Genomic DNA, 144,179 nt, shown 5'->3' with positions numbered 1-144,179 from the left:
GATGGATGAACGGATAAAGAAGATGTGGGTGTGTACACAGTGGAATATCATCCAGCCACAGAAAAGAAGGAAATCTTGCCACTTGCAACAACATGGAGACACTCTGAGGGGGTAACGCTAAGTGAAGTAAGTCAGACAGAAAAAAAAAAAGATAAATACTGTATGTTCTCACTTATATGTGGAATATAAAAAAGCTGAACTCATAGAAACAGAGAGAATACTGGTCGCCAGGGATAGGAGAGTGGAGGAAACGGGGAGATGTTGGTCAAAGGGTACAAGCTTTGTACAGCATGGTGACTACAATTAACAATACCGTATTATGTACTTAAGACAGTACATCTTAAATATTATCGCCACAACAAAAATGGCAATTTTGTGAAGGAATGAGAGTGTTAACTAACTTTATTATGTGATCATTCTCTCATAATATACGTGTATGAAATCATGTTGTGCACTTTAAACTTATGTATGTTGTATGCCAGTATCTCAATGAAGCTGGAAAAACAAAATGAAACAAAAGAAGTGTCTTTGAAGACGAGATATGAAGAATGAGAACAGAGAAAGGAGGACTTCAGCTCCAAGTTGGAGGGAAGCATGGTGCATGCAGGAAAATGAAAGAAAGTGGGCAGGGGCCCAATGGTGCAAGGCCCCGAGCATAGTGTAAAGGACTCTGGTCTTCCTTTTAAAAGTAATGGAAAGTTTTGAAGAGACTGTTTTCTCCATTCTCCCAAGGATGGTTCATAACTGGAATCATCCTAGTTGCACCACAGAATAATTATTTACATGATAGATGCCTTAGGGCTTAATACGTTCAAGGAACTGACCGAGAACTACTGTTTCAGCCAGCCCCTTTTGTTATTTCAGTAACTATCTCTCTCATTCAGGGGTTCTCAGGAGGCTGAGTCGGCTTCATACAAAGCTCGACTATCCATCATGGGAAGGCAGAACAGACTAGCATCACATATACTTGGGTTGAAATACCAACTCTGCCATCCACAGGCCACGCTACCTTGGGCAAACTACTCAACCTCTATGTCTCAGCTTCTTCAGCACTTATTTCCATGACTTCTTCCAACAAACCCTATGAGATAATTCATAAAAGGAACTGGCATACCTTTTCTTCTATTGATGGGACATCTATTACTAGATTATTATTATTATTACCAGATGGCATCTGAGGAAGGACTTCCCATGTCATGTGAACTGGAACCAGACTCTCATCTTTCCATAGTAGTTCAGAAGCTCCCTCATCAAAACTTACTTTTATTCTAGTTAACAAACTGAACAAAATAGACTTGTTATTCTATCCTAGTTAACTCTAAGAAGTAAAAATAATTTGGCTTTTTTTTTTCCAGGGACTGGTGTTGGTCTTAAAGTTTTCTGGGTGCTCTGAACAAGGAAGGAAGGTCTGGGGAAATCTCCACCTCTGGGCTGTTACGGACAGTGCATGGCAGGAGTATCTCTTAGGGCTGTATGAGAGCCAGCACAGGCCAGTGCTGTGCAACATGACCATGAACAGCCCATCCTTGCCACGTGCTGGATTAGATGGACTTAGAGCTACCAGTTATCCCATAGGAAATGTTTGCGGGATGAACTGTAGACGTTTCTGACCAACAGCATCTTACAGGTTATCTCAAAAGTGGCAGAAATCACACACTGTTCTCTCTGCAGAGCAAACCACAGTGTGTCCCCAGCCACCCAGGTCAAGAAAGACGGGAAAACCAGTCTCAGATGTGTCCCGGGCACCTAGACCAATGGGTGCTCGATACACATTTATTGAGGGGAAGGAGTTAGGGGGGCAGAAAGCTTTCCCAGGCATGCTGATGTGGGAAGACGAAGGTTGAGGATGGGATTCTACCTGGAATGGAGTATTTTTCAGCATCCTGAGACCTGTGGGCAGGGCCAACCCCAATCTGGAGTGGAGAGCAGAAACTCCTTTAGAAGGAGGCTGAGAGTTAAACCCACTAATTCAGCAAGTCCTCGTCTGTCTCATTTCACGGTTCCCAGGGCCCTTTCCCACACATTCTTTCAGTTCCTGCCAACAACTCTGTGAAACAGATATTATCCTCTTTTTAGGGATGTGGAAACCGAAACTAAGAGAAGAACCCAAACGAGGCTGCTCGTCACAGGCACTACAGTGGTTGTTAAAAAAGCAGAATCCCAAGCCCCAGCTTCAGACCTACTGGGTCAGAACTCAGGTTTGGGGAGGGGGTGGCCTGGGGATTCTTTTGTTATTGAGCCACCCCCAAGTGATTATTTTCAATAATCATTTCCATGTGGGAGCCACTAGGTCCCTGAGTTACCCCAGTGCCTGGGAGCTCCACCTGCTACTCTCCTCTCGTGTCTCTCCGTTGGCCTCACAGTGTTCTGTCCTCTGATTGGCCATAAACTACTCTCAGCTGGCAACTTACCTAGGCCAGATTTAAAGCACCGTCCTGGGAAACAAGCCAGCAGATGTATTCGTGGAGTCTGTAAGGGGCAACCTGAGCCAGCCTCCTTCATATCTTCCCATTGAAATGCGAACATGTGAGGTACTTCCTTGGCGTTATACTGGTATCAGTATGAATTTTAAAATCATAACCAAGAGCAAGTGGTGGGTTTTAGAATAGTACTAGGCAGGGACGAAGAATCAAACAGAAAAGGGGCAAGGAAATCAACCATTTCACATGCAAAGTGCCTCCCAACGGTGCACAGGGCCAATCCACCTCCTTCTGTCGAAAGTGAACAGGGAATAATCAAGAAAGCATTTGAAGACATTCTGTATGGCGGTGATCGTTCTACATATGTGCACTCAGCTGTGGTTACTGGGGATTTTGCACTTCTAATCTGATGACCAGGTAATGATTTCACCGTTCCCCATTCCCGCTTCTCCTTCTCACCTACACATTTTTAGGGACATGAAAATACGGTTTTAAAAAAAAACAGAGCAAAAGATAAAAACATTTTACAGGGTTCTCTTGTGGGACTTGAAAACAAAGGGACATTTCCTTAAGACAGAGGATGGAATCACAAATAAACTGGAACTCTAAAGTCTAGAAAAGATAAGGAGTTGGCCTGATCTACAAAGACCTTTAGCCTACATGCAGATTTTTACTCAGATGTTGATCGCTTTCCCTGTGTTCCTGGCAGAAACACACATAGCACTGTAAATGATGTACGTGCTTTAGCAGAAGGAAGAGGGATATGAACACTTGCTTTCGACATCATGTGTCAACTACACTTCAATTAAAAGAAAGCTTGCTTTTGAAAAACATGACTAGACATGCTGCTAATAAGTGAGAGAATAACACAATTACGAACAAGAACTTAAAGACAATATTATACGTTCTTAAAAATCCTCAGAAAAGGGTCAACAAAGTCTTCTATGATACCGAGTAATGGGCTGTTTAAGAATTTTTAAATTTGTTTTAATGTTTATTTTTGACAGAGAGAGAGAGAGCACAAGCGAGCAGGGGAGGGGCAGAGAGAGAGGGAGACACAGAATCTGAAGTAGGCTCCAGGCTCTGAGCTGTCAGCACAGAGCCCCACGTGGGGCTTGAACTCACGAATCCTGAGATCGTGGCCTGAGCCGAAGTTGGACGCTCAACCGACTGAGCCACCTAGGTGCCCCAGATCTATAGGATTTAAAGAGGCTCCCCCAAAAATCAGGATGTTACTTTACAATACTCTTTTCTGGGCATGGCGGTATACTTAGAAGAAGAAAAACGACTGTTCTGGTCACTTATGGTCAGTTAAGACCCTGGAAACTTCCATCAAAGTTAAGGATAAACACTGGGAGGTTTCTCAAAGCGTGCGTCGGGAGTACAAAGTAACGAGACGCCAAAATGATTTACCCCTTGCCTATTCAAAGGTTCTACCTTTTCATAGAAAGGGGCTGGCAAGAAAAGACACTTTCTTTTCAGTATCAGTTGTTTTACCTGATATTTTATTCCTTGGTTTTGTAAATACCACCACCAACATGTAATTTCAAGCTACATCTGAAATGCTCTTTACTCAGATGCGTCTGGGCCATGTGTGTGGACAGGAAAAGCATTACCTATCAAGCTAAGAGTCCTATGCACTGCGGGACTCTGCCAGTGTCCGCACAGGAGTGCTGAAACGGGAAGTCTGAGATGTGCCTATCTGTTATAACCACTGACTACTGAGAGTGTCCAGGGCAGGAGTGGGCACTTCATCATTTCTCAGGGCTAACATGGACCCTCTCCAGGCTAACATGTTCCTGGGTGGGCAACACCCTCCCCATAAAAACCAGTTAAAAACTCTAACACTGGGGCACCTGGGTGGCTCAGTAGGTTAAGCATCTGACTCTTGATCTGGGCTCGGGTCACGATCTCACGGTTGTGAGATCGAGCCCCGCTTTGGGCTCTGCGCTGGGCACGGAGACTACTTGGGATTCTCTCTCTCCCTCTATCTCTGTCCATTCCCTACTCGAGTGCACTCTCTCACTGCTCCCAAACAAACAAAACTCTAATGCTGTGTCACTCCTAATCAGGAAATGTGCAGGAAGCATAGCCACCTGCACCCACACGTACTGCGAGACAAGAAAGTACGCTGATTTTCACCCCTTCACAGCCTGACTCTGCCCATGGTGGAGAGGTCCCTGTGGAGCAATCCAGGGGCCCGGGGACGGTGACTCTGACCCCAAGCTACCTCTCCCTTCCTCTGGGTGGCTGGGAAGGTGCCCTGGAAGTGCTTCTGAGACTCCGCCTCCAGGAATGTGGAACGCTGGGCCGGCCATACCAGCAGGTCCCACGGCTGCCGAAGCAGGCCTCGCGACAGATAGCGTCCATGCTTCCCCACCCCCAATGCCACCTGTTCTGCAGACGTGCAGTGCGCTCGTGTCCAGGGTTCTAGACGCCAAGAACAAAAGGACACGTGGCCTCAGCAGGCCTAGGCAGGGCAGCAGGGAACTCAAGAGAAGGAAGGGAAGGAAAGGATGCCTCCTGATCTCACTTCTTCCTCTGTGCCCATCTTCTCTGACTTAATAAAGGTAGAAAGAAGACAAATGGTGTTTTCCTTTGTTCTAATGTCTAATAGAGAAGGTGAGCCCTTCCCTGAATTTGCCCCTCCTCAGGTCCTGTCTTTATCTCCCAACAATCTCTATAGTTTTTTTTCTTTTTTTTTCTTTTTTTTTTTTTTGTAAGTTTATTTTGAGAGAGAGAGTTCACGCGCAAGTTGGGGAGGGGCAGAGAGGGGGAGAGAGAGAGAGAGAGAGAGAGAGAGAGAGAGAGAGAGAATATCCCAAACAGGCTTGGCACAGTCAGTGTGGAGCCCGATGTGGGGCTCGAACTCACAAACTGTGAGCTCATGACCTGAGCCAAAGTTGGACACTTAACTGACTGATGCCCAGACGCCCCTATAGTAGTTTTTACAGTGCTGACCAGGAGCTGGGTGTTCTCAGCACTTTACAGATGCTATGCCATGTAATCCTTAGAATAACCAGGGAGGTGGGCACTCTGGCAGCAGAAGAAGAAACAGGGTTGGAGAGGGGCAGTGGCACCTGTCCAGTTCCAATGGCTGGATGGAGTGGTGCAGAAGGTCCAACCACCACGCACTCAACCAGAGGTGGAATCCCAAGGATGGAAATAAGCCTACAAAGCGGGTATAAATGCTAGGGCCAGCTTTGTGGGGGGGCTCCTGCCCACGCCTTCACAGGTTAACACTGTCGTCAAGCAGGAAAATGAATTACTAACACTTGGTCATAGTCTCCTAGCACCCTTGGGAGCCCCTGCCACTTTGGGAGAATTCGCAGAGAGAAAAAAACGCAGGGACCGAGGGAGTCGGAAGGAGGGGCTGAAGGCTACTGGCAAAGGCCTGCATCAAGAGCCAGGAGACGGTGGTCAAAGGGGAGGCTGGGAGAGCCAGTCCTGGATGCAGACCGCCTGCACTCAGCCCTGCAGCTGACGGCATGTGATCTTGAGCCAGCTCCTCAATGCCACTGTACCTCAATATCCTCATCTGTTCGGGGCGGGGGGGGCGGGGGGGCGGGGATGATACCTCCCAGGGCTACAGTGAAGATTAAATGTTTAGACTTACAACTGTATGTCCTTATTAACTATTAGCCGTTACCAAATCAACTGGGTAGTATGACAACGTACTGGGCAAGATTTTTTTTTATTTTTCCAAAGCAAAATCACCACACCTACCGCACCTTCATGAGCCTGAGTTTCCCCTAAGAAACAGGGATTTGCAGGCAGAGTTTAGCAGGAGTGGCGACAGGAAGGTGGGCTGGAGGGGGTCATCAAGGAAGCAGGGGCTGCCTCACAGGGGTTGGCTAGAGGCGGCCCTCCCACGGGTGCTCCCCTGCGGGAGGAGGTGCTACGAGGCTGATGGCCAACAGGGGGTGGTGGTGGAGGCAGAGACCTCTCAGGGCGGGGCATGCCCGGTTGCACCTGCAGGAAGCCGCCCCAAGCTGCTTGCAATGGGGCGCGCAGGCGCCACAAGCCGAGAGAGAGGGTTCCCAGCGGTGCACGAGGTGTCCAATATGTTCGCTCAACAAATCTGTGCTAAGCACCTGCTGTGTACCTACCGGGCAGTGAGGACAGAGCAGAGAACAAGACAGGCAAAAGGTGCTTGCTCCCTCCTCCAGTGTCATGAAGGAGAGGACAATTAAGAAGTAAAAACGGAAATTTCACATAGGGATAAAGCACTCGGGAGCAGCATACAATGAGCTAATGGGGTTGGGAGGAAGGCCTCCTTCAGACACAAGCACCAGGCACGGCCCGTCTGAGGAGGTGAAATCTGGAGTCGAGGCTTGAGTTGCAAGAAGGAGCCAGACATAGAAGGCAGGGGGCAAATGCAAAGATCTCAGGGGAGTTCTGGGAGCAGCGGGGAAGCCAGCTCAGGAGGACCAGAGGGAGCTGCAGGAGAGCACGGAGAGGGGGCGCTGGCGGGGGCCAGGCCCACAGGGACCTCCGAGGAGGCCAAGGGGAAGAGCCTGGGATTTATTCCGAGTGCACTGAGAAGCCAGCGGAACATCTTTAGGCAGGGGAATTACGTGATCTGGTTGCTGTGAGAAGTAGAGCAAGATTAGAAATAGGGAACGAGGAACTGCTGTTTTTGTAGGTCAGCAATGGCCGAACAGCGGCAGCTTCACGTGGCTCGTCCCGATTCCCGCCCTGCAGCCATCGAGAACAAGAGCCAGGCCTTAACAAGGCTGTGGTGCCCGCACCCACCGTGGCATCGTCCAGGAGGGCGCGGCTGGCCTAGGAGGGGCCTCCCGGGCGTCGGGTGGTGGAAGGACAGTCTCCCCACGTCACCGCGACCCACACGACGCACAGGAAATGACTTCTCAGTTAATGCTTCCCGTCCACCATCCCCCAGGGTGCTGGGGTACTCGTGCTCTGCCCACACAGGGCCGACGCCCCGCCAGCGCCCCCGACTGCACACACTTCCCCTGCCCCGAGACGGACGCACGCGCGCAGCCAAAGAAGGGCCTCCGCCACCGCTTGGCCCCCCGGCTCAGATTCCTCCTCCTGCGTCTCGGTTCCTTGGGGGAAAGGAAATCCTTCTGGGGGGAGAGGAAATCCTTCCGAGGGGAGAGGGGGTCTGTGTCAGAGACGGCCACGATATTTGATCAGCACTGTCGGCCGCTGACAGTGACAAGTCCCCATCGGCACCTTGACGGGTTCCTGTCTGAAGGACCGTGTGCTTAAGCAACATGGTGACTGGTGAACTGCCAAGCCCACATTAGCACTCGGACCAGATTAATACACGTTTCCTATTTTTTGTTTTTTACCCGTCCCCATTTACTTGGGTGCACAGGACACTCAGTTCCGCCACGGCGTGAAGGTTAGGTTTTTAAAAATGGGAGAATACGGCACACAAATTTATCCTCGGGCTGCGTAACCGTATCTGGTATCCAGTATTCGCCTTGCGTTTTTAGATGTTTCAAGAGGCTACTATCGCCACTCTTAATTTCAAAAACCATAAGCTGTCTAACGATTCAACAATACCTTGATGCTATCGGACGCTTTGATTTTCATGTTGTTAATCCCTGAAGCACAGGGGGAAAGTGCTTGTTTAACCCTCAGCCACCTGGAAACTGTTACAGAGAAATCCTCTGGGGCAAAGACAGCGAGACTTCATTGGAAATCAAACCCCACATGAATCATTATTGATTATCAGCCAGTGGAGCACTGTATTTGGGATAAAGTTTGAGGAAAGGACAAGAGCTTTTTCTCTTTGAATCTATTACAAACTAGTACTGAGGGCCTTTGGGGCTGCTCAGTCCTTCCTAATTTATTCTTTCTAGGATATGTTGGGTTTGTTCACATTGGTCAATCATCTAAAGTAGAAAAATAGGCCACTGACCTGAAATAAAGAGCTTAAAATATGTAAATTACATAAAGGTGAAACCGCTAAGGTATTTTACTGTCTCCCTGGAATGGAGTTCTACAAAACTACACCAAAATCAAGTCTTTTTCAAGTACACAGAAGATGTAGTTTTTACGGGGGCAGAAGTCACCCCGATCCCCAAATGACAATATGAAAGTAAGCCTAGAAATAGCTTTGACTAAAAGGTGGCCAGAAGTCAGGTCAGCGTGAGTGGGTTTTTTCATTCCGCCTAATTTCTCAGGGGAATTCACGACACCCTAGTGGGGTAACTGGAACATCCTAGTCCCCACGCATTGTAGACCTACACCCACAGCCACTGAAAGAATTCCATCCTACTCTGAGCTGCATTTAAAAATACAAAGAATACATTTTTGATCAGTAAATATCTCCACAAATAATCTCCAATACCTCCCAGTAATTTCATTCCCAACATCAGCCTTGATAAACAAGGGTGATCAATAGCATCCACAAAGTGGAAATGACTCCCCTTGCTCCTGGAATAAGCTACAACAGACCGTGAGACAGTATCATGTCGCCTTGGCAGACCCGTTCCCTTCCGATTATCAAAATGAAGAAATACCTACATATACATACATCTATATATTTAGTGAATCCTTGAACCAATCAAATAGGATATTGGTCTCAAATGTTTCTGATACTGAAAAATATGCCAGTTGCTATTCTCAGAACAGAAGCCTAAACAATCAAAAAACCAACCGAACCCCCACCCCCTTTTTAATGATCAAGAGTTTCTGGTAGAGAAAAGGTTGCCTTCTAGGTTAAAAAAAAATTTCACAAGCAGTGATCAGAAGGGTAATGGCCTGGAGTGGGGTTTGTCAAAAATCCCCTTACGGTCTTTTAAATGAATTTAAGGAGACGACGCAAACACATGTTCGCATGGGTTACTGTCTAAGAACGATGTGTCTGCATGTGTGTATCCTGTAGGAGCACAAGAGGATTCAGACCCTCGGTAAAAGGTTACACCCACCATGAGCCTCCCCAGGGATTTAGTGCCAACCCCACCTATGATAAACAAAAGGCCACGCAGAGACAGAGCCACTAAAGAGGGTGGGGCAAGTTTCACTGCTTCCTCAAAAATCCACATTTCCAGGCATAATATCTCGTTGCTCAGGGGGAATCGGCCCAGCTCACTTCACTTCTTCCCTTACGTCCTCTGTGCTAAGTCTCTGCTACCCCCAGGACCTTAGAAAGCTCCGTGTGCTGCTCACCACGCTAAACGTATCACTGGCGTGTTAGGTCGTTCCCCGCATCCCGGGTGTGGAACACAGTGCCGTGGCTCACAGACAGCGGTAACGTGCCTCCCGCAAAGCAGCACAAACGCACCCCACGTCTACACGCCAGATTCTTTCCCGTAAGCTTAACAGTCACATCCGAACGCATATCTGCTGTTACTCTTAAAAATTCTATCCTCACGCCGTCTTCAGAACACTAATTCTATTATTACTTTTCAGTAGACAATAAAATCTATTATTACTTTTCAGTAGACAATAAAAGGCATTTCAAAAATTTTCACAGTAAACACGTGAAATAAAAACGACATATTGTCTGGTAAGCGTCCTGTCTTACTTTTGCTTAACCATTCCAGTACGAGTAAGATACCACCGGGAAAGGCTTATTTCAGAACTGAAGCAAAAGAAAAGCTTTGGGGCCCCTTTCTGTGCCGGTTACTTATGAGTTATTGATCTGGGGGGGGGGGGGTTCTCTCTCGTTCTTTCTCACAGAGGCAGGCGCTTCTGTATTCTCACCCCAGTGGCTGTCGTTTCTACCCGTGGATTAAACCATATACGTACATACACGTAGCATGTTCATCTATTTATATATAAGTTGGCAGCGCATTTTTAAAAAGTAAAAGAGGCATTTCAGATAGAATAGACAAGCGTGCAGAAAATATAAGCCCCAAACGAATGTTACTGTACTTTATTCATTCATTCTTACGTGGCTCCTTCACCCTCCAGTATGAGAAATGCACACTTTTTTCCTGAGTTTAAAATCAGAGAAATACTTTAAGTGGTGAAATTCCTATTGTTGTTAGATCAGCTCTTTCCATTAAAGAAATTTATTATGATTTAATCATTAACAATATAAACATCTTTTGTCAGAAGCATATTTTACATTGATTAGAACTGGCTGGGTTGAACAGGCTTTTAGAGTACTGAATCTAAAAATAGGTCTATCATGATCTGTAAAGACATTTTTGTTAAGTGTTCACTGGCCTAAAAATATCTTTTAAAAACAATTTAGCTAATTTGGCTGAGGGGTTCATATGGACATATCGACCCACAGGCTGTGATTTCCTGTTTGACAGAAAAACCTACCAAATTAGTAACACAATCCAGGTCAAGTTTATAAGCATAGCAGAGCGCCTGAAAAATGTAAGCGTGGCTGCGGATTTCTTTTTAACAATGGGATGTGTATGGATGGATGCGTAGAGGGGTGGGAGCACGGGAAGATGAGAAGCCAAGTTGAGAATAAAATAAGGATACAGAAAATACAGTGGCAGTGATGTCTCCCTTTCCGCTGCAGCATCCTTTGTAGCGAAAGGCGAAAGGCGACGTTCCCGTTCATGTGCCTTGGCAGGAACGTGCCACTGACAGTCTCACAGAAGTAGCCTCAATCCCAGAATTATCCCAAAACTGAAGAAACACAGCACCCTGTGCAATCTTTACGACACACCCAGAAGTAGTTACTTGTCAAGCGCTGGCCTCTACAAAACGACTGTGTGCCAGCATTTAACGCAGTGACTCCTCTGCGGGGGGGGGGGGGGGGGGAGCCACTCCTGACTAGCTTTCCACAAAACAATAAAGTCTGTGGTCACTAGGTAGAGGTGGGGGGGGGGGGGGCCCGGGGGGCGGTGCCACGACCACCTTTGTCTCCCAACCCTCGCAGTGAACGTGCCTGGGAAGTGCAGCCGGCTCCATGAATCCAGGATTGCCTAATGACTAAAATAAAACGCACTTTACACATAAATCAATAAATCAGCCTGCAGTGGCAAGACGGGCAGCCGCTCACTAGACAGAATGAATATGCATAAGCGCCACCTCCTAGGAGAGCTTCTGCGCCTGGGCGCGATCGCAGACTCAGCCAGGGTGACCCGTGAGAAACGGCGCGCGATTCACCGCGCCAGAGGTCGGGGAGGGGGCGCTCGGCCCGCGGGAGCTCGGGCGACAGGGAGGACGCCCCCTCACCTGGAGGCAGGGGAGGCGCGGGCGGGCAGGGTCCGCGCGCGGCCAGGCGCGCAGGGGCGCCGCCGGCCGAGCCCGGGGGACCGCGCGGCCCGGCCCGCCCGGCGCTACTTACCCCGGCCGCGGCATTAACAGACGCTAATGGCTCCGTTAGGCCGAGGAGAAGCCTTTTGGCTTTTTGTCCTATGGAAATTCCAAGTTTAAAAAAAAATCCCGAAGCAGCAGTGGGCTCCCTGGTGCAGTGGATGCGAGTTCACACTCCGCCCCCAGCCGCCTCCACACTCCGCGCCAGCCCCCAACTTGCTGCAGCAGGGGCCAAAAATCAATCCGGAGCCGGGAATGAGCCGGCGCGCAGGCAGACAAAGGCTTCACCCGGGGCAGGGCCGGAGTCTGGCTTTGCTCTGAAAGCCGTAACCGGCAATGGCATTACAGGAAGGGGTCCTACACGTCGTTTTCCTCCAGAGGACTGCTTTCTGACACCTGACAGTCCTGAAGTCCTGACGATCCCCAATCCCCTTTGTGCACGACCAGGAAACACCTGACACACCCACCCTACTGGGGTCCAGTCCCAAGACCTTCCCCAGTCTTGCCACAGGACAAGCCCTCAAAAGCCCCTTGGATCGGGGGTGGGAGGGAGGGAGGGAGGGAAGGAAGGAAAGGAGGGATTACATTTCATCCATTCAGAGATGCCGTGGTTCATAGCAGTCAACTCCTGATATTTTGAATTCCAAGACAAACTGTTTTTACTAAATGGGCAGAAAATGAAAAAAAAAAAAATTTAAGTCTCGGGTCTGGAGACTTGGTGTGAATGCACCTTAGCAGAGGAAAAACCAAGTGCTGTTATAGTGCCCTTTGGCTGGCTTACTGAAACCTTCGACGGGCCAGGCCATCTTGACTGGTCACACACAAACACCCAGCAAGGCCTGCCACCTTGCCGACGGAAGCTACCCATATCACAAATTCAGCTGGTTTTGTCTGGAAAGGTACGTAGTTCAACTCTATTAAGAATGCACTAATTTTGAAATCTGCAATACATCAATCTGTGGAGGTGGGCCCTGAGTGGGGGAATAGGTGACTTCCAACTCTCTTGATACTCAGGATATTCCGCATCTGGGGGGAGCCGGGAGCCCCTAAACTGACAACGTGTCTTCAACGCGCCTTCCAGTTCTTGGTCCAGAAACTGTTTACGGGAACTCTGCAGTTGACATAGCAGGCTATACATGCCTGTTGTGAATTTTCACTAGTTTAATTAAGCTACCTGTTTCTATTTCTTAGTACTCATAAAAGAAATAAAACCCCATTAGTACAATTACTATTTTTCAATAAATCAGATTGGCCTTCTTACCATGATTCTCAAAGAACAAGAATTAACAGTACAATAATTACAGTGTTGCAACAAGTCACAAGAGGGGAGGAAAATGGGAATTTCACTAGAACTTGAGAATCATTTTTTCCAGTTCCTAACTCTTGTTCTTCTCCATCCATGGGGCACCACACAGAAGGACAGGACAAAATGTGATAAAGTTTCACAATATTGGATTATTTGTTGAGAGACACACATGCTTTGCAACAGCCCATGTTTCTTTTGTTAAGTTGGCCTTTAATGAGCAGCTGCAAAGTTCAACAACAAGCTATTAACCACTTCAGGGTCTGCTTTATGAGAAATGGGATCTGCCTGCACGACCCAGAGCCCTGCAAATTCCAGTAAACTAGGGGCAATACGGTTTTAAAAATAAATCAATATGCCGAAGTAATTGCACGCAGCATGCACGTCCTCGTAGGTAAGGATGTTGGGGAGAGGAAGGTGCTCTGAAAGTTACCTTCTTATGGGCAGATAAAGGGCTGCAGCTCTTTTCTTGGTTTCGCCAAAAGAATGAAAAATGTCATTAATTCTTTCAAGACAAATGCAAGCAACTGGCTTTGTTGCCTTTTCTCCCTCCCTCCCTCCCTCCCTCCCTCCTCTCTCTGTACAGCTTTAGAGAAAGGCTGCCCTAAGATTGTAGCAGTGATGGAATCACAGGGTCTGCCTACATTAGCAGAATTGCAGACAGCACTAGGGTGATGTCTTCGCTCTCCAGCTCTCTAATTATTTACCCAGATCAAGCCTGACTGCTGGAAAATCAGCTCTCCCCAGGAGGTAACCGAGCTGAAAGGTTCTTTTCACTAAGAAATGATGGGCTGATGGCTGGCATCCAGCCTACAGGCCAGTGTGCCCTTGTGGGCAGTGTCACAAAATAAATACCCAGCCCCACACCATTTCCCTCACTCATCCCCAGGAAAGTACTGGTCAGTTTAAGAAAATTAGGTAAGAGGAGCATATTCGTGGTGCCGAAACTCACAAAGATTGAGCCCCTAGAAGACACTGTTCTAAAAATGAATTTTGTGAAATGAGGAGAGAGGGCATGCTGAGGTTGTTTAGTATTTTATGGCTGGAGCGTCCATTCAAAGTCCCTACATGCAGACAAAGCAGATTGCTGCATTGTTTCCACTTACGGGTGCTGTTTTCTCTTGCAGGTCTGAAAACAGAAAATGTTCAGGCAACATTTATGTTCTAATTTGCTCGGGCTCTTACAAAAACAGAAAGCCAACTAGCACTCTGTCAGCTCATGTGCTGCTCCAAAGCTTTGGGTCACTCCCTTGACTCCCCAGAATAAGAGGGAAAAAAAATCAATTTAAATCAATCAATATCATTTCTATTTGTCTATTTCCAAAAGCTTTGTTACAAGTAACACTTAATTTTAATGCTTTCCGCTTTCTTATTTGCTTTCCTAGGACTACAAAACTATTGTCACACACACCAAATTTTTAATTTATCAGGCCCACGATGGGACGAATCACCTTCAGATTCCTTTATGTTTCACCACTCACAGACGAACATGGCTGCCAGTGAGGCTCTGTCGTGAACATGAACGTGTGGGCCTGGCACACACATCCCCACTGCTCATTTACCTACACCCTTCCGAAGGCACAATGACAGGGCTCATCCAACAAACATACAATAGCTTTGGGGAGACAATGTATGTGTTTTGATTGGCATTTCAAATTTATACTGTGTTTATTCTAACATTAAAATCCATTTGTATTCTCCACATACACAGCCATCTCTTAATAGTACATTTGAGGATTCTTTTTCCTGCTTCCCGGTCAAGACTGGAATTCAAAATCTGCTGTGGTTGATTAGCTTGCTGATTTTCAAAAACTAATTTCTCTTTTCAAAAATCACTCTTTTTTGGGAAACTGACATTCCAATTTGAGCTTGAGAAGCGGTGGAAATTTATTCCTGCATCGAACACCTAACCAAACTATGGCTGATCCTTCAACAACGTGGCAGTTAGGGGCCCCGACCCCTGCATAGCCCAAAATACCCCTATAATGCTTAACTCCCCTGAAAATTAACTACTAGTAGCCCACTATTAACTGGAAATCTTATCAATAACATAAACAGTCGATTAACACATGTTTTTGTATTTTATATGTATCATATACTGTTTTCCTACAATAATACCTTTTCTAATTTCTCCAGTATTCCTAAGCTAGGCAGTTCATCTGTGGGTTTTTTTCAAATTGTTGTAAATCTCCAAAAAAAAATGTTCCCATGTATTTATTGGAAAAAACAAAATCTGCGTCTAAGCCAACCCGTGCAGTTCAAGCCCATGCTGTTCAAGGGTCAATTATACTTCCTTTCAGTTAGGATCTGTAACACATTCATCAAATTTCTGTAATGAAAAATTTGCATCCATACTGCAGCATCTGTGTTTAAGAGAAGAGACCCAATGAATTCATTATTTAGAAAGGAACTAATCTGGGTAGGTTAAAAGCCTATCTCGAGCTTCTTCTTAGACATCATGGAAATACCTGAACTATTCCACAGAACTAAGTATTATAGAAGAATTAATAGAATTTTGAGGAGGGTATAAATTAATATATATAATATAAACTAGGGGAGACAACGAGGCCATCCCTTTCCAGTATAGAAAAAAATCACTGCCCAAATGTCCTGTGACGCCATTGAAAATAGGAGGAAAGAAACATGATCACACCTCATGTGAACAAACTGTTTTATAAGAAAAAAGGGTAATCTACGTTAAATTATTCTTCATTTAGAGAACACATACTGATTATAAACAATTTCCTCTCTGGCATTGAAAAAAAAATTTTAACTGGAATGTCAAGCAATTTCCCCCCAATTCTAAAGGAAATAACCTCACTGTTCTCAGAGACGTCACACAGACTACAGGTTACTGTGTTCAATTTAGAATTTTTTATCTTCTACAGAAAAATGTTTATTGTAGTGATTAGAGTTTTTCGGGTTTTGCTGTTTGTGTGTGTGTGTGTGTGTGTGTGTTTCAAAAACCTCTTAGGATATTGAGGACTTTTGTACTGCTCACAGGATTTGCCACTGTGTAACCATGTTGCGCTTTTTGTCCCAACTGCATCGGGCTCTACTCAGACCAAATCATTGCTTTGTTCACCTGATTACGAGACAAACTCCATTTTCCTTCCTGGGGCTTGTTAGCGGTCCCTGAGCCTGAGTTCCCATCTTTAGTTTTTACCCAACAGCGCCAGGTATGAAGCTATTGGAGCATTGGTCCATATCCCTAAAACAAACGGACGGAGGCACGACCGCCCCAGCCCAGAGAAGACCGGGCGGACTTGCCGGACGGCCAACGTATGCCGGGATCAAGAGCCAGGAGAGTTGACTGCGTGTCACCAGGGGCATCCGAGAAGAGTGTGGACCACTCGGGACAGCTCCTCTTACCACCAACGCTCTGTGCTTTCCTCCTGTCCAGGTTCCCTTGGGGTCCTTTCCTGGCCTTGGCACTAAGCATGTTTGGCTGTGTGCAAGACTCCTGCTCTCGTGGAGGTGGTCCAATTGGACCACAAGCGCTTTGTGAATCACTCAGGAGGAATCACGAGACAGCAATTATAAAAACCAACACTACCCTATACTGTTACAGGGTCAGAGTGGCTCCATTAAAGTATCAGTGTTTGGAAGGAAACTACGGTAGACCCAGATGTGGTTTGCATTCACATAAACTTGGCATTTGCAGCACTGCAACACGCAATGACAAACTTTATTTCGCAGAAGAAGGAAAGTGACAGGAATGAGGTGACATGGCAGGCTAATGCCCCAGTCCAGGATTGTGGCTACTGACTTCAAGGTATTCTCCCTCAGGAATCTGGATCTCTGAATGTTTAGGTAATACGGGGATGGGACTGTCCTGTGGTTCCTTTTGGAAAGCGCGGCTGGGTACTTTGTAGGGCCTCTTTTGACTCCCTAATGTCTTTGAAACCTAATCCCCACCACCCTCACCCTAAAGGCCCTTATCACTCGCTCCCTGCTCCGGCTAGCACCGTCTACATGAGGGGTGCTGCAATTTGAGACTGAATTTGAGACTCGCTTACGTAAGAGCAGGTTAAGGGGTCCCTGTGTGCTGCACTCTACTTCTCGGGATTCCATCTGGGTGGAGAGCCTGGAGCTCGCATCTGTCTGACCAACACCAGCACCTAGAAGTGGGGCCTGCTCAAGAGTAAGGGCTGAGACCCGAAGGTGTGCCTGGCATCCTCCACCAGGGAAAAGGTCAGGGACCACCACCAAGTGTTGTTGTTCTCGGAGTTCTTCAGTCTTTCCCTTTGGCCTGTGACTCTCCCGTGATCACACAGTCCTTCCATCACGGCCTGGTTACCAAACCCTATTTTAGCCATTTGTTGTCATCTGTTAAATGCCCGTCTCAAAACCCTCTGCGGCTGATGTAGACACAGGCGGGGCCATGCCCCTAGGGGGAGATTTGAGCCTGCTTTTCCACCCACCTCCACGGGTTTTCCTGACCCGGTCAGTGCTCCGTCTGGAGACTGGCAACACCTGACCTTATTGTCAGAGCTCAAGAGCTCCAGACAAGGTGGGTCCTTATGCCAGTTACAGACTGCTGAAACCAAGCAGCCCTTTCTTAGATCCAGACAGTTCCCAGATTCTTTGGGTAAAAACTGTCTACGTCCCTTAACAGACCATCATCATATCTGAACGTTCCTCACCGTGAGATCGCACGTTGGCTCTGACCTGGGGATAAAGTGCTTTGATTACATTAAGGCAGATGGGGTTTAAGCCCTTGCTTCTTGTGAGTAGCTTTGTTTAGCTCAGGCTTGGCTGACAGTCTAGGAGTGAAGGGGGAAGGATGGCACGTAGTTTCTCTGAGCCTCAATTTCCTTATCAGTTACCTGGGAAGTAGGTGACTAACCCCCCACAAAGTTTTGGTAGAGATGAGCTGAGATGATGTGTGAGAAAGACGGCACCAAAGATACTCAACAAATCTTCACTAATCCTCTCTAACTCACCCAGTATTTCATTCCCCAGGAGCTAGTTCATAGTCGCCACCTCTTTACTGGGGAGAGGAGAGCCGTCCTCCTATCCCCCAGGAGCACATGCACTAGCTTGGGAATCACTGCCCAGCAATCAGAGGCAGAAATGGCAGGCGGGCAGGGTGCAGGGGCTTCCTTCTCCACCTGCCTGCACCAGCCCAGTGACCTCATAAAGGTCCTGCCAGCTTCTTAGCAAGTGGGTTCCCGGACATTTCTGTCTTTAGATGTTCTCAGACTTCTCTCTTTGCCTGCCCCCAAGCAGTGAGTGTGAGGCCATGCTGGGGTACAGAAATGAGCAATCCAGACAGAGTCCTGCCCCTGTAGCCCTTACCAGCTAATGGGGGCCAAAGGAACAAAGCAGACCACCCCAAGTAAGAAGTGAAAGTGCAGAGTGTTAAGAAGAAATAGAGAGGAAGCTACAGCCCATGGCAGGGAGAGGGGAGTTGGAAGCATAATGGCACCAGATTCGTGTCTCTAAGGACCACTCCGGATGCTGTAAGGCCAGGGACAGGGAGCAGAGGCTGGAGGCAGGTAGACCAGATGCAGGTGGGTCAAATGGAGGCCAGGGTGGAGGCCCAAAGAGGTAGGCGGTGGTGACCTACCTTTGCTTTAGTCCTGACCGACCTTAGCCTTTGCTTGGGTGGTGACTCTGGAGGTGGGGTAGATGTGGGCACGAGGGAAATGGAGGCACCATGGATGACAACACAGTTGGGGCTTGAGCAGGACTGGGGCCAATCTTTGGCCTAATCCCAATCACCAAGAAGCAACAGCACATGGAGAGAAAGCAGGCGGAAGACCGCTCAGATCCTGCCTGGAACTTGGCACGGTCTAAATAAATTAAATAAGCAGTAAGTCACATAATCTCCCTGAATCCTGTAATGTGGCTGGCAAGGCCTCTTCTGATCTTAGTGGATGCCTCACTAGAGCTTCAGCCATTTCTGCCCGTATGAAACAGGAATTATTACTGGTGTTTGTTGGATGGCAACGTCCCCAGCTATCATTCTGCACAGTCCTTTGCAGAAATGAGTCATTCTGTTACTAACACTAAGCACCTCCTGTATGCAAGGCACTTTCTCCAGGTGCCACACACACATACTCATTGGTCCCAACAACCACCCTTTGAGGTAGTACCATTAGTTTACATATTTGGAGGCTGATGCACAGGGAGGGTAAGTAACTTGCTCAAAGGCACACAGCAACAAGCAAGTCGAATAGCCAAGATGTGAACCCAGGCCATGTGAATCCAAGCCTGTGTGTGCTCTGTCACTTTTATGAACAGGTTCAGGTGCCCGGCCCTGTGTTGAGGGTTTTCATCCAGCCTCCTTTTCCCTCCGCCCCTGAAGCATCTGCCTTGGTTTTGCTTCCTGCTAACACGGATCTCCTGGGGAATCAGGGATGACAGGTTCTGTGTACCACTGAGCACGAACCCATTCCCAAAACTCATAGCATTTCTCCAGCAAAGGTTTAGGTTGCCCTGAGACAGAACATTTGATTTGTATCTGGGATAAATATACATACATACATACATGGAGTGGACACTCCAGTGAAGCCAATATCCAGAATTGATAGCACATGGCTACACACTTTGCAGAGACAGAAATCTAATATTCAAACAAACAAACAAAAATAGTTCTGAAGGTCTTTGGAACGCTTCGACAAATGATCTGCAGAGGCACACATAAGTCACCGTGAAGAAAACTTTTTCTTCTAATAGAATAAAACTCTAAGAAAAAAAAGGTTGAAGAAATGACTCACTGATATGTATGGAGGCGAGGGAAAGCGGGCCCTGGGGAGCCACATGGATGGATTACAGAGGCCTCGAGGCTCAGCTGCGAAGAGGAGGCTGGGAAATGAGGTCCCTGGAGCATGTCTGGGCTTCTGATTTGTTCCTTCTTTTTCGTCTTGCCGAGCTCACGACTCAAACACCTGGGGTAGGTGGTGAGCCGGTCTAGGAGCCTGGCCTGAGGAAACTCCGTGTCCAGGCCCCAGAGAACACGGCTGGCCTCCACCTTTTCCAGCTGCGTGACCCTGAGCCACTGGCTTGCCCTCTCGAAGCCAATTTCTTCATTTGCAAAATGGTAATCGGAACCTACTACACAGGTCGTTGTGAAAATGAAATAAAAATCTCCACATCAGGTGCTGAGGAACCGCTCCAAAGTTATAGTTATCAATGGAAGTAATACTAAATCATGGGGCTGAGGAGGCAAACAACTTCCTTGAGGCCCTAGGGGGTATTGCTCAGGGCCCAGGGGGCCAATTCAGGCCTAGCCCGGAGGGATGGAGAGCACATACCTGGGTATTTCTCATTCAAATGATGCCCTCAGAGCTTGAGCCCTCGCAGTGTATGATCCTGACCATCCCCGGCCCCTCAGGGCAGAGCACCTGCTGGGAGGCAGCCAGACTGGGGTGGGGGTGGGCGGAGGGGGGTTGGTGACCAGGGAAGTCTTCCCAGGCACTGCGGATCCTGCACACTGGAGGTATCTCCACCTCCGTCTCTGTCAAGACAACTCCTTCAGGCCAACCTATCTGTGAGAGAAGGTCAGAAGGAGTCTGTGGATGTCCTCACTAGTGGACAGAGCATTCCTGCTGACAAGCAGGGTGGGAAATACCGTCGTCCTTCCCACGAGGTTAGTTTCCAATACCGTGACCTTCAATCAGTGGCGAGCCCAAGCTTCTCTCAATCCACGGGAGCCCCAGAGAACAGCTCCCGCTGCACACACGAGCCGCCTGCCTGTCACTCCGCAGAGGGCTCTCGGCTGGGCCAGGCCCGCCCTGGGCCTGCTTCCGTGAGGCGGCTTCTGCCCAGCCCGCCGACTCCTGCCAGCGAGACCCTGCCTCTGCGTCAGCACGTACACTGTCACCCGCTCACAAATCCGATCAAATCTCCGCCGTTGGCCTGGCCACGGCGCTGCCTGGGGACAGTGGGCCCTCTCGGCGCGCTTTAAATCGAATGACCCAACAATTTTCTTCGAGCGATGCTGTTTGACCACTCTCAAGTACAGTAACTCCTATAAATAAAGATATAAATGGTGCTAATCTGGAGACTTGGGCCATCCTGCACACAAAAGGACTTCTCTGTGTAGGCTTGTTGCGGATTGTCCTTTGTCAGTGGCTTAACTGTGAGCCAGAGACGGACAGCAGGGTGGAGAAGGTGCTGGCCTTGCTGGTGGGAGGTGCTCACGGAGGGGGAGGGGGGGGCCTCCCAGAGCCGTCCAGTCCACTCGTTTCAGACCGCAGAGCCCACGGGGTGGCCAAGGGACGGGGCCTGGGAAGGTGGCACGCCGCAGTCCAGAGCCCGGCGAGCTCCCGGCACTGAGTGGGGCTGTGGCAGGGGGGAGACCCGAGGAGGGCAAGGGAGACTGACCATGCTTCTTCCCGGAGGTTGCCAAAGGGCCTCCTGGCTGAGATTCAAGTTTGGACGGTTACAGCCGTCTTCAGGGCCACAATCCACGGGGACTTTGCAGCCCTCTCCCTCTGGGATCAGTTCTCCTTGCCCACATAAGGCTGTGGGTATGTCAGCCACTACCTACGGCAGGCGGAGGGAGCGCCCACATCAGCACTACCACCGACTCCAGGAAGCGTGGCAAAGGCTCTTCCCCCGCACCAGGCAGCCCGGCTAGGCCAGGAGACAATGACACGGCTGAGGGGGACCTTGCCCCATCCCAGCCAGCCCAGCCTCAGTGAGGCAGCACCAAGATGGGCAAATTCAAAGACAGAGGTGGAATGAGGACAGCGGAGGGTCGCCCTGGCGGGGATTTCCTGCCTCCCAAAGACGGAACCCAGAAGGTGAGCAGGCAAGGCAGGCACTCACCTCTGCCTCTCCCACCTGCTCCCCTACCCCACACCAGCACAGCCCACACCCCTGCATTTCCATCCCACACCCTGCCCCCTCACACTCACATCTTCTCCCTCCTCCCCCTCAGAAGACTGGAAACTTCTCCAACTTCCCCGGGTGGGTGAGGCCTCTCCGTACCCTGGATCAGCTCCCTCCCACAGCTTGCCCTCCCCTGCGGGGAATGGGGGGCAGAGCATACACCATACACTTGTCCGGAGGAGGGAGGAGGGGCCCGGCTGCCCCCACATTCTCTGAGGGACCTCCAGGACAGGAGGACTAAAGGGGCAGCCCCAGAAGGGGCCTTCCTGGGCATGGCCAGGAGTTGCACAAAACAGAGGCGCTGTGCCCACTGGACCACACTTCACAACTTGTCCCGGCAGATCGGCTAAGCTGCAGACTGGGGGATGGCACGCAAAGGGCAAGAGCAAGAGGGTTACTGCCATTCTCCCCAGTACAAATACTTGCCAGCCAAGTTTCAAAATTCTTGTTCCTCCAAAGGAAGGGGTGGAGGAATTTCCAAAAGTGCCACCAAAGTGCTGGGCAGCTGCTCTGAGAAGGCAGGTATGGGTGAGCAGCTTGACGGGAGGGAGGGAAGGAGGAGGTAACAGCAAGAAGGAACAGAGTTCACCGGGGGGAAAACAGTGCATGCGTGTGAACACGTGTGCATGGGCTTGCGAGCGCGTGGGCGTGCTTGTGTGCGTGTGCGCGCATGTGCCTGCGCGTGCTTTCGAGCATGTGTGTGCGTGTGCGTGTGTGCGGGGCAGATGCAGTGACAGGAGCAGAAGCTGCAGGCTGGCAGGCCCAAGATGAACGCCCAGCACATCCACTCAGGGGAAAAAGCAAAAGCCTGGGTCACTGCCAAGAGCATCCAGTCAAGGGCACCAGAAGGTGATGCCACAGGCACCTCGGTAGGGCTGTGTGATGCAGACGGAGCCTTTGCAGCCTTTGCAAGGCCCTGTCCTGGGAGCCGAGGGGCAGGGCGGAGAGCCTGCAGGAGGGAGCTGGGGGTGGCAGGGGGCCCTAGAGGCACTCAGCTAGGAGCAGGGGGCAGCTGAGGAAAGAGAGCCGAGGGCCAGAGGTGTAGGAGAAAACGGGGGGCTTGGGAACAAGGGGTGTGGCCACAGGCATCGAGGGAAGCTTGCGGGCACTCCTCGAAGCAGGCCTTGAGGGAGATTATTAGGACAAACGCAGAAGAGTGGGCAAGTACAGGGGCTGCGGGGCGGGGAGCCCCGCGTGCAGCTTGTCGGGGGGGGGGCAGGGTCCCTGAACGCAAGGTGGGGCAGATGTGACCGGTCCTGTCCTCACAAGGAGCCCCTCTGCAAGCCCACAAGGATGACTGGAGAGAAGAGCAGAGCCAATTCAAGGAGCCAGAGACCAACAGGGCATTTCCAGTCAGCCTAGACGAGAGTCAGTGTAGGCCTGAATGAGGTCAGCATCAGAGCGGCCAGACACAGGGCACTGCAGGGGACCGTGGCAGGAGTGGAGACGGCAGGGCTTCGGAACCACGCTGCACCATGGGAGGAGGGTCTGCGGAGGTTCCTGGGGTGCAATTCCACATTCCTGGGGGGCGGGTGGGAAGGGCCCAGGCTCACCTATACCTATGCCCAAGGACACACCCAGTAGAAGCTGGAAAACCACGTCTGGGTGGTCACTGCTGAGACACAGTCCTACGGCTCATCTGCTCGGTGGGCACCACAGAAGTAAGGAGCCTGTCATGGAGGCAGGACACGGGCCTAGGAGGGCCTGATTCACCACAGGTCCCCAACAAGTGAACGCAAGCTAAGGCGGGGGTGGGCATCCCAGACATAACTCTTCCCGATACAGCCAGATGCAAGTGGTGGCAGAGCCCCTGGGGGGACCTAAAAACTTGTTGGCGTCCAGGCCCCACCCCCCAGAGATTCCAATTCAGTCTGGGGCACGACCCGGCATCAGCAGGTTTTGAGAACCCGCTAACCATGAAGACAGAGTAAAGAGAATTGAAAGCAATGTTCTAATTCTATGTTTTTGTAAAGAATCTCCTAGGTGATTGTGAAGTAATCACAATCTAATTTGGGGGATCTGGGGTCAAGCGGGAGATGGTGAGGTATAGGCCGTGAGCTTCCTGAGGACAGCGCTGCCTTACCCACCTGTGCCCACCGGGCTGTGTGTCCTTCCCCATGCAGATCAAAGCCTCCTATGCGTACTGGGCTGCATGGGGTCACCCTGGGCAGGCACAAAGGGGACAGTCACAGCTGCAAAGCATCCTTTACTCCCTTTCTTCCCCACACGTCTATCTGCAAAGTCTTAGGATGGCAGGAGCCAAAGACCCCAACGTCCGCCAGGAAGAAGTCCACCGGCCCAGTGATTCTTATGTCCTGGAACAGGCTCTGAGACCGTCACAGTCAATTCCGTCTGAAGACCCTCTACACCTATGGAAGAGGCAGTAGCTGCTCTTAGCAAGAGGCCTGTGTCTGTGGGACGAATGCGTTGTCACAACTTCTCAATTGGTCTTGGCTTGACTGAAGGGTCTGTGCTTCCTTGTTAAGCACATTTCAGGTAAATTCTTTCAGACACAAGGGTGCACGTGTAAATCAGTTGGTGAAGCCCTAACCATGTGCAACAGGGTGTGGTGACCACAAAGAAGCGGTAGAAGGACCTTCTGGAAGGGCAAATCCAGCCCTTTGTCCCCAAACCCGTTCTTCCGAAGCCAGCATTCTCTGAGGGCACCTCGGATGGACGCGCAGAGCCAAACAAATGAGCCAGGACCCCGAGAGGCTCTGGGGTAACAGAGACCGCCCAGTCGGGGACTGGGTCTCAGAGCAACAACAATAGTCAAGCTCACGGAAGCAAAGAACAGAACTGTGGTCGCCAGGGGCTGGAGGAGGGGGGAGGGAGAGTTGCTAATCAACGGGTATGAAATTTCAGTTATGCAAGATGAAGACATTCGAGAGACGTGCCGCACAACGTTGCGCCTATAGATGACGATACTAAGTGCTGCACACTTAAAAGTCTGTTTTTAGGAGGCCTCATTCTAAGTGTTCCTACCACAGTAAAATAAGAAAACAACCAAAGAAGGGTGGTGACACGACCATGCACCGTGTCCTGACTGAAAGCATGCAGTTCTATTTAAAAACGTAAGAACCAGAAGGCAAGAGAAGCACCTGATCTGCAAGGTGGCTGTGCAGGGGCCACCACGTCGAGCGAACACCGCGGTCGGTGCCCACCCGCCACCAGCTTCCGCAGCCCGCACTGCCCTCAGCTCACGTCGTCCACGAAGGAGACTTCGTGGCAAACGGGCCTCCTCCCCCCGGTGCTCTGAGGCAATGCCGTCCACCATGTCGTCACTGGCTGCCTGTGGCTTTTTCAACTTTAATCGCAATTAAAATTAAATACGACTTCGGGAATGGAGTTCTTCGGTCACGCTAGCCACATCTCGAGGGCACGGAGGCTCATGTGGCTCGTGGCTCCGTACTGAACGCTGCAGATGCGGAGCATTTCCGTCACCACAGAAAGTTCCGCTGGACAACGCTGCTCAAGAAATAGGCTCTGTGAGGAGCCCAGTCAGCCTCATGTTTAGATCCAGAAAAATTAAGAATGTTTAGTCATCGTGGCCACCGCCAGCAGCATCCCTGCACTGTAACACAAGGAAAAAAAAAAAAAAAAAAGAAGGAGACCTGGAATTGGGCCAGTTTTCCTACATTTACTAACATCTCCAAAGAAACAGAAGTTGTCATCTCTATAAATGTTCACCTTGTGCTGTTTTGCTTTTTATTTTACTGTCAATTTAAATCCTTGCCTAGCGAGTATGTGTCTGCCTGCTTTTCACCAGAATCCCAGATCCACAAACACCTGGCTAAGTCACATCTCCTAAAGCATGTTCATGAAGGCTCTGACTTAGGATTTTATCTAGGCTGAAAACTCATGCTCCCCCAAATTATTTCCAGAGATTAAAGGAGAGTGGAAGAGCCTAACAATGTGGGTCTATAGGTTTCCTATTTTAAAGTCTTGTCTTGAATGCTTCTCTTTTATTTTAACAAGAAGGGAGAAAAACGATTTTGAAGAACTCATGGGAAAACAGAGATATTTGCAGGGGTCTGCAAAAGAGCACAGCAACAAAATGAAGATGCTGAAGAGGGTCTGGCTACCCCGCAGGAGAATAACATTGGCTAGGACACTGTGGTTTCAAATTCTCGATTTAGGGACAGAATTCATAGACTGGGTCCTCCGTCTGCTTGCAGGAGACAAAATCAAGTCCATCAGACAATGGGTTTGGCATTGTCGGTGTGACCAAAGCGTGGTCATAAGGGGGCCAAGGCCCACAGCAAGATGAAGAGATTTAAGCTGTAAGTAGGACTAACTGGTTTCACTTGATTTATTTTTTAGACTGAGACTGTAAGCCCCCATCCCCAACACACACACACACACACACACACACACACACACACCCCAAAACAAAACAACCCAAAACTCCTACCACGCCTCACTTTTTCACCAAATTCCTACACAGCCATGGTGGGTCTGCCTATCAATAAGAAAATAAATGTTTACACAGCATGTATCTCAAACAAAAACTATGCTGAGGAAACAGTAAAGCCTATTTAATGTTACAGGACATTTGGTTATGTCTACTTCTCAGTACTAGGTTTTGAATTAAACTGGAATGTGGCATATGAACTTAACTGTTAATAAATATAACAATATGCTTACAGGAAGTGTATTATATATACTCCTACAACGTACCTATATTATTTATATATCAGTAAGTGTACAAAAGTCATTGGCTGACTATGACCCCAAGCTAATCCCCACTTACATGGGGAATATGGATTCTGAAGAGGCACATGGGGGGTTAATAAAGGTTTCCTCTGTGTCGCAGTGTTTCCTAGTGAAAGTAACTTATATAAGCTTGGAAGTTACATACCTTAAGCAAATTGCCTGTGGATTTTCCATTAGCATGAGCAAATAAACTTTTTATTAAATGTAAACCTAGATCTATTAAAAGTAGTATATAGCAAACGACTTCATTGATAATTGAATTAGTATATCGTAATTTTTCTTTATTTTATCTGAATGTGTTTTTTATTAAAGTAAAAAAAAATGCCAATTTTCAAAAAGGAGATTACCCTTAATCCATCACATCAACCTCGTTATTCCTTACATCATTGTTGGAAGAAAAAGTAGTCCCACTGCTATTCTTTAAAGGAATGTTAACATTATGCTGCATCTAATAGAAAAGAGCTTGGACTCTGGTCTCTGAAAATGCAGCAGTTACAAGAAAAAAATACAGGAGTTTCAGTCACTTCCAAATCTCCATTTAGCAGATATGAAAATCAAACCTCAGAAATCATAGTACAGTTCTGAGAACCAGCTGCAAATGCAACCCTGCTTTTGAAATTTATAGTGAATAAAGATTCTTTTAAAACAAGTCAAAAGCTTTAGCAAAGAACCAGGTGAGTATCCTGAAGTTATTTTCAGTTCTACTGAAGAGATCTATATGCGCTTAAATTTGTTCGGTCCTTAAATATTCTCACAGTAGGATGTTAAGGACTGGGAAGAAAGCAGTCTATTAAAACTGGGTATTTATATTACCAAGCTGGGTGTTATATTACAAACACATAATCTTTCACATCTTTAAATCAGAAAATAGTTCATATAACTTCTACCTAATTCCTAATAATTTTTATCCCCTCATTTAATTAAAATAAATTAGTAAAACAATCCAAAACTTAAGACAACAGCAAGGCCTGTAAATGCAGTTTTCAGACTCAAATTTCTCCGGGAAACGTTTTCTTTCCAATTTTCTTTTCCCCGGATGTAATTTGGTGACATCCAATAAGTCCCAGTTTTGACATTTGCAGACATACATTTCTCTGTAGGTTAAAAGTAATGAAGTTTATGCAAATAGCTAATTCCCAAGTTTAAAGTTCTCATATAACCTCACTTTTGCTAAAATCTCAACAGCATAATTCCCCAAGCTTAAACTATCAAATTTGATTGCCTCTCTTTGTGCAAAAAAGCACATATGACAAATGGTTTCTAATTGTTACAAAACTATATACATACATAAGGGAATATATAGATAAAGGATTCTACTTATAAAAGATATTACCAAAATACGTAGCTCTCACGTAATCATTTACTGTTAAGCCTCTGCAACTTGCTACGTCTCAGATAATCCCATTTTCTCGGCAAAATCTACATTCTCTCTTCTTGCAAATCAGAAATCTTAAACAATAAATCAAAAGCAATTTAATGAAGTAGATGAGACTAGGCAAAAGTTCTTGGAACCCTGCAGAACGAGAGTAGACACGATCGAGGCCTGATGTCACGTCTGTTATACCGTGATACACCCGCTCTTGGTGATAAGTCGACTTTTCTGGTTATCAGATACGACCTGAGATTTAAAGAGTGAAAATTCTGCCACAGTACACTTCCAAAATTCTTGAATACTGCCCAGGAACTGGAAGAGACATTTGTCTAGAGTATGATTTGATTTTTGCCATAAAAAAGCCAATTAAAACCTGATTAGCAAAGAGCCCATTGATTTCATTCACTTATAGGAGACAAAGAATTCCTAATGGAAGCTGGGTTGCACCCCACCCAGAGGGCTGAGAGAGTATAATGTATCCCACACGGTCCTGGGATAAAGCAGGATTACACTAATACTCCATGCTTCCTCTGGCCAGATTCTACACAGACAACCAGCAGTCAAGGAGTCAGCTCTGCGTCAACTACAGACAGTAACCCAAAATATCACTTCCCCAGACATACCTACCATCATAATCACTGCTCTGTCGGGAAAACAGAGTTTAAGGAATTGCACATAAAACTTAATAAAACTGAGATATCTTTACTTATCATTTACTGGCAAATTTTAAAAGAAAAAAAAAGATGTAGCTTTCTTAACGCATGGGTACTTCACTGCTCAGTTGTTCTTAAAAATAATTTATGTAAAGCAGGCTTTTCTCTAAATATACTGTGCTCTCCCATATACACATTGAAAATGATATTTGCATACAGTGAGTATATGCACTGATACACACATGGTAAAAACTTAAAAAATATGGACTGCATAAATCAGTAGCTGATTTTAAATATACATCAACTTAAACAGATTTGTTTGCAATTTCTGAATTCCTCAGGTAGAAAAGATCTTTCTTGCTGGCTGTGGTTCTAGATGTTTATACTCTATAGAATGTGCAAAAATGCTTCCCCATACAAACAAAGAAAGAAAGGTTTCGAGATCTTGGTATTCTAGCCTTGCATTTGCTATTAAATATCTATCCGATGAATGTGAGGGAGAGCAGCGCAATCAGTCTGTCATGCTACAGTAAACACGATATTTTGTGCGCTGCCCAAGACATTTTTTCTCATGAATATAAGTTGGCTGCCATTTATTATGAGATTTTTTCCCCGATTGACACCCCATTATGCATATTCAGTCAAGCTCAAACAAGATTTCAAGTGATCAATATACTGTTTGTGCTGAAAGTCTATTAGCAGCTCTAGCAATAAACTCTGCAGTGAAACAAAAATGGAGAGAGATTTAGTGAACTGAATTACGTGGAAATCCATGTTCTGGGCAAGCGGGCAGAGATAGGAAGGCAGAAAAGCAAGGGGAAGCGAAGGTAGGGCAGACGTTTCTCTTAATAAACATCAGCTTTCTAGAGTCTGACCACCGATGAAATGCATCAAATGCCTAAGAATTTTTCAAAAAATACCTTAAATTACATGTTGAGGTCTCTAAAGAGGCAGGGAGGGGTCTAAACTAGCACTGAGTCCCTTTCCAAGAACACATAGCTCACTCTGTAAAGAGCTGGAAGGTACTTGGAAGAACCTGATATCCACAAAGTGGGGAGGGTGGACTGATCGGGGAAATCTGCAAAATCCTGCACAACCCAGTGTCTTTGTGTGAAACAACAATGGCTTCCTACAGATTTCGACACTTCCTGCTTTATGAATGAAGTACACCAGATCACTATAGTATGACCATACCAGCTGAGCTAAAGACACATCTTGGTTAATGTACATGGTAGGAAAGGGAGCTTCATAGCAGCCACAGGATTTCATCTGGCACAAAAGAACTCTGGTCCTGAGGCTAGATGTGCCTCCATACTGGAATCTGTCTGCTTGAGCCAGGAGAAGATTAGAATAGGCAGGGCCATCCAGAAAGATGTGGCATCTGGGGGAGTGTCAATCCAGCATCACCCAGACACCAAAGGTTCATATTCTATTACCAGAAAAATGGTGAGGTAAGCAGAGTAGAGAAGAATGCCACTCCATGGCTGTGATGGTGGCTGTATGTTACCTTGCTGCGCTGTGTGGTCTAAGTTAAGCATCCCTCCCCCAACCCAAGGGGGTGATATCTTACTTATGAGGCTGGAGTCTTGGGTCGAAGGAACAAAGAGACAAACTGTTCTGCATGGAGGTCCAGAATTATCGACATTTCATTATTTGGCTTGTTGAACTTACGTTTTGAACCACTCTCAGGCAGAAGAGCAGTCTCCATTCACCGTATCAAGGGAAGACCTGGGAAGACGAAAATATTTAGATCAATAGCAGTCTGGATAGTTTCCAAATTCCATAAGCAGCAAAGAAAATGTACAGGAATTTGACCAAAGGAGATGCATCCTGGACTACATCAGGACAAAGGCTATTTCTCGTGCTATTTTTAATTCTAAAACCTAGAGTATGAGTAACCTAAAAGAAGACACATTGTAAAAAATATACTTTACTTACAATATGAACTATTTTATTTGTTCACTGCCTCTTCTTGAGGGTCCTAAGTACGAAGATACCCAAGCAGAGAAGAATCAGAACCCAACATCCACCAGAAAATAAATCAAGAAAACCTTCCCCACCACTCCAAGTCTACTCAAAATAAACAAACTGAATAATCCTAAATAGCAATTCTAATCTGTGTCGGATGCATGCATGTGTGGCAAAATGTGCACACCAGAGTGTATTCTTTAATTTTGAGGAGACGTATGTACAAGTATGTAATGTCACATGATTTTAAAGCAGCAGTTTCCAAATGGTTTTTTAAAGGCGGCTTCCTAGTAACACTTAATCCAACCCTGTATTCATGTACCCAAAAATACATAAATACATTAACTTTTAAATACATAAACCCACTGATATGACTAATATTACTAATCTTACAGCTCATTACAATAAGTAGATTAGCAAAGTGAGTTTTCTTCAATTTCCTTGCAAAATGCACATAACCTGACATCCTCAAATGGAAAAAGGTAGATTCCTGGAGGCCAACTCTAAAATAAGTCAGATATTGGATGCTCCTCTCCATCCTGCAAGGCTCTCTAGGGTCCTGAAAAAGCTCAGATGAAACACCATTTCCTACGGTAAAAAATGAAATTTGTTGGCAGGCTAAAGCAGCCCAGGTGTTTATTCAGCCAGCACATTCTCTTCACCGGGAGGTGGGTGTTCTGGAATGCTCCTCACACAATGCTGTGTACATATTTACTGTCAGAACTCAAGGAAGTACTGTTCTGGAACCTTCTCAATGCAATTAACTGTGCAAGTGGGCACAGCTAACTTCCACAAAATAATGACTGCAAATCTTAGGAAAAGACCCTCTTTGAAACCAGGCTGCCAGGGTACCGGTGTCTGAGCAAAGTTCCAGAGGCATCCTAGCAATTCGATTCTTGAGGCTGAAGCTGAAATCTATTCGGATTTCAAAATGACCCATAATCATAGGCAGTTTATCCGATGGCGTGTTCCTAGTAAAATCTCAGAGGCTTCTAGGTGCTAGGATTTGTAGGTGTGGTTTGTGGACTTTAAAGAGAAGACAGATAGTATGAGAAAGAATGAAAAAAGCAGAAGGTGGTTTTAGCAGCTTTCAACCTACATTGGTTCTCAACAGAACATAGAATTTTTCCCGAGTCTCACTTCAGTCTGGAATAACTGTTAAGATACTGCTAACTGGCCACCACTTCCAGACCTGGTAGTGCATTAATTCACTCTAGCCATCAGGGGAAACGTATCATTTTCTCTTCTTAATATATTTTATCTTAAAAAAATTAATGGTACCATGAAGTAGGCGCCCTTTTGAATTGCCAGTGTGTTTTTTAAAAAGGAAAAAAAAAGGCATGGTGTCTCTCTTCGTCATGGTCAGATCTGCAGTAGACACTGCGGGTAAGCATGGCTATGATAATGATTTGTGAATTTATAAAGATTGCCTCCTTCTTCAGAGCAGCTCAAAACATTTTCTTTCCCACAGATCTGAAATAAGATTTGAAATCTCCTTGGCGAGTTGCAGAAATGGCCTTCCTCTGATCTGAGGTGACATGACTGGATTTGGATTGAAGGACCAAGCAGTAGAAGGTGAGCTCATTCACCTGTTCCTTGTTCCCGTTATGCACGTCTGTTCTGAGAGGCCAGATGGTTGTCTATTCTGCAAGCAGGTTTATTGCCTGAAAATGAGCCCCCTCTTTCTAAAAAACTTACTTTTATAAATAAATTGTATTAAAAATACCAGAGCAAAAATAATTCTTTTTGGCTTTATCATGTGCTTCAATATTTGTGTTTCCATCATGTCTTTAAGCCCTGGGATCTTAACATTTGGAAGCAGCTCCCACTTCACATCCCTTTTCTATCAAAATCAACCTCTGAAAGTTAAATGGATATTTAACAGGCTGTCAAAGTGAAACAGAATGACACTGTGCCTTTCAAGACCTACCTATGGATTAAAGGCTGCCCTCCAAAATTTCAGTTAACATTTAAGTAAATGTAATATCCAAGCCTAGAAACTGCCTCTCCCTGCACCACTGCAATTGTCGAATTCCTTTCCCGGCCTTTCATGCAGATACTCAGAAACAGGGTGGGGCTCCCTAGTCTTGCAATGTTAAGGGAGTCTGCACTGCAAAGAAAACTCAGTTAATCGTTCATATTCCCATTTTTCTGTATCCTTCGCAAATACCTTTGACATGATCGTGTTTAGGAGTGCCACTCTTTCTCACGCTAAGATTTAGATTAAAATCTTTGTGTCAAACCAAATGTTCTGTGCACAAGCATGGATGACAGGTACGGAAATGAAGGTGACAAGTCCAGGGATAGGGAAAAACCTCCCTGAAGAAGAGAAGAGGAGGTGAGCTTCTCTGTTTATGGAGGTCTCTGCTGGAGCTTTCTCTCTCTCTTTTATTTTTATTATTTGTGGGGAGGGGAGGGTTGCAGATGGAGTTCTTTTAGAGTTGCAAGTAAAACCCAACCCTGCTAAGCCATGCTGGTTCCCTTATGAGTCAGCAGGCCACTGGGCAGTTCAGACAGTACGGCCCAGAGTCACTGGACAAGAGCTGTCTTTGGACACACCCATTTTACTAATCCTGACTCTGATTTTTTAAAAAACCATCTTTATGTTACTTGGCGCCTGACCTCAGAACTTGCATCAAAAACTGTGCCCCCCCCCCCCCCAAGGAGGACTCAGGCTCCAATGTGGAAGCACTCGCCTTCAGCTCTGTTACTGATGAGCACAATTGGATTAGGGCTTGTTTCTTCCTCCATGGGCAACTCCTGTTTCTTTCTCTCTAGTCTGCATGTTATCAGCTTGACATTCCCTTCAGTGGCATATGACAAATCAAATTGGCCATCACTGCACTCATCAAAGGAGGATGTTTTCTATTTCCGAGGACTGTTTCCTCTACTCCTTTCACAATCCTGGACACACACACACACACACACACACACACACACACACACACGTCTTTTTTTTTTTTTTTTTTTTGAGGGGGGAGGGCGGTAAGAGATAATGAATGGATACAACTCACACTAAAGAATGAAAAGCAGCGGATACTCAAAGACAAGGGCACAGTCTCAAATGTGGTTTTAAATACCCATTCCTACACCTTAAATTTAAAGCATTCATCCAGAAACACAGATGTTAGTAGCTTTGAAAAACTTTACCAAAAAATGAAGTCCATTGTTTTTCACGTCTTTTTGCATGATTCAGCACTTTTAACACTAATTTCTGCCAAGAAGTTAAAAGGTAAAAGGAATATATATTTTCTGGGGCCTTAAAATCTCACACACTCTTTATAAGCACCCCACTCCTGCTATTACAGGGGCATATCAGAAATCCGGGGTGTGTGTTTGGGGCGGGGGGAGTCTGTGGTTCGCTGCCTATTACCCACTCGGTGACCACCTCAGAGCAGCGCAATTTCCCTCTCGGGCATCTAAGTGGCTTTTGGGGATGGATGACCCGCCGCAGGGACTTCGCCCTGTCTCGGGCTCTCCTCCTCGCCAGGAGCCACACACGCACACACACACCCAGCACACACACGCACACTCGAACGCACCTGTCCAACCCCTGTCAGCTGCAGCTATACGCTCCCCCTGCTGTGTCTTTTCAACCTTTGTCAAGTATCTCAAGACCAGAATTTCCCGAAGCCCTTCCCCCAAATCCAGGCTTTCGCAGGAGACCCCAACCCACCGGGGCGGCAGGAGAAGGCCGAGACCGAGCGACCTCGGACTCGCTCCGCAAACTTAACCTGCGCGTCGCACGGCTCCGCGTCTGCACCCGAGGACCCGCAAGTGCCCCGCACTGTCCCCGCAGCATCCCACGCCCGCCCGGCACACTCACCTGCGGGTGGGAGAGCCGCGCGCCTCCGCGGTCCAGCCTCCCGTAGCGACCTCCGCCGGCGAGCCTCTGCACCGGGTGTCGGCAGCGCCCTTAGGGGTGGCGGGGGCCGCTGGCCGGTTCCCGGCAGGGCGGCGGGACGCCGGGCACCGGCGCGAGGAGCGCGCCCGGGCGGGTCCGCGCCGAGCCCGAGCGAGCGGGCGAGCGGGGCGGGAGGGGCCATTTGTAACCGAGCAGACGCTACCACCGCCCCTTACTCGCGGGGGGCGGGGGCGGGCGGTCAGGTGACGGCGGCCCACCCTCCGCCGCCAAGCCGGGTGGTTCCTGCCCAGGAGGAGCCCCCTGGCGCGCTCTGATTGGAACTCCCGCCGCAGTGGCGGGGGAGGGGGGCACGTGACAGCCCGGCCCGGCGGCCCGGCGCGCCCCGCCCCCGCTGGGCACCCCACCTTCCTCCTGGAAAAGCCGGGGGACACAGGGAAGGCGGGGGGGGGGGGGGCTCGCGGGGTGCAGGAGAGCCGAGCGGCCCCTTTAGCCACAGCTCGGGGTGCTCCCGGCCGCGGAACCCGGGGAGGAAGGGCTCCCCTGCGGCCAGCGGGCCTTCACGGTCCTCCTGCCCTGCCCTGCCCTGCCCTGCCCTGCCCTTGGCCGCAGTGCCCTCCCCCCAGCGTCTCCAGGCACACACGCTCAGTGTAGACCCCCGCCACTCCACAAATGCCGGTGACACTTTAGGAGTGTGTTTCTGGGTTTTGTTTTGTTTTGTTTTTCTCTCCGCGCACCGGCACATTGTGCCGGAGAGAACCCACGACGCTGCAGCGCAGACCCCGCCCAACTCCGAGGCCCGGAGCGGCCGACCACGCCCGGGGAGGTCTGACGGCTCCCGGGTTAGGTCGCCGGGGGCCGGCTCTCCCGGGAGAAGAAGGGGGTGGCGCGGGAGCTGCAAGTTTCCGACCCTCCCCTGCAAGCAGGCTACCGGGGTTGGGGGGGGGGGGGGAGGAGGGAAAGGGCAGCCATCGGGGTGCGAATCCCGTTCGCAGCCCCTGGGAGCACGTAGCTGATGATAAAGGTCAAATTAAAACTACTGAGCTAGTGGTGCCGCAGGGACGCGCCGCCCGGTCGTGGGAAGCCTGGCTATTCATCACCCACAACGAGCATTGCTTTTCCCACGTTGGGGAGTGGGGCCGTGCGAGACCCGCCCCCCCCCCCGCCCCCAGCCCCCAGCCCCTCGAGTTGCGGCCCAGCAGCACGGACGGATCCCGCAGCCTCTTCCCCCACCTCCCCGTGGCCCTGCACCACCCTGGAAGGCAGGAGTTCGGAGAAAATGCGGCGTCACGTTCGCCACCGTGCCCGCGGACGCGTCTGCGCCGCAGCTCCAGCAACACGTGGGGCCCGCGAATCTGGGCACCCGCTCTTCGTTCGGGTGGCTATGTGGGTATACTTATATGAGTATTTATTAGAACCAGATTTAAAGGGAAAGTCTGCTCACTGGATTCTTGCAAACTTTTGTCCTAGGTAGTTCCGTACTCGTTTGGGGCGGGGACGCGGGCGAGGTCGCCAGGGCGCTCAGCTGAGTCAAGGACACCTCGGGGAGGAGGACGGAGGCCCCAGGTCCCTGGGCGCTCCAGCCCCCTCTCCCCACATGCATCAGCCGGCAACACGTCGGCCACCCCTCGGGGCCTTTCCAAGCAGACTGTGACTCTCAGACAGTATGGAAGTCAGGGGATTTGACCCACTGGTACCGGGGTTTCGCTGGGCGCGGGTTTGCCCGAATAGGGGGGTTAACCGTAAAGCTTCTGGCACCAACGTCGTACAGGGAACCTCGAGGAAGCTGAGAATCTGACCAATGTAAACTGGGGGGTGGGGTGGGGGTGGGGAGAAGCGTCGGACAGAAAAAGAAACGCCCTGTTACCCTAAGTCCCCGCCTCCGATAGCTCCGAACCGCAAAGGTTGGGGAAGCCTTAGGAAGTGTTAAATCCATCGGGAGGAAAAACGCTCGGTTAAGAAAACAGCACCTCTTTAATAAGCAAGTGGGTAAAATTTCCATTTCCAGGTGTTAATCTTGATGATGCCGCCGCGTTAAAAATGGGGGTCGATCGTGACAAGAGAATCCCAGCACACAGACCCCGCATTTTCCCAATTAAAAATAGCCATCCTCCCCAGCGCGTACGGCCCGGTCGGCTACTCCAGCAAGGACGGGGACCGGGGGGCTGCGGTCCGGGGTGCGCGGCCCGGCCACTTGTTGCCGCACCGCCAGAGGAGGTAACTGCCAAGCGGATCTGGAGGAGGTTCAGAGTTAAAATCCCTTCCCCGCGATGCGGATGCTTCGGAAGTGGAGACAGGCTGCGAGCACTGACTCAGTGCCTCGAGATTTTTTTTTTTTTTTTTTTAACTTGAACTCTGAACCCTCTTAGGACAGACCAATGTTTTGTTTTCCGGGAATTATTGTGTGGTAGACTCCACACACACACACACACACACATACACACACACACACACACACACACACACTCGTCGCTCCGCATGGGGGGAGGAGAGTGGCACAGGTGCTTCGCACTTTCACGGGCTCCGTCCTTGAGAAACGGGGGTGGGGGGTTGGCATGGCTTCGATGTAGCTGCTGCCAGGAGACAGGTTAGCAAAGAAAAGCCGTCCTTCGGCACCTGGGGAGTGGGGACCTGAAGACTGAGGCACCGGGAGGCCCAGGTGCGCACTCAGCGCCGGCCGCAGCCATGGGCAGAAGCGTCGGGAGGAGGACACCGCACGCGGGCGGGAGGGTGCTCGGGATTCCGAGTTCGCAGTCTGCCCGGCCAGGCCCTGTGGAGACAACGCGCGCTGCGCGAGAGGGAGGGAGAGACCCCGGCCGAGTGTCGGGGCAGGGCCGACCCGCCTGCCTGGCGAGGGGCGCACTGCTCGCGCGGTCGTCTCGGGGGCGCCGGCAGCCTCCACTCCGCAAGCCCTGGCGGCCGCCGAGACCTTGCCTTCAGCGTCCTCCGGTGGCACCGTCCGGGGTTTGCGGAGCAGAAGCCTCGCACACGAGCAACCTGCCGTGGGGTTGGCGTGACCATGCCTCAGGACTGTGAAAAGCTGCCTCGTGGGGATTTGGGGACAGAGGTGAACGGAGTGGAAAACAATTCTTCTTCTTCATAACATGGACCTGCTGGAACTAGGGTGTCAACCCCACTAGGAATTTGGAGGTGTTGGAGTAGGAGTGGAAGGGGTTAATGCCAGGTTTGGGACCCCTGTGGGCAGTGCCCAATTGAAAGGGTCGCCTCCTCTAGGCTTGCGCTCGTGGGAGCCCAGCCCCAGCCGAGGCGCAGCCGCGCTCGCGGTCACCTTCCCGCATTAGGACAGCCGGAGCTGCCCTGCAATTTCCACGTCCCCGCGGCCGAGGCCTCCCAGCAGGCTGGACCCCGCAGAAGTCTCTGCCCGCCCTGGCCCCTTTAAATGGGCCTTTTTCCTTTAGCTTTCATCCCGAGGACGCGTTGACGCCGGCAAAGACCGCAGTGCGACCGGCGGGCGGGCACCTCGCCGCCCCCTGCCGCCTCCGCCGCGCCGGGCGCTCACTGCGGGGCTGCTGCGGCAGCGGGACCACGGCCTCGCCGAGCCTCCCGCCTCCGCCCCCGCAGCCACACCTCAGGGCCCCCCCCCCCACCCCCGGCTCCCCACCCCGCCCAGGCCCCCGGCGGGGCAGCCTTGCCGGCGCCGCGCGCTCCCAGCGCCACCCCCGCCCGGGACAGGTGGAAGCTCGGGCCCGTGTGCCGGCGCAAGGAAGCGCACACGACGGCGACCCGCGACCGCACCGCCGACCCCGGCTCGCGGTCCACCCACGTGGAACCCGCGGGCCTCGCGGGTCCCGGCGCCGGCGCCCCGGAGCTCGGTGGCGGGTGCAGCTGCCTCGAAGCCCTACGGCGCCCGCGCCGGCCTCTGTCCATCCCAGCCTCTCCCCGCCACCCCCCCCGACCCCCCCCCACCCCGTGCCGGGACCCGGAGCCCCGGGGTCCTCCGCCCGCACCCTTGCCCATCCGCGGACAAAGCCGCCGGGCTTTTCGCACGGGAGCCGGGAGGGGGGCCCGGGCACCCAGCAGGAGACCCCGGCGGAGAGCGCCTCCAGGCGCTGGGCCTCGGGGCTGTCCCCGCCCCCGGCCTGCCCGCAGGGCGCCGCCTGTGCCCCGCAGGCACCCCGCCCAACGTCCCTCTAAGCGCCGGCACCCGGCCGGGGGCGCCGCGGGAAGGAGGCCCCGCGGCACCGCTGCACCCACACACCCACGTGCCCCTCGCGTGCGCGCCCCCGGCCTGCAGAAGCTGCCCGGCTGGCGCCGCCGGGATTTCCGGGCGGCCCCACCCTCCTCGGCCTGCGCGCCGCGCTCCTGGCATAGTCGGAGGCTCCTTGGCGTCTCGGCCGCAGCCTCCGAGACCCGGCGCCGCCGCCGCGAGCGGGGCTGCTCGGGGGGCCTGCGGGCCGCCGCGCGGAGGCCGCGCCTCCCGCCCCCGTCCCGCGCTCACCTTTTGCTGCGGCTGCTGGGGTTCAGTCCCTGCGCCCGGGTGTGCGGCCGCCGCCCACGGCCTCCCGGAGGAGGCAGCAGGGGGGCGTTCCTGAGGCGCCGGCACCCTCCTTACACCCTTGCCTGGCGTTCAGCGCTACCTTCCGCAGCCCACCCACCACCTTCTTTGACAGTAACAGAGGCATGGCTCTCCCTGCTTTCCTCCTCACGTTCATGCCAGTGCCCACCTACGCGTACACACACACACACACACACACACACACACACACACACACACCCTCCACGCCGCGAGGCCGCGGCCAGTGTCTCCCTCTGGAACTGCTAATTCCAACACTATGCAGCACACATCACCTCGCTGACAGCAAGGTGAGGGAGTGGCACTTAGGAGCTAGGTGGTTTCTTAAAATTTGTGAAATAGCTTTCTGGCTTTGACGTCGCATTTCTAAAGGGTTGCACTCTATTTTTAAAAATAAATAACCCTGATCGTGGATGCTGCGGCAGAGACGCACGTTAATAATACTATAAAATTATGTTAAGATAATCGTAGGTTCACATGCAGTTGTTCAGAAACAATGCAGAGAGATCTTGTCCACCCTTCACCTAGTTTTCCATGCTGGTAACGGTTCCCAACACTGTAGGGCAATATCCCAACCAGGATGTTGGCATTGGCCCACCGATATTGTTTAGATTTCCCCAGTTTTACTTGTACTCTCGTGTGTGTGTGTGTGTGTGTGTGTGTGTGTGCGCGCGCGCGCATGTTTGTGTATTTAGTTCCATAGAATTTATCAGATGTGTTAGGTACCTATCCACCACCACCTTCAAGATACAGACAGAACTCTTCATCACCACAGAATTCCTCCTGTTACCTTCTATAACCCACATACTGGGGGGGAGGAGGGGCCGGCTGACAACCACTAATCTGTTTTTCTATTATTTTGTCATTTCAAGAATGTTATGTGAATGGAATTACAAAGTCATGTAGTCTCTTCGGACTGTCTTTATTCACTCAGCAAAATTCCCTTGAAATTCATCCACGTCCTTGTGTATATCAACAGTTCATTCCTTTTTTGGCTGGGTAGTATGCCCTGCTATGAAGGTGCTACAAATGTAAACAGTTTGCTACACTGTTCACTGGTTGAAAGGCCTCTGGGTTGTTTCCAGATTCGGGATGTTACAAATAAAGCTGCTATGAACATTTGTGTACAGGTGTTTGTGTAAACATAACTTTTCATTTCTCTGGAATAAATCTCTAAGAGGGCAATTGCTGGGTCATTTTTAATTTTGTAAGAAACTGCGATACTCTTTCGCAGAGTGTAGCATTTTACATCCAGTTTCTCCTCGTCCTCCACAGCATTTGGTTTCGCCACTATTTTTTATTTTAGTGCTTTTGATAGGTACAGCAATATCTCATTGTGGTTTTCATTCCTATTTCCTTGATGGATAATGAGATTGAAGATCTTTCTAGATGCTGACTTGCCACCTCTATACCCTTTTTGTGAAGTGTTTGTTCACATGTTTTTTCCATTTTCTAAATAGAGGTTTTTTTTTTCTTTTTACTGATGAGTTTTGAGAGTTCTTTAAAAAATTGTTTTTAATGCTTATTTACTTCTGAGCGAGCGAGAGAGAGAGCACGAGTGGGGGAGACACAGAATCTGAAGCAGGCTCTGAGCTGTCAGCACAGAACCCCAATGGGGCTCAAACCCATGAACCGTGAGATAATGACCTGAGCCAAGGTCAGCGCTTAACCAACTGAGCCACCTAGGTGTCCTCGGAGTTCTTTTTTAAAGCACTTTGTTAAGGTATGATTGACATACAAAAAAAAGCAGCACGTATTTAATGTATACAATTTGATAAGTTTGGAGATAAGTATACACCTATGAAACTATCATCACAACCTGTGCCATAAATACATCCATCACCTCTAAAAATTTTCTCCCACCTTCTTTATTATTTTTATTGTGTGCAATAAAAACATTTAACATAAGATCTACTCTTTCAGAAAAAAATTAAGTTTAAAATACAATATTGTTAACTATAGGTGATATGCTGCACAGTAGGTCTCTAGGACGTATTAATCTTTTTTTTTTTTTTTTTTTTTTTTTGAGAGAGAGAGACAGAGCGCAAGCGGGGGAGGGGGAGAGAGAGGGAGACACAGAATCCAAAGCAGGCTCCGGGCTCTGAGCTGTCAGCACAGAGCCCGACGCAGGACTGGAACTCACAAGGTGTGACGTTGTGACCTGAGCCGAAGTCAGAAGCTTAACCGACTGAGCCACCCAGGTGCCTCTAGGACTTTATTAATCTTTGAAACTTTGTACCCTTTGACGAATAACTCCCTGTTTCCCTCTCCCTCCAGAGCTAACAACCACCATTACATTCTCTATGTGTTTGACTGGTTTAGATTCCTCATGTAAGTCGTGTCGGGTGGTATTTGGCATTCTGTGTCTGGCTTATTTAATTCAGCATAATGTTTTCCAGGTACATCCATGTTATCACAAATGCCGGGGTTTCCTTCTTTAAGGCTTAATCATATTCCATTATGTGTACGTACATACATACACACACATATATATTGACCTCTCTATAAATACATGTATAATCTACATGCATACATGTATACACATTGCATATACATGCATGTACATGAATATGTACATACGTACGTAGATTATGTACGTACGTTATGTGTGGAGATTGTATATGTATTTATATATACCTGTGGATATATCCATTCATCTATCTGTGGACACTTAGGTTGCTTCAGTGTGTTGGCTACTGTGAAAAATGCTGCAATGAACATGGGAGTGCAGATAACTCTTTCTTCAAGACCCTAATTTCAATTCTTTTGCATATACACCCAGAAGTGGGATTGTTGGCTTAATGTGGCAGTTCTATTTTTCTTTTTTTTTTTGAAGACCCACCATACTGTTTTCCATAGTGGTTGCACCAGTTTACATTCCTACCAACAGCGCACAAGAAGAGTTCCTTTTTCTCCACATCTTGGCCAATGCTTGTTATCTTTTTTTCTTTCAAATAATAGCTATCCTAACTGGTGTGAGATAATATCTTGTTGTGACCTTTATTTGCATTTCCCTGATGATTAATGATGTTGAGCACTTTCTCAAGTACCTGTTCTCCATTTGTATGCCTTCTTTTGAGAATGTCTGTTCAGTTCCTTTGCCCATGTTTAACAGGGTTATTTTGTTGTTGCTGCTGTTTTGTGATTGACTTGTAGGAGTTCCTTATATATTTTAGATATTAACCCTAAACAGATATATATTTTGCAAATATATCTCCCATTCTGTAGGTTGTCCTTTCATTTTGTTGACTGTTTCCTTTATCGTGCAGATCTTTAGTCTGATGTAGTCCCACTGTCTGTTTTTGCTTTTGTTACCACATCCAAGAAATCATTGCCAAGACCAGTGTCAAGAAGCTTATCCCTCATGTTTTCCTTTAGGAGTTTGATGGTTTCTGGCCTTATGTTAAAGCTATGTTAAATTTATCTTTAATCCGGGGGGGTGGGGTTAAAAAAAAAAAAAATTTATCTTTAATCCTTGTCGAGTTAAATTTTGTGTATGGTGTAATATAAGGGTCCAATTTCATTCTTTGCGTTTGAATATCCAGTTTTTCCAAACCATTTATTGAAGAGATGATTCTTTCCCCATTATGTAGTCTTGGAACCTTTGTCAAAGAGCAGTTGATCATATATTTGTGGCTTATTTCTTGTCTCTCTATTCTGTCCTATTGGCCTGTGAGTCTATTTTTACGCCAGTACCATACTATTTTGATTACTTAGCTTTGGAATATACTTTGAAGTCAGGAAGCGTGATGTCTCTGGCTTTGTTCTTCTTGCTCAAATTTCTTTGGCTACTCAGGATTTTTTGTGGTTCCTTATGGGTTTTAGGACTTTCTTTTTTTACGTGAAGAATGACATTGGAATTTTGACAGGGGTTGCATTGAATTTGTAGATTGCTTTAGGTAGTATGGACATTTGAACAGTATAAATTCTTCTAATTCTTGAACATGTGACATCGATGTCTTTCCACTTATTTGTGTCTGCTTCAATTTCTTACATCAGTATTTTATTCATTTTATTTTTAAACGTTTATTTATTTATTTTGAGGGAGAGACAGAGAGCGTGAGCAGGGGAGGGCCTAGAGAGAGGGAGAGGGAATGCCAAGCAGGCCTCACGTGGTCAGCATGAGCCAAGAGATCATGGCATGAGCCGAAATCAAGAGTAGGACGCTCAACCTACTGAGCGACTCAGGTACCCCAACATCACTATTTTATACTTTTATATGTATAAGTCTTTTACCTCCCTGGTGAAGTTTATTACTAAGTATTTTATGCTACTGTAAATAGGATAATTTCCTTTTCGAATAGTTTGTTACTAGTGTATAAAATTGCAACTCGTTTTTGTGTGCTGATTTTGTATTCTGAAACTTTACTAAATGTGTTTATTAGTTCTAACAGTTTTGGGGGGGAAAGGGGAATCTTTAGGGTTTTCTACATATAAGATCATGTCATTGGCCAACAGACACAATTTTACTTCCTCATTTCTGATTTGGATGCTTTTTATTTCTTTTTCTTGCATAATATCTCTGGCTAGGACTTCCAGTACTATGGTAAGTAGAAGTGGTGAGAGTAAACATCTTTGCCTTATTCCAGATCTTACAGGAAAACTTTCTGTTTTTCGCCACTAGGTATAGTGTTAACTGTGGGCTTTTCATATATGGCCATTATTGTGTTGAGGTATGTTATTCTGTACCTATTTTGTTGAGAGGGTGTTGAATTTTGTCCAATGCCTTTCTGCATTTATTGAGATAATCATGTGATTTTTATTCTCCATGCCGTTAATGTGGTATATCACATTGATTTGTATATGTCATGTCATCCTTGCATCCCAGGGATGAATCCATTTCATCATGTATGATCTTTATAATGTGCTGTTTAATTTACTCTGCTAATATTTTCTTGAGGATTTTTGCATCTATTTTTATCAGGGATATTGGCCTGTAGTTTTCTTTTCTTGTGGTGTTTTTGCCTGATCTTGATATCAGGGTGATGCTGTCCTCATAAGGTGAGTTTGGAAGTGTTCTCTTTTCTATTTTTGGAAGGATTTTAAAAGGATTGGTAATTATGCCTTAAATGTTTGGTATAATTGACCTGTGACATGATCTGGTCTTGGCTTTTTCTTTCTTGGGAAGTTTTCTACTACTGATTCAATCTCTTTATTTGTTATTGGTCTGTTCAGGCTTTCTATTTCTTCTTCTTCTTGATTCCATCTTGATAGGTAGTATGTTTCTAGGAATTTATACATTTCTTCTAGGTTGTCCAATTCATTGCCATGTACTTGTTCATAAGTCCTTTATGATCTTATTTATTTCTGTGGCTCGGTTGCAACATCTCTTTTATTTCTGATTTTATTTTTCTTGAGTTTTTTCTTAGTCTAGTTCAAGGGTTGTCAATTTTGTTTATCTTTTCAAAAAACCAATTCTTAGCTTCATTGATTTTTTTCTAATCTCTATTTCATTTATTTTTGTTTTAACATTTTTTATTTTCTTCCTTATGCTAACTTTGGGCTTAATTTGTTCTTTTTCTAGTTCACTGAGGTATAAAGCGGGGATGTTTGAGATCTTCTTTTTTAATGTAAGCATTTATTGCTATAAATTTCCATCTTAGTGCTGTTTTTGCTGTATACTATAAATTTGAATATGCTGTGTTCTCATTTTTTTCCTATCTTATTTTTTTAATTTTCTTTATTGAAATTTAATTTAATTTAAATTTTTTTAAAATTTACATCCAAATTAGTTAGCATATAGTGCAACAATGATTTCAGGAGTAGATTCCTTAGTGCCCCTTACCCATTTAGCCTATCCCCCCTCCCACAACCCCTCCAGTAACCCTCAGTTTATTCTCCATATTTATGAGTCTCTTCTGTTTTGTCCCCCTCCCTGTTTTTATATTATTTTTGTTTCCCTTCCCTTATGTTCACCTCTTTTGTCTCCTAAAGTCCTTATATGAGTGAAGTCATATGATTTTTGTCTTTCTCTGGGTGACTAATTTCACTTAGCATAATACCCTCCAGTTCCATCCACATGGTTGCAAATGGCAAGATTTCATGCTTTTTGACTGCTGAGTAATACTCCGTTGTATACATATAACACATCTTCTTTATCCATGCATCCACCGATGGACATTTGGACTCTTTCCATACTTTGGCTATTGTTGATAGTGCTGCTATAAACATGGGGGTGCATGTGTCCCTTCGAAACAGCACACCTGTATCCCATGGATAAATACCTAATAGTGCAATTGCTGGGTCATAGGGTACTTCTATTTTTAGTTTTTTGAGGAACCTCCATACTGTTTTCCAGAGTGGCTGCACCAGCTTGCATTCCCATGTGTTCTCATTTTTATTTGTCTTTTACTTTTCCTGTTTTCCTTTTATTATTGATTTCTAGCTTTATTCCATTGTGGTCAGAAACAGTACTTGGAATGATTTCAATTTTCTTAAATTTGTTAAGACTTGTTTTATGACCTATTATGTGACCTATTCTGGAGAATGCTCTGTGTGCACTTGAGAAGAATGTATATTCTGCTGCTATTAGGAAGAATGTTCTATGTATGGATGTTAGGGCCATTTGGTCTATATTCTGTTCAAGTCTGCTGTTTCCTTATTGATTATATTTGTGGATGACCTATCCATTACTGAAAGTGGGAAGTTGAAATTTCCTAATATTGTTGTCTAACTATTCCTTCAGATCTGCCAGTATTTGCTTTATGTGTTTAAGTGCTATGATGTTGGGTGCATATATACTTATAATTGTTGTAGATTCCTGTAGAATTTATCCTTTTATTATTAATGACCTTTTTTGTCTCTTATGACAATTTTTGTCTTAAAGTCTTTTTCCATCTGATGAAAATACTGCCCCTTTGCTCTCTTTTGGTTGTCACTTGCATGGAATATTTTTTTCCCATCACTTCACTTTCAGCCTACATATGTCCTTAAATCTAAAATGAATCTCTTATAAATAGCATATAGTTGGATTTTGTTTTATATCCATTCAGCCACTCTATATTTTTTGATTGGTGAGTTTAATCAATTTACATTTAAAGTAATTATTTATAGGTAAAGACTTACTATTGTCATTTTGTTAATTTTTTTTCTGTTTTGTAGTCCATTGTTCCTTTCTTCCTCTCTTGCTGTCTTTGTGACTTGACATATATTTGGGGTTTTATTGTAGGAACACACTTTGATTCTTTTCTCTTTTTTGAATCTACCCTAGGTTTTTTCCTTTGTAATTACTATAAAGGTTGAATAAAATTTCTTATTATACCAGCCTATTTAATCGAATAACAACTTAAATTCAACTGCATTAAAAAAAACTACACTCTTATTCTCCCCTTTTCATTTTATTTATATCAGGATTTGCTGGCTTTTACACTGTATATCCATGGGCAAATTTTTGTGGTTACACTTCCTCTTAGGCTCTTATTCTATTCTTTGTCTTTTAATTTTCATACTAGGATTAAAAGTGATTTATGGGGCACCTGGGTGGCTCAGTTGGTTAAGCATCCAACTTTTGATTGCAGCTCAGATCATGATCTCACGGTTGTGTGATCAAGCCCCATGTCAGGCTCTGCAAAAACAGTGCAGAACCTGCTGGAGATTTTCCTCTCTCTCTGCCCCTCTCTTGCTTGCACTCTCTCTCTATCTTAAAATAATAACATTAAAAAATTTTTAAGTGACTTATACACCATCATTATCACATTACTCTGTATTTTTATATATCATAAACTTTACCAGTGAAATTTATACTTTCATATGCTTTCATGTTGCTGTTTAGCATTCTTCTATTTCAGTTGCCTAGTGATGAATTCTTTCAGTTTTATTAATTTGGAAAAGTCTTTGTCCCTCCTCCATTTTTATATTTTTTATTGTTTTAAATTTATTTATCTAAATTCAAGTTAGTCAACATACCATGTAGTATTAGCTTCAGGAATAGAACCCAGTGATTCATCACTCATATGTAACACAAAGTGCTCATCCCAATAAGTGCCTTTCTTAATGCCCATCACCCATTTAGCCCACCCCCCCACCTCTCCTCCAGCAACTCTCAGTTTGTTCTCTGTATTTAAGAGCCTCTTATGGTTTGTCTCCCTCTCTGTTTTTATCTTATTTTTCCTTGCCGTCCCCTAGGTTCATTTGTTTTGTTTCTTCAATTCCACTTATGAGTGAAATCATATATCTGTCCTTCTCTGACGGACTTATTTCACTTAACATAACACACTCTAATTCCAGGGGTGCCTGGGTGGCTCAGTCGGTTAAGCATCCAACTTCAGCTCAGGTCATGATCCCACAGTTAGTGAGTTCTAGCTGGCGTTTGGCTCTGTGCTGACATCTCAGAGCCTGGAGCCTGTTTCAGATTCTGTGTCTCCCTCTCTCTCTGCCCCTCCCCTGATCATGCTCACTCTCTCTCTCTCTCTCTCTCTCTCCCTCAAAAATAAATAAATAAACTAAAAAAATAGTTCCATCCACACTGTTGAAAGTGGCAAGATTTCATTCTTTTTGGTCATGGAGTAATATTCCATTCTCTCTCTGTATCTTTATCCATTCATCAGTCAATAGACATTTGGGGTCTTTCCATAATTTGGCAATTGTTGATAGTGCTGCTATTAGCATTGGGGTGCATGTGCCCCTTTGAATCAGTATATTTGGTGGATTATACCCTTTGGATAAATACCTAGAGTGCAATAAAATTTTTTATTTATTTATTTTTTGTTTCAAGTTTTTATCTAAATTCTAGTTAGTTAACATATAGTGTAATATTGGTTTCAGGAGTAGAATTTAGTGATTCCTCACTTACATGTACCACCCAGTGCTCATCACAAGTGCTGTCCTTAATAACCTGTCACCCATTTAGCCCATCCTCCTACCCATATCCCCTCCAGCAATCTTCAGTTTGTTTTCTATATTTAAGATCTTGTCTCTTATGATTTGCTTCCCTCTTTTTTTTCTTCCTTCCCCAATGTTCATCTGTTTTGTTTCTTAAATTCTACATATGAGTGAAATCATATGGTACTTATCTTTCTCTGACTGACTTATTTCAATTAGCATAATATACTCTAGTTCCATCTGTGTATTTGCAAATGGCAAGATTTCATTCTTTTTGATGGCTTAGTAACATTTCATTATACACACACGCACACACACACACACACACACACACTACATCATCTTTATCTATTCATCAGTTGGTGGACATTTGGACTCTTTCCATAATTTGACTGTTTTTGATAATTCTGCTATAAACATCAGGTGCATGTGCCCCTTCTAATTACTATTTTTGTGTCCTTTGGATAAATACTTAGTAGTGCAGTTGCTGGGTCATAGGGTAGTTCTATTTTTAGCTTTTTGAGAAAACTCTATACTGTTTTCCAGAGTGGCTGCACCAGTTTGCATTCTCACCAGCAGTGCAAAAGGGTTCTGTCTCTCCACATCCTCACCAACATCTGTTGTTGCCTGAGTTGTTAATTTTAGCCATTCTGAGAGGTGTGAGGTGGTATCTCCTTGTGGTTTTGATTTGTATTTCCCTGATTATGAGTGATGTGGAACATTTTTTCATGTTCTATTAGTCATCTGGATGTCTTCTTTGGAAAATTTTCTGTTTATGTCTTTTGCTCATTTTTTCACTGGATTATTTATTTTTTGGGTCTTGAGTTTGATGAGGTCTTTATAGATTTTGGATACTAACTCTTTATCTGATATGCTATTTGCAAATATCTTTTCCCATTCTGTCAGTTACTTTTTAGTTTTGCTGATTGCTTCCTGTGCTGTGCTGTGTTACTTTTTATCTTGATGAGGTCCCAATAGTTCATTTTTGCTTTTGTTTCTCTTGCCTCCAGAGACATGTGAAGTAAGAAGTTGCTGAAGTCAAAGAGGTTGTTGCCTGTTTTCTCCTCGAGGACTTTGATAGCTTCCTGTCTTACCTTTAGGTCTTTCATCCATTTTGAAGTTATTTTTGTGAATGGTGTAAGAAAGTGGTCCAGGTTCATTCTTCTGCATGTTGTTGTCCAGTTTTCCCAGCACCATGTGCTAAAAAGAGTGTCTTTTTCCATTGGATGCTCATTCCTGCTTTGTCAAAGATTAGTTATTCATACATTTGTGGGTCCATTTCTGGATTCTCTATTCTGTTCCCTGTGGCCTGCCAAGTTTCTCTGGATAAGTCTTCTGCCAACCTTATTTTTCATCCCTTATAAGTTAGGGATTTCTTTTCCTTTGCTGCTTTTAGGATTTTTCCCCCTTTCTCTGTATTTTGCAAATTATACTATGATATGTCTTGGTGTTGGCCTGTTTTTATTGATTTTGATCAAAATTCTCTGTGCCTCCTGGATTCTGATGTCTTTATTTCTCCAAATTAGGAACGTTTTCAGCTATAATTTGCTCAAATAAACCTTCTGTCCCTTTCCCCCTCTCTTTTTCTCGGAATCCAGTGATAATAATATTATTACACTTTATGCAGCCCCTGAGTTCCCTAAGTCTATTTTTGTGACCCAGTATTTTTCTTTCCCTCTTTTTTTTAAAAGTTTAATGTTTATTTTTATTTTTGAGAGTGAGACACAGAACAGAGAGGCGAGGCAGAGAGAGAGGGAGACACAGAATCAGAAGCAGGGTCCAGCCTGTTAGCTGTAAGCACAGAGCCTGATGCAGCACTCGAAATCATGAACTGCAAGATCATGACCTGGGCTGAAGTCAAACACTTAACTGACTGAGCCACCAAGGCACCCCTCTTTCCCTCTTCTTTTTAGTGTCATTATTTTCCATAATTTTATCCATTTCACTTATTTGTTCCTCTGCTTCTTCCAGTTGGATGGCATTACATCCAGTTGGTTTTGCTTCTCAGTTATAGCATTTTTTTTATTTTGACTTGACTAGTTTTTAGATCTTTTATCTCTGTTGTAAGGGACTCCCTCATGTTTTCTACACATTTCTCAAGTCCAGCTAGTATCCTTCTGATTGTTGTTGTAAGTTCTGGATCAAACATATTGCTTTTATCTGTTTGGATTAGATCCCTGGCCCTGACCTTTTCTTGTTCTCTCTTTTGGGATGAATTCCTCCATTTTGGCATTTGTCTAGGTCTCTGTCTATGTTAGGAAAACCTATTATGTTTCCTGCTCTTGAGAGTAATGGCTTTATTAGGAGGTCATATACTGCCCAGTGTCTGGCACCTTGGGAAGTGTTTCTGGTGTGTGCTATGTGCACTCTGCTGTTGTTTTTTGGCTGCTCTTTCCCTCAGGTAAATTCTCTTTGTCTGCAGTCGGGACAGTTTGGTCCTTGTCCAGTGTGTGGTGGGCTTTAACTAGATGTGTTTTAGTCTGCTTATTAAAATGAGGCTGATCCTATTTCCACTAGAGCTGAAGCTTTGCAGCACTCTATGGTCAGAAGACAGTGTGTGCAGCGATTTTGTGCTGCTCTTCTGGGGCAGGGGCCCACTGCTACTCTGGCTCTCAGGCACATTTACCCTAGTAAAAAAAGCACCTGTAGAGAGCAGGGGGGAGGGGACTGGTGTAAACACTTCAAGCCTCTTCTGTGGGTGCTATGCTGCTCACTGAAGTCTGCCAGTGCTCTTGGCAGGGCATAAAAATGGTACCGTTTGCTCTCTCATCTCCAGAGAAGGGCAATTGTGCTGTCCACTGTCCAGGAATCCCTCACAGAAGAGTAAGTATTCACCCCTCTTGTGTCTCAGCCTTCTCTCAGATCCCTGACTACACCTGGTCTGTGTCCAAGCTGTCTGCCCCCCTGGAAGTGCAATGCTTCAGTGCTTTCTCAGGCACACAGGATAGGTTTCAAAACTACAAATTTTAGGGATCTGGCTCGGTGCAGACCCACACTGGTCCTCTGGGGGAGGGTCTTGCCGTACTGTGGCTGGTGCTAGTTTGTCCCAGAAGGGCAGTAGCTCGACCTCACAGGGGCTTGGAGTTTATGGTAAAGCCAGCAAAAAGCTGGCATCCAGGTTAACTTCCCTCAGCAGGTGTCTCTACCCCTATGCTAAAGTTGGGGAAGCACAATTGTGCCCTCCAATTCTTTTTCCTCCTAAGAGGCAGTGCCACCTCTCCCAAATGTACTCCAAGAAGGGGAACTGTCTCTCCCAGTGAGATTGAGGAGATCCTGAGACCACGCTCTTTGCTCCCAGGCCTCTGCCCTCCTTCTCCACAGGAGCACTGCTACACCAGCCACTATGAAGACTTCTAAAACTTCAGTCTTTGAACCCCCCTGGTTCTAAAAACTCATGGTAATCAGCCCCTCTTCTTTTCCCAGGAAATGATTTTGGGCAATTGTTTTTCTTCTTCAATCCCCTGTGCTTTCTGTGTGCATTCTCTCTCTTTCTCCTCTTTCCATGATCAGGGCTCCCTCTCCTCCACAGCACATATGATGCTTTTGTCGCTAAAATCACGTCTCCACACTTCCCACCTTCCATGATGTGTCCTCTTTTCTCCTGCTAGTTGTGCACTTTGTTCTCAGTCCTCGGATTGATTTCTTGGGTGTTCAGAATGAGTTGACGTTTATCTAGCTGTGTTCGAGGGATAAGGCGAGTATAGGGTCCCCCTATCACTCTGCCGTCTTAGCTCCTCCTTCTTCATTTTTTAAAGGACAGTTTTGCTAGGTATAACATTCTCGGTTGGCCCGTTTTTTTTCTTTCAGTACTTTGCATATATCATCCCACTTTTTCCAAGTCTCTAAGTTTGTTCTGAGAAATTCACTGATAGTCTTATGGGGGTTCCCTTATATGTGACAAGTCACTTTTCTTTTCTTGCTGTAAAAATTCTGTCTTTGATTTTTACTCCTGACAATTTAAGTATAATGTGTCTTGGTATAGATGTCTTTAGAGTCGATCTTTTGGGGGTAATTTGGACTTCATGAATCTGACAATCTATTTCCCTCCACAGATTTTGGGAGGTTTTAGCCATTATTATTTTTTTTTAATATTTATTTTTTTGGAGAGAGCAAAAGTAGGGAGGGGCAGAGAGAGGGGAGACAGAGGATCTGAAGCAGGCTCTATACTGACAGGCAGTGAGCCTGATGGGTGGCTTGAACTCATGAACAGTGAGATCATGACCTGTGCCAGAGTAAGACGCTCAACCAATTGAGCCACCCAGGTGACAGCCATTATTACTTTAAATAAGAATTCTGGGGATGACTAAGTGGCTCAGTTGGTTGAATGTATGACTCTTGACATTGGCTCAGGTCATGATCCCAGGGTCGTGGGATTGAGCCCACATCAGGTTCCATGCTCAGCATGGAGACTGCTTGCAATTCTTCTCTCTTCCTCTGCCCGTCTCCCCTGCTCACACTATCGGAAGAAAGAAAGAAAGAAAGAAAGAAAGAAAGAAAGAAAGAAAATAAATAAACATTCTGTCCTCCTTTTTATTCCACTCTTTTCCTTCTGGTGCTCCCATAATATGTATTTTGCTTTACTTATGGTTCTCATAAGTCTCATAGGCTTTCTTCACTCTTTTCATTCTTTTTTCCCTAATGTTTTCTTCTGAATGGATAATTTCAAATGACTTGTCTTGTTTTTTAAAATTTTTTAATGTTTATTTATTTTTGAGAGAGACAGAGTGTGAGCACGAGAGGGGCAGAGAGAGAGGGAGACACAGAATCTGAAGCAGGCCCCAGGCTCTGAGCTGTCAGAACAGAGCCTCATATGGGGCTCAAACTCAGGGACCACAAGATCATGACCTGAGTCAAAGTCAGACACTTAACTGACTGAGCCATCCAGGTGCCCCAGCAAATGACTTGTCTTTGAGTTCAATGATTCTTTCTTTTGCTTGGTAAAATCTGTTGTTGAAACTCTAAAAAATTCAATTTAGTCATTGTATTCTTCAGCTTCAGAATTTGTTTGGTTTCTTTTTTTATGGTTTCTACCTCTTTATTGAACTATTTATTTTGTTCATGTATTGTTTTTCCTTTCTCATTTCGTTGTCTACCTGTGCTATCTTGTAGCTCACCAAACTTCTTTAAGATGATTATTTCGAATATTTTGTTAGGTAGTTCATAGATCTCCATTTCTTTAGGGCTGGTTACTGGAGCTTTATTTTGTTCCTTTGGTGGTGTCATCTTTCCCCAATTCTTCATGATTCTTGTAGCCTTTCATTGGTTTCTGAGTATTTGAAGAAGCAATCATCTCTTCAGTCTTTATAAATTGCCTTTGTCAGGGAAACCCCTTCACAAATCAGCCCAGCTAAAGATTCTGGGCAGGTCAGTTGGTGAGGACCATGAGTGGACCCAGTGTGGGACTGTGAGTGGGCTTGTTATTTCCCCCATGAGACAACTCATTGGCTAAGGGGATCTCTCTTGGCTCTGCACTGGGCTGGCTTGGGGGAAAGCTAATGCAGATAAAGTGAAAGTGTTTTCTTACCCTTTTCAATGACTCTTCTCATTTCTGTGCTCCACTAATGTGATGTAACCACTGACCTGGAATTTGGAGCTCTTATAAACTTTTTCGTCCAAGGATGGTTGTTAAATTGATATTTTTGTGTGGGGATAAGGTCTGGGATCTCCTATTCTGCACTTGCTGTCATTATTCTTCTGAAACTTCTTTATGTATTCTAGAAAAAGTCCTTTCCACATATGTGGTTTGCAAATATTTTGTCCCAGTCTCTAGCATGCCTTTTCATCCTCTTCACATGAGTTTTTCAGAGCAAAAATTTCCAATTTTAGTAAGATCCAATTTATCAATCTTTCCTTTTATGGATCATGCTTTTGGTATCAAGTCTAAGAACTTTTGCCTGGCTTTAAATTCTGAAGAGTTTTCTCCAATTTTTAAAATGAATTTTATAGTTTTACATTTTATATTTAAGTCTGTGTTTGTTTTGAGTTAATTATTCTATAAGGTGTGAAGTTTAGGTGTGAGGTGAAATTTTTATGCCTATGGATCCCAACTTGTTCTGGAATCTTTTGTTCAAAGAGCTTTGATTCCTCCATTGAATTGCTTTTGCACATTTATGAAAAGTCAGCTGGCATATTTGTGTGGGTCTGTTTCTGTGTTCTATATTCAGTCCTATTGACTTATATGTCTATCTCTTCACTGATACCAACATGTCTTAATTACTGTAGCTATAATAAGCTATAGTAAGGTAATCGAGTACAATGATTCCTTTCACTTTGTTCTTTTTTAAAGATTATGTAAGCTATTTTAGGTCTTGTGCTATTCCAGATAAATTTTAGAATGGACTTGCTATATTTACAACAGAATCTTGGTGTGATTTTGATAGGAGTAGCTTTAACTCTATAGTGATCTATAGAGGGGGGGAAAGCTGACATTTTTTCTATGTTGAATATTCTAATCCATGGGCATAGTATATCTATTCCTATATTTAGATCTTCATTTATTTATTTTATCAGCATTTTTAAATTTTCAGCATAAGACCCTATTTGTGTTGTTAGATTTATACCTGAAGTTTTCATTTTCTTTGGAAAAATTTTAGGTGATATTATACTTTTAGTTTTGGTTTCCACATCACCATTATTAGTATGTGGAAATTCAGTTTAATAGTTGTGTGTTGATCTTGTGTCCTGCAACCTTGCTGAATCACTTATCAGTTCCAGGAGTTTTCTATGTAAGCAATCATGTTATTTGCAAAGAAGGCCAGTTTTATTTCCTGCTTTCCAATCTGTATGACTTCTATTTTTTTCTTGTCTTATTTTAGTGGCTAGAACTTCCAGTACTACGTTGGTTATGAGTGGTGAGAACAGAAACTGTTTTGTTCCTGATCTTAGGGGGAAAGCATTCAGTCTTCCACCTTCTAAGTATGTTTTTAGCTGTAAGGTTTTGCAAATGCTTTTTATAAAGTTGAGGTAATTCTCCTCTACTCTTAACTGGCATAGGGTTTTCATACTTAATAGGTGTTGGATTTTGTCAAATGCCTTTTATGCATCAAATGATATGATTATATGATATGGTGAATTGATATCACTGATTGGTTTTTGAATGTTGTACCATATTTGCACACATGGAATAAATCCCACTTGATCTTGGTGCATAATCCTTCTTATACATACCTAAATTGACTTTGCTAATATTTTGTTGAATATTTTTGAATCTAAGTTCATAAGAGATATTAACATAAACTTTTCTTTTTTTGTACTGCCTTTGTTTGGTTTTGGTATCAGAACCTCATAAAATGAGTTGAGAATTGCTCTCTGCTCTTCTATTTTCTGGAAGAGATTGTATAAAATTGATGTTAATTCCTCTTTCAATATTTTGTAGAATACTTTAGTGGAATCACTTGGGCTTGGAAATTTTAAAATAAGTTTTTCTTCATGAATTTAACTTCTTTAATGGATATTTGACAATTCAGATGATCTTGGCTGAGTTTTGGTAGTTTATGGTTTTCAGTAACTTGATTCATTTCTTCTAAGCTTTCTAATTTTTTCTAGAAAATGGAGTATAAAGTTGTTCATAGTATTCCCGTATTTTTCTTTTAATGGCCACAGAATTTGTAGTGATATACTCAATTTCATTCATGATATAGGTGACTTGTATCTTCTCTTTTTGTCAGCCTTGCTGGGGGTTATCAATTTTATTGATTTTGTTGAACCAGCTTTCTGTTTCATTGCTCTTTCTTGATTGTATTCTTATTTTCAATTTCATTAATCTTTTATTCCTGTCTTCAATTTTCCTTTCCTTATACTTGCTTTGGATTTATTTTACTTTAATTTTCTAGCTTCCTGAGACAGAAAATTATATTATTCATTTGAAACCTTTCTTATTTGCTAATGTGAGCATTTTAGTGCTATTAATTTCCCTCTTGGCACTGCTTTAACTATGTCTTACAAAGTTTGATGTGTTGTACTTTCATTCTCATTCTGTTCTATGATATTAAAATTTTTCTTTTGAGAATTCTTCTGATCTATGACTTATTTAGAAACATATTGTTTAATTTCCAAGTGTTTGGAGACTTGTCTGTTATCTTTCTGTTATTGATTTCTATTTTACTCTATTATGGTTAGAGAATAAACTCTATGATTCAATTTTTTTTGTTCGTTGAAGTTTATATTTTGAGCCAAGATATGGTCTATCTTGGTGAATGTTCCATGGACTCCTGGAAAAAAATGTGTATTCTGCTATTGTTGAGTGGAGTGTTCTATTAATGTCGATTAGATCCTATAAGATGATGTTGTTAAATTCTTCTATGTCCTTAATGACTTTGTGTAGTAATTCTATCTGTTACTGAGAAAGGGATATTGAAGTCCCCAACTATAATTGCAGATGCATCTATTTCTCCTTTAAACTCTATCAGCTTTCAGCTTTTATTTCATATATTTTGAGACTGTGGTTTGGTGCATACATATTTAGGATTATGTCTTCCTATAGATTGAGATTGATCTTTTTGTCATCACATAATGTCCCCCTTGTCTCTAGTAATTTTGTTTGCTCTGCAGTTCATTTTGTCTGTTATTAATATAGCCACTCCTGCTACTTAAAAAAATACATATTTTAATGATATATCTTTTTCCATCCTTAAATTTCAACCTTCCTATATCACAGAATTGGATCATTCGTGCACATTTTAAGGTTTGTTGTTGTTATTGACAATTGATAAAATTCTAAAAGTCATTTTGTCTAACAAAAAGTATACGGTTTCATGACACTGGATTTGATAATGATTTTTTTTGGTTATAACACCAAAAGTATAGGTAACAAAAGAAAAATAGATAAATTCACCCAAATTAAAAACTTTTGTGCATTATAGGACACTATCAACAGAAAGACAACCTACAGAATAAAGGAATATATTTGCAAAGCATATATGTGATAAAGGATTATATATAGTAGTCCTACAACTCAACAACATAAAAACAAATGAACCAATTCAAAAATTGGTAAACGATTTGAATAGACATTTCTTTAAGGAAGACATACTAATAATCAATAAAAAGAGGTTCAACATCCCTAGTTATTACAGAAATGGAAATCAAAATCATAATGAGATACTACTTCTCACCTATTAGAAACAAACATGCCTATTATAAACAAATAGAAAATAGCAAGTGTTTTTGAGGATTTGGAAAACTTGGACCTTGTGCATTTCTGGTGGGAATGTAAAATTGTACAGCTTCTGTGGAAAATGTTTTGGTGTTTCCTCAAAATGTTAAACGTAGATTTACCACATGATACAACAATTCCACTTCCAGGTATATGCTCCAAAGAATTGAAAGCAGAGACTCAAATAGATAGTTGTATGCCAGTGTTTACATCCGCATTATTCACAATAGCCAAAAGATAGAAAAGCTCAAATGTCCACCAACAGATGCATGAATAGACAAAATGTGGTATATACATAAATGGAATATTACCTAGCCTTAAAGTCAGATACAAAAGGGAAAATATTATATTCCACTTATATGACATAATGAGAATAGATAAATTTATAGACACGGTAAGTAGAATAGAGGTTACTATGGGCTGGAGAGAGGAAGGAATAGAGAATCGTTGTTTAAGGGGTAAAGAGTTTCTGTCTGGCAAAAATAAACTATTGGGAGTAGGCCAAAATAAAAGGATTTTGCACAGTGAAGAAAATCGTCAATGAAATAAATAAAAAAGCAATCTACTGAATGGGAAAAGGTATTTACAAATGATATATCTGAAAGGAGTTAACATCCACAATATATAAAGAACTTACATGACTCAACACCCCAAAAACCAAATAATCTGACTAAAAATGGACAGGACCTGAATAAACACTTTTCCAAAGAAGTCATACAGATTGAAGAGATGCTCAACCTCACTAATCATCAGGGGAATGCAAATCAATACTACAATGAGGTATCGCTTTACACCCATCAGAATGGCTAGTATCCAAAAGAAACAAGTGTTGGTGAGGATGTGGAGAGAAAGGAGTCCTCATGCACTGTTGGTGGGAATATAATTGGTGCAGCCACTGTGGAGAGCAGTATGGAAGTACCTCAAATAATTAAAAATAGGGATACCATACAATCCTAGCCACGTATGCCATGCATTCTATCCTTGACTTGCCTCCAATAGCCTGTCTCACCACCAGCACACTCTGTTGCTGCCCCACAGAAATGTTTCCATTACTCACAGTCCTTTGCCAAATTAGGTCAGTGTCCAGGGCACTGGCTCCTTATGTCACTTGGGCTTATGCCAAAATTTGGTGCAGATGCCTGAGCCTTAATGCGTCAAAGTGGAGACCTTTTAGCTGATGATTTAGCCATTACTATGGGGCCAAAGGGAATAACAATGACTATTGAACAGAACTGGGAAAGTCCAAAATAACAGAGCATGGTGTGACCATTGCAAAGTCCATTGACTTAAAAGATAAATATAAAAATATTGGCGCTAAACTTGTTCAAGATGTTGCCACTAACACAAATGAAGAGGCTGAGGCTGGTACCACTACTCCTACTCATACTAGGACACTCTTTTGCCAAGGAAGGCTTTGAGAAGATTAGCAAAGATGCTAATCCCATGGAAATCAGGAGAGATATGATGTTAGCTGTTGATGCTGTAATTGTTAAGCTTAAGAAGCAGTATAAACCTGTGATAACCCCTGAAGAAATTGTCCAGATTGCTGCGATTTCTGCAACTGGAGACAAAGAAATTGACATTATTTCTTATGCAATAAAAATGGTTGAAAGGAAGGGTATCATCACAGTAAAGGATGGAAAAACACTGAAGGATGAATTAGAAATTATTAAAGGCATGATGTTTGATTGAGGTTATATTTCTGTATACTTTATTAATACATCAACATGTCAGAAATGTGAATTCCAAGATTCCCATGTTCTATTGAGTGAAAAGAAAATTTCTATTGTCCTGTCCAGTGACCTGCTCTTGAAATTGCCAATGCTTACTGTAAGCCTTTAGTCATAACTGCTGATGATGATGGAGAAGCTCTAAGTACACTGGTTTGAATAGGCTAAAAGTTGGTCTTCAGGTTGTAGCAGTCAAAACACCAGGTTTGGGCAACAACAGAAAGAACTAGATTAAAGACGTGCCTATTGCTACTGGTGGTCTAATGTTGGGAGAAAGATTGACTATATCTTGAAGATGTTCAGCCTTATGACTTAGGAAAAGTTGGAGAGGTCATTGTGAACAGAGATGATGCCATGTTACCCAGTAATTCCACTACTGGGTATTTGCCCAAACAAAACAAAAACACTAATTCAAAAAGATATATGTATCCCCATGTTTACTGCACCATTATTTACAATAGCCATGATATGGAAGCAACCTAAGTGTCTGTTGATAAATGAATGGATAAAGAAGATATGATTATATATATATATATATATATATATATATATATAATATAAATATTATATAATATATATATATCACAGGTTAAGGTCACCAAAACTAAATAAAACCAAAATTGGAATGGGGATGGGAGTGTGGAAATTATGCAAAAATAGCTTATGGTTTGATTTTTCAGAAATATTTACCCTATATTACAAAGGTGTTTCATATAGCTTGCATATCACAATATTCCACACACAATGGAATATTTCTTAACCATAAAAGGATGTGATCTTGCCATTTGTGGCAACGTGGATGGACCCAGAGGGCATTATGCTAAGTGAAATAAGTCAGACAGAGAAAGACAAATACTGCATGGTTCACTTATACATAGAATCTAAGAAAACAAAGCAAATGAACAAACAAACAGAAAAAGCAGAAACAGACCCATAAATACAAAGAGCAGACTGATGATTGCCAAAAGGGAGGGGGTGGGGAAGATGGGCAAAATGGATGAAGGGGAGAGAGAGACACAGGCTTCCAATTGTGGAATAAATAAATCACAGGGATGAAAGGTACAGCCTAGGGAATATAGCCAATGATATTGTAATGATGTTGTATGTTGACTGGTAGCTATACTTTGGCGAGCATAGCATAGTATATAGAGTTGTTAAATGACTATGTTGTATACTAAAACCAATGTAACATTGTATGTCAATTACGCTTCAATAAACTAAATTTTTAAAAAGTATCTAGATTCAGTGGTAAAAAAGAAAAAAAGGAGTTTCTGTTTGGGATGATGAAAAAGTTCTGGGGTGCCTGAGTGGCTCAGTTGATCAAGCATCCAACTTCAGCTCAGGTCATGATCTCATGGTTCATGGGTTTGAGCCCTGCGTCAGACTCTGTGGGGACAGCTCGGAGCCTGGAGCCTGTTTCCAATTCTGTGTCTCTGTCTCTCTTTGTCCCTACCCTGCTCGCATTCTCCCTCTTTCTCTCTCAAAGATAAATAAACATTAAAAAAAAAAGTTCTGCAAATGGACAGTGGTGACGTTTGCACAACATTGTGAATGTACTTAATGCTACTGGTCTATACAACTCATAAAAGAGTAAATTTTATGTTATGTATATTTTACTACAATAAAATTATGCAAAAATGGCTTATGGTTTATTTTTCAGAAATATTTACCCTATATTACAAAGGTGTTTCATATAGCTTGCAATGGTTTACTGCCAGGAGTCCCTCCACACTCCCATCCCCGTTCCAATTTTGTTTTTATTTAGTTTTGGTGACCTTAACCTGCTTCACTCAGATTTTCTGCTGCATCAGTTAGAGGGTATTTTCTTCCACCGTATGACAATAGGAATGAAAACAGCCAAGGCATATCAATGCTTCCGGCTCAGGAAGTACCTTCTCATCTCCCCACTTACGTGATCACTGAAGACAATACTGAACTTGGCAATAAGTCACCTTAGCAGTCCCATTGACTTACCTCTTCAAAGACAAATATTTGGACCAAGTGAAAACTACCTGGCCTCTTGTTTTTCCTTTAGTTTTTTCTTGCCTCTCTTGAGATGTTTTTGGCTTTCACTATTACTACAGCTGTATCATTGCAAAGGTAAAATGCAACTATTGAAAAAATGTTTAAATGTTTATGTCTAGACTGTCAAAAAGGCAGATACATATTCTTTGACCTACTACTTCTAATACAGAAACCATGATGTAGTACGAGGGCATTAGGACGCGGGAGTCCTAGGGTCTACCTTTAACCAGCTGTGTGGGCATGGGCTTGCTGAGCCCCCTCTGCCTAGAATATGAGTGGGTTGGCTAGAGGACCCTAATGATTCTTTCACATTTAAAATGAGAAGATAAAAGGTCCTGGAATGTCGAGTTGCCTGACAAAGATTCACTCTCCCCTCTCACCACAGAGAATATATCCTATTTTGTAACAAAGATATTCTTTATATGACATTTGAAAATCTTACCGATTTAAGTATCATTCATATCAAAAGCCTTGATGTTTTAGAGATCTATTTTTTCCTATGGTTGTTCTCTGTCAAGAGGAATTGGCTACATATTTAGGGCCCAGGGCAAAATGAAAATGCAGGCCCCTTTCTCAAAAATTATGAAGAATTTCAAGACAGATGAAACAGAGCATCAAGCCACATACAAGGCCTTTCAGAACATGACTGCACAGGTCACATGCTATCTGTCCATGTGTAAAAAGGCACCCCCCCCCCACACACACACACACACTATTCCACCCCTGGGAAAATATTTAAGTTGACTGTGCACCCTAGGCACATGGAGAGGTTAGGTGTGTGGGTTGCATTTTTATACACAAAGTACACAAACAAGAAGTAAATCTTCCAACCTGCCATGTAGGTAGTCCCTCATGAGCGGGTTGTTGCAATTAGTCTCTGATGAGAGGCTGCACAATGAAGTGAGAAGTCTGCAAAAATAGCCAGATAAAAGACCCAGATTCTTCATTTGACGAATATTTATTGAGCATCAAATAATGAACTTAGGCATGTGCTAAGCATTCCATAGTGCACAGATAAATCTGTTGCCCTGGGCCTTTCAGTCAACCTTCGATACCTTGGTTCTCTGGGTTGTTAGATGGGAACTAAGGAATCTCTTACCTAAAAACCTTTAGGAAGTATGGGCTCAAGAAATTCAAGTTGAAGTATCAGTTATAGTTATTGCCTTGCAAAATTCTAAGGATGATATCAGCTTTAAAATGATGATGTTACCAAAAGTAGACAATGAATATAGACTTTAGGGTCTAAGGGTAGCTTGTGATATTTTTCCTTAGCTTTTTTTTTCATCTGAACAACTTAATGGGAGATTCCATGTCCAGAAACCATAACCAGGTCCTCCAATGTCTACTATGAATTTATAGAATTTCATCCTCGAACTTCAAAGACATAAAAGCCAATAATGAGGAACTTTCTTGCATACCTGGCTTTACACAATCGATGTGTTCCTTAAAAAAAAAAGAGTCAACTGAATTGTTGGAAACTGAATTATATTTGAAATGCTCTAAAGAACTTGGATATTAAAAGAAAACCTGCATTGAATCCTTTTGTACAACAAAGAATAATTTTTATAAAGCAAAAAATTACCCCTAATTTGCTTGATGTGAAAACTCAGGCTTAAGCACACAGTTTTGCGAGACCGTACAAATGGGAGCCCATTTAGACACACAATGGCTTCCCCTCTTCCTTTCAGCCCTGAGGATGTGCAGGTGGAAGGAAGAGGTGGGAAGGGTGGGAGGATGTCAGCATTCTTTACAAATGTTCACACTCCATTTCCTACTTGAATGAAAAGTATTTTCCTAAGCAAAGGAAGACAATAAGACTCAGAGCCTTCAATGAGATCAACACTGATGTGACAATGGGTGCACTTTTCAGGAAACACACTGTGAAGAATAACAACAAATATTTAAACTCAGAATTTTAGTCAACTGAGCTGAGGCAGTGTGGTGTGGGAGTTCACAGGTCATCCACCCCATGGCTTTCCGATTGTAACAGGCTATGCTAGATTCAGCCAGGTATCTGGTGAGAGATACACAAATTCTGAGACCCCACTCTAAGAGGCAACAGATTCAGCAGTCTGATTTTCTTCCCAAGTCATTCTGATTTCAATGCACACTTAGATTTCAGAACCACTGATTTACAAGCCTCACCTTAAAAAAGGGAGTTGGCAGAGATTCTCCTCCAATGCATTGGATGTGGCTCTGTGCATGTGACGGTCCCTGCTTGTCTCACTCTTCTGCTCTGCTCTTAACCTCTTCTTCTGATCTCTTGGAAACTGAGACAGGTAGACTTTTTCCTTTCTTTTTCTGTTTGGATGTCTTATCCCTCTTTATGATTTCATCTAAGTCTTAATGGCTGACAGAAGTATCTTGCCTATATTAGTAGAGAACCCTATGATCATTGACTCTCAGGATCAGGAGAATGATAATATAAATAAGAGCTAGAGGAATTTGAAAAATTAGTCTTTCTGAAAAATTAGCCAAGTTTTGTGACATTTTGTCCCCGTGTGGTTCCCCAGAAGAAGAACATGAGATAATGATTCAAGTGTACTTAGTTTATTTGGGGAATGACCCCAGGAAACACCAACATGGGAGTGAAGAATGTACATGCGTTGGGAAATGAAGTGAGGCACTAAAGAGAATACAATCAGAAGTTACTGTTAAGGGAGCATAAGGCAAGCTGACAGGCCGCAAACACCCCTCCCCCCCACCCCCACCGTGGGATATGTGAGATATTCCTCGGAACTCCTGGGTGCCCAAAAACAAGGAAAGGGGAAAAAAACAAATTGTTAACTGATAGCGATCAGAGTCCTGCAGGACCTAAGTCTCCATAGCTCCTCCATAGTGATGTGGGAAACAAAGGCAGAAGGGAATGGCAGGTAAAATTAAATTTCCTTATAACCTGCAGCCCATTGACAAATACTTGAGGCTGGCAGAGTAAAAAGTTTCTCCAGGAGCTCCCTACTGTCTTAATGCTAATGCTTTGCTAGAGGGAAAAACAACCCTTAGCTTGACAATAACAAGGCCTCCACTATCCTGTGAGCCTTCTCTAGCAGATGAAAATCTCATTGGAAACTTCCCCTGGACTTTACCTCCCCCCAACTCCATAGTATACAACCAGTCTCTCCTCATGGTCCTGGGGCAGCTCTTTCTGCCCACAGCTTCCTGTCCCATGCTTCAATAAAATCACCTTTTTGCACCAAAGACGTCTTCAAGAATTATTTCTCTGCCAATTGGCTCCAGACCCCACCTCACTATCACCCCCCAAAACTTCATCAGTTACTACCATGAGCAACTGGAGGTTAGACCCTCTAGGAACTCAAAGAGCCAGCGTAGAACGCTGTGTAGTAAAGAATTAACATTACCCAGAGAGAAGTCTGGCCTTTGCCCTTGGCTACTGGAATGTCCTGCCTGAAAGAGTGTCCCTTTTTGCCAGCAGCTTTGACCACCAAACAGTGTAACGGTATAATTTATGGTGGTCTTAGGGCCAGATGGTATCAGTTTTGCCCCTAGGGCAACTAGAGACTAAAGGTCAGGTACACAAGCAGAATGTGACTGAGTCCCAATAAAAACTCAGGGGGCTTCCCTGGTTGACAATATCCCACGTGTAGCATCGCATATAGTAGCTGGGAGAAGTTAGTGCTTTCCATGACTCCATTGAGAGAGGACAACTGGAAGCCATATGCCTGAACCCTCCTGGACTCTGCCCTATGCATCTCTTTACCTGGCTGATTCTAATCTTGTTTCTTTTCTCCATAGTAAATTGTAACCATGAGTATAGCAGCATTCTGTAAACTCTGAGTCCTTCTGGTGAATTATTGTAACGTGGCTTTGGGAACCCCCAAACTTGCAAATCGTGTCAGAAGTGAGGGTGGTCTTGTGTGAATGTGCTCCCTCTAAAATTGCAGCTGGTTCTAACGCTTGTAAACACGCAACTCAGAGTTGCTCCATTCAAGAGGCGAGTGGTACACACTGGCTGAAAGCCTCTTCGAGGCAGCATTAATTCCCTGGCACTGCCGGTCTGGTACATGGATAGCAAAGTGAACTCTAGGTGTGAGCAAGCCCTAGGCATAGCAATGCCCTTGTTGGCACTCGAAGTCAGCAGCAAGTACTGTAAGAGTAAGGGGATGTGGGCGAGACACTGGCAGCATCTGCTGATTGTTTCTAATCTCTTCGCCCACAACGTGGATGACGTGATGCCCCTAGGACAGGGGTCAGCAGCTCATGGCTCATGTCAAATTCAACCCACTGCCTGTTTTTGTAAATAGGGTTATTGGAACACTCATGTTTATTAGAAATAAGCATTTATTGGAATGAATAGAAACACTTGTTTATTTATGCATTATCTTTGGCCGCTTTATGCTCTAATGTCAGAGTTGAGTCGTTAATAGCATACACTATATGGCTGGTAAAGCCTAAAATATTTACCATCTGGCTTTTTACAGAAAAATTGCCAATCCCTGCTGTAAGACAAAGATTAGCAAAGGAAAAAAAAAAAGCACATCAATAAATTTTAAAAGCGGGCCCTGTAGCACAGTGAACTAAGTGTCATGAGAAAGGTATAAACTAGGGGGAGCCAGCGCTCACTACCCTGATGGGAAGTCCGTGAATGCATCACTGAGGAGATAATGTCTGTGCTAGGTCTTAAAAGACGAGCAGGAAATTAGCACATGGGAGGGAAGAGATTTTAATAACGAAGGTATAGAGTTGTAAAGACATGAGGGCCTGCGGATGCATGGAAAAATGAAGAAACTCCAATGCTTTTGCATGACTCCAGTGCAGACATTGAGTGGTGAGGTGGGGAAGGAGATGGGAAGGTCCACTGGGACCGGGTTTTTAGTGGCATAAAATCCAAACTCCTCAGCATGGCTGTGGACTGAGCTTCTGTTCTGCCCTCTTCCTCCTGCCCCTAAATAATAAAATAGGAAAGAAAATGGAAAGAAAAACTAATAAATCCATAACTATGCTGGATAAAAACAAGGAACACTCTTGGTGAATCAGAAACTGTGAGAAATCCTCAACATGTAAAAGGCAAATGAGACAGGATCGAAGAAGGAATGATATCCTAAAAGTTCAACCCAGTAAAAAATGTATATCCAAGGAAATGGAGTTAATAGAGAAAACAGATATGGAAACCAATTTGACAATAAATTTCATATATTTTTAAAAAATAGAGAAAGCAGAGTAAATTTTTAAAGGGTGTTACACCCATTAAACAGAAACAAGTAGAATCTTGGAAATAAAATATATCAATTGTTGACATTAAAAAAAAAAAAAAGCAGTCAGTAGCTAGCCTGAATAACAGAATGAATAGAGTCAATGAATTGAGTTGAAAGATGGAATCAAGAAATTCTCCCTACTCCCAACATAAAAGGAGTAAGAATTGAAAGTGTGAAAAAAGACATAAAATGTGAAAGATGTATTCAAAATTTTAAATGTTCATCTACTAAATAGGGTTTCTAGAGGAGAGAGGGAAGATGGCGGCGTAGGAGGACGCTGGGCTCACCGCGCGTCCTGCCGATCACTTAGATTCCACCTACACCTGCCTAAAGAACCCAGAAAACCGCCAGAGGATTAGCAGAACGGAGTCTCCGGAGCCAAGCGCAGACTAGAGGCCCACGGAAGAGGGTAGGAAGGGCGGCGAGGCGGTGCGCGCTCCACGGACTGGCGGGAGGGAGCCGGGGCGGAGGGGCGGCTCGTCGGCCAAGCAGAGCCCCCGAGTCTGGCTGGCAAGAGCGGAGGGGCCGGACGGAGTGTGTTCCGACAGCAAGCGCGACTTAGCGTCTGGGAGGTCATAAGTTAACAGCTCTGCTCGGAAAGCGGGAAGGCCGGAGGACAAAGGGAGGGAGAGCTGCTGAGCCCCCGGACGGCAGAGCTCAGCTTGGCGGGGAACAAAGGCGCCAGCGCCATCTCCCCCGCCCATCCCCCAGCCAAAATCCCAAAGGGAACCAGTTCCTGCCAGGGAACTTGCTCGCTCCGCGCAAACACCCAACTCTGTGCTTCTGCGGAGCCAAACCTCCGGCAGCGGATCTGACTCCCTCCCGCTGTCACAGGGCCCCTCCCGAAGCAGATCACCTAAGGAGAAGCGAGCTAAGCCTGCCCCTCCTGCCCCCGTGCACCTTGCCTACCCACCCCAGCTAATACGCCAGATCCCCAGCACCACAAGCCTGGCAGTGTGCAAGTAGCCCAGACGGGCCACGCCACCCCACAGTGAATCCCTCCCCTAGGAGAGGGGAAGAGAAGGCACACACCAGTCTGACTGTGGCCCCAGCGGTGGGCTGGGGGCAGACATCAGGGCGGACTGCGGCCCCGCCCACCAACTCCAGTTATACACCACAGCACAGGGAAAGTGCCCTGCAGGCCCCCACCACTCCAGGGACTATCCGAAATGACCAAACGGAAGAATTCCCCTCAGAAGAATCTCCAGGAAATAACAACAGCTAATGAACTGATCAAAAAGGATTTAAATAATATAACAGAAAGCGAATTTAGAATAATAGTCATAAAATTCATCGCTGGGCTTGAAAACAGTATAGAGGACAGCAGAGAATCTCTTGCTACAGAGATCAAGGGACTAAGGAACAGTCATGAGGAGCTGAAAAGCACTTTAAACGAAATGCAAAACAAAATGGAAACCACGACGGCTCGGATTGAAGAGGCAGAGGAGAGAATAGGTGAACTAGAAGATAAAGTTATGGAAAAAGAGGAAGCTGAGAGAAAGAGAGATAAAAAAATCCAGGAGTATGAGGGGAAAATTAGAGAACTAAGTGATACACTAAAAAGAAATAATATACGCATAATTGGTATCCCAGAGGAGGAAGAGAGAGGGAAAGGTGCTGAAGGGGTACTTGAAGAAATTATAGCTGAGAACTTCCCTGAACTGGGGAAGGAAAAAGGCATTGAAATCCAAGAGGCACAGAGAACTCCCTTCAGACGTAACTTGAATCGATCTTCTGCACGACATATCATAGTGAAACTGGCAAAATACAAGGATAAAGAGAAAATTCTGAAAGCAGCAAGGGATAAACGTGTCCTCACATATAAAGGGAGACCTATAAGACTCGTGACTGATCTCTCTTTTGAAACTTGGCAGGCCAGAAAGGCTTGGCACGATATCTTCAGTGTACTAAACAGAAAAAATATGCAGCCGAGAATCCTTTATCCAGCAAGTCTGTCATTTAGAATAGAAGGAGAGATAAAGGTCTTCCCAAACAAACAAAAACTGAAGGAATTTATCACCACTAAACCAGCCCTACAAGAGATCCTAAGGGGGATCCTGTGAGACAAAGTACCAGAGACATCGCTACAAGCATAAAACATACAGACATCACAATGACTCTAAACCCGTATCCTTCTATAATAACACTGAATGTAAATGGATTAAATGCGCCAACCAAAAGACATAGGGTATCAGAATGGATAAAAAAACAAGACCCATCTATTTGCTGTCTACCAGAGACTCATTTTAGATCTGAGGACACCTTTAGATTGAGAGTGAGGGGATGGAGAACTATTTATCATGCTACTGGAAGCCAAAAGAAAGCTGGAGTAGCCATACTTATATCAGACAAACTAGACTTTAAATTAAAGGCTGTAACAAGAGATGAACAAGAGCATTATATAATAATTACAGGGTCTATCCATCAGGAAGAGCTAACAATTATAAATGTCTATGCGCCGAATACTGGAGCCCCCAAATATATAAAACAATTACTCATAAACATAAGCAACCTTATTGATAAGAATGTGGTAATTGCAGGGGACTTTAACACCCCACTTACAGAAATGGATAGATCATCTAGACACACGGTCAATAAAGAAACAAGGGCCCTGAATGATACATTGGATCAGTATATTTAGAACTCTGCATCCCAAAGCAACAGAATATACTTTCTTCTCGAGTGCACATGGAACATTCTCCAAGATAGATCACATACTGGGTCACAAAACAGCCCTTCATAAGTTTACAAGAATTGAAATTATACCATGCATACTTTCAGACCACAATTCTATGAAGCTTGAAATCAACCACAGGAAAAAGTCTGGAAACCTCCAAAAGCATGGAGGTTAAAGAACACCCTACTAACGAATGAGTGTGTCAACCAGGCAATTAGAGAAGAAATTAAAATATACATGGAAACAAACGAAAATGAAAATACAACAATCCAGACGCTTTGGGATGCAGCGAAGGCAGTCCTGAGAGGAAAATACATTGCAATCCAGGCCTATCTCAAGAAACAAGAAAAATCCCAAATACAAAATCTAACAGCACACCTAAAGGAAATAGAAGCAGAACAGCAAAGGCAGCCTAAACCCAGCAGAAGAAGAGAAATAATAAAGATCAGAGCAGAAATAAACTATAGAATCTAAAAAAACGGTAGAGCAGATAAACGAAACCAAGAGTTGGTTTTTTGAAAAAATAAACAAAATTGACAAACCTCTAGCCAGGCTTCTCAAAAAGAAAAGGGAGATGACCCAAATAGATAAAATCATGAATGAAAATGGAATGATTACAACCAATCCCTCAGAGATACAAACAATTATCAGGGAATACTATGAAAAATTATATGCCAACAAATTGGACAACCTGGAAGAAATGGACAAATTCCTAAACACCCACACTCTTCCAAAACTCAATCAGGAAGAAATAGAAAGCTTGAACAGACCCATAACCAGCGAAGAAATTGAATCGGTTATCAAAAATCTCCCAACAAATAAGAGTCCAGGACCAGATGGCTTCCCAGGAGCGTTCTACCAGACGTTTAAAGCAGAGATAATACCTATCCTTCTCAAGCTATTCCAAGAAATAGAGAGGGAAGGAAAACTTCCAGACTCATTCTATGAAGCCAGTATTACTTTGATTCCTAAACCAGACAGAGACCCAGTAAAAAAAGAGAACTACAGGTCAATATCCCTGATGAATATGGATGCAAAAATTCTCAATAAGATACTAGCAAATCGAATTCAACGGCATATAAAAAGAATTATTCACCATGATCAAGTGGGATTCATTCCTGGGATGCAGGGCTGGTTCAACATTCGCAAATCAATCAACGTGATACATCACATTAACAACAAAAAAGAGAAGAACCATATGATCCTGTCAATCGATGCAGAAAAGGCCTTTGACAAAATCCAGCACCCTTTCTTAATAAAAACCCTTGAGAAAGTCGGGATAGAAGGAACATACTTAAAGATCATAAAAGCCATTTATGAAAAGCCCACAGCTAACATCATCCTCAACGGGGAAAAACTGAGAGCTTTTTCCCTGAGATCAGGAACACGACAGGGATGCCCACTCTCACCGCTGTTGTTTAACATAGTGCTGGAAGTTCTAGCATCAGCAATCAGACAACAAAAGGAAATCAAAGGCATCAAAATTAGCAAAGATGAAGTCAGGCTTTCACTTTTTGCAGATGACATGATATTATACATGGAAAACCCGATAGACTCCACCAAAAGTCTGCTAGAACTGATACATGAATTCAGCAAAGTTGCAGGATACAAAATCAATGTACAGAAATAAGTTGCATTCTTATACACTAACAACGAAGCAACAGAAAGACAAATAAAGAAACTGATCCCATTCACAATTGCACCAGGAAGCATAAAATACCTAGGAATAAATCTAACCAAAGATGTAAAAGATCTGTATGCTGAAAACTATAGAAAGCTTATGAAGGTAATTGAAGAAGATATAAAGAAATGGAAAGACATTCCCTGCTCATGGATTGGAAGAATAAATATTGTCAAAATGTCAATACTACCCAAAGCTATCTACACATTCAATGCAATCCCAATCAAAATTGCACCAGCATTCTTCTCGAAACTAGAACAAGCAATCCTAAAATTCATATGGAACCACAAAAGGCCCCGAATAGCCAAAGTAATTTTGAAGAAGAAAACCAAAGCAGGAGGCATCACAATCCCAGACTTTAGCCTCTACTACAAAGCTGTAATCATCAAGACAGCATGGTATTGGCACAAAAACAGACACATAGACCAATGGAATAGAATAGAAACCCCAGAACTAGACCCACAAACGTATGGCCAACTAATCTTTGACAAAGCAGGAAAGACTATCCAATGGAAAAAAGACAGTCTCTTTAACAAATGGTGCTGGGAGAACTGGACAGCAACATGCAAAAGATTGAAACTAGACCACTTTCTCACACCATTCACAAAAATAAACTCAAAATGGATAAAGGACCTGAATGTGAGACAGGGAACCATCAAAACCTTAGAGGAGAAAGCAGGAAAAGACCTCTCTGACTTCAGCCGTAGCAATCTCTTACTCGACACATCCCCAAAGGCAAGGGAATTAAAAGCAAAAGTGAATTACTGGGACCTTATGAAGATAAAAAGCTTCTGCACAGCAAAGGAAACAACCAACAAAACTAAAAGGCAACCAATGGAATGGGAAAAGATATTTGCAAATGACATATCGGACAAAGTGCTAGTATCCAAAATCTATAAAGAGCTCACCAAACTCCACGCCCGAAAAACAAATAACCCAGTGAAGAAATGGGCAGAAAACATGAATAGACACTTCTCTAAAGAAGACATCCGGATGGCCAACAGGCACATGAAAAGATGTTCAACGTCGCTCCTTATCAGGGAAATACAAATCAAAACCACACTCAGATATCACCTCACACCAGTCAGAGTGGCCAAAATGAACAAATCAGGAGACTATAGATGCTGGCGAGGATGTGGAGAAACGGGAACCCTCTTGCACTGTTGGTGGGAATGCAAATTGGTGCAGCTGATCTGGAAAACAGTGTGGAGGTTCCTCAGAAAATTAAAAATAGACCTACCCTATGACCCAGCAATAGCACTGCTAGGAATTTATCCAAGGGATACAGGAGTACTGATGCATAGGGGCACTTGTATCCCAATGTTTATAGCAGCACTCTCAACAATAGCCAAATTATGGAAAGAGCCTAAATGTCCATCAACTGATGAATGGATAAAGAAATTGTGGTTTATATACACAATGGAATACTATGTGGCAATGAGAAAGAATGAACTATGGCCTTTTGTAGCAACGTGGATGGAACTGGAGAGTGTGATGCTAAGTGAAATAAGCCATACAGAGAAAGACAGATACCATATGGTTTCACTCTTATGTGGATCCTGAGAAACTTAACAGAAACCCATGGGGGAGGGTAAGGAAAAAAAAAAAAAGAGGTTAGAGTGGGAGAGAGCCAAAGCATAAGAGACTGTTAAAAACTGAGAACAAACTGAGGGTTGATGGGGGGTGGGAGGGAGGGGAGGGTGGGTGATGGGTATTGAGGAGGGCACCTTTTGGGATGAGCACTGGGTGTTGTATGGAAACCAATTTGACAATAAATTTCATATATTAAAAAAAAAAGAAAGGAAATATACATTCAAGGTGGATTATATTTTTGTTGCAAATTAGGAGTATAGATAATAGCCATATTAACTACAAAGGTATATACAGCTCATATGATCCTTTCAAGCTAATGGATACAATAACGCATGGTACCATACAATGCAGAGGAGAGAAGCATGTATTTCTGTATCCCAAGTCATCTCTGATGAGTAATTCCATGTGTCCATCTCCAAATAAAAGGTCTTCCTTCACTTGAAAAAAAATAAATAAAATAAATAAATAAATAAATAAATAAGGTTTCTAGGAAGAGAAAATTAAGCTGTAAAAGGAAAACATTCCCTTACATAAACTATAAAATGATGAGATTTTAATATGATAAAAAGGGCCCACCAGGTATATAGCAGGGTTACTGAAATACACACACGCTCACATATAAGTTTAGACAAATTGTAGTGAATTTTCAGAACACAAAAGAAGAAATCAAACCCTAAATCTTCCAGAGATATTACCTACAAGAGAATAATGATTATATTCATATCAATTTCTTACAGGCCACGAGGGTCACAAGAAGGTGATGGAGTAACATCTTTGAAGTTGTAAAGGCACAGGATGCCAAACTCTCAAGTGAGTGTGGGATTGGAATGACGCTTCAGGGACGTAAGCATTCACTTCACATGAAAGAAGTACTGAAAGATGTATTCTTACATAAGGAACAAAAATGAATCACAGAGAAAGAAATCGGATACAAAAAAGCATTGATGAGAAAAATCCTTAGTAAGATTTATCATTAGACTAAATAATGATTGATGATAAACAAATTTGATAGAGGAAGCAAATCAGAAGATGAGAATGATATTAAGAAAGGAAAAACTATGCCAAATACTTTATCTTCTTAGGGCAAGGATATAGAGAGTGAACCTAAAAATTATTAGGTAAATACAAGCTTAAGTGTGTGTGTTACAATTTCAGAATAATAACTAAGAAAATAGAGTACATCTAATAGACTATCAGAAAAGATAAAACAAAAAATGCAACCAGGTCAATAAAAGAATAGGGAAACAGAAACAACAAAAAATGTATGAGAAAGTGAAAACATAAAATAAGATAAAATGAACCCTAACATATCAGTAATCAAAACAATTGTGAATGGTTTAAATTCACATGTTTAAAGATTAATAGCTTAATAAAGCCAGATAGATACTGTTTATAAGGGATACACTTAATATGACATGTGAAAGTTGGGAGTTAAGACGTAGGATAAGATTGACATATAATCCAATAGCAAAAAACCCCCCAAGTAGCCCAATTTAAAAAATGGGTTTTTAAGGACCTGAATAGATATTTAAATATATTAAAGGCTAATAGGTACATGAAAAAATGTTCAACATCCACTAGTCATTAGGGAAATGCAATAATATGGTACAATAAGATGTCACCTCATACGTGTTAGAATAGCCATCATAAAAAAGATAAAAGACAACAAATGCTGGAGTGGATACGGATAAAGGGAACCTTGTGCGTTGCAGACTGGGATTTCCACTATGAAAAACAGTATGGAGTTTTCTCAAAAAATTAAAAATAGAACTACTATATGGTCCAGCAATTCCACTTCTGGGAACATTTCCAAAGGAAATGAAAACACTGTCAAAAAGATATCTTCACCTTCATGTTTATAGCAGCATTATTTACAATAGCTAAGACATGGAAACATCTTAAATTTTCATTAATGGATGAATGGATAAAGAAGTTGTTATATATATAGAGAGATATATAGATATCGATATATATTCCATTGTGTATACATATGTGTATATGTATATTTGTGTACCTATACATATTCCACTGTGTACTTATACATATTCCACTGTGTGGAATATTATTCAGCCATAAAAAGTGAGGAAATCCTACCATTTGTAACAACATGGATGGATCTTGAAGGCATTATGCTAAGTGAAGTGAGTTAAAGAAAGACAAATACTTCATAGTCTCACTTGTATTTGGAGTCTTAAAAAAAAAAGAAAACCCAAGCTCACAGAAAAAGAAAAATTGTCCACATTAAAAAGCTATAGTGTGATAAAAGATGTTATAAAGAAAATTAAATTGCATGCTATTGACCTAAAAAATGCAGTTACATTGCAAAACAATGAATTGATATAGAGGTATATAAAAATTACCAACCCAAGAAAAAAATCAATACAGCCCAATTAGAAATGGGGAACTATGAATAAACAGTTCATAGAAAAGGAAAGAAAAATCACCGATAAACATGTGACAACACTCAATCTCAAGAGTAATTGGGAAAATAAAAATTAAAGTAATGAAGAATTAGTCTTATCCAATCCAATTATTTAAATGTTATATGTTGATAAATATCCTAAATTAAAGCAGGTAAAGGAGAATTGCATCCTCTTGTAGATTGTTGTTAGGTGTGAATAATAATAGCTTTTTTAGAAATCTATTAGGTAGTGTACTTTAAAATTTAAAAGAGCAGAAATCAATGAAATAAAAATTGACAAAGAATAGAATAAATTAACAAAACTAAAAGTTGGTTTCTTGAAAAGATCAACCCAACAGCTAGACAGATGAAGACAAAAAAAAAAAAAAAAAAAGAGGAGAGAACACAAGTTACCAATATCTGGAATGAAAGGAAGGATATTGCTACCGGTCCTACAAGCACAAAAAGGATGATAAAAGAATATTAGCACTTTTATGCCAAAGTATCCGACAAATCAGATAAAATGGAAAAATTCTTTCAAATTTCTCGACAAATACTAATGACCAAGGTGGACATAAGATGTAAGAGAAAATTTGATTAGTCCTATAAAGTATAAAGAAATTGAAATAATCATTAAAAAAAAAAAAACCTGTGGCACACAAAGTTTTAGGCCCAGATAGTTTCATTCATGAATTGTATCAAACATATAAGAAATAACATCAATCTTATACAAACTCTGTCAAAAAATAGACGAACAGGTAATACTTCCCAGATTATTTTGTGAGGCTAATTTAACCCTAATACCAAAATATCACAAAGGTATTCCCCCCCAAAATTTACAGGCCAATATCCCTCATGAATATAGATACATATTTCCTTAATTAAGTATTAGCAAATGGGGTCAAACATTACATTAAAAGAATAATGTATCATGACCAAGTAATGTTTATCTGAGGATTACCAGGTTGGTGTAACATTAAAGAAAATCAATCACTGCAATTCATCATATTAACAAAATAAAGACATGACCCATATGATCATCTGAATAGATACAGATAAAGAATTTGCCAATAGTCATCATCTGTCTGTAATAACAACTCACAGAAAACCAGAAATAGAAGGATATTCCTCAACCTGATAAAACAATGTATTGAAAACCTATAGCTAACATCATGCTTAGTGGTAAAATTTTGACCATTTCCCACTAAAACTGGTAATGGGGCAAGAATGCCCACCTTGACCACTTCTATTCAACATTGTACTAGAGATGCTAGCCATTGAAGTAAGGCAAGAAAAAATAAGTGAAGGACATAATATTTGGAAAGAGGGGCATACAACTGTCATTTTCAGATGACATAAATTCAATAGGAGTCTATAAAATAACTATTGAACTCAGAAGTTAATTTGTAAGGTTAAATATACCAAAATGAAATACATTTTTATGTGCCAGCAGCAAATAATTGGAAATGAAATTTTAGAAAATGAATTCCATTGTTTTAAAAAATATAAAAGTAATATATTTAGGATAAATGTTAACAAAAGCTACACAAGAACTTTATACTGAAAACTGGAAAATATGCTGAGATAAATTTTAAAAGACCTAAATAACTGGTAAAATATATCATGTTAATTAATTGGAAAATCCAATATTGGTAAAATGCGAATTAGCCCTAAATTAGTCTTCAGATTTCTCTCCATTTTAAAAGCAGATGTTTTTAAAAAGAAATTAACAACTAGATTTTAAAATTTATATGCAAATGCAAATAACCTTGAATATCCAAAGCAAACCTGAGAAGAGATAGCAAAGCCACAAAACTTACAATCAAGACAGAGTCGTACCGGTATAGAGGTCAGCAATTAGGTCAATGACACAGAACAATGAGCCCAGAAATACATTCAAGCTTATGAAGCCGCTTGATTTTTAACAAAGATGCTAAAATAATCCACTGTAGAGAGGATTTTTTTTTCAACAAATGGAGCAGGTTATCCATATGGGAAAAAAATAAAATTCTATTCTAATTCACTTTATACTTCAAAACTATCTCAAGACAGCTCCTAGACCTAAACATTGAAGCTAAAACCATAAATTGTTTCTGAAAAAAAATGAAAGCATATCTTTATGAATTGGGGTAGGTATATGTTTCCTAGGTTACAGAAAGCAATAACCTTTTAAAAAATTGAAAAATTATATTTTATCAAAATTTAAAACATATCATGAAAAGACACTGTGAAGGAAGTAAATAGGCAAGCCACAAACTGAAGAAAATATTTGCAAAACATGTAACTGACAAAGGTCTGAGATTCCGCTTATATAAAGAAGTTTGAAACAAAACAAAACAAATGAATAAATAAAAAGCAGAATCAGACATATGAATACAGAGAAAAAACTGATAGTTACTAGAGGAGAAAGGGGTGGCGATGGACAAAATGAGTCAAGGGGTGTGAGAAGTACGGGCTTTGTTATGGAATGAGTGAGTCGTGGGAATAAAAGTCACAGCATAAGGAATATAGTCAGTGATACTGTAATAGCAATTTATCAAGACAGATGGCAGCTACATGTGTGGTGAGCACAGCATAATGTATAAACTTGTTGAATCACTATGTTGTACACCTGAACTAATGTAACATTGTGTGTCAACTATACTCAAATAAGACAAACAAATAAATAAATTCCCTTAAGACACAGATACAATATAGTAAACACACACACACACACACACACACACACACACACAGTTAATGTTGAAAACAATTGAAAGACAAATACTGGAGGAAAATGGGCAAAAGACTTGAAGATGCCTCACAAAAGAAAATATAGGACTATCCAACAAGCACTTGAAAACGTTTGCTGTCAATTGCCATTAGAGAAATACAATTTAAAATCACAGTAAGATACCGATAGATCTCCCAAATCGGCTCAAATTAAAAAGAATGATAATACTAAACGTTGGTGAGGATGTAGGATTCCATTTAAATGATGTTCAACAGGCAAAAGGGTGAAAAACAATTCAGGAAACTCAGTTGCTTCTTTGTGGGGGGATGGGAAGGGACCAGGAAGTGGAATGAGGAAACCTTAAAGGATGTTTATTTTCTATATTTTGATGGATCTCAGCGTGACAGGGGCATAACATCTGCCAAAACTCTGTGAATGTTCACTTAATATCTGAGTATTTTATTGTACATGAATTTTATGTAAAAAGAAATTAAGACTGAAAAATATTTGACACTAGTCAACTCCATGCCAGTGGAAGCATTTAGAGGGAAGTGAACATTTTCTCACATTGGAAACGCATCAGAGAATTAGTAGGAGTAGTGGATTGATAGAGAAATGGGTTGGATGTATCATAAAACAAGTATACAAAAAATGCTAATGGTGGAACGGTAGATAGTGATGTATTGGTACTCACTTAAACTCACTTTATCTTTGCTGGTTGTTTGCAAGTTTCATACGTAAGTATTAGAAAATAATAGATACCCCCTTGATCCACTACGTTTATGTCTAGTTTTTATCCTAGAGAAATACATTCCACGTGTGTGCCAAGAGGCCTGTGTAAGGGTAGCCACTGTACTATTTTTGTGATAGTAGAAAAAAATAAAAGGCAGGTGGGGGTGAGCGTGTCCATGGTTAAATATGCCATGGTATAGTCACACGGCAGAAAACTATGCAGAAGTTTAAAAAAGAATGAGGTAGATTTATACGTGCTGACATGAAAAGATCTCCAAGGAAGCAGAAAAAGAAATTACAGAATATCTATGGCTTCCCGTTTATGGAAAACATTTAACATCCAGTTAACACGACATATGTATAAATATATGTGTGTGTGTGTGTGTATGAATGATTAGAAAAAGGTCTAGAACATGAGTTAGCATATTTTTCTTTTATAAAGGGCCTAGTGGTAAATACTTGTGTTAATATTACTTCTGCTGTGGGGCACCTGGGTGCCTCAGGTGGTTAAGCATCGGACTCCTGGTTTCTGCTCAGGTCAGGATCTCATGGTTCCTGGGTTAGAGCCCCGTGTCAGGCTCTGTGCTGATAGTGCAGAGCCTGCTTGGGATTCTCTGTCTCCCTCTCTCTCTATCCCTCCGCTGCTGCCTACCCCTCCCCCACTCATGATGCACGCTCTCTCTCTGTCTCTCAAAATAAACAAACATCTTGTTTAAAAATATTACTTCTGTTGTAAATACTTTCCCATCATAGTATAAAAGTAGCCATGGACAGTATATAAATGATAAGCATGGCTGTCTTTCAATAAAACTTTATTTACAAAATCAGGTGGTAGGCCAGTTTCAGCCTGTGGTCCATAACTTGTCGGCTCCTAATCTAGTGGTGCGATTCATTGCAGTGAAGGCCCTGATTCTTCGTTACTTCCTGTGTCTGTACCCTTTGCTATGTGTCTTCGTTTCCCCATCCCTTTCTGTCTCTGACTTCAGTCATGTGATTTGCTTTGAATCCGTGGGCTGTTGATAATTTTGATGTGAGTGGAAGCTTGAGAGAGACCGGTGCCAGGGGGCTGGCTTGCTCCCAGGCCTCTTCCATTACTCAGAGAACATACCCAGGCTAGCCTGCTGGGGGAGGAGAGTCCAGTCTCCACAGTTCTCCCAGACGAGGCCATCCTAGATTGGCTGATAGGTGACCCCCTGACTTGTGGGCAAACCTGGTCAAAATGAGTAGGGCTGCCAAACTGACCACACTAGACATGAAGCGAGAAATGTCTGTTGCTGTCTGCCACCAGAATGTCGTTTTGTATGTTGGCTAACCAACACAGGAACAAAACGTGCCCAACTAACAACATCGATGATTTTTGAGGAAGGGAGGTGGAGGTGGCTTCTGTAATTGAGAAAGAAAAGAATCAATTTTAAGAAAGAAAAGTTGTGTAGTGATGTTCTGGGATTCAGGGGAAAAAATAAAAAGTTCCAACCAAGGTTCTTCGGAGGTTCAGGCAGAGGCACAGACACGATTAAAAAACCAAGCTCTATCTGCCACTTTTTTTCTTCTATCCTTAGTGTCTTTTAATTTTGTTATCGTCTACCTATAAATACGTCCAAGTCTTTTATATTCTAAAGAACCCTCTTGCCCTTGTACCAATGTTTTACTTAGCTCTCTTCTTCTTTTAAGACTTCGTGGTATAAGTAACAAAGGAAATAATGTATGCATATGCCAATAAAAGTTCAAACAGTACAGAAAAGCCCAAAATAAAAAATAAAAGCCTTTCCTGGCCATCACTTCTCCACTAATACTGCTCCTGGAACCAAGAACTTTAACATGATTCTGCTCTCATTTTTTTTTCCCAGTAGTTATCCACATTTCTTCTAAATAGCATTTCTTCTCTATAGGAAAGATCTGGCACTTGGCCAATGTATTCTAGTCCTCTGCCCTCACTCTGCCTTCACACATATTGCGTCTTTTAAAACTTTTAGGTCTTTTGTTTTTATACTTTATACCTTTACATTGCATTCTCAAACATCTATTTCCCTTTCTAAATAGTGGTTTTTACATTTTTGTTACAGTCATGTGTCCACCCAGTTAAAAGCAATAGCCCAGTCTTTCCCACCTTCCAGTTCTGCCTCATCCCCTTTCCAGAGGCAGATGGCTCACAGAGCACCTGGGGTCTACTGAAATGCAACTCCAATCGCTTCTCGGTCTTTTTGCTAAGATCGAGTGTACTGAAATGCAACTCCTGATGAGTAGGTCTACAGATGAGGCTGAGAACCCACATTTCCAGCAAGTTCCCAAGTGCCACTGCTGCCGCCAGCCCATGAGCCAAGTCCCACCTCTGGGGCATGGCCGGCATGCCAGGGAGGGTGAAGGGGCAGCCTCGGTCCTTTCCGAGCCTGGTTCTTCGTCTGGACCAATAGTCCCAAAGTCTTTATGCTCCTCAACCCCTGGCAAAAGAATCTTTATACAGAAACCTTCCTAGTGGGCTTGTTGGACCTACTAGAGTTCCCTGGGTGCCGAATAAGAACCAAAGCAACCCTTGTAACGTAAGGAAAACGTAGAGAAGCTATCTAGAGGCAGATGCTGTTCTGTTTCTGCTAAACGTCTTTCCTCTCCATCAATCAAATTCCCAGCTTCTACCATTAGGTCATGGTACCTAATTATATGCATAATTATAATAGGCATAATACATTATATAATTATAGCATATAAAAATCAAATATGTGGCACTTTCCCTTATGGTTTTCATCTGTATTCTGGAAAAATAAGTAAATAAGGACTTGGAATAGCTCTAATAGAAGTCGTACAAAGAAGTGCTTTGGGTTCCCCCAGAAGCAGACCTTGCGATGAGACTCACGTACAAATAGCTTATTTGGGCAGTGAGACCAGGAAATTCCAGGAGGGCACTGGTGAAGCAAGATGCGGGAGTGAAGGCAGTCAATAAAGGATGTGGAGCGGCCAGGTTACCACTGGACGGCTCTGGAATTTTATTCCTTTGAGCGACTCCAACAATAAATGTAAAACATATGCCTCGGATCTGTCTCACCCGACGGCAAAGTTGCTGGAGTATTTGTGCAACCCTTCCTCAGGTGAGGGTTGCCCCTATGGGAAGTGAATTCCCTGGCACTCAGAGCCTGCTATGAAGCCAACAGCGTGGGCACAAGGCAGCAGAGAGAGCCCCCGGGAAAAGCAAGGTGGAGGCCGGAAGCTGGAAGCCTGGCCAAGCCCCCAACCGCTTCAAGTAACTCTCTTCAGAGGGGAGTCCTTCAGCCCCCTGTTTACCCTGAAGTCCTGAAGCCTGTTTATCCTCTCCTGGCCCTATCTGCACATTAGATGCTGCATATTAACAGCTTCAGAGAAGGACTGCAGCAGACCTGCACCTGACTGTGAGGTCAGCTGTCTCGCCAGCGTGAGAGGGGGCAGTGATCCAGGTGTCCTGGGACCAGGGCTTGGAGGGCAGCCCCAGGTGTGGGGACCCCTGGCCTGGAATCCCCGGGGTCTCACACTGTGAAAGAATCAGATCTGTTCCTCCCTCTGTAGAATTGACCCTATACCCTGTTCATGGCTTTATTTCCCAGGAATATATGTCAAGGAGATAGATCTGTGGAGAAAAACTGTCCGGAGGGGCTATTTTCAAAGGAACTATTTTAAGGCTGTCCTTCCCGTCCACCACATCCTGACGTTTGGTATATTTAGCATCAGGCATAGACAGGGCTAATGGGTTTTTAGTTGCAAATCATTATCATTCAAACCACTGCAGTCTTTCTTTTTTTTTAATTGCAACTAAGTCACGCACACATGCACACAACACACATTAATAGCTACCTTATATTTATACACGAAAATGCTTCCAATAAAAGCAACTCTGTTTAAACTTACAAGCCTTTGCTATTGAACCCTTTATATTTGGGGGAGGGGCTAGCGCTGCAGGTTAGCGGGTATTGCCTTCACACTGTGCATGAAATGCACATGTATTTGGTCAAAGAAAAGAATGCACAAAAGGTGTTTTAAATTGACAGCCCAAGACAGGAGTAATTTAACATGCCATTCTTTGCCTCCCGCTCTGGTAGTTGTGGAGCGCTGCTGATTTGCCTCACTGAATACAAATTTATATTGTCCCGTCCATTAATATGGTTTCTTTTCATCCCATGAATTAATCTCCTTTTGCCAGCACAATGAAGACTGTAGAGTAACGAGTTCCAATGTCAGTATCAAAACTGCAAGAGACTTGGGCTTTCTGACGGAGTCTCATTCCGATGCAGCCCCACGAGCTCTGCTAATTACCTGCAGATAACACAGGAGTCGCGCAGCCAAGAGCAGTGCCCACAGTTCGCCACAGTCCTGTGGCCACCACGCCAAGGCTCGACTTCCCACTCCCTGTGATGACGGATGTGGTGAATTTCCGGTCCTTGGCCTCTCTGTCCTGAGGTACTAACGCGGGCTTCAGATTCTCCACCGTCTCGAAAATTGCCCAGTATCACCGTTTGGACTGGGTTTCGAATGCTCCGCCCCAGGCTGGACCCGCATTCTCTGAGAGGAGACATTGTTCTTGCAGGTTTCTGCATGCCTGCAGTGGCTTGCACGATGCCTGCCGTAGGGCCTCGAACAAGACGGGCTGCAGTGCAGATGTAGAGTGCGGGAGCACGTCACACAATGTGGCAAGAGTGTCAGCGTCCCACAAGGCGTGGGAGGAGCGTCTGTGCCTCCACAGAGCGTGGAGAGGATGTGCGTGAGCACGCCGTGGAGGGTAACAGCCACACTGGGGCGTGCCACCTGCACAGGGACAGGCCCCACCATCTTGACAAGATGGGTCCATTTTAACAAGCATTTCCGTCAGCAGGATGATAGGGGCCCTAATTACCGAGGCTTAAATGTGATAGCAGTGGTTCTCGTAGTGTGGTGCGGGAGCATCGATGATATTACCGGAAACTGGTTAGGAATGAAAATTCTAGGGCCTCACCTCGACCCTACAAACTCTGGGCAGTGAGGGTGGGGCCCAGCAATCTGGGTTTAGCATACCCTCTGGATGATTCTAGCGCATGGCTCAGCTCCAGAGCCCCCGCACTAGAGATTAAGAACTCAGGTTCCGGAGCCAGACTGCCCGGGGCTACAATCACAGCTGTTCAACCTTGAATAGATTCCTCGCTGCCTCGCTGCCTCAGTTTCCTCATCTGAAAAGTGGGGACATCTTAGTTTGTGTTTCCCTGAAAGTAGACCCAGAGACAAAGATATGGGCCAAAGTTGTTCATTTGGGATATGATCCCGGGAAGGAGTAAGGAGAGTAAACAGGGAGAGAGGTCAAACTAGATCCCGAGTGGCCCCGGGCAAATCCCACTGGGGATCTCCGAGACGGTGAGGGCTAAATGCCCCACATTTATGACTCTAATCAGCCCATCAGGAAGGTGATTCTGAGCTGTGTTCGACAAACTCCCCTTCTTCTCCCACTGAGAGTCACTTGCTGGGTGTCAATGCTCTGACATCTATCAGATGTCACAGCGTAAGACAGACAAGCGTAAGCGCCTCCTTCAGACCTCATGGAAGCCACCAGGCCTGGGTGAGGCGAGCAGCCGCATGGTCTGCTAGCCCCACACGCTGGCTTACTGATTAGCCTCTGCCTGGCCTCCTTTGCAGCCGTTCACTTTGGCACGACCCCAAAATGGCAAACACGTGGGCATAGCTTTCAGTCGGGTCCCCCAAGAGGCAGACCCCGAGATAAGAAATTCAAGTGCAAGTGGTTAATTTGGGGGGAGATCCAAGGAAGGCCCTCGAGGGGATTGGGGAAGTGAGTCAGGGTGCAGAAGCGGGTTCCTACAGGGCGCTTTTCTCCACAGGTCTCCATGGAAGGCAACCAAGTCCTGGTCCCACTGGGGTCTCTGAGACACTCTTCAGGACATACCTCGTCCTATTGCTCTTCAAGGGCTGCTTCCAGGGTCAGCAACTCTGCAGCATTTCTGGCCTCCACTGTCTATACACACATCATGCTCCCATGCCCCAAACTGCCCTCAGGCAGAGCTGCAAGTGTTCACTGGGTAGCTCGGGTGCAGAGGTGAGCGCTGTGCCCTCCAGGCCGGCACCCATCACTTCTGCTCCCTGTGTCAGGGACATTTGGGGCTGTGTGCAAACAGGAAATGTTGTAGGTGTCCCAAGACTCTGGTACAGTTGTGTGTGGTTGTGGGCCCACTGAGCCTGAGGTGGGGCCCTCTGGCAGCTATGGGGCCGCACTTGGATCTTCCCTCAAGAAAGGACTTGCCCTCAGCTAGGAGGATGCAGTGAGCCCAGGCCCCCCATCTATTCATGCCCAGCTGATGACTGAGCATGGAGAGTGCTCTAGGGCCTGACCATCTGGCCCGGCACAGAACTCTTCTAATGGCCACTCTTTGCTCTGGAACGCTCCTTTAGGTTGCCCAAAACTTGGGCTACTTGCACACCGAGTGGATGGTCTTGCTGCTCAATCCTGCTTCTTCGCTTTTATTGCTCACAGGTGTTACTTCTCAATAAGCGTTGCATGTATGCTCCCAAGTGGAGGTGGTGGAGGGACAAAGTTTAGCGTCAGTGACTCTAAGTAAAGAGTACATGCGTGTTCCTTGTCCTAGTCTCGCAACTTTTCTCTACATGTGAAATTTTAAAAAGCTAAATGTGTGGGAAGAAAAACAATCCAGAAACTGGAAACTTCTTTGAACATCACTATCTCTGGCCTCCTGCAGTGGGCCTGGAAGCAGGCTGCATTGTCTCCTGGGCAGTAGTGAGTACAAGACAAGTGAATTCTCTGCCTTCTGTGGAAGACCGAATGAGTGTTTTACCCTAGAGCAACAGATCAGCCTGGAAGTTCAGCTTAGGAGGCACAGGGGCGCCATCCCACCCTGAAACAGTCCAATGGCAAGCCACTGTGCCCAGCACGGCCCCCCTGTTTGGGGTGGGGAGCTGTGCACATGGGCTGAGTGAGGGCCAACTAGACACAGAGCCTGGCCGGTGGGCAGAAAACCCTCCACGGTGAGTGGCTTGTGCAGAATTCAGGAACCGACTGGAGGAGAGGTCAGCCCAGAAAAGAACCAAAAAAAAAAAAAAAAAAAAAAGATATGTTGGATATCTTCTGAGAATCTTTAAACAATGAAAAAGTAAATCTCCCGGGAATAATGAGAATGTCAGTCAGCTCAGTTCTCTCCAGGGTAACCAGATGCCCCATTGTACGTGCTACGGTCCTTGTTGGTCCTTGTGTCCAAACTCAGAAGGGTCCTGGTTTGGATGCTCAGTGATGTGGTCACCGCACTTCTCTCCCTTCTGGTCATTCTTGTCATTCGTTGGCCAGATATCTGCTGTAGACCTGCTGAGCCAAGGCTGTGAGCTTCTTCATGACAGGAATGGCAGCATGGTTTCCCAGGCTCAAAGAGGAGGCCGTGACCCTGTACTTTTGTTCCCCATACATGGCAGAGCAGAAAGAGCAGGGGGGTTCCAGTCAGACAGAATGAGGTCCGGATAGATTCCAGTCCTGCAACTCAGCACTCCGGACCTGAGTAAATTGCCCTCCGTGACTCAGTTTCCCATCTATAGAATGGGAACATCACATATTGCGTATCTTTCAGAAAGCTGTACGGAGGAGTTATAATAAATGGAAAGTGCCTGGTGTGCAATATGTTCTCAGTAAAGGGTATTTTTTTATTAACAGGGAGCCTCCTCTAGGGTCCTGCAGTTCAAGCCCCGCCCCCTGTGGCGTGGGCCACCTGCATGTGGCCCCTGCACCCACATCTCCCCATCATAGCTCTTTTCTGCTTTGCCCGCAGGGCCCAGGGGAACCGGTAATGGCAGCTTCTGCACTGTGCCCGGCCCTGTGCCACCCCTCCCATTCATGGTCACAGCTAATCCCTGCAAGTGTCCTTTGAGATTGGTATTACCATTGTTGGGGACCAAAGGCAGGTCACCCCCGGACGGGCCACTTCTGCAAGAAGATTACTTTCGGTTAAAAAGCAATCAGGGGTGCCGGGGTGGCTCAGTTGGTTAAGCATCCGACTGCAGATTTTGGTTCAGGTCATGATCCCATAGTCATGGTCTCAGGGTCGTGAGATCAAGCCCCTCATCGGGCTCTGTGCTGACAGCATGGAGTGTGCTTCTGATTCTCTCTCTCCCCGCCCCCCCTTAAAATCAACAAACAAACATTTTTTTAAAAAATAGCGGATTCTCGAAAAACTCTTTATCTCCCCTACAACTGCCTAAAAGAGTTTAGATAGAAGACCTGCTCCAGGAAGAGTGCCATCACCATAGACAAGTTCATTGTATGAACTAGGTACGGTGGACAGGGGAGGAACCTGGCAAGGCCTGCCTTTTGGTTTTTGGTTTTTGGTTTTCTTAAGGCCTATTTGATCTGTCCTCTATGTCCCATTGTTTCTGAGTGACCCAGCAAACATGTGTTTACCAAACCTTTACTCCTTTTTTTTTTTTTTTATCTTCCCGTGAATTGTATTCCTTCTCTCTGAAGTTCCAGACCCTGTCCCCTTCTCTTAGTTTGGGATGACATAACCACCTCATTGCACCTGTCTTTGGAATTTCGATGTCTGTGTGGATTCCCCGTACATATGCTATGAAATTTGATTTCCCCCGTTAACCTCCAGTCTCATGTCAATTTGCATCTTAGTCCAGCTAGAAGGACCTTGAAGGGGACAGGAATTCTTGCTCCCTGACCATTTCATAGGTGAAGAGACTGGGGCCCAGTGAAGGGTATGGGACTAGAGGCCATTATCGTGTGCTACCATTCCTCCTAGGGCACTGTGTGGTTTAGACAAGTACAGCAAGACTGACTACATAATTGGCCAGGCCCAACGCAAAGAAAATGTGGACGCTTTCATTCAAAAATTATTAACAACTTCTATATGGTGACAACAGAGGCTTAAACCAGTTCGGGGCCATTTTAGTGTGGGGTCCCAAGCAACTGCATGGGTCACAGGCCCACAAAGCCGCTCCTGAGTATAGCCCTTGGATCAGTAGCTGGGGGGAGCAGGTGAGGCCTCAAGGGCAGGTGCAAGCACTCGAAAACATGATGCTTGCCATGTTGCTATGCATGCCACACGGGGAGGGATTTTGCTTTCCTCCTGATGGCAGAGGAAGAAGGAGGATGCCTGAGAGGTAAAGGAAAGTGTTGACCACGTTCATTCGTGTCCTCAGGAGAATCTATTAAAACATTCGGCAACTGTAGAGACTGAGCAAAAGCAGAGGCAACCCTGAGAGGCATTGAGAACACAAGGCTTGAGAATTCATAGAAATCGTAGGGAGGGCTGCGGGCTTCCAAAGGGACTGGGGGGCTGGAGCAAGTTTCCTGGCTGCATGTTGGGTGAGGTTCTGGGGCTCCAGACTGTGTCTACAGGACAGTAGGAGGGGCTCACTGGGGGCACCTCTGCTCCTCAGTCCTGTCACGTATCAGTCGGATATTGGGATTCCACGTGGAATCTGCACACTAGAGGGTCACGCTGCTCTCTGACCAACCACTGAGCAGTGGGTGGCTGCGGGTGGAGGACTGTCCCCTGTACCACTTGCACAGGCGTCAGGCCGTTTCTTAGCGAGCAAGTCTGCAGTGTCTTTGGCTCAGCCCAAGGCCGGCTTCCTGAGTCATCCTGGCCTGATGGAGAAACACAGCCTCACGCTGCAGGTCTGGCTCCCTTCAGTGTCTGTGAGTCCAGCAGTATCACTGGAGAATCCTACTGGCAGGTAATGTAAGTAATGTCTCCGGCATCTCCTTGGAGTGGTGCATATAATCCCTGTGAAGGTCTGCAAAGTTCATGGGCATCAGGACTTTCTCTTTGTGGCTTTTATTCACATGTGAGAATCATCTCAAAGGCTTCAGGCCAGATCCAACTCATAACTGGCATGTTATTTGGCCTGTACGGTGTTGAAAACTATTTAGGTATTGAAAAATCAGAGATTCCACATAAAATTTTGAATTTTTTTTTATTTTTTTTTTTAATTTTTTTTAATGTTTATTTATTTTTGAGACAGAGAGAGACAGAGCATGAATGGGGGAGGGGCAGAGAGAGAGGGAGACGCAGAATCGGAAGCAGGCTCCAGGCTCTGAGCCGTCAGCACAGAGCCTGACGCAGGGCTCGAACTCACGAACCGTGAGATCGTGACCTGAGCTGAAGTCGGACGCTCATCCGACTGAGCCACCCAGGCGCCCCATAAAATTTTGAATTTTAGGCTCCTCTTGAGAGAAGCTTTTGGCAACCCTGGCCATTTTCCTACATGTGGCTAAACTTACCTGGGGCAAATGCGGCAGCAGGTGCCTCCTGTACCTGACATCAGTCCTTCACGCACTATGGTCCCCACCCGACCCGCAGCATTCGCTTTATCATCATCACTTGCATTTGCACTTCCACCAGCGATGTGCCAGGAATGCACCCGGCATCCCCACACATCTCCCACGGAGTTGCGGACCTCAGATGTCATCGGGCATATCTCTCACCTGAGCATGGGTTTCTGGCCAGGGCTTAGAACTATGTGAGTTCGCTAAATTTTAGAGTCAAACATTTAATCTTGCTTTCTGCCTTCGTTCCTTCGTTCCTTCCTTTCTTCTTCTTCTTCTACTTTTTTTGCTGTTGTTTCGGATTTTTGTGATGAGAGTGCATGCTATGAGTATGGGTACTTAAGTCTAGACTTCTGCTAGGTCAAAGGGCGTAGGCTTTGCTCGCACTTTTCGTGGATCTTCCCAAGGGCGACCTGAGCCCATTCCTGGGGCTTTGAATCTTTGGGTCCCCATTCTGTCTCTCGCTCTCTTTCTCTCTGCAACGTGAATACAGGAAAAGTCCTGTGTGGTGGATTATCTCATTAGCAACGCCCTCATAGGAGAAGAGTCAATGGATGCTAAGCATGTCAGTAATTACGTTTTTGGTTCGAGGCCAGAGCCCTCTCTCCCTCCTCGGCGGCTTGCCAGCTCCAGGGAGAGACCACAGGCTTCGACAGCCCTGCCTAGAGAGCTGGGAGCCCCAGCCTGCCACTCTAGAGAAGTGAGCTATTTCTGAGTGTGTATGTGGGAAGGGTGGGAAGGCGGAAAGAAAAGTGAGAAAATGTATGTAAGCAAATATTTCAAGGGAAAGAGGGGGAAGTCATCCCGAGACAGCCTTGTAAAATAATTGACGAGATCCCGCCAGAATGAACAGCAGGCCCCGTGTCCCTTTGTAGCCCAGGGAGACGTCACTGACTGCCAGCTGCAGTGTCAGTGCCGCCTGGAAGTCCTCGGGAAAATGAAGCCCGTCTCCGTTCCCTTGGCACCCGCCTGGGACTGCGCGTGGCCTGAGCCGCAGAGACGACTGTGATCTACTCCCCTGCAGTTTCCCAGGACCATGCCTGGAATGTGGAGGGTACATGGCAATGCCAAAGTGACTTCAGTGTGGTTTGCTTCCGGGAGCAGTGACGAGGACAAGAGAGGCGGGAAGGAGTGAATTTCATTCTTTAATATGAAAGAAAAACAACCAGAGAAGCTTGCGGCTGAGCAACAATCATTTCTTCCCACCAACCCTTTCCCTGTCTATACACTCAGCAGATTCGAAAACTAGCCCCCTGCCCGCCCTCCCTCCTCCACCTTGAAGGGGCAAATTGAAAAGGTAACCAAGGAGATTCTGAGTGAAGAGTGAAGAAATAGAACAGAGATGTGAGAACATCATGACAGAACTGAATCAGCTGCTTATTGGAGACAAATGTCCACGAGTGACTCAAACCAAGTGAAACTGCACCAAAATTTCAAGATTCTTTCAACGTGCAGGCTTTTCTTTGTTTCGGTAGTTTGCGGAAGTATATAAATCTGCTTCTCATTTATGTTTCTGATTCATGCTCCACTTAAGAGAGCTTGGATTTGATTCCTTTTGGATGTAGCAAGCTACCTTTCCCCCCGCCCCGGCTTTGGTTCTCAGTTTAAAAGACCCAGGCACATATAAGCAGTAGCTCAGAAACACACATTTCAACCTGGAAAGCTCGATAGAGCCAGATAGTCTTCTATTGATTAGAATCATTAAAATATCAGAATCTAACGGATGGGAAGGACGTAAGGGATCTTATTTCACCCACAGGAAACCGAGAGAAAGCAGTTGGGGAGCCAGCTGGGAACCAGCAGTGTCAATGCCAAGATCACATAATGAACCTTGCTTTATGGTGACTTGGATGTGTTTCTTGGTGTCGGCTATTCATGTGGAGCAGGTGTGGTGTTTCTTCCAGCGGTGGATGCTGCTGGTGGTCCACTCAGATCCCTTCACGGAGCAAGTGTACCTGTCCTCGCCTGCTGTGAGTGTTGTCTGCCAATGGGACACAGCTGCCCCCTCCCACAGGAACAGGAGCCACCCCCACCTCAACATTCCTCAAGATTACAAGCCACCTTGACACCCACAAACCCGACCAATGACTGAATGACGTGAGATTTTAAAGGTCAGCCCTGGGACGCCTGGGTGGCTCAGTCGGTTAAGTGAACGACTTCGACTTGGGCTCAGGTCAAGATGTCCCCACAGTGGGCTCTCTGCTGACAGCTCAGGGCCTGGAGCCTGCTTTGTATTCTGTGTGTGTGTGTGTCTCTCTCTACCCCTTTCCCTTTTCCCCCCCCCCCACTCTTTCAATAAATAAAAAATAAATAAATAAACATTAAAGGTCAGCCCCTTTCCCTCAAGGGGGACAACTCCGGTGCAATTGATGCTCTGGAGCTCCCAGGGGGACAGGCTGAGCTAACCACATCCTTGTTCAGCCCCTCCCCCTGCTCGCCTCAGCTCCCCGGGAGCACTCCCAAACAAGAACCCTGGGGCAGGTTCTGCTTTCTTCCAAGAACTTTTTAGCTCAGATGCCTACTGTCTTCTGAAGGAAGTTCTCTCCAGTCCAGAATGCTCTGCTGAACTTCTGTCCAACATCCTTGTCCAAGCTCCAGGTGAGTAAATGTTTCCAGTTAACTAACAAGAAAAATACAAAGTCAAAACAACACTGGATTTCTTTCTCAGCTTAAAAGAATTCCTTTTCAAGTAATACTTCCTTTTTTTTTTAAGTTTATTTATTTGAGAGCACTTGCACAAGGAGGGGCAGGGGATGAGGGGGGAGGGGCAGAGAGAGAGGGAGAAAGGAGAATCCCAAGCAGGGATCCCAAGGCAGAATCATGACCTGAGCCAAAATCAAGAGTCAAAGGCTTAACCATCTGAGCCACCCAGGCACTCTTCGAGTAATACTTCCAACCCTCCTCTGTTGTATCCTAAAATGCAAAAGAAAAACAAAACAATAGAAAATGTCTCAACCCAGCAATTCTATTAACCGTGCTTACACAGCTCTTTCTCTTTCCCTCCGCCACCCCAAACTGCTCTTTATCTCCTCCTTATATAGTTTCCACACAGCTGGAAAGACCATCAGATCTAGAAGGAAAATCAGCAAAACCGTACAGCTTTGTTGTAACAAGATGGCACTTCCTTCTGGACATCCATGTTTAAGCTCTTTGTCATTTGTATGATGGTGCTTGGGAGGTGATTCCCTGTTGGGGATCCATCCTGTTCTTGGAATTTTTATGTGGGTGGGAAGGACCTTGAGAACACAGTGACCATTTGCTGAGCGGAGTGTGGAGCTGTACTACATAACATCATGTGACTTAGACCGTTGGTCAGAGTGACAGACACACTATCCCCCAGGGTGTTTTGGGGGCATAGGACTAAACACCTTTCCACTTGAACCACACCGTGGGCAGAGGGCAGCACTTCAGACAGCAAGTAAGTAGGTAATTGTTGACCGTCTGCAATGAAAACAGTGTGTGCAGGTTCGGATGGGCTTGGGAAAACATTCTCAATCTAACGCTCAATATTACTGAGGGCTCCATCTTCTGGTACATGGACATTTGTAGCAGATGCTGTTGATGGGCTTCCTGAGGGCTTTCCCCACACCACAGGAAATTGCTTAGTTGCGGTGGAAGAGACTGGGAAGTACAGGAGAGTAGGACAGTTACCATCAAACTAGGGGGGATGGGAAGAGTTTCACAATATCTTGGCTCCTTATTCAGCTGTGAGACCCCTCTGAGCCAACAGGTTCCTCCTTATGGAGGAATCCCAAGTCGGTGGGATTAAGCACCCCCCGTCCCTCCCCCCCCCCCATTTCGGTTCCGTAGGGTCACCTCTAGAGAAACTACCTGCATCCAAGTCCTCATACTGGGTCTGCCTTGGGGGAACTGAAATAAGATCACATCCGTCCATTCATTCACCCATCCCCTTACCCATCCACCCGTCCTACTATGATCCCCCCTTGGGTTCCAGCTACTGTACTTGGGCATGGGCAGGAGAGAGGGACTCAAGAAAGTACAAAGCTGAACAAGATGTTCTCTCTCCTTCCAGGGATCTCTCAGTCTACCTGAAATAAATAATCACCACACAGTGGGGCAGTGCCAGAAAAGATAGAGACACAAACTGCTGTAAGAACTTGGAGGGGAAAACAACAGCCTGAGACATCCAAGGAAGCTTTATGAGCAGGCACCTTGTCTGCCCGTCTTGAAGGACACTTAAGTAGTACGCTGGAATGATGCCTTGCAGGAAGAGGGAGGATCCAGGGTTGGCATAAAAGGGAAGAGCTGACATACAGTTGAAAGTACACTTTTGATACTAGAATCCTTCTCAGCATCACTGGCAGTGTCTAAAATTTTCTCTCTTTCAGCAAGATAATTTTTTTAATTTTTAAAAAAATTCTTAATGTTTATTTTTGAGAGAGAGAGAGAGAGATGGAGTATGAGTGGGGGAGGGGCAGGGAGAATCCAAAGCAGGCTCCAAGCTCTGAGTTGTCAGCACAGAGACCGACACGGCCTCGAACCCACGATCTGTGAGATCACGACCTGAGCCGAAGTCAGACACTGAACGTACTGAGCCACCTTGGCGCCCCTCAGCAAGATACTTTTTGTCAATTAAATTCTTACATAATGTAAGTCCACTGATATTTATTAAGTGAACAAAGAAAGAGCAAGGATTTCCAGGTGGAGGGAGGAGAAGGTGAAAAGGCATGGAGGTATAAATGTGCAATTAGTTAGGCTTCTGGAGTGCAGGGTGAGTGGTGTCGAGTAGGCAGGTGGGGGCCAGATTGCAAAAACCACTAAATACCATTTTAGAGAACTTGGAGCTTGTCCTTTGGGCTTACGGTGGCACCACTGTAATGGCCCTAGAGTGATCTTTTAAACCACTTAAAATGTTTTTGTGTGTGTAAACAATACCTATGTAGTAGGATACTGTTTTTTAATCTACTCTGTCAGTGGATAAAACTCTTCTTTTAATTGGTATATCTAGATGATTCACATTTAAAGTGAATATTGATTTGGTTGAATTAATGACTAACTATTTGTACCTGTCTTCTACTTGTCGTTCTTAATCTTTGGTGCTTTAAAAACATCCTCCTCCCCTTTCCTGCCTTCTTTGGTTTTAACTGAGTATTTTCTATGATTCCAAATTATCTTCGCTCTTAATATATCAATTACATTTCTTTAAAAAGTATTTTTAGTCATGGCCCTAGAGTTTACAATATGCATTTACAACTAATTCAAGTCCACTTTCAAACAACAGTATACCGCCTCACAGGTAACACATGCCTTGTACCAGTATTCCCAATTCCCCACTCCCATCACTTATAACAGTGCCCCCATTCAGTTCACTTCGAGCCATCTTGGACGATGAACTGGAGTGAGACAAAAATAATCTCAAATAATCTCAAATAATCTCAAATAATCTTGGAGGTAAGAGCCCGTCTGTGGTAGATTGTTTGTAAAGATGGCTAAGACGATTAATTATACCCATCCCTGCACAGTGCCCCTTTGCAAGGTGACTTTGCAACTTCTCGTCATTCCTCCACCCTTGGAATATGGGCTCGGCCGCATGACGCTTTGACCAATGGGTGTTGGCAAATGTGCCACGGGCATTGGGGCTTGGCCTCTTATAATTGGTGCATAAAAGCTCAAAAGCAGATCATCCCTGTTGAGAGCCTTGCTCAGTTCTTTCACAAAGAAACAAAGAAAACTTCCTTTTGCACATTCCCAGTTGTGGTCTGCGAAGCACAGACCTGTTGTTCTTGCCCCAGGGTCCCTTCTTCTGCACAGCTGTTAGCACACCGGCCCCCATCCATCACAGCTCCTTAGCTGCTGTGTTCATTTTCTGGAGGCTTCCAGCAGGCAGCCTACTGCTCACTGGCCTTTTAATAGCAATGGGAAAACCCTGGCTCCAGTCACTGCTCTGGTCCTTGGGATTCATGAACACTTACGAACCTATCCATTTTATTTAGAAACAGCCAGAACACCGTGTGCTAGCCACCTTGCCCCCACCATACACACCTTGAATAGAAAGTAGGCAGGGCCTGAAGGTTTACAGCTGATGATTTAGAAGGCAGGGGGGAGCCCAAAGGAGCGCAGAGACGTCCTTGGAGCTCAGACCCTGCAGAAGTGGGCTTGCAGCCTCAGGGGGATGGTCCTTCCCTCCACCCCCAACACCCTGCTCATTCCCAGAAGCCTTTGGTGCCAGCAGCACTTAACCACCAGGTTGCAACGTATAAAAATTTAAGGAGTCTGCTGTCTCAAAGGAATGAATCCCAGATCATTTGTTAATACTTCTGCCCCCACTTTTGTTCTTTCTTTCTTCCCTCTCATAACCCTTATTTCTCCAAGGAGGTTCGTTTTTGGAACGTATTCTGGAGAAAGCCTGAGGCAGGCATAGCCATTGCTGGGCCCGCTGCAGGGCTGGACAGTTGCAGCTACCCAGGCATGAAGCCCACCTTGCCTACTGGAGGGTCTGAAGCCCTTTAGAGGCCTTCTGTGGTCCTGGACAGGGCTTTCCGAGGCTTTGTTCCAGGTACCTGGGGAAGGGCAAGCAGGCTTCACTGGAAGGCCGAAGGGTAAGGGGACCCTGGCTCCCCCTCACCCACCTCGGCCTCATGTCAGCCTCCTAACTTGGAAGGGCAGTCAGGGAATCAGGTCATCTGGTCTTCACTGGTGAGAGTCAAAACCAACATTCCTGTTGGGGTCTGAGCACTGTAACCCCGCTGGCCCGGGAAAGCCCACCAAGAGGCGATGTGGCATGGTGTCAGAAACGTGGTCTTGGGGCAGACAGGCTGGAACTATTGGCTATGTGGTCTTGGCCAAATTACTTAACCCTGCTGTGGCTCAGTTTATTCATCTGTGCAATGGGATTATTGACTGCTGTCAAGCTTAAAGGTAATATAAAAAGTAAAGCCATTGCCATATAAACATTCAGCCAAAGAAAACAGAAGGAGTTGATGCTCTCAATATTATTATAGCAAAATAGTGGTAATAATAGTAAAATAGTAATAATAATAATAATAAGAGGAATCATTATTAATGCTGGGGGTACCAAATCTGGTTGAGGCACGTATACATGCTGCAGTCTATGAACAACAGAGTCAGGAATGCAGGAGCCGAGGAGTTGGGGACTTGGGACAGGGCAGGGGGCAGGATCTCAGGGCCACGTCCACCAGGCTCTCCACTGGCCCCATCCGATTGTCACTCCCTTCTCCTCCTTTGCTGTGCAGGACTCCAACCCCTGGCCAGTTCTCAGCCATCTGCCTCAGTTTACCCGCACATGTGTTTGACAGGGAATGGATGGTAGCATTTGGCTGTGGGAGGCTGGTTGTGCCCACCTCCTGTGCCACAGGGTTTGACTGGGTCCTGGATGGCCCTTGGCACTTCCCCCACAGTGTCTCTTTGTGTCCTGGCCTTCGGGGGCACAGTCTCTGGGGTTCACCAGGGCGGAGCTCCTTCCTGTCAGCACAGTGGCTCCTGCCACTGTGCATAGCATCCTAACGAAGACAAAAACGATGAATCAAATCAAACAGCTGTCCCCAGAATTACTGGGCAGGAGGAGGCCCAGGCTCCATTCGTTAGCAAAACCAGTCCTGGTCATTATCTTTAATACAGAGACGGAGTCTTCTCTGCATGTTCATTTACTCCGTTCACTCTTTGTGGGCCTAGGATTTGGTTCAGAAATCAGGTCAACAGTTTCGGCGTTGCAATTTGTTGACAGAGTGGTTTTAAAAATGTTCCTACGTTCTTGTTCTGGCACTGTGGAAAAAAACACTTGGCCTGAAAGCCTAGAGATCGGAGTTTGAATTCTGACTTAGCCACTATCTAGGTGACCACGGGGAGGGTGTGTGAAGGTGTCTTCATTTGGGTTCTTCCAAAAGCTGACCCTGAGATAAAGACGTGGGTGCAGGGAGCTTATCTGGGTAACACGGTGGGGAGGAAGAAGCAGGGTGGAGAAAATAACAGCAGCGGGTATGGTAACCGTCGATCAGCGGGCATCGGTCCTGCTGGGGCACATCTGAAAAACCATGATGAACACTCTCAGAATTCTCCCAGAATCCTGGGGGCCTGTGGCATGAGCCAGTTGATTCCTAGGTCCCTCTTGAGGGTCGCTCCGGGTATATCAATGCCTCCAAATGTCACTTGTGCTTGTGGTGGAGCGAGTTCTCACGTGCAGGAGAAAGTCTCGGGTAAAGAGGAAGGACCACGTGTCTATCAGAGGTGGCCACCTCATGCAGGAACTGTTTCCCACAGCTGCAGGTGAGCTCAGGAGGGTGCAAGGGAGGAGGTGGGGCACCAATCACACTCACCACAAGGGCGAAACTATCACGTGAGACGGGAGGGCGCAGGAGTGTCTGAGCTCATTGCTCAGCATCTGTGAAATACATATTTTATGTTCTCCGTGTCCAGTTAACCACCTTTGGCTAAGCATCCCCACTTGGAAGGTGCCCAGCAAGTTTGCTGCAGCCCAGGTGGCTGGCGAAATCCAACATTCCTTTTCTCCTTCTTCCTCAGTGAGAGGATTTCTAGCTGGGTACATGGTCACACAGAAAACAGACCATGTATCCAGCCTGTCCTGAAGACGGGCATGGTCATGAGATTCAGAACGGACTAAGGTGATGTAACTGAAATGATGGTACAGCTATTTCTGGGAACCTTCCTTCAAAACAGCCTGTGCGTGCCCTTTGCCCTTCTCCCTCTTCTGGTCATTTCCTCCACCTTGTGCATGGAATGGAATGTCAGGCTTACTTGCTTGGGCCACACAGGAGTGGAACTACAGGGAGCTGGAAGGAGGCTGGGTCCCTATAGACTTCATCAGAGAGCTCATCACACAAGCCCCCAGCTGAAGAGCTCCAACCTTTTACCTAATAGAGCGATACCCTTTTATCTTGTCTAAGCCATGATGCTTTGTGTCTCTTCCTACAGACTAACTTCATCTTAATGGATATAGTTGCTCGTGGTTCTAATTGTCCCCCCTGAACTCAATGTTTATTTTCTTTAAAAATAACTAAGCATGGACAGACCAATAGCAAGCAAGGAGATTGAATGAGTAAGCAAAAATCTCCTGACAAATAAAAGCACAGAACTAGATGGTTTCACTGGTCCTATGATAATACCAATCCTCAAGCTTTTCTTAAAAAAAATAAAGAGGGAGGAATATTTCCAAACATATTTTATGAGGCCAGTATTATCCTGATACCAAAGTCAGATAAGGACACTATAAGGAAAGAAAATTCTAAGCCAATAGCCTTGATGAACACAGATGCAAGAATCCTCAACCAAATAATAGCAATTAAGTTTAAGAGCACAGTAAAATGATCATACATCATTATTCAGTAAGATTTATTCCTGGGATGTAAGAACGGTTCAACACCCACAAATCAATCAGTGTGATACACTGCATTAACGGAATGAAGGGTAAAAATCATACGATCATGTCAATATGTGCAGAAAAAGCACTTGACAAAATTTAACATCTTTTCATGATTAAAACTGTCGACAAAGTAGGTGTAGAAGGAATAAACTTCAACAGAACGGCCAAATATGACAAGTCCGTAATTAACATCATATTCGACAATGAAAGAGGAATAAGGAACATTAGGACCACAAGGTAAGTACTTACTCTTTCCACTTTTATCCGACATGGTACTGGAAGTACCGCCACAGCAATTAGGCAGGAAAAAGGAATAAAAGCATCCAAACTGGAAACGAAGACATAAAATTGTCTCTGTCTGCAGATGACCTTATCTTATGTATATATAACCCTAAAGACTCCACTGAACAGCTGTGAGAACTAATAAGTGAGCTTAGTAAATGTTCAGGATAAAAAAATTAACATTCAAAAATCAGTTGGGTTTCTATGCACTAACACACAAACTATCTGAAAGCGATCCCATTTATAACAATATTACAAATGACAAAATCCTTAGGAATAGACTTAACCAAGGAAGTGAAAGACCTATACATTGATAAGACATTGGTGAGAGAAAGTGAAGAAGACAATTTAAAAGATATTTCACGTTTTGGGATTGGAAGAATTAATATCGGTTAAATGTCCCTACTACCCAAAGTGATCTACAGATTCAATGCAATCTCTGTCAAAATTCTGATGTCACTTTTCACAGAATTTTTTGAATCCTAAAATTCTTATGGAACCTCAAAAGCCCTGATTAGTATTCTCGAGCAAGAAGAACAAAGCTGGAGGCCTCATACTTTCTGACTTCCATGATGTTACAAAGCTATCATGATCAAAACTATGTGGCACTGGCATAAAAAAACATACATAGAACAAGGTACTTAGGAACTGAGTAGAGAGGCCAGAAATAAACCTATACATTACAATCAGCTAATCTTCAACAGGGGTGCCAAGAATATACAATAGGCAAACAATAATCTCTTTTTTTAACATTTATTTATTTTTCAGAGACAGAGAGAGACAAAGTATGAGCAGTGGAGAGACAGAGAGAGGGAGACACAGAATCCAAAGCAGACTCCAGGCTCTGAGCTATCAGCACAGAGCCCAACGCAGGGCTCGAACTCAAGAATAGTGAGATCACGACCTGAGCCGAAGTCAGGTACTTAACCGACTGAGCCTCCCAAGTGCTCCCAAGAATAATCTCTTTAATAAGTCGTGTTGGGAAAACTGGATATCCACGTGCTAGAGAACATAACTGGACCCCTATCTTACCACTCAAAAAAATAAACTCTAAATGGATTAAAGACAAAGAAAGTTTAGGGAAAAGGATCAGGAATCATGCTGGTCTCCCCTGCCCTGTTTGGAGGTTGCCGTCCTCTTTCTGTGTGTGGCCAGACTTCCATGAAGCCCTTAACTGTCTGTCTGCAGGAATACCTGAACATCTGGGGACTCTGGCTTCACCTGTTACCAATAGCCACTGGCCTCCAGACACCTTCGCTGTTAAGAAAGATCATTATCTTTGCGCCCCACATGCTGTTGGGACCATCTTGCCCTCAGAGCTCTAGGTACGTGTACCCGAAGCTACATGTTCCCACTGTTCACCTCAGGGTTCACATGATGCTGAGAGGAGTCCCCACATGTGACACCTGCCACTCCCAGTGTCTGCGTCCTCCCGCTCCCTAACTGAGGCCCTCCCAGGCAGCACAGGAGCTTGCTCAGCCTGGGCATGGCAGCCTACAAGTGTGGGGGTTTCACACCCGAGGGACAGCTCTCACCCAAACAGGGGGCCTCTAGTTAAAGTTAGCTTTCTATTCCTCCTGGGACAACCCTGAGGTTGTTCTACATAGTTCCTCAGAGAACTATTCCTGGCAGGGGGGATCACCAGTTGACCACGGTGGAGACCCACTCATTAACACACTCCCATCTCTGGATCACCTCCCTGAGCAAACCACATGCACCCAAATCCTTATTTCAGAAGCTGCTTTGGGTGAACATGGACACTACCACAGCCTAGAGAGATCCAAAGCCTTCTTCAGAATCTCCAGTCTCGAGGAGCTCTCAGGCCTCTGTTCCTGGCTCACCCATTCAGACCTGCTGTCCCTACTTGTCCCCACACACCAGTGTGATCGTGGAACCAGCCCCTCACGGGTGCCTGGCACATCCATCCGCACTGGGTTCTTCTCGAGTTCTGTAGACTTCACTACAGACTCTGGGCTGCAGGATTCACATGACTTTGCCCTCTCTCTGGCCTCCCCTCTTCCATCCTATCACCTCTCCTCCCACAACCCCTCCCTCCTGCTCACCCAGGAGCTCTCGGCTCTCCTCCCTCTGCTCTGCAAGGTCGTGTAGCCTGGACGCTGTGGCCTCCACACCCAAGGAGCTGAACCAAGCCTATGAGGTTGTTGGCGGAACAAAGAGCAGTCAGCAGGACCCACTTTCCTCAGAAGAAGGTAAGGTGGCTTTTGTCTGTACTACGCATGTTGACACAGAGCATGTGATGAGATGTGTGTTGCCCAAGGTCCCAGAGGGAAGTAAGTGGCTGTGGCATATCTGCTGGAGCCCACCCATATCCCGTCAACACGTTTCCATACTAAAATCTGCCTATGGCAACCCCGTGAACTTTCCACCTAAGTGCCCCATTTCCCAAGGCCACAGAGTTAGCAGCCTCGACTGCTGATGGAAGGGTGTTGGTGGACATCTCTCACAGGGAACAGCTCTGTGCCTCCTTTCCCACAGCGCTAACTGCTGGCTAACTCCTGCCATATCTTTTACTCTCCCTCATTTCCCCAAGATGAGGTCTCTTGGCCTTATCTCCCAAATCAACTACCTGCCTCCAACTCCTCCTGTCAGAGTCTGTGTGTGGGTGGGGGGAGAGATCACAGAAGAAGACAGTGGCAGAGCTGGAATGTGAACCCATGTCCGGCTGACCCCAAAGTGATGTTCTTTCCAACACTCCACGTGTGGTCCTCATCGGATCTCCCCAGCATTTCTGCCTGTTGCCTGGTTCCCAGCATCTCCTGATAGTCAGGATGCTATTCAGTTCCTGACTGACGGTCCCTTTCTCCCAGGGTCCTATCTAGTTTCCAGTCACTCCCACCCTGACTTTCTGGCCTTGTCTGGGGACCACACGCTGAGCTGGGAGCTCTCATCCTGAGACCGTGGGAAACCCTCCTCACCCTGATACTGTGGGGGTGTAATTATTCGTGGCTGTGGTTTGCCTGTGGCCTGGAGTTTTCCAGGCTCTTTGCAATCATTTAGATGCAACCTGCCCAACGTTTCTGTGATGTGGCCAGAGGAAATTGCCTCTTTGCTTTCTTGGCTCCCTCCTTAATGCCTTTGAAACGGGCCACCCTGGCCCAGTTCACAGCCTGTGAGGCTCATCTGTCTGCAGTTACGTGACCCCACCCCCACCCCTCACAAGAAAAACTAATCAGAGCTAGAACCGCCATTCCTGAGCAGGGGAGTCGATCATGGTTTCAGCAGGCCCTGTAAGGGTCACCGGTACAGCCAACACTATGGATCAGGGGCACTCGGATGTCATACATGGTGACGGGGGTCTGTTCCTGATTCACTGGCCAAGTGGGGTCCCTCCCAGGGGTTCAGTCTGTCGTAGGACACTTCCTACACCCTCCCAGCTCCTAACTGTATAGAAGTCCGTTCCTGGGCCAGAGAACCTGGCTGGGGGTGAGGTATAATAAGGTCTCAATGGTGATGATGGGGAGAACCAAAGAACCACATACAGAGATGAGCTTGCTCTTCAAGCCCATTCAAAGCTTTCACTGAGAAGTTTGTTTTGCCCCTCCCATCTGTCAGCTGGTCCCACTGAGGACGGGGACCAGCCTGGGGACTCCCAGAGGATAGGACATTAGCACTGTCCTTCCCCCAAGTGAGAAGCAAGCAGAAATCTGGAGGCGAGCCTGGGTGTGAGGCCAGGGGCTACTTGCTATTTGAGGAAGGGGATGCTTCCTAGCTGGACACAAAAGTTCACCAGGTGGCTTAGTTGGCAGGGAGGAGAGCGCACAGAGAGGGAAATGTAGCTGGGATGTGATTGTTGGATGTACACATACAATAAAAATGCAATGCAATCTAACCAGAACACCTCTGCATTTGGCTATGAATGTCTAACAACAGTATACTAGAAAGAGGGTTCTGGGTGCCCATAAATTCATACTTACTGAAAATTTAATGGGTTCCTTAGTTTCTCTAAAGCTTTCCGAAACCTCAAATTTTACTTTCACCTTTATGGTTATTTCTTTAACGACAGACATCCTGAATACAAGGGCGATGCAATCGCCACCTTGGCCCTTGGCCCTTCTCCTGAGAAAACAGATTGTCCCTCATGTTCTTGTTGGTGGGGTTACACCGGCATTGATAATGTAGACAGTTAAAAAAAACCCACATCATTCAGCATTGCTAGTCAGAATGTAAAATGGTGCAGCTGCTATGGAAAACATTATGGTGGTTCCTCAAAACATTAAAGATAGAATCTCCATATGATCCAGCAATTCTACTCCTAGTTATATACCCCCAAAGAATCGAAAGAGACTTGAACAAGTATTTGTGCACCAAAGTTCATTGCAGCATCATTCACAGTAGTGAAAAGGTGGAAAGAGCCCAAGTGTCCATTGATGAATGAACTGATAAACAAAATGTGGTATATACCTACACATAGTGGAGTACTATTCAGCCTTAAAAAGGAACGATGTTCTCAAACATGGTTGAAACCTGAGTGTATTATGCTAAGTAAAATAAGCCAGACCCAAAGAACAAGTGTTATATGATTCCATTTATAGGAAGTACCTGGAACAGACAAATTCATAGAGACAGAGAGCAGAGTGGTGGCTCCCAGGGGGTGGCAGCGGGGGTGCATGGAGAGTTAGTATTTGATGGGCACAGAGCTTCAGCTGGGGATGCTGCGAACTTCTGGAGATTGATGGTGGTGGTGTTGCTTAATGCTACTGACTTATACACTTGAAAATGGTTAAAACGGTAAACTTTATGTTATGTATGTTTTACCACAACAAAAATGTTTTTTAAAAAACCCATTCATGGGGCGCCCCGGTGGCTAGGTTGGTTAGCATCTGACTCTTGATTTCAGCTCAGGTCATGATCTCATGGTTAGTGAGATCGAGCCCCACATTGGGCTCTGCGCTGACAGTGTGGAGCCTGCTGGGGATTCACTCTCCCCCTCTCTCTCTGCCCCTCCCCTGCTCATGCTCTCTCTCTCTTTCTCAAAATGAATAAACTTCAAAAAAATTTAAGCCATTCTTTGAGCATGTTTGTGATGTACACTTTCATTATGTGTACAAAAGTCCTTTCATTTAATCCTTCTAGTTTCTCTACATGAATTACAACACAGCACTAATAACCCTCTGTTTTGTGCCCAGCGGGGCCTCTTCGCCAAGCAGGTACATTTCACTACATGGTTTCAGGATCTGGACTTACCATCAGCTTTTCTTGGGTGGTGTTACAGGGAGGGAGTGTGAGAGCTGGGGGTTCCTGATGCCTATTCCTTTATTCTGTCAGTGATCTACTTTCCTGGAAGAAAAAAGGTTAAAATATGCTGAAAAAGACTGCAAAGATTGCCCAAACACCTTGGGTAGCAAATGGGTCATAAAGAAGATGGAAAATGCAAAATGAGCTTCGATGAGTAAGGTATACGTGAATCAGAAGCAGGGGACAGAAATACATCTGAAATCTGGGCAGGCTTAAAAATTAAGGGAAAATGGTGCTTAGCAAAGTTATTTGTGGTTTTTCAAACTCAGATAAAGAACAATAGAAAAATTGTTCCAGATGTTCAGTGAACCTTGGAACAGAGCCAGGCCCACCCTACCCAGTGCTGTCTGAGGAGGGAGAGAGAAAGGGAAAGAAGTAAATAAAAGAGGATGGAGGGTTGCTTCTGGTGTGTATATTTAACTGTGAAACTAAACACAAATGATGGAGGACGGCAAGTTCTCTGAGCCTGCGAAGCAAGGAATACCAGGGCGACCTGAGTTCCTGAATTTAAAATTACAGGAAAGACATTTAAATTAGCTCCAGTGCTGCACATCGGGTACCTTTCCTCTGCAGGAATTCAGGGTTAGAGAGATTCCTGTAGGGTGTACTGGATTCTTCCTCTCTAATTGCACTCGGGTTGCTTTATGCGATTCTTCATATTTTGGCATTGTTTTCTGAATTGAAAATTTTGTCATGTTAATTTATTTATAGTCTAATAGAGGCTGAAAATGCATAGATTTTTACTGATGAGCCATAGTAATTAATTTGCTGCTGAGCACTGGAGTTCTCATGAGAATGCTGTGGGTGAGTTTCTGGTAGTTGTTAGTCGTTGCCATAAGATCGGGTTGAATCAGCCCCCTACTGTCCTACAGAACATATCTGAGTTTAGAATAAAATGGTTGCTATCTAAAGCTGCCCAAGAAAGTTTAAATAAGCTGAAAAAAAGACACGCTACCACTCAAGGAGTGCCTCAAACTCCACCAGCTCTCCAACACTAAGGTTGCCCGTATGTGCCAAAGCAACTGGCAGTTCATTCAGTACTCGCTCAATGCCAGCCTGGGGGGGGGGTGCTAGCAAAAGAGGACTTCAGACTTTAAAGAATTCCCAGGCTAGTGGGGGCTGACTATGAACAATCAGTCATCATATAATCTCTTAAATGTTATTATAGAAGCTGTGCACAGGGCTTTAGGAACTCAGGTGATCTAGTGAACAGTTCTCTTTGGGTGCCTGTGCATATGTGCAGGTGTGTGCGTGTGTGTGTGTGGGTGTGTGTGTGTGTGATCAGAGAAGACCCCAGAGAGACATTTGTTTTCTGTGTTAAAGAACGAATAGATTTTCAGAAGGCAAGAGTAGGGGCAATTCCAGAGGGATTGCATGCAGAGAGGGAACCACATGAATAGAACTGATCATGATTCAAGACAAAATATAGTTTTTGTGAAGGAAACAGGATTGATTAAAAAACAAAAAAATAGCTTGTCCTCCTCCTCTTCTCCTCTCAGTTCCCCCTTTTCTTCCCTTCTCTTCCTGTTTTTCCCTTCCATTCTCAAAACGCAATTCACTCTGCAGCCATTAGGTGGGGCAAAGCAAGTAGGCACTCTTGCCCAAGGTGGTCATGGCAGCCCAGAGGAGCAGAGCTCAGGCCAGTGCAAGGGCACTCACCTGGGGAGCCATCAGGAGATCTGGTGTGGGGTGATGGCATATGCACAGAGGGGCAGCCAGGCATGGTGAGACAGAGCTGGCAGAGAGGAAGGTGTTCTCCTAGAGGAACACCTAACCTGAGGTGAGGAGGGTGTCCAGACAGTGGCAGAGCAAGCAAGGTGAGAGAGACGAAAGGCAGACAACAAACTCAAGATTGCACTCATTGGTCAAGTTCATTTATTCATTCAACTAAAGTGCATGGAGCACATACCGAGTTCCTCATCCTGGAATCAGGGAGGCACAGATGAGCAAGGTGGGCACAATTTCCACTCTTACAGAGCTTAGGGTCTTTGGGGAGAAACTGCCCAAAACTAAGGGAGGAAGAAACTAATATTTCTTGCAAAAATGTAGGCCTCATAATGTATATTGGCTGCAAATAAGACCAATGAAAATCATACTCAAATGCTTACTGCCAGTGTGAGTGGAGTGACCCAACACCATCATCCCAAAAGGATCACAAACAGATCACGTCCAGAAACATCTGTCTAGATTTGCCAACTCTTAACCAATTCTTTGCTCCTTAATGGTTCTTCCATTCCGCTATTCCAGGTTCTCTTTTGTTTTCCTGCTGAAGAGCATACTTTAGTGTTTCTTTCAGAACATATCTATGGCCTTGCTGGCATTTTTGGGTCATAGTTTAGCTAGCATAGAAGTTTGGTTGGAGAGTTCTTTTCCTTCAGCGTTTTGAAGGCACCACTTTGTTTGGAGGCAACCATAATTCTTTTAAGATGCCTGCTTCCAAAAGAACAGCCAAGCACATTGACAGCAATATTTCTTTTATCTCTAGCACCTTTTGGGATAATCTATTTGTATTTGATGTACTGCCATTTTATTACATTATAACAAGGTGTGACTTCATTTTTATTTAATCTGAGATACAAAGTTCAATCTAAGAACTTTGATTCTTTATGTCTTTGAACATGATTCTTCTCCATTCACTCTATATTCTCCTTGAGGCTATGTTGGTCCTACTCAGTCTTTTCTTCATATCTCTTCATTTTTCTTTCATATTTTCCATCTCTTTTTCCCTCTGTGCAATTTCTGGGTGGTTATCTCAGCTCTACCTTTTTTCTATTAATTTTCTTTTCCCCTATATCAACTTGTCCAATGATTTTTTTGAAAATGGCTTTATTGAGATATAATTCACATACCACAAAATTCACCATTTTAAAGTGTATAATTTGGTGGGTTTTAGCATATTTACAAGCTTGCACAGCTATCATCACAATGTAATTCCATTTTCATCATCTCAGAAAAGATACCCTTTATCCATTACTAGTGACTCCCCATTTACTCCTCCCTCTATCCTCTGGAAACCAGTAATTTACTTTCTACCTCCATAAATTTACCTACTTTTGATATTTCATATACATGGAATTATGTAACATGTGATTGTTTGGTCTGGTTCCTTTCACTTAGTGTTATGTTTTCAAGGTTCATCCATGTTGTGGCATGTTTTAATACTTCATCTTTGTATTTTGGGGGTGCTGAATGATAATCCATGGTACAGATAAACCATATTTCACTTATCAGTTTATCAGCTGATGGACATTTGGGTTGTTTCCACATTTGGCTGTTATAAACAATGATGTTATGGTTATTCGTGTACAACTTTTTGTGTAAACATATTTTCAGTTCTCTTCGGTATCTACCCAAGAGTGAAATTGCTGGGTCATATGTTAACTCCATATTAAACTTGGCGAGGGACTACTGAACAGTTTTCCACAGAAGCTGCACCATTTTACATTCCCATTAGCAGTTTATAAGGGTTCCAATTTCTCCACATCATTGCCAACACTTGACATTGTACGTCTTTTTTATTATAGCTCTCCTTGCCTTGCAGGTGAGAAGTGGTATGTCACTATGGGTTTGATATGCATCTCCCTAGTAACCAATGATATTGAGCATCTTAATGTGTTTTTCATTGACTATTTGCATATCTTCTTTGTAGAAATGTCTACTCAAATCCTTTGTGGCTTACTTGTCTTTTGACTATTGAGTTGTAAGTATTCTTTATATATTCTGGATGTATATATAACTCGCAATATATACTGTACCATTCCAGGGTTGTCTTCAATTTCTTGATAGTATTCTTTGAAGCACGAACGTTTTAAATTTTGATGTAGTCAAATTAATCTATCTTTTCTTTGATTGCTTGTGCCTTAAGTGTTCTAAGAAATCTTTGCCTAATCTAAGGTGATGAAGATTTACACCAGTTTTTTCTTCTTGGAGTTTATAGTTTTAGCTCTTAGATTCATTTTGGGTTAATTTTTGTATCTAGTATGAGGTAGGATTCCCGATTCATTCTTTTGCACATAGATATCAACTTGTTGAAAACTTCTTTCTCCAGTTGAATTGTCTTCGCACCTTTGTCAAAAATCAGTTGACTAAAAAATGTAAGGGTTTATTTCTGGACTCATAGCTCTCCATTGAGCTATGTTTGTCCTTCTGCCAATATCACACTGTCTTGATTACTATAGCTTTGTGGTAAGTTTTGAAATCAGAAATTAGTTCAACTAGCAACATTAGCAACACTAGTGGGGTTTTCTTGACTCCTTCCTGGCAAAGCAAAGAAAAAGAACAGAACTCCCTCCTGGAAGAGTTCTCCTATAAAGACTTCCTTTCTGGAATGTAATAAAAACAACAGACACTAAGTTGACTGTCTACTTACATTGTCTTGTTTATTGTTATTTTTATTATTTTCATTTTACAGATGAGGAAATAGAATATGCTAGATGTATTCCAGCTGCCCCTCCAGACTCACACTCTGTGCTCCAGGGACTTGCCTCTATGGGGTCTTTAGCCTCTGGCTTCCAACTGACTTTGGCAGGGGGGTTCCTGAAGGTGAGAGGTGGGATGCATGAGGCCAGGGCTCTCTCTCAATGAGCATGCTTCTGTCTAGCCTATACCCTTCTCAAAGCAGGTTGTTCCCTACAACTCCCTTCTTCTGGGTTCTGGAAATCACACTGACCCCAAACCCCTCTATGAGATAGAGGTGGTGACAACTTCTGGGAATTGTAGCTCCCCACCCCCGCTCGCCACCCATGTGGGCTGATGAGTCTTAGAGCTTTAGCTGAGTGAACCCCTTCTCAGTGTCACCCGTTCAGCAGGCTCGGGAAGATGCACTCTGAGGAAGGCCTCAGGGAAGATCCACCTGATGGGGCAATTTCTAGAAGCACTTACTCTGAGGTTCTTTGCCAAAACATGTAATATTAATGGTAGTAGTAGGTGGAGCGACTCCTAGCAAAGAAGCTTGGGAAAACATAATGGAACTTCCAGATGTGAAGTGCAAGGCCATGGAACTCTAGCTAAAGACTCTGCCTTGAAAGGCCATTGGACTCTGCCAAGTTTGGAAAACCACTTCGTCTTTCACAGCAAACTGAGAGTGAGGGAAAGCCATAAGTCAAATGTCAAGGTAACTCCTAGCAGATGAGCCCATTAGCAACACTTCTGAGACATGCAGCTTTTGAGAACCTTGTGAGGGAATTTGAAATGATCTGGGCAGGATTCAAGTGTCTGCTTGGAGAATGCTTTGTGGAGAAAGGGAGGCAACACCTATGCAGAACTTGGAAATTACAGCATTTCCCTACTACAGAGTGTTCTAGTATGCCCACTGCACAACAGCATGTTACTCCACCTTAGAGCCTTTAAAAACTTAACCCTTTGTTTAGGAAAAGTTTCTCAGACCTAAATATTTCAGTGGACCCCAACAAATCTTTGACCTGGAGCTCACATTTTGTTCACCTGATGTGCACATTTTGTCATTTTGCCTTATCAATTTTTTTTCTCTCTTTCCGTTTATAAGGTTGAACCATATGAAATATATACATTATTCATTCCTTTCTTATTTTTGCCAAACGTTTGAGAGTAAATTGCAGAGACCAAGACCATAGACCTCTAAATACTATACATGTACCTTCTAAGAAAAAGGACATTCTCTCACATAACCGTATTCAGGAATAAAATTTGAGGAATTAACATTGTTACAACTGCTAATGGCCCCAATGCCATTTTTTGTAGCAACACTTGCCCCCCACAATGTAGGACACAATCCAGCATCACACCTGGCACTTAGATGGCAATTTTGGAACAATTTGGTTGGTACTTGAGTTACCTGGGATTTATCATGGATTCAGGCCTCTGCTCATTGGTTCTGATTGGCAGGGGAGCAGTCATTTCTCACCAGAGAAAAAAGTTTCCAATGTGCCTAAGATGAGAAAGACCCTCTGCTCCAGGACTCAGAGAAATTTAAGGGCTTTAGATGATTCTCCAGAGAGAAGCCAGGATGGAAACCCTGGGAAGGAAGCTCCTTGCTGGGCCCCCACTCAGTGGCACCAATTCAAAGTGCAACTTCTCAGCATTTCTGCCCACCTGGGAGTGAGCAGTTCTCAGATGTTCTTCCCAGGGTTGCCTGTTCTCCTCTGGGGATTCCTTGTCCTGGATTCCGTGTTCCCTTGGCTTTGAAATCAAAGAGGAATAAGGCCAAATCCTGCTCTACCCGGCTAAGCAATGGCATATTGTTAGACCCCAGCTACGAAATGCGGGCAATAATGTCTGCATTGGTAGTTCTTAAGGATTCAAAATAGTGTCCACAAAATCCTGAACACACAGGCTCTCAGTAAAAAAGGAAAATAGTTTTTTTCTCAAAAATAAAAATATTTTTGTTTTTTTCTTAAGATGAAATCGTCTTTTTTCGCAATAAATGTAAAGTGGAAACTTTAGCTCACCTGACCTTATTATATATGTATATCTCTGTGTGTGTATGTATAATATATATGCATATGTATATATATGTGAAGATAAACATTATATATAGCGCATATATACACACACCTGATAGGTGTTGATTGACTGGATCAATCTATCATCTACTTACAGGTACGACCTCCTGGCTCTCTCTGTTACAGAAACAAAGAAGAGGCAACAGCAGACTCTGGTGACTGAATAACCCAACACCAATTCCGATACTTTTTTTTCAATACCGATCTCCAGTATGGAAGTGGCAGAACATGAATATTTTTTAGCTACAGGGGGCCACAAGACATAGTTCTGGTCAACAGGATGTAAGCAGGAGCCTCTTGGAGGCTATTGGGAAGGATTGTGATTTTTACTGAAAAACAGCCCTCCCTTCCTCACTTTAATAAAAAGTTGGATTTGATGCTCTTCAGACACAGAGGTTCATTTTCACATTTTATGAGTCCATGCTGCCCCTGGACACAGAAAGTGGGTATCTCTGCTTCTAGATGCCTGGTGATGAGGAAGGACAGAGCATGAGAAAGAGAGGGAGGAACCCAGGGAGGGAGGGGTATTGGAATGGAAGAAAGAATATGGCATTTGCTATTTTCCACAGCAAAAGGAGAGGTAATGGAAATGTGGCAGCAAAGCTCCTGATGAGGCAGGAGTGTGGACACTGTGGTATTATTTTCAGCTGGTCAGACAACCCAGGAGGCTCATGGTTGTACTTCATGCTCAGCAGTCACTGCATGCCGTTTAGGACATCTCATGGTGGTGGTCCGATCCTTGGCTTCTGTATTCTTATTTGGGTTGGTTCTTATTTGTTTTTCAGCTAGAGTGTCAATTCTACACTCTTTAACTCCCTGTCAGCCTCTAGGATGGAGCCTTGTACACCGTGAACTGTCAGCATGTTTACTGATTTCATTTGAGAAAAGTAGATTTCGGTTGAGGTCTCCTGCTGCCTAACTGTTGTCACCTTGCCCTTGTTAAGGCAGTGACAACTGCACAGGAAGCAGATGTCAATAGTTTGCATGCCCATGACATCCCCATATACACTTCCAGCCCACTTCACTCCATGTCTGCCCCCATATCCAGCTGCCCCTCTATCCCCAGCATTTCTACTCCTATGGCTCAAATTCCTCGCACACAACAAGTCAAGGACCAAACTTGTGGTCTCCCTACCCTCCCCCACAAACCTTTCTTTTCCCCAAATGGCACCAATAATTCCTCTGGACACCTCCCTTGTCCTTACACTTTATATCCCATCCATTGTCAAAGCCCATTAACACCATCTAAATAGCACTTCCCTCCATCTCCATCCCAAGCCTTTGCCTACCTACTGGCTTTCTCACTTGGACAGCTCTAATAATTACTTCTCATTGAGGCTGGCTCCCCTCAATTTTTTCTGCATTCAGAAGCCCAGGGTAGTTTTCCAAACAAAGAAATAGAAATTGAATCATATCTCTCCTTTGCTTAAAACCATTCCATGACCTATTATTACCTTTATAATAAAGACCAAAATTGTGGCTATGGCCTTAAGGATATTTCTGCCCCTGGAACACTGCTTCAACCTCAACTCACTCCTTTCTGAGCTGTGCTTTCCAAGAAACAGACATGTGTTTGCATGAAGTTCCTCCAACACTCCCTATGTACTCTTTCCTTGGGGTCTTTACTCCTGTCTAGAACACTCTCCTTCACCTTCATTTCAGTTCAAAGTTACTTTCTAAGGGATGCTTCCCCAGTCCTCACACAGCCCAGGTGGGCCCTCCTATTACACCCCCCCTACAGAAGCAGAGTGCTTTTCCTTTGCAGCATTTATCACAGTTATGATTATTTGTGCAATTTGATTAGTGTCCATCTTGACGAAAGACCTCATGAGCACAGAGCAGTGCTCCCAACTGAATCCCAGTAGTATCTAAAACACTGTGTGGCAAATTGTAGGTGCTCAATAAACACCTTTTGAAAAAATGAAGCAATGACCAGGTAGATGGACTAATGATCAATAGTCAGATCCTAGATTCTTTTTTTTGCTGTTGAAGGCAAATGTTGCCCTATTTTACATTCCTGACAGCACCTGTAATGTATGAGGGTTCCAATTTCTCTACATCCTTGCCAGCACTTGCTACTTTATCTCCATTCTAGTGGTATTTCACTGTGACATTCATTCATATTTCCCTGATGACTAATGATAAGCATCTTCTCATGTGCTTATTGGCCATTTGTATACTTTCTTTGCAAGAATGTTCATTCAAATCCTTTCCCCATTTTTAAATTGAGTTGTCTGTCATTTTATTGTTGAGTTGTAACAGACTGGACCTTTATTAGATACATGATTTGCCATATTTTACAGAAGGCTTTATCTTTGCTTCCTGCTGAAACTCCCCTAAAATGACAGCAAGGAAATAAAATTAGATTCATTTTAGATAGAGAAAACAAGAAGCAAAAAGACATAGACCAGAAACTTCTAAAAATCTTTGGAAGCAAACAGGATTTGGAGCCATGGTCTCTGACTTTGCACATGGAGGCAGTCATAGCCTAAGTGCTGAGAAGGAATGAGCCCACCCTGCAGAATTATGAAAAATCCCAGGGCCCTAAAACACCAAACCACAGAAGTTGAAGGGCAAGCAGGGGTAAAACACTAGCTTTGTCTACATACAGAGTGGATGAACCCTGGGTCTCACCCACTGTTACCCACAAGAGATGAGAAGTTTCTTTTCTAGAAAAAAAGATTCCTTTCAGACATTTCAGATTCAGTGACATGAGCACATGAGAGGTGCCAGAGAGGTATGGGGCTCACGGTAGCAGATAGAATGAAAGTCTGTATCCTGAGCAGTTCCTTTCTTGTTGCCTTGCCTTGTCCCTAAATGTGGGCATCTAGACACCTCTACTCCAGGCAGAAGACTGAAAGATTCTTCTCTAGAGAATCTTCAGACTTTGAAGGAAAGCCTCCTGATCCTGGCATTGGGGGCGAGGCCGGCCTGAATCCAACCCAATAGCCCTTGGACACTGACCAGTCTACAAGCCTTGCCTGCTCAAAGTGGAGAAAAACACTCCTGGACCCTGTCCCCCATTACATGAATGTACCTACTCACTAAATTGATCCTCTTAAAAATAAAAGAAAACATATTTCAGTCAAAAAAAAAAAAAGAGAGAGAGAGAGAGAGAGAGAGAGAGAGAGAGACAGACAGAATACCATGGAAAAGGAACAACAGAAAATATGAAAGCAGTCTCAAAACTTTAAAATGTAACTAAAATTATAAAAAAATTAAATAACAGAACTAGAAGATAAAGTATAGGAAAATTCCCAGAGAATAGGACAAAAAGTCGAAAATATGAATGATAGGGCAAAGAAGACAATTACATAAATGATCCAGAATTCCAGAAAGAGAAATGAGAAAAAGAAAAATGAGAGAAAGAGAAAGAAGGGAATTATTAAACATTACAAGAAAAATTTCCAGAACTTGAAAGAGCACATTACTCATCCAGTTCGGGAAGTGGAAAAGATCCACACCAAGCACACCAGGAATAACAAAAACTTCTGACAGCTTCCAACAAGGAGAAAAAATAGATCCTACACAAAATATTGGGCTGCCAAATGACACTGATCTTCCCAACAGCATAATGGAAGCAATGAATTTAAAAGTATGATTGATTTGATTTTGAATCAAAGAAGCTACATTTCCAAACTATCAATCAAATTTGAAAACAAAATTTTTAGATGGGTACAAACTCAAGAAATTTGCTTCTCAAGCAACCAGTATTGGGAAACTACTGGAGGATGTGCTTAAGCAAAGAAGGAAGAAAGCAGAGAGGAAAGAAAAGAGGAAAACTTTAGATTCATCAAACAAAGGAAACAACACAGAAGGATCATGAAGGGAACCTTGGGGGTAGTCTACACCTAGTCCTGAATAAAGAAGGATAGAGGGCCGTGGAAGAGAGGCCTTTAGAAAATCAAGAGAACTAATAAAGCACCTATATACTTGGTCATTTAGAAAATATGGGGTGCCTGGGTGGCTCAGTTGGTTAAGCATCCGACTTTGGCTTGGGTCATGATCTCACAGTTCATGAGTTCAAGCCCTACATTGGATCAGGCTCACTGCTGTCAGCACAGAGCCTGCTTTAGACCCTCTGTCTCCTCCCCCCTCTCTCTGCCCCTTCCCCCCTCTCCAAAATAAAGTTAAAAACATTAACATTTTTTTAAAAAAAATATTATTTGTACATATTTGACAGATCCATTGTAAGATATGGGGGAAAAATAGACACGGATACATAGAAAAATGAAGTAAATGGAAAAAATAGAGGCAGTGGTCAACTCCAGGAAAAACAAAAACTTGTACAACAGATGAGAAGATGAAAGTGCCATCCTGCTTTAGAAGTGACCAATATTTACATACTTGTAAAAATGTAAACACTGGCAACTGTTTTAATTCCTGAAATAGCATCTTAGGAAAATGGGTAGAATGGAAAAGGAAGGAGGTGATCTGTAAGAGTGCTAAATCCTTATTTAACCTAATAGGACGTCAATAAATCATTTTCAACACTGGTAAATCAAGAAATTGCAGCATAGCATGTTATTTAGAAATAGGAAGGTAAGTACTGGGACAAGCAGCTGAACTAAATGGTTGCCTCTGGGGAGTGGACCTGTGGCTTGGTAATGAGGAAGAAAGAAATCAATGCTTTTTATTGCCAGACTTGCAGTATTGTTTCACTTAAAAAATTGAAAATCATTTACAAAACCATAAGGAGGCTCCTTTTGAAGTGTGTGCTATGCAACCACGAATTGCAAGTTTCCTCTCAACATACTTTGAGAAAAGTGGGAGCAGCCACTCTCAAAGCCCCACGGGATTTTATCAACCTGGAGTTCAGTAAGTTCCCACATCATTCCCTTCTCCAATGCGTACGCCCTGCATTTGTGAAAACCTTTATGCTTTAGAGGGAAAGGGGGAAACGAGTGTGTGGAATTCCCAAGAATTTAACTGAAAGAATCACAGCCCAAGGCACATATTTATTTGTATCACAGACAAACTCTCAGATTTGGTTGGAAAAACTTAAAATCATTAGTGTCTGCATTAGTGTCAAATGTGTTATCCTCAGTGTTTTCCAGTGGAGCAGCACATGTTTTAGAAATAAGTGGGAGACCAAAAGGAAGGAGCCAGAAAGCCAGGAAGTGTGACTCAGACATTTGCTTTTAACTTTAATTAGTAAGCCCTGCCAATCTACTTCTCAGAAGGGAAAGCTCATCTCATGCCCTCTTTCTTCTAAAGAGATTGCAAGTTAGTCTCACCCAAGAAGTGAGCCACTTCGTTGCCATTGATACTAGTTAACATCCAAGCTGCACACCAGTCAGCGAAAATATATTGATCAGTGACTGTCTTTCTTTATCCTCGCACCCTCTCACAGGACTCCCTAATGCTAGTGGATTTCTCAAAACTAATCCAAGTCCCAGAAGGTCTGTAAAAGAAATGATGATGTGTATTGGCTCAGAAACAGAATTGCAAAGTGTTTTCCAGTTGGTAGACTTGCAGAGAAGAGGCAGAGGGGGTGGCATGCACAGAAGTGCATACCAAATTTGAGTCAATAAATATTTATTGAGTGCCGACTATATGCTGTTCTGCTGGGACATAGAAATGACAAGCAGAGGAACTGGCCCTCGGTTACCCCAATATTGGACCATAGCTTCATTCCAGGCCCCTCCTTTCTGTCTCACAGGATTGGGGTGCCCCACACTGCCCTTTTGGCAAGAGGCAGAAATGAAGGGACTCCAACTTGGGATTTCTTCTGCCAGTCGAGAGAAATGGGTTAGAGTCCATCAGAAGTCAATACAGTGTGTGTGCTGTTTTGGGGGGGTGGAGGGGTGAGGGCAGTTGCCCTTTTGAAAACACTGCTTTGCTAGTTTTCTGTATACTAAATGTTAAGTGACCTCTGGTGGTGTTTTCACAATGCCTTTATGAGGAATCCCAATGTAAGGCTCCCGAATCACATAGACTCAGAGGATTTATGTAGCTAACTCTCCTTGTTAGGGGACAAGGCCTCTAGAGTGTCCCACAGGGGTGCTCCCTCATTTCCCATTCTCACTGCTTAAACCTTAGCTTCCACATTTTCCTCTGTAAGCCCTTCCTTTCCCTCCTTCCCAGGACGTGATACCCCTCCCCCAGGCCCCACCCCAAATTACCCTTGGGCATACTTCATTTGGATAGCAAAGATAGGTGTTTTTTTCTGTCCAGGCTTTTTCCGGGTCTTAGAAGAGCAAGTGGGTAACTATGGATGGTTGCAGCCTGGTCATGGCTGTTCAAAACCTTTATGGCCTGTGCACCCTTACACATCCAACAGTTGCCACAGCAAGGTTTTGCTCCCATCTCAAAGGAAAGGGCATTCAAAGGGTGGGGAGGTGGAAGATTTTCCAAGTAGGCTTTCCAACTTCTTGGAAGGTGTTGAAGTATCAGTTTTCAGAATGTTAAAATATAAACGCCATAAATTTGATCATCTGAGCTATTATTGTATATCACTCATGGTCCAATCAAGAATTTAAAAACCATCTAGGTATCTCAAACAAAACCTAATACAGAAAATTGACAGAGCAAAGGAAATCCTCAACAAAATGAAAAGGCAACCTACTGATGGGAGAAAATATTTACAAATCATATATATGATAAGGAGTCTATAACAAAAATATATAAAGAACTCATACAACTCATGCAATGGCAAAAAAAAAAAATCCAATTAAAAAAATCGGCAGAGAATCTGAATAGACATTTCTCCAAAGAAGACACACAGATGCCCAACAGGTATATGAAAGGGTGTTCAACATCACTAACCATCAAGGAAATGCAAAGCAAAACAAAAATGAAATCATCTCATTCATACCTGTTAGAATTGCTGTTATCAAAAAGACAAGAAATAATAAGTATTGGTGAGGATGCGGAGAAAAGGGAACTCTCGTGCAACTGTTGGTGGGAATGTAAATTCGTGCAGCCATGATGGAAAACAGTATGGAGGTTCCTCAAAAAATTAAAAATAGAAATGCCGTTTGATGCAACAATTCTATTCGTAGGTATTTATCCAAAGAAAATGAAAACACTGGGGCGCCTGGGTGGCTCAGTCAGTGAACCAGCTGACTTCAGCTCAGGTCAGGTTGTCACAGTTTGTGGGTTTGAGCCCCGCGTCAGTGTCTGGGCTGACAGCTCGGAGCCTGGAGCCTGCTTCGAATTCCGCGTCTCCCTCTCTTTCTGTCCCTCCCTCAGTCGCACTCTGTTTCTCTCTCTCGCTCTCAAAAATAAATAAACATTAAAAAAAAAAGAAAATGAAAACACTGATTTGACAAGGTGTCTGTACCCCCATGTTCATGGTAGCATTATTTATGATAGCCAAGATATGGAAACAACCTAACTGTCCACTGATAAAGAAGGTAGAAATGGAATACTATTCAGCCATAAAAAATAATGAAATCTTGCCATCTAAGGCAACATGGATAAGGATTATGCTAAGTGAAATAAGTCAGGCAGAGAAAGGCAAATACCATATGATTTCGCTTATATGTGGGATCTAAAACAAACAAAAATCAAAATCATAGATACAGAGAACATATTAGTGGTTGCCAGATGTGGGGAGCTTGAGGGCGGTAGGCAAAATGGGTTAAGAGTGTCAAAAGGACAAAATTTCACCTATAAAAGAAATAAGTCATGGGGATATCATGTACAGCATGGTGACTGTACTTGATAATGTTGTACTGCATATTTGAAACTTGCTAAGAGGATAGATGTTTTCTTTGTAACTAAGTGTGGGGACAGATGTTAACTAAACTTATTTTTTTTTAAAGCAAATTGGTTATAGAGGCCTTGGAAGGGCTGGAAGAACAATGGGGAAACGAGTGATACCCTGAGATCAGAAACTACTTGTACCTCTGGGCTGAAGCCCATGAGCTCGCACCTGCTGCTGTGCTGGGAAGATGCTGAACATCCTTAGACCAGGACTGGAACTGCAGAAATGGGCTGTTGGGGTTTCCCTGCTGAATCTGGAACCACCCTTTCCAACTGCTACGATGCTGCCACACAGGAACCAGAGCAGAGAGCTTCTCTCTTCGTCCTCCTATCTGATCTCCAGCTGATGTCTCTGTTGGTCGAGTCTAGCACGGTATCTGCAGCAGGGACACTGGGAATATATTTTGTCGTCCTCCAGCCCTGGACTTACAGAGTAGCATGTGGAAGGGTGGAAATGAAAGACAACAGGAAATTACCCGACATAGAAACACCCCTCCTACATTTGACTCTGTGATGTTCAGTACAGATCTTCTGATGTTCAAGATGCTTGAGGCTAAGGCATGGGGACGGGCATTGGAAAAGCTGTGTCCCCTGCTGCCGTTGGCCACGGTATGACATCATCATTCTGCAAGGCGGCTGGGATCTTGGACCATAAGACCTGGAGGGAGTCAGGTTTTCTGCTAGAAAGTGCACACAGTTTTCTAGATGCTTATTAAGGTGTCCCTGAGGTCAGTTTGGTACAGCTCCATGAGAAAGAATTTTGGAAGAACACTACAAAACATTCTTTAGAAGAACACTACAAAAGTGTGATCTTAGGTACAAATTTGGCTCTTTGTATGCCAAAAAGAAAATATGTTTAGGCAGACAAGATGCTCAGCTTTGTTATCCCAAACCAGCTTCCAGTCTTGGGGAGAATGTGTTTCAAAAGAATATCCCTTTTCCTGGAGTCAGGTGAAATATAGAAACACAGAAACACCACCTAAAATGGTTTTTTTTTATGTAAAAGTACACATTAGGTTCTTTTCTTATAATTTCAAGTTATTTATATTTACATTTGGAAAATATTTAAAAAGCATACAGGGAAAAACAAATTCTCATAAACAATTTTTAGTGTATATATCCTTCCACCTTTTCTGACATACAGAGAAAACATCTATAGGTCCCTTTTTACAAACATTTTACAAATAAAAATGAATTGTCAGAATATTTTGTAAATCTTTTCCTGCTTAACAAAATTCCAATTAATCGACTTCTGCAAAATAATTTTTCAATGGCCCTTTGTAGTCTATCTGCAAATCCTATCAATTTGTACCATAATTTATTTAACCTACTTTATAGGTTGAATATTTAAATTATTTCCTGTTTTTCACTAATGCTATGATAAACATAAGCAAAATTTTTTGGAAGACTTTGAATATTTCAATAGGATAGATTCCCAGAGATAGAAATGTGGAGTCAAAGGGTATGAATGATTTTAAGGCCTTTGACACACAGTGCCAACCAAGAATCTTCCAGACACACTGATCAAATTCTGCCCCAAGCATTCACCATATGAGATGTGAGGTTCTGTCACTTAAGGAAAAAACAAACAGGGGTGCCTGGGTGGCTCAGTTAGTTCAGTGTCTGACTTCCACTCAGGTCATGATCTCACGGGGTTAGTGAGTTTGAGCCCTCATCAGGCTCTCTGCTGACAGCCTGCTTCAGATCCTGTGTCCTCCTCTTTCTCTGCTACTCCCCTGCTTGCACTCTTGTGCGCTCCGTCTCTGTCAAAAATAAATAAAAACATTTTTAAAAAAGGATAAAAGAATAAAACAAAACAAACAGCCAATAACAATAGAAGACGCACAAAGCCCATAGAAGACCCGATTTTTGCTTGTCCGAACGATCCGAAACGTTAAATGCCATATTTCACTGATTAGAAGATGTATCCTTTTTTATGTTCATATTTTAACATCTCTGACATCAGTGGGGTTGAGCACATGTCCTCGTCTATGCTGGTCATTCTTGTGCGATTACTAACAGCATTGCCCCTGCTTCTTAAGGGTTCCAGTTTAAGTGAATGGCATGATCACCCCAGTTATCTGCTAACCATACAATGTGTCTCGTTCTGACTTTGGACCAGGGAAGTCCTTCAGAAGGAGTCCTAATCCTGCCCTACAGGACGAGGGATGGCTAACCTGGGACCGGAAGGTTGCAAAGGGGCTCCTCTGATGGAGGTCGAGGTAAGGAGAAAGGTCACGCCCAGTGGACGGCCTCGCCCAGCAAAGGCCTGGAGGTGGAGGCCTGGAAGTGGCTGAGACATCCAGGGACCGAGGCACGCGGTGGGAGGGGCTAAGTTAGAGCTGCACGGTATTTTGAGCCAAGGGTCCACCTTTATGCACCAATAACCTATGGAGATTTGCATTTGGATGTTGGGATTCTTCCGACCTGAACTAGAATCCAACGCTATTCATATATATATAGTACTATATGAATCGAAGGAGACACTGAAATGAACTGGTAGGTGGAGACGGCTCGCAAGGCTGGCAGCAACCTCCTTCCAACCGGTATGTTCTACACAGCCCCGAAGAAGGAACCAAGGAACCCTCCTGCCCATCTGCCAGAACACCTCCCAGCTTTCTGAATGGTCAGAGACCCACGTCCAGCAACCCTGCAAGAAACGTTAAATTCCGGAGTTAACCTCGTCAAAGTACATGATGGAGATGCTGTTATTGATCCCAGAGGCATCCGACCTCTTCGATTTTTCCGGGCTTTCTTTCATAGAGCAGGGCAGCACATCGGCGCATCCAACAGGGCGCAATGCTCATCTCCCTTCAACTGATCAGGAACCTGGCACGGTTCCCAGTTCCACCACTGACCAAGTAAATCGTCGGATTAAGTCACCTGAGGTTTTTCCCATCAGTACAACAGGGGAAGCAGAAACTATATCCACACCCCTGGCAAATAAATGAAAGAGATTGCCCAGGAACACAGAAATCAACCATTCCTGACATCTGAATTCCAGCTGTGTCTGTGCCACGGTGGGGGAGGAACAGCGACCTGGTTCCTTCGCGCTCCTGCCCTCCGCCACACTTCATACGTGCCTGTGCCCGGATAGCGGATCTGACCAGGTGCGTGGCCTCCAGCGGGTCCCGACGCTTCTCCCAAGCTGTTTCCTCATCAGCGAAACAGGAACACTAGTCCTGAGCAGACTCTGCTCCACCGCCAGTTCCGTTCCCTCTCCATCCGTACCTTGTTCGGAGAGGTAGTGTCCCGGATGAAGTGCTCCCTGCCCAGGCTGCCTTCGCCCAGTGGTGACCATATGGCCGGCTCCTGTCAGTGAGAGGTGGCCAGAAGCCTGCTGACGTGGCTCCGAGAAGAGTTACTGCCTTCCTTGCACATAGGGACAGACTCAGCTGGCACATGCCTTTTACTCTCTGCCCTTCCCTTTCCTCTCGCCTGGGGCCACAGAGGCTGTTCTTGAAGGAGGGGCAGCCGTCCTGCGACAATGAGGACAGGAGACGCTTGCTCGGACTGCTGGAGCAGGGTCTCGGGGTCTGACGGCCAACTCCTCAAGCAGCTGTACCAGCCTCGGGCTACTAGTTGTCTGGACTTTGTGCCACATGAGGGAGATAAAACTCTTACTGTGGCTAAACCACCCTACGTGGGTGTCTCCGAGCTGCACCGATACCTACCTCGCAAAGTGGCCGTGAGGACATGAGACGGGTACAAACTGCCCACTTCCCTATCAGGGTGACTACCCGCGGGGAGATGGTCCAGTTTACCTTCGAGACACTGGCAGATAAGTGCGTGGATTTGCACCGGAACCCAAAGAGCAACTCATCTCCAGCTCAGAATGAAAGCTGCTTCGGGAAACCCTCACCTCCTACGTGCTGGCCCTCTGAGCCTCTTGCTCCCAGAAGCCGCACTGGGCCTACGTTGAAATAACTTGAAGTTTCTGCAAAAAGAGTGAGACAATGAGAAGGAGAATTGGAAAAGAGTGTGTGTGAATGAGGTAGGGCTTGGTCTGCGGGTCACCTGGGACTAAATCAAAGCGTGGCCCAAGAGGGCACCTGATTAGAGGGGCACTCAGTAAGGGGTGCTTAAAGGCACCCTGGGGAGTGTGCTCTCCCTTGACTCAGGCTTCTAGACGCGGCATCTGCGCGTGACTGGCAAAATGCAAATTAAGCTTCCCTCTGAGGGAAAAAGATAGATGTCCCCAAATGAAAATAAAATACCCTCACTCCAATCTGTCTGTGTTCAGATTTGTCACAATCAACAAAGAACAATTGGCCCCATTCCTCCCGAGGAGGGCAGGACCTGGGCAGAAATACATGACCGAGATCCGCTGCGCTCAGTTGCCTGCTTCTGTCGTTACTCGTGGCACCAGGGGCAAGTCTAGTCAGCTGCCACAGCTGAATTTAGCAGCTGATGTTGCTGAAACTTTGAAACAGGAAAACGTATAACGAAAGGACTGGCTTATGAGCTAGATGGTTAAACCATTTAAAACGCTGTCCGGTTTTTCTGGCCCGGAAAATTGCATATAACAAGTATGTGCACTGTCTCCGATTTGTGACGGCTCAACTTATAATTTTCCAACTTCGCGATGGTGTGAAAGTGGTATGCATTCGGAAGAAACTGTACTTTGAAGTTTGAATTTGGATCTTTCCACGGGCGAGCGATATGCGCGATCCTCCCTCAGGATGCCGGACGGCGGCCGCGAGCACAGCTCGGGGTCAGCCACACGGTCGGGAGGCTCAACAATTCTGACTATTCTGTTTGTCACTCTCAGTATAGACTCAGTAAATTACATGAGATATTCAACGCTTTGCTATAAAACAGGCTTTGTGTTAGATGATTTTGTGCAACCCCAGCCGATGTACTTGTTTTCAGCACGTTTAAGGTGAACTAGGCTAAGCTATGATGTTTGGTAGGTTTGGGGCATTAAATGCATTTTCGACCTAATGATATTTTCAACTCATGATCGGTGTATTGGGATGCAACCCCAGGGTAAGCACAGGAAGATCTATAATTATTTTTATTTCAAACAGAAGAAAATACATGCTTTTTTAAGAGAAAATTAGTTTCTCAGAGTCTCTCCAAATGATATGCCGAAGAGATATTTTTTAAGATATTTGATATAATGCCAAAATAACAGCCGAAATGCCTGGAAAGAACAAAACGGGGACATAATGATAACAGCTGACATAGGCCAGGCCTTGTGGGGTGCTCTGCACTGTTCTAAGCAATTTACATAGGTTAACTCATTTAAGCCTCGCAACAATTTGTGAGGTACAATTATTATCCGTATTTTACAGATGAGGTACATAGCTAATAATAAACGTTTTGCCCTTTCAATTTTAACTATAATCCTTAATAAGAAGTGCGCTGTAAAACAAAGCTAAAAATGCCTGCCTGTGGCCTAATTAACAAACATTTTCACCGTCCCTATTTTATTTTTATTTATTTTCTCCCCTTTAACCTAGAGTATATTTCTTCTGCTTTAATAAAGCTCACAAGTAGCTTTAGAGAGAGCAAGTAACAACTTGGTCACAGAGAAAATGAGATAGGAAACAGTAGCAACTTTCCTTGGCTCTTGGGGGATTAATTGTCATGGATATTTAATTTAGGATTAATAATTGTTTTAACCAAGCCATTTAAAAATGTGCCAAACCAGCAAGGAAGAGGGGAAATGAATTCGTGATCTGAAATTTGGGGAATAAAGCTTTTCTCATTAGCAAACAGCTTTCTCTTTGTAATGTGAATAAATCTAATGAGGGTCAATTATACGTTTTATTAAATTTTACAAAACCAGTGTTACTGGATCCCCCTCTGCTCCATACTCCCTCTGCCTTGCCTCCTGAGTTTCTATTCTCATTGCTTAGGATTTCTGCTATTGGAATATAAGTGCCATTCATTTCGGATCTTTATTTCCCACTAACCTCTCATTTCGGAGATCTCTCAAATATGATTATCTGGAAAGTCCAGGCCAAAAGCAGATGCCAGTAGCAGCCAATATGGTCTTAAGAAACAAGCCTCTGAGTCATTTGTGGGTTGGGAGTAGGAACAAGGACAGATGGGCAAGAGGGAGAATGATGAAGGTTGGGTATTCACATCAGCAACCTCCAGGTCCCTTTACCCATTCAGCCAACGGACCCTGAGCATATGTTATATGCTAAGCACAGCACAGGCACAAGAGAACAGGACACAGTCCTTGCCCTCCAGAAACTCACAGCCTCACAGGAATTCACGGCAGGTTAATTTCCTTCAGTGAAGAAGAATCTGGCAGTGACGATATTGCCTGACTAATCCAGTCGAAGCCTCTCCCAGTTGGGTAAATTGGAGAATGGGTTAAAAGCAGTCGGCAGTGACGGGACAACCAAATAATTCTGCCTGTTTCTTCCGGATGATCTAGAGAAGTCCCAACAATGCTTCCCTTTAGCAACGGGTACCTGATTTTGTCAAACCACAATGCCTGCTTTGCCAGAAGCTTCCACCACCTCTCACTTTGCCGTGGGGAATTCCGAGCCTCACTCTTGCCCAGTCAGCTACTCAGGGGCCTGCAAAAGTTCCTTCTCATGAACACTTATCTTCATTTCCATTTGGAAGGGAAGAAAGAGGTTGCACACGCTACTCTGCTTGGCTCTTGCCAAAAGAACAGGACTAGAGGTGCTGCAAGATATTGCGCATCCCTTCCACAATTACTACCTTTGTTGTCTTGTTGAGGACTCTCTCTTTCCCCGGATGTCATTTGGAACATCTCCGGACTCTCAGACCCCCAGACTTCATAAATATTCATTAGGAAGTGGCCACCAGCCCACAGTCGAGCGATTAAGGAAATGCCTTGAGTGCAATTCAATAACTCTGAAGGTCCTTCAGCATCTTTCTGGTCCAGCCAGTGTTTCCACCATCTCTGCTGCAATCACTTTCTTCACTATTATAATCTTTCCTTGTATTTTGTTCTCAGGTAAATGAAAGAAAATCCCTCTATCCCCTATTAGAGTTTCAACCCTGCTGTCTTCCCTTCTGGCTTCCCTCCTGGAGAGTTCCTTTAAAGGAATTGTGGGAGATCTGAAACGGGGATCAAAACAAAGCAAAGCGTAGAGCATTGTGCACAGGCAGAGGACCAGGTAAGCCCACAATGAGATCGGTAGTGCCGTTCTCCGCCCTTCTTCCATGCTCCTGCCTCAGCAACCCCACGAGGGCCTCAGCTCCTCCCCCCAGCGACTTGGGTGGAAAAGAGCTGACCGCAGGCCCTCCTTGGTGACAGACACTCTCCCGTGCAGTGCTTGGAAGGCAGCAGTGGGATGTCTGCTGATTCCAGCTCTCACCGGCATGACTGTGGGGGGCCAAAGGCACAAGACAGGAAGTCAGCTGCTGAGCTTATGAAAGGAACAGGACTTTTGCCTTTGGCTCAGTGACCAATGTGTCCTTAGCCTTTGTCTGTTATCATGACTGCTCTCGATGTCAGAACTTTCCACTTTGCCTTCAGGTGCGAAATGCATCATTTTACCTGAGCATATTGAGGTGCTCAAAAATAATGGCAATGAGTTATTCCTATCATTAAGCTTCAGGAGGGCAAGACCCAGATTTCTCCGACAGTTTGGGGATCAGCTCTGCCTCCTGCCCCCTGAAGCCTCATGAGCCCTGCTGAGCCATGAGTCCCCTCGCTGCTTTGGCCTGCAGCATCCCTCCACAAACTGTGTGCTCTCTGCTTCCCTCTCTGGGGCTTCCCTTGCCCCAAGGGAAAGGCCCACATGTAGCATGAAAACATGTTGTGCCAGGTCTGGCTCACGGGGGAGGGCTCTGGGCATCAACCCCCGAGGAAGGGGGGTTGTGGACGCAGGTGTGGGCAGAGGAAGAAGTCAGCATGACACAGTCCCAAGGAGACCCTGAGCTGACCCTTCAGCACGCCCTGGAGCTGGGGTGGCCCTGCAGAATTGCCCAGCTTAGGGGGTGGGTTAGACTCTATCTCTCAGCATTGATAGACTGTCCCCTAGAAGGAAGTGGGTCCTTGGATGAGGCGGTTTTCCTCCCCTGAGACATCCCCAGGACGGCTGATAGTGGACAGACATTCTTAGGCAACACTACCGGCACCAGGGGGAATAAGTCTTCCTCTCTGCAGGGAAATCTGGGGGTCACCTCAGCACCCACCATGCACAGCCCAGACATGCAAGAGAGTATCAGTCCATGGAGGACAGGAACTAATGGATACATGGAGACCTGCAGGGGACAATTCTGAGAAGCGTCCTCTAAGATCCCAAGAATGTCTACTGGGGTCTTTAACCCCAGTTGCTCATAGTGACGTCCTCAACATGACGATTTTCCTTTCTCCCTGTCCCACCTCCCTCACTCCTACTTTCCGGAATCGCCTCCCAGAGAAATCACCTGCACCCAAGTCCTCATTTCAGAGTCTGCTTTTGCAGTGGGGAGGACTCAGGCTGTGACACATGTGCAGCATGATATCAATAAAGACTTAGTAATAACAGCGCTCACCCTGTACGGCTTTGTGAAAACAAGCTGGGATCTGCCATCAGAGAGATGAGTATCAACCATGCTGTTTCTTCAGACAAACTCTCCAAACAGTTGCAAAGGAAATGGCGCAAAGAGGGTAGGAATGAGATTGGGAACGAGACTTAAAAATCGGAGACCAACTGGACTTCATGAAACTTTTAAAACTTTGTGCACCAAGAGACATGATCACAAAGAAAAGGCAATGCGCAGAATGGGAGGAGATATCTGTCACTGATATATCCAATAAGGGAGTAATCTCCAGAGTATGTACAGAATTCCTAAAACTTAACAACAACAATAAAACCAAATAAATCAATCAAAGCTAGGCAAAGGACTTGAACAGACATGTCTCCAAAGAAGATATACGGATGGCCAATAAGCACGTGAGAAGATGCTCAATGTCTCTGGTCATTAGGGGGATGCAAATCCAAACTGTAGTGAGATACCCCCTCAGACCATGCGAATGGCTACTATCAAGATATCGGAAAGTAACAGATGTTGGCAAGGATGTGGAGAAAAGGGAACCCTTGTGTGCTATGCGTGGAAATGTGAAGTGGCCTGGCTGCTGTGGAAAAGTGTGGAGGTTCCTCAAAAAATTAGAGCTAGAATTACCATATGACCCAGCAATCCCACTGGTGGGCATGTATCCCTCCAAAATGAAAGCAGGGTCTCAAAGAGGTATTTGTACCCCCATGGTCATAGCAGCATTATTCACAAGAGCCAAAAGGTAGAAACAACCCAAATGTCTATTGATGGATACAAAGAAGCGACATGTGGTGTATACGGACAATGGAATATCATTCAGCCTTAAAGAGAAAGGAAATTCTGGAATATGCTACAACATGGATGAACCTTGAGGACATTATGCCGAGTGAAATAAGCCAGTTAGAAGAAGACGGATATTACAAGATTCCACTTTATGAAGGATTTAGAGCAGTTAGAATCATAAAGACAGAAAGTAGAATGAGAGTTGCTGGGGGCTGGTAGGAGAGGGGAATGGGAAGTTACAGTTTAACAGGTACAGAGCTTTGATTTCATAAAGTGAAAAAAGTTATGGAGATGGATGGTGGTGGTGATTACATAGCAGTTTAATACTACGGGACTGTGCACTTTGAAATCACTAAGACGGTAAACTTCATGTTATGTGTATCTTATCACAACACAAAAATTGGGGGGGGGGGGAATTAAGAGTTGAGAAACCAGAGGAGGCAGAGAAGCAGTAGCCAGGAATGAAAATCCAAAATTGGCCTGGGTTCAAACTGCATTCTACTTATTAAGATTCCTGATGGGCAGTTAATCTCTCTGAGCCTCAATGGCACCACATCTGTAAAGTGGGACCAATGACAGAGACCCCCTAATAGAGCTGCTTGGGGGTCATATGAGGGACGAGGCTCCCTCCATGGCGCTTTCTGTGGTTTGCCACTTTTCAGCCATGAGACTTTGGGTGGGCATTTAACCACTGAGAACCTGCAAAGTGGAGATAGGAAAGAGTATCTCTGTAACCTGAGCATTCTTTTTTTTTTAATATGAAATTTATTGTCAAATTGGTTTCCATACAACACCCAGTCGAGCATTCTTTATTTGAGTTCTCAGAGAAACAGGGTTGCATGGTGAGCAGAAGTGAACGTCAGGATCAAAAAGTCACTTCTCAACCACCACTTGTGTAATCGGTTCCCGTCGAAATGCCCCTGTCTACGCCGGCCATACAGATATAATGCAGATCAATTGCGAAGAGAAATCACAGTGGCTGTGCCTATCTATCACAAGGGTGATAAATGCGAGGTGACAGATCGCTAAAGTCACATGCAAACCCAGCAAAACCAAAACATCTTGCAGAGTTAAACTAGTTAAAAGTTGAGAAAAAGAATGATGGCAAGCTCTGGAGAAAAAAGTAACACTCGATTCCACCTGTGTCCTAAGAGGCGGTCATCATTTGTCGTTTGCTCATCTAACAAAGAGTTATCACATGGCCGCCAGCTCCGGGCGATACAGCAGACCAGCACTGCATTAATAGTACAGTTGTGTAAGGCAGGAGACAAAACATATCTCTGAAATGTTTTGTTTCACTTTGGAAGCTTAAAAAGATGCTGTTCTAATTTTTTTTTCACTACTTGAAATGACATTTGGTTCCCATTTTAAGTGGATTTACTTTAAGAGGCCTCTTTAAGATGTGGGTTATTCTGTTTCTGTGCTTCCTAAGTCTCAGAGTGTTTTACAGAATCAGGTGACATTAGGTACCTGTCAACACTTCACATTTTCTAACCAACATGACAGGGAAAAGTGACTTCCCCGGGGGACCTGCTTCTGTAGTATGGCATGGCTTAGTGAGAACCCCTCCCCTGCTTGGAGCTATTATTTTTATTATTTTAGGTGTAGAAAGAACTGAAGTTACAACATATTAGCATCATTGCTCTGTAGGAATCATTGCTCCTGTCCTATTGATTTGTCTTCCTTTTTATCACCGATCTCTCCTTCTATTCCCTTCTTCCCCTAGGCATCCACTTCAATGTGTTGGATGAAAGCCCTTGGATAAGTTATGCTTCTTTGTAGAATATAGTGTTATTGTGTTTTAATTTGTGTATATGGTACTGAAACTTGCTCTGTTTTTCTTTTTTTCACTCAACACTGCGTTTTAAGAGTGTGCCCTGTGGATAACATCACGTTATCCAGTGTGTCCAAGGACCCGCCCCTGGGTTGCCTCCAACTCTTTCCTACCGGATAACACAGATGTGAGTGTCCTTATAAATGCCCCCGGCAATCCTATCTGAGCAGGTCCTTAGGATATTACGTAGGAGAGGAGCCATCGGTCCTAGGGCAGAAGCCAGATAGGTTTCCTGAATGACCATCTCAGTACACCCTAACACCAGCAGTGAACAGAATTTCCCATCTCCTCACAACACCATCGGCCCTCATTGTTAATTGCCTTTCCATTTATCCTCTGTTCTGATGGCTGTAATATGTTATGTCCGCTGTTTTAGCTGCATTAACCTGACTGCATTTATACGAGTTTGAGAATCTCGCCTGTGAATTGACTACACATATCCTTTCCCCACTCGCTATTAGGTTTCTCGTGCTTTTCTTATTAATTTGCAGGAGCTCTTTGTAAAGTATAAAAACTCTTTACCTTTTTAGATCATGGTGACTATATTTTTCCAGGCTGATACCTGTTTATATTTGTTTACCAAACAGAAATCATTTTACCTAATATAATTAGATCCATTGTTCTTTATTTGCCTTCTGGTTGCTCATCTCTGGCTATGAAGATCTTTTTCAAACACGTTCCTCTATTAGCTTTACCACCTTCCCTTTTACATTTAAAACTTTAATCCATCTGGAGTCATCCCTGTCAGGGTATGAGGACAGGCTGTAGCCTTACTTTATTACGCACACTTTATTACTGTTTTTTAACTCCTGTTTCTTATCACAACTAAACAATCCATCCTCACCCCACGGCTTTGTGACACTACCTTCATCATTGTACCAGTTTACCATATAAAGATGACCCTAGTTCTATGCCCTCTGTTTGTTCTTTTGGTCTATCGTATTTTTCGACCCTCTGATTTTATGTTTAAAAAATCTTTAGGGATGCATATTCTGTTTCTTAATATAATATTTTCTGTAACATAAACCCCATATTTTAAACACCATAGACTTAAGTTCCAAGGCCTTTTAACTTACAGATAAAGAGCATGGTCTCCGCCATCAGAGGGAACAGTGTTCAAATCCTGCCTTTACCACTCAACATCCACGTGACATTGCTTAGCAGTTTCCTATTGCTGCCGTAACAAATCACTACAAACTTAGTAGAATAAAGCAACACAAATAGTTCTGGAGGTCATATGTCTAAAGTCAGTTGACAGGGTTTTGTTCTTCCTGGAGGGTCTAGGAAAGAATCCATTTTCTTTCCTTTCTAGCTTCTTCTTCTTCTATTTTTTTTTAACGTTTACTTATTTTTGAGAGAGATAGAGTGTGAATGGGGAAGGGACAGAGAGAGGGGGAGACACAGAATCCAAAGCAGGCTCCAGGTTCTGAGCTGTCGACACAGAGCCCGACACAGGGCTTGAACACACAAACCGAGATCATGACCTGAGCCGAAGTCGGAAGCTCAGCCGACTGAGCCGCCCGGGTGCCCCTCCTTTCCAGCTTCTAGAGGCTGTGTGTATACTTCTGGACTCATGACCCCACATCTCTCTGACCTCTGCTTCCTTGTTGCACTTCCTTTGCTGACTCTTCTGCCTAACTCTTTTCCTCATAAGGACTCTTGCAATAATCCAGGATAATCTTCCCATCTCAAGGTCCTCAACTTAATCATGCCTCCCATGTGCCTTTTGCATTGCAGGGTAACCATTCACAGGCTCTGGGGGTTAGGACATGGACATCTTTGCAGGGGGCATTATTCTACCCACCACACCTTGGACAGGTAAGGTAACCTGTGTGAATGTCAGTTTCCTCATCTCGAAAATGGGGATGATACAGTAAGTAGATGATGTCTGCTTGCCATGGTGCTGGGAACACAATGGATGCTTAATAACTGGCAAATATTTTTATCCTCATGCACCGTGTACGGCACTTGGAGAAATTCAGAGTAGATGAGGCATTTTGTGAGAGAAATGTTGAATTAGGAAAATAACCGTAACAGATCATTTCATTAGTATTTTGGGTACTAAACCAAGTGTCCTATTAAAGCCCAGGGCTTGTCTGGTTGTCATATTCTAATTGTCATCCCGGTGAGTGGAGTCAAAGTGTTTTACTCTGTGTTTGAAACACATAATCTCTGATGTTCCCTGAATTCTCTGAATTCATAGGAAACCAAGATTTTATCACCAGCTCTCTTTTGCTCGAGAGCTGGCATTGCATGGTTTCAATAAAGAAAATCACAGAAGACTGAAAGAGTCTGGTGTTCATAAATCAAGGTCTGTGTGTGAGAGATCTCAGGGGACTTAATTTGGCAAAGGGAAGTTCCCTGAATCAAGGCATATTACAATTTGTGCCTAATCAGATTAAGTAGATCAAGGAAGAGGGGGATCGTGTCATCCCTCGCAAGGCTGTACATTTCCAGAGCAGGAGCCATCAAAAGGAGGAGTCTGGATGTCAGGAGTAGGGTGGTTGGAATGACCAAGTGCAGGCCGATCACAAGGCCAGCATCAGGAGCACTGCAATCCCAGGAAGATTTCATCCTGGTACAAAACCAGCATTTTGGAATCCTGAGAATTTCGTTTCTGGCACTGGAATTAGGTTGCCTGTGTTTGAAACTGATTTATTAGCTGTGGCGTTGGGCAATGTTCTAATCTTTCTGTGCCTCGGTGTCTCCTGCTCCCAAAACGGTGAGGCTATAATGCACATCCCTGGCCGCTATGTAGATTAAATGAGTTAATCTATTCAAAGTGCTCAGCCTCTCTCACTCAGCACACAGTTAGCTATTAGTATTGTTGTGATTGGCTGTCTCTCAAATGAACTGGATATCTTCCGAGGCTCGCAGGGGTTGAGTGATTCATGCATCACACTGTCGTCAATTAGGGACACGTGACCAGGATTCCTTGTCTAAAGCTGCTCCAACTGGAGAGAGTTCCTGCAATCTAGAGGACGTTATGAGATTGGGAACAACAAGGGCACTGCCTCTCCATTGTATTGTGATTGCAAACGAGTCCAGGTTGCAAGTCTTCAAGAAAGCGGAGCTCCACTGCTCTCGGCAGTCAAACTCACCTTGGAGTCTGTGGATGGATTGAGAGCCAACTTGGCAGATACGAGACATTAACAGTGTATTAGTTGTGGTAGGCTCACTGCTGTAACAAACACATATTTCTGTGGCTTAATAAAATTGCCTCTACCAAGTGAAGTCCAGAATAGGTGTTCCTGCTGTGTGGGCAGCTCCCCTCCAAGTAGCGATTAGGGACCCAAGCTCCTAACACCTTGAGTTCTGGAAATGGTGCCGTCATTTCCATTCCTGTTCCACGGGCTGCCGTCACATGGATGCTTATGAACTGCAAGGGGATCTGGGAAATATGGTCCCGCTGTTGTTCCCAGCGAGAAGAGGACACAGATTTGATGACTAGCTAGTTGGTTTTGCTGGAGAAAATGACGTTTCTTCAGAGGACCGAATAGAAGCTCAGACAAAATTTCACCTGCCAGCTTCCCTTCAGGTGAGCCCCCACCATCATCACCCCTTAGATTCAGGGGACTGCTCAGCCGGGAACGACCGAAGCTTGCCATCTACCCAAGATCACCTGTGTCCCTAATGAACCACCAAGGATTTGGAACCAATGGTATCTTTTGGTTTTTGATGGCAGGGAGAATGGGGCAGTGAAAGGAAGACCAGGAAGCAAGCAGTGGATATTAAGGTAGCAAAAACGGGAAGGCTAAGAGGAACAATTGCTTTGAAATTAAAATATAATTTTTATTATGGAAGTATTTAAGCATACAGAAGTATAGAAAAATAGTCTTACTACAAACATTTAAGTAAAAGAGTTAGAATCGCATTTAATTATGCAATAAAAGAAAAATATCCGTAATTCCACCACCTTCCAGCCAGTAATTGCTATGGTGTATTTCTTCCTAGTTTGTTTTTTTTGTTTTTGTTGTTTTCCTCCCGACTGTAAGTTTCCTCGCGGAGTTGTAAAGAAGAGAAATGGCTATGATCCGGGACTGGGTAGCGTGTCCTTACAGCGGGCAGGGGTGGATTACCCAGAGTCCCCTGTGCTGTGTTCTTCACTCTGGGGGGCATTTCCCGCTTTTCCAATTCTCCAGCAGAAATGAGGGGGGCGGGAGGTGAGGAACACGAAGAAAGAGGATGCATAACCCCAGTCAGTCGTACGTTCACTTTGTTAGCAACTCTGGTGGAAAGATTCCACGCAGGAGCGAGTGGAAACGCTTCCTCAAAACCACTTTCTCAAGGTGTCTCTCGCGTGCCCACACTTGGTGCCATGTGGTTGTGCTGGTTGTGAGGCTGGCGCGGCTCCTGTAGCGAAGACAAACCCGTCAGCAGTTTCAACAGGTGGGGGCGTGTTGCCCCTCAGCTGTACGCCCCTCGGGTGGGGGCCTACCCGGTCCCCAGAGGATGCCAGCAGGTGGTGCCTCAGCGGCCCCGGATGCTCCCCGGTGCGGGTGCGCTCTTAACGTCCCTTCCCTCCCTGCCTCACTTCCCGCAGGATGCACCAAGGACTGGCCTCCAACCCGAAGGGTACAGTTACCAAGGCTGGCCGCCGTGCCACGAAGCCCCCGGCTGTGTCCGTGCAAGGCCTTCTTCCCGCCAAGGCCTTCTTCCCGCGGACTGCTCCAGTCGCTGACTGTCACAAGGCCCCCAACGCAGGTCGTTCCCAGGGGAACTGGGGCCCCCTGATGCCGGCTTTGCTACCTCTCCTCAGCCTGGCAGGCAGTGTAAGGCTTTCCTCCTCTTCTTCACTTCGGGCCAGACTCACCTTTGCCGGCTGGTCCGCCAGCCCTTCTGGCCTCATCTGGCTCCCACCCCACTGTCCCTCCCATACGTGTTTCCCTTAATAAAATCCTCGTATGTGTAATGCCACTTGGCACCTACTTAGAAAATCCAGACTGACACACTTCCCCTACTCCCCTCCTCATGCTTCCTAGAATCACCTTCTCAAGTAAACAACTTGTGCTGGACTCTTGTTGTCAGCATCTACTTCCGGGGAAGCCGGCCTAGAACAGAAGACACTACAGAGAAACTGCCCACACCACTCCCACTCATCACCCCGGAGCAGAATCTAGTCACATGGCCACATCGGACGAGGGAGGCCGGGCCAAGCAGTGTTCCAAGATGGGCCATGCGCGGGACGATGAATATTAGGGGGCCTGAGGGCAGTGTGGCTACTCCTTACTCAGCCTTCAAGGCCTGTTTAAATTCCTCCAAGGCCAAGGTTCTGGAGCAGGATGTAAAGAGGTAGAGCCCTTGGACAAGTCTGTGCTGATAGAAATTAATCAAAATCAGCCCAAGTCTGACTTTATACTATAGCGATTACTGTCTGCCCAAGACAAAAATCATGAAGTGTGTGAAGTATATGCCCTGAACGTAGCCCACCCTTCGGGCCATGGCCCCTTCTTTCCCTTTCAAATTCCCTCCGGAGCGTCAGCTGCCCAGAGCCCCTGTTGCAATGTCCCAGCCCAGGCACTGATTCACCAACCCATTTCTCCTCCTTAACACACGCCTGTTCTGTTCCCCAAGGCTCTGCATACTAATGATGTGGTAAGTTAATTTAACCTAAAGACGTTAGTGTTGTCTGAGGCTTAACTGTGACAGCAACCGGACGGACACGTGTGGCGCCTAAGTAGAGCCTGTTAACGCCTTATCCAGCGGATGGAACGGTCACTTGCCTGGCGACTGCCACTGAGTCCTAGATTCCATGTGACAAGCAAATATTACCTGTCTTAGGCTTTTCTTCCAACGCAGATAGAAGTCAAGGCTAAGGCGTAAGTGGGTCGCCCCAAAGAAGGATCTCATAACCCAGCAAGCTGAGACTCCTTAAATTTTGTGGTCTGTTTTCCTTTGGGCCGTGTTCTTTGGAATTTTTTTTTTCTGTCATGTTCAAGAAAGAAGCACTAGGTCCTTTGATTCAACACTAAACTGTTCACAACAGTTATCTCTAGAGAGAGAGACTGTAGGGCAGAGGTCAATGCCAAGTTATTATATTTCTATAGAGTTTGAACTTTTCATATCAAGCATATCAAGTTTTGGTAACTTTAAAAAATAATGTAGTTTATGATAAACCCTTTGCCTCACCCTGTGGTAGGGACAAGGCATCCGTCCTATCTATTCTTGAGACGGCCTCTTTGTCTTTGGTAACTGATGACAAAGCCAATCGTTAGGGTCTTCTCTCTTGGGAATGCATTTGATTCCTTCCTGCCGTTGACTTTTTCTAACATGATATGAACTGTCCCTCAACCTTACCACCCACCCCATTGGTCAGCTGTTCTGATTTATTTAAGTAAAATGTTAAGTAAAATTAGAATGGAGGCCACATGTATTTGTCTGCAGTGCCTCGGCTTAGTGCCTAGTATAAAGTCGATCCTTTATAAATGTTTTTGAGTAATGGCTGAGCCCTCATATTCAAGGAACTCCTCACGACCACAGAGTTTTAATGAGGTGGCCACTGCAGTTCCTCTCCGGGAACGAACTAGCAATTCCTTGATGAGCTTTACCTGGAACATCCACCAAGATGCCGGACACAGTTGGAAAGGGGACATGATGGCCTGAATGATGGTAGAATACTAAAATTAGGAGTAACATTTGTGAAAACAACCACCCCTGCCCTACTTACCCAGTCACTGGGTAAGGTGTGTTAGGCTTCAAGGAGAAATTACTGGCCACCATCTCAGACTTCTGTGGGAACTTCAGAAACTAAAAATAAAACATAACCAGAGTTTTGTGTTTTGTGTTTTTGACAATGGTATGTCCTGGGCTGCATTAGCCACGTCAACACTCTCAGAGACGGCTTTCCTGACCTTTTGTTTAGGCCCCATTACCTGCCGTTTAACTTTTGAAGTGATTTTCCAAATTTCACACCTTTGAGCCCCTAGCCTTTTGCCAACGTGGTTGTGTGCTGTGAGAGAGGGGACTGCTTCATGGCACAGCAAAAGCAGATATGTCAAAGTCCAACCCTGGCCCTGCCGGTCCTGGCCCTGCCGGTCCTGGCTCTGTGACCTTAACTCACTGAGCCTCAGTTTTCTCCTCTGTTAAATGGTATTAATAATGATAGCTGCCTCTAGCGTTTGTTTTAGGAATTAAATGACATAATCTACCTTTTTTTTTCTTTTCTTTAAAGCACTGGATACATAGAAAGCACTCAATAAATGGTAACCACTGTTAAAATCATCATCATCATCAAAACTTGTCAATGAGTCCAGAAGGACCTGAGATATAGGCCCAGAAAATGTCTTTTAAGCCAAAGAATACTAAAACGAGTAGAGTTCATTCTCCTAGCCCTCATGTTCCGTTCTTTGCAGAACTGGGAGGTGGGTGGGCTGGAGCAAAGGAGTGGGGAGTGGGGTGGGAGCGCAAAGGGAGAATGAAGCCTGCTGATGGTAGGTTGGTAGTTCAGAAGCAACAATGCCAGCAGAGAGGAGACAGGAATTACCAAGAGTCCTGATGCCAGCTCTCTGCTGACATAATTAATGAGGCTGTTGTGCCAAAAATGAAGCATGTTGTTAATACACAGACTTGTTGGGTGCACAAGGGAAATGCAAATAAAAGTTTTGCCAAAAGGAGAGTGGGGTCAAATCGGCTCCAAAGGGAGACCACACTATCCGTAAGACAATAATGTACAGATAACAAAACCGAGAAGAAAAGGGGTAAAAAATAATTGATTTCAAACACAGGACCAACAGCCAAAAGATGGTGGGCTTTTAACACTATTACCTGGTGATTTTACTCTTATCTTTTTTTTTTAAGTTTGTTTGTTTATGTATTTACAGCACGCGCACAAGCAGGGGAGGGGCAGAGAGACAGGGACAGAGAGAGAATCCCAAGCAGGCTCAACACCCTCACCAACTCGTGAATGGTGAGATCATGACCTGAGTCAAAATCAGGAGTCCCAAGTCACCTACAGAGCCTCCCAGACGCCCCTACTTTAGGTTCTTCACAGTGTGTCCAATTGGTCAAATTCATCTGATAACGGTAACTAAATTCCAATGGAGTTTTAGCATTCAGGATTTTAATACGCATTCCATAGGATATGTAAGAGAAAACTTCAGAGATTAGTTTCCTCTCTACTTTGAAGAGCTCTTCAGCCCACATGAAAAATTTGAGATTTCTGTGCCTGCCGTTCCCATCATAAAAACAAAATGATTATCCGTTTGCCATTGACGTCTTCCCAAAGGTGGCTTCCGTTTTCTTTGAAAAAGGCCCTCTTGAATCACGTGGGAGGGATCGGGCCCCTGGGCTGCCTCTGCTGCGGGGGTGGGGGTCGGGGCGGGGGGAGGCAGGGGTTGGAGCAGGAGGTGCCGCGGAGGGCAGGGGAGCGGAGTCGGCCCCCTAGAGGCAGTTGCTCTGGCAGGTCTCGAGCAGGTGCGTCGCCCCAGCTGCGAGCCCCGGCCCCGCGCCCTGACCTTGGCCGCGCAGGGACCGCCCCTCGGGGGACCGGCTGGCTCAGCGGACCTCCCCCGGGGGGGGGGGGGGGCCAGGACGGCGGGGCTGGGGTGGGGGGGCACTTGCCGGGGGACGCTCTCGTCTCCCCTTCCCCCGTCGCTACCCATCCGGCTCGCTGCCCACCACGCTCTTATGCCGCCTTCTTTCCCGGCTTTTACCGGGCCCGGCGGTGACCCCGAGAGAACGCTCGGGGGTCGAGAGGCGGTTTTAGGCGGCAGAATGCGGAAAGGTCTGTGTTATTTCTTTACAGTTCATTTACTTTTCCTTTGCCTTCCGCCGGCTGCCGAGGCTCTGGTGACAGCAAGAAATACTTAGAAGCCGGCGCAGGTCCGCGGGGCCGGCGGCGGGGGCCGGCGGCGGGGGCCGGACGCGCCGCGGCTGCGCGCACGCGCGCGGGGCGGGGGCGGGGGCGCGCGCTCGGGGGGCGGGCGCGTGCGTGCGCGCGCGCATTGTTTCCGCTGGAAACGGGGTCCCCGGCGGCCGTTTGGGTGCGAGCGCGGTGGCCGTCGCCGGGGTTTGGGCGCCGTGGCCCGCGAGGCGCGCGGGGGGTTCCGGGCGCTTCGGCCGGACCCGAGGCGCGGTTCTCCGCCGACGTTCGCTGAGCGCTTACTCTGTGCCCGGGCACCGCTCTCACCCTTCCCTCGGATTCACCCAGGTTATCCTCAGTGACCACCCGGGAAAGGAGGTGCCGGTGTCCCTCTCGGGTTCCGGAGGGGGAAGCGAGGCACTGAGAGGTTGAGCCGCAGAGCTGTTGAGCTCAGCGTGGCTTCGGAATCTCCATCTTGCCGGCCGCTCCTTATTTCTTAAAGGCCGGAGCCCTTGGTCTCCTGTTGGAGAGTCGTAGAGTCATGGACCCGTTTCACGTCCCTCCAGGTCAAACACCATTTCGGTTCATCCGAAACCCAGAGGCCGCTCACGAAGGCGCAGAAGGCGTCAGAGTAACTGACTGTGGCTTGGCAAAGTGGGATCTCTCAACGCCTTATCTAATAAAGGTCACCGTCATTTTAAACCTAATGGTAGCATCTTTTATTCTAACTGTAACATTACATATAGTTTAACACGTTTGATTCTTGATTCCTATCAGGAAAATGTAGGAGAGCACAAAATCTCAGCGCCCCCTATACCATAGATTGTTGAAAAAATCCTTCCAGTCATTTTTCTATGCATATATATTATAATAAATTAAAATGGCTATATTAAAAAATTTAAAACAGTATAATGTACATTCTGTCTTACACCCTTTTAAATTTAACAATACGTCAATGAACATTTCCCTGCCAGATATTCTCCTACACCTCTTTTTAATGACTATTTCATTATACGATTTTGCCATAATTTAATTGCTAGCCTTGTTTTTTTAACATTTAGTTTTGCTATTATAAATAGTGAACATCAGAACGCAGTAATCTTTGACACACCTTGACTATTCCCTTAGGACACATGGCTAGCAATGGAGTTGCCAGGTCAAAGAATATCACGGTTTTAAAGGGGTCACATACTCAGTCCACACACCTCTAGGTAGAATGAATGTGTCCATTCCCCGCCCACCCCCCCCACCCCACCCCCACCCCCCCACCCCCCCCCCCCCCCTGCCTCATTCTGGGTCATTGTTCAAGAGACTCTGTTAAACAAAGGACACACTTAAAGAAAAAATACCTATGTAATGTTGGACTGTGCGGGGTTTCAAGAGAAAGACTATATTGTTGCAAATTTTTTAAACATTTGGCAAATTTGGTTTATTCGGACGCTCCCCTGACTGAATGGGACTCTGCAGAGGATATGGTTAAATAGGGACTTTTAGAGAAAGAAATTAGGAAAGTTACTTCTCCAACAATTTTTTTCTAAGGTGAGGAGACAGATGCTGTCTATAAACTGAAAAGGGAGGTATTAATGACTTCTTTTGCGGGGCCTTGGCTCCCTGGCAACTTACCCATTGTCAGGTCTGAAAACGCGGACTGTGCCGCCGCCTGCCTCAGAGCTACCTGCAGAAATATTCAAGGCAGCAAACCCGGGCAATTAGAGGTTTCTGTTCGTTTTCCTCCCCTTTCATTCTACCGACTCCCCCTCCTCCCCATCAGCAAGTTGGAGTGACAAATATTTTAAGTCAGCTTGTCACGCATGAGCAGCACAGCTGTGTGAATGACTGATTTTCTTGACATTCCGAACAGCTTTGTGTGGGCGCGTGGAGACCTGCAGACCCTCAAGTCCGACACCGTCTGACTTACAAGACGCAGTGGGTTTGGTATTTGAGGCAATATGGGGGTCTGGGCAGGTGGCGTTTTAGGACCAGGAAATGAACAGACCTGCAGTCCGCAGACGTTTTTTGGAATATACGTGTTTGTTGCAATGACCTCTAGGTGGATTTCTGCAGCGACAAAGAGGAGGCTTTTAGGGTGTGGTTTAAATTCCTTTCCTTGCAAAGCTTGCTCTCAAATCACTTTTGCCTAACGGGCTGGAGACCACGATGTCCTTAGAGAATCTGAAAGAGGCACTTGGACCTAACTGGCCTTTTTTCTCCCCACTCAGCACTGCAGCAAGAGTAACAGATACCTATTTAGGGAAGGCATGTTCCCTTTTTATATGCAAACCTTGTTGCTAAAAATTCTCTTTTAGATGAATTATTAAACCCAATTTATAAAATAAGGACAGTACAGATTTCCTCTTGAACTATTCTTTCTCTTTGATATGTGATCCCCACGTCTGCCGGTGGAGAAAAGCAGAGACAATATGAGAGGCCAGGTGGGGGTGGGAGGAAGGAGGTACTAAAGGTCACTTTAGCACTGCAGAAATTCCCTGAATGCTTGGACCCCTTGGGGTACATTTGGAATTCTTTAATCATCCTATACAAATGCACAGAAACATAATTATTTTGTAAACCTAGATGTCTGCCTTGTCATGGTCTAAGAAAGTAGGAATATTTAACGTATTGAAATTCCTCTAAGAAACTACTGTCTTTGGGAACATCTGTGTTTGGAGCATTCAGGTAGGTGCTTTCAAGGGAGAGAGAAGGTTATTCTTTTTCATTCAAGGGGAGGGATTTTTGTGTTGCTCTTGAAGGAGACTCCGCAGGAAAGCTGCTGGAGCAGTTGCGCCGATGGGAAGCCACCACCGGAGAGGTGTGGTGGCCCCGGGGTGTTCTGAGATCCGGGAGACCTGGATGCTCAACTGGCTGTTTGGGTCATAAACCTAACAGGACATGTAAACCGCCCCCCTCCTTTATGACATCTTCAGTAACATCTATACTTTCTAGACGCATGAAAGCCTTTGCTAATTAATATTCTCCTTACATGGTTTAGAACTGTTACGGAATTCACGTCCCTTTCTGCAGTGCATACATTTTTATAGTCATTGTGGAAAAGAAGTTAACCATGAGGTTGAAATTCATACTTTAACGCCAGCTTTAGGTGCTGCCTCCCAGGCTAGTTTTTCCTACTGTTGTACCTGCCCCGTGTCATCAACGTCCCCAATACATGCAACGTGGTCCCAGGGCCAGCAGCGTCACGTGGGAGCTGGATAGACCTCGTGATGCAGAATCTGCTCTTTAACAAGATCCCCAGTGATTCAGGGGCACTTGACAGTTTGCAAAGCGCTGGTCTACAGCACTGGTTCTAAACTGGCTGCACACGGGCATCCCTGGAGAGCTTCATGCACTATAGTCCTGAGTCCCACATCCAGAGATTCCGATTTCATTGCTTGGGGGAGGGGGGACCCCGAGGATTTTTCAAGCCTCTCAGATGATTATAATGGTATTTGATTATAAGAATGTTTGAAAAACACTGATCTCAGAACACTTCCTTTTCCAAATCGTTTTTAAACCCAGACACCTTGTGAAGTACCCGTTCTGGACACAAAGTTCGCTGCCTTCACCAGCCGCAGCTCTCCCCCGGAGGCGAAAGCTCCTGTGTAACAGATTTTCACCACTAGCCTCCGTGGAAGACTTAAGCCCATGGCAGACATTCAGAGGAGTTTCGGGGATGGTGATAGGGAGAAACTTAGCGTGTCTGACTCCATATTGCCCCCATTTCTCTTGCTGCTGTCACCTGTGGCTTAGAAACTCCTGCTTAGCCCTGCACGTAGGCACGCTACAGCTAAGATTTGCAGAAATCACCTTTCCCCCGAAACCCACCTCACCCGAGGAGAGAAGGAAGTACGGACAGAAATGACTACGCCATGGCATGATTTACAGGAATGATATGACCAGATTCCCGTACACAGAGCTCAACTGACCAAGGACAGAGAGTTTACACCGCCTTCCTGGGTTGTCTACAGATGTCAGTCACTTTTGACTCCACCCCTGTCCCCCTGCCCTAACATAAAGGAAGTGCAGCCTGATGCTCGGGGAGACGGATCACTGGGACAATAGTCTGCCATCTCCTGGGCTTGCCGGCTTTCTGGACAAAGTCGCTTTCCTTGTCTCAGCATCTTGCCTCTCGGCTTACTGGCCTGTCATGTGGTGATTGGAAGCAGCTGGGTCCCGGTAACGGGGTCACCCTGCTCTCACACCTTGTGCCCCACCTTCTGCTTCTGGCTGCCCAATATGGTGGCTCAGGGCAAGGGCTCTGGGGTTGGAAGGCCTGAGTCCACGCCACCGCTCTGCGCCCGAATGGATACCTACTCCCTCGAAGGCTGCATTCCCCTCTTCGAGTAGGGTTCATAGTAGTATTTACCTCACAGGATGGTGAGGACGGGATCTGAGAGATAATGCACGGAGACCACGTCCCAGGACTCGTATTCGAACAATAAAGAGAACATAATGCAACAGGACTAAGAGGAGGAAACCCTAATTAGTGCTCAGCTTTCTCTACGGTTAAAAGCTTGCACATGGGGTTGCCAACAAGCAACATGCCCGTTCGTGCCGCAGACACCTAGAAAAACTCGGGAATCCAAGGGCCAGGTATCTCTGAAAGTCAGGGTAAGTGGAAAGGCTGAGGAAGAGAACCCATAAGTCTGTCTGAAGGGCAGTCAAGTCCCTGCCCTTCCCCATCCCAGCAGAGCGCCTGGAATTTTCCCTCTGGAGAAAGAGACCCAGGGCAGCTCCAGGTTTGGAGATGCCAGGCGCGGCTGGGGAGGAGGTGAGGGCTGCACGGAAATGAGAGGAAGTGAAATTGTGATCTTACCCCTGCTTCGGTCCTCTTTCCCAACTAGGTTCCCAGAGTGCTGGTTGCCGGCACCCATTCTCCAGCCAGGAACCAGAGAAAAGACAAAAATGTTGACTTTGAGAGAAGCTTCTAAATGAACAGCAGGGCTGCTGCCTGATGGTCCTTAGTGAAGCCACGGCTGGCCAGCCCTTTCCCACTTGAAGAGTTTCCAGCCAACCTTTGAGGCCACTGTCCTAGCATAAAGGGAGGCAAAGATCACAGGAAAACCCCTCAACATGGAAAGCAGACATCAAAATAGATGAGAAGAAAAAGAATGGAGTAAACAGAGGTCATGCCCCACCCTTGAGGGGAGAGAAGTCATGGCACCCATGAGGCGAGAATGTTGAGAAGACAGTAGGGGGATTGGAAAACAGTACACAACAAATAAGATGAAATAAAGAGGATGGGGCTAAAGCCAAGATCATCTCTCAGAAAGTGTGATGAAGAGCACTAGGTAACATAAGACATCTGATAGAAAACAAAAGGTATTCTATGGAGAACAACAGCAACAACAACAAATGGAGGGAAAGTGATCAGAGGAAACAATATTTTAAAATATCCCAAAACTAAAGAATATGATTTTTCACACCAAACAGGCCCAGAATAAGGGCCCAGCACACTGGATTTTTTTAGAAGGGGAGAAGGACCCACCTAAAGCACATTTGCATGAAATTTAAATATTTCAGGAGTTAAGAGCAGATTCTTAAAAAGTGCTCTGGGACAGAAGGGGCAAGAAGAACAGATTAGGGGTCACTTGCACCGGGCTAAGGGTCAGAGGAGCATCAACTTTCTCGGCAACGTTGGAATCTAGAAGACAGGGCAACAAGACTTTCAAAATGCTGAAGAAAGCATATTTCTGGTCTAGAACTCTATATGGTAGTCCCCCCTATCCACGGGGGATACATTCCAAGACCCCCAGTGGATGCCCGAAATTGTGACTAGTGCCAAACCCCATACGTGCTGTGTTTTCTTCCTACACATGCATCCCTATGATAAGGCGTAATTTATGAAGTAGGCACAGTAAGAGATTAACAACAAAACTAATAAAATAGAACAATTACAACAATCTATTGTAATAAAAGTTACGTGGATGTGGTCTCTCTCGGTCTCTCTCTCAAAATATCTTACTGTACTGTACTCACCCTTCTTCTTCTTCTTGTGATGATGTGAGATGACAGAATGCCTACCTGGTGAGGTGAAGGAAGGTGAATGACCAGACACTGTGGCGTAGCATCAGGCTAGTCCTGACCTGACAGTACGTCAGAAGGAGGTTCGTACCCGGTCAGACAACCAAGGGCAGTCTCTGAATGATCGTACAAATACACCACGAAAGGGAATTAACAAAGGGAAAGGAAGGCACAGGATCTGAAAAATGGATGCGACACAGAAGAAAGGCAGAGGGAATTCAAGGCTCCATGAGTGGAGCCCTAGGATCACCACTGGGAAGCAAGGACGGGGAGCCACCAGCCCAGACTGGAACAGGAGGAAGGACGGCTGCAGGGAGGACATCTCCAAAATACAGGTGGAACCGACATGTTGGAATACACGGAGGAGGGTCTTACATCTGTTCTGGAGAGTTTGTGGGGAGAATTGGTGGTGACCTGAAATTGTGCGAATGGAAAAAAGGCCAGTTCTTAAGTCCAGGGAAAACAAGAAGTCATATATGAAAGGAAATGTAATACTTTTCTGGAGCAGCTTGACCAATGTGTTCTCAGTAAAAATAATGTATTCATGGAATATTTACTTAACAAACAATGTGATATGATTACATGGGGAGGATGTGGTGGGAAAGTGGATAAGGTATGTGTGCTAACGCCCTCATCACCCATAGCAGGAAGGCAGGAGATTATGTCTAAAATGGAAAAATCAACACCATCGTGTAAGCCTTTTGCTCAGACACATGGAGGTAAATACAAAACTCTATTTGCCAAAGAGTTGGATGTGGGGGTAGGAGGCACGGGAAGGGAAAGGCTGTTTTTCTCACTACCCTTTGAGTACTGTTTGGCTTTTTAAAACATATGCAGGTTAATATGTTAAGAAATCTTTGGTACATGTAGGATTAAATTTTCAAACGATGCCGAGCCCCGGGCCTGGCCCATGGTGAGTGTTGGCCAGTGTGAGGAAGCTGCCCTTCCCATTTCTGTCCCCAGCCCCCTTGGCTTTTCTCGGCAAACTTGAGAGGTAAGTGCAAAAGCTGGCCAGTGAGATTTTTTTCAACTTCACGTCTCTCTTGTGCACTCAAAAGAGCCTGCTGTAGCGTCGGTTTTGGTCGCTGTTTGCCTTAGCCGATTAGGCGGCTCTAATAAGTTATGGTAGACCAGGGGCACGAGCAACAACGTTTCTCACGGTTCCAGAAATGAGAAGTCCGGGATCAAGGTGCTGGCCCGTCTGGTTCTCCGTGAGGGCCCGCTTCCCAGGCTGTCAGCGGCCACCTTCTCAGTGTGTCCCCACATGATGGAGACACAACGGGCAAGCTT

At 44.8% G+C, this 144,179-nt stretch overlaps 1 long non-coding RNA gene and 1 pseudogene across 1 annotated transcript; both read left to right on the top strand.

Moving 5' to 3' along the window:
• The first annotated feature begins 57,890 nt into the window (after window positions 1-57,890).
• LOC122229372 lies at window positions 57,891-100,445 on the top strand (annotated as a pseudogene).
• A 36,197-nt stretch (window positions 100,446-136,642) lies between these two features.
• On the top strand, window positions 136,643-137,573 carry LOC122229904. The gene is made up of 2 exons (XR_006207179.1): window positions 136,643-136,793; window positions 137,438-137,573. It is a non-coding gene; the product is annotated as an uncharacterized LOC122229904 (long non-coding RNA).
• The last annotated feature ends 6,606 nt before the right edge of the window (window positions 137,574-144,179 follow it).

This window comes from Panthera leo, chromosome C2, assembly GCF_018350215.1.
Source record: "Panthera leo isolate Ple1 chromosome C2, P.leo_Ple1_pat1.1, whole genome shotgun sequence".
Classification (NCBI taxonomy): domain Eukaryota; kingdom Metazoa; phylum Chordata; class Mammalia; order Carnivora; family Felidae; genus Panthera; species Panthera leo.
Note: the sequence above shows the minus strand (reverse complement) of the source record. Positions and strands in the feature narration are given on the sequence as shown.